General features: G+C 40.9%; 5 protein-coding genes, 1 long non-coding RNA gene and 1 pseudogene across 9 annotated transcripts; 3 read left to right on the top strand and 4 right to left on the bottom strand.

Moving 5' to 3' along the window:
- Positions 1–9607: 9607 nt before the first annotated feature.
- kcna3a (potassium voltage-gated channel, shaker-related subfamily, member 3a) lies at positions 9608–12373 on the bottom strand. Its single transcript, XM_033625914.2, has one exon. It carries the CDS (start codon positions 11907–11909, stop codon positions 10356–10358), a length of 1554 nt encoding a protein of 517 aa, XP_033481805.1. The 5' UTR covers positions 11910–12373; the 3' UTR covers positions 9608–10355.
- A 48751-nt stretch (positions 12374–61124) lies between these two features.
- Positions 61125–98549, top strand: ngfb (nerve growth factor b (beta polypeptide)). The gene is made up of 3 exons (XM_033626011.2): positions 61125–61290; positions 87520–87663; positions 94718–98549. The coding sequence occupies exon 3, from the start codon at positions 94729–94731 to the stop codon at positions 95314–95316; it is 588 nt and encodes a 195-aa protein (XP_033481902.1). The 5' UTR covers positions 61125–61290; positions 87520–87663; positions 94718–94728; the 3' UTR covers positions 95317–98549.
- Positions 80937–101224, bottom strand: LOC144464159 (uncharacterized). 2 transcript variants are annotated; one of them, XR_013491948.1, is made up of 2 exons: positions 101169–101224; positions 80937–90204 (listed from the first exon to the last, which is right to left on the bottom strand). It is a non-coding gene; the product is annotated as an uncharacterized LOC144464159 (long non-coding RNA). The 2 variants fall into 2 exon arrangements; XR_013491947.1 differs by lacking the exon at positions 101169–101224 and adding an exon at positions 91389–91636.
- LOC144464685 (5.8S ribosomal RNA) lies at positions 93690–93812 on the top strand (annotated as a pseudogene).
- Positions 101225–109789: 8565 nt separating the features above from the next.
- On the top strand, positions 109790–126432 carry tspan2a (tetraspanin 2a). Of its 2 annotated transcripts, XM_078170089.1 has the most exons (9): positions 109790–110002; positions 115571–115673; positions 122977–123074; positions 123620–123694; positions 124810–124902; positions 124996–125073; positions 125252–125335; positions 125428–125496; positions 125612–126432. In XM_078170089.1, exons 1-8 carry the CDS (start codon positions 109934–109936, stop codon positions 125491–125493), a joined length of 666 nt encoding a protein of 221 aa, XP_078026215.1. In that variant the 5' UTR covers positions 109790–109933; the 3' UTR covers positions 125494–125496; positions 125612–126432. The 2 variants fall into 2 exon arrangements, with proteins under 2 accessions (XP_078026215.1, XP_033481871.1); XM_033625980.2 differs by having other exon boundaries at positions 125428–126432.
- A 2931-nt stretch (positions 126433–129363) lies between these two features.
- slc25a55a (solute carrier family 25 member 55a) lies at positions 129364–135815 on the bottom strand. Of its 2 annotated transcripts, XM_033627100.2 has the most exons (10): positions 135673–135815; positions 134857–134953; positions 134180–134305; positions 133700–133755; positions 131733–131823; positions 131513–131631; positions 131216–131411; positions 130954–131108; positions 130781–130856; positions 129364–130688 (listed from the first exon to the last, which is right to left on the bottom strand). In XM_033627100.2, exons 2-10 carry the CDS (start codon positions 134874–134876, stop codon positions 130529–130531), a joined length of 999 nt encoding a protein of 332 aa, XP_033482991.1. In that variant the 5' UTR covers positions 134877–134953; positions 135673–135815; the 3' UTR covers positions 129364–130528. The 2 variants fall into 2 exon arrangements, with proteins under 2 accessions (XP_033482991.1, XP_078026206.1); XM_078170080.1 differs by lacking the exons at positions 133700–133755; positions 134180–134305; positions 134857–134953; positions 135673–135815 and adding an exon at positions 132583–133660.
- A 4539-nt stretch (positions 135816–140354) lies between these two features.
- On the bottom strand, positions 140355–142983 carry tshba (thyroid stimulating hormone subunit beta a). The gene is made up of 3 exons (XM_033626952.2): positions 142842–142983; positions 142535–142733; positions 140355–141007 (listed from the first exon to the last, which is right to left on the bottom strand). The coding sequence occupies exons 2-3, from the start codon at positions 142694–142696 to the stop codon at positions 140729–140731; spliced, it is 441 nt and encodes a 146-aa protein (XP_033482843.1). The 5' UTR covers positions 142697–142733; positions 142842–142983; the 3' UTR covers positions 140355–140728.
- Positions 142984–144179: the final 1196 nt, after the last annotated feature.

The following is a 144179-nucleotide window of genomic DNA, read 5'->3' as shown; positions in this document are numbered from 1 at the left end:
TGACGCCCTTTCATCAATCAGTTGCTCCATTGGCTGTTTGAGATCAACTGATGTAGCTGGGATGTGAGCTGAGCTTGACATTTTCCTGAACTAATGCTATGCTCCTTTGAGGGCATCCTCCTCGGCTGTAACATTAGCTAGCTCAGTGGTGCTAGGTGAGCTGGTAGTAGATGCACTCTTCCTTCTGCACAGTGATATGGTTGGCGGGTGTAGTTTGGTGGAAAGAAAATAGTTCCTATATGAAGCTGCTCACAACAAGGTCTGTGGATTATCTTGAGTAACCGGGTCATGACTTCTGGAGAGACACAATACTGCTGAGTTGTTGTTGTTTTTTTGTTTGTTTGTTTGTTTGTTTTTTTGCAATGTTGGCGCTTTTAGCACCACAAGCTGATTGCCATCTAGTTTCATCAACAACACACTCTGCAACTCACACCCAAACAATCTAGATTGATCAATAGCACTACAAGTAAAAGGAAAAATATTTAGTTTTGATTTTGGGGTGAACTGTACCTTAGGAAGTTTTAGAAAAAACAAAATGTTTTGGCCTAAAATACCTGGTTTGGGCGCCAGAGACACGTCTGGAAATGTGTCGTTAAAAAATACTGTTTTGTCGCAACAAACACGGCTGGAAATGTCCCAACATTTTGTTAAAAATAACCACTTTTGTTGTTTGTTGGTCTCAAACAGTGGTCTGCTGCTGTCTGCAGCTTGGCAGCAATCCCGCCTAGGTGTTACACCACCCCCCATCCCCTCCTCCTCCTAGTGAGAAACTCTACACAAATACATGTAATCTGAGCTACTGCACGTTTAAAAATGTTGATATAACACATATGAACTGCATTGGTGGTTTGCAGAAATGTATATTGCCCTCATTTTATTTTGGTGACTGTGCTGGAGGAACATAAATATATAGCAATGCAGCTCCCTGCGTCCTTCTCTGCTTCCCCTGGAGCTTAACGGTGCATCTGAGGTAGCGACAGAAAGAGATGGAGATAAAGAAGAGAAGGAAAGGGAGGAGAGAGCATTGTGTAAAGAGATGGTGGAGAAGAAAAAAGGGAGGGAAAGGAGGGAGTCGTGCTCATCAGATTGAGGCCCGGCAGGATGAGAACAGACACTGGAAAAGAGCCAGACACCAGGAGAGACACAAGGACACTGGTCCACTGCGGTATACTGCCAAGCTGCATCTCACTTACCCAGATAACCTCACAGAAATCTGCACCCACCCGCCGCACAAGCTCATTATCTAAACTCATATGTTTGCAGAATACCAGTCGCTACCTGTGGACGTTTATACATGATAACAGTGTCGGTGTGCTGCAGTAACACATGCTGCTGGTGTTTACAGCGTGCAGCATTCGGCTGTAACACACTCACTAAACAGCTTCTTCATTTGTACTGACAGCAGCAAAATGACAACAAAATACAATAAATCGTGGCTTCATTCAATTGGGCGAGTTATCCTGATGCTGGAGGGAAGAACTATGAGTCAGGGAGTGAGTCAGTGTCACTGTTGCAGGGATACCCTTATGCTGCGTTACACAATGTGTCTGTATGAGTGAGTGAAATTCAAGTCAAGGTAAGTGCCTGCTTCAGGAACACTTCAGGTTGTATTACACCAAGGTCACACTGGAAATAAGACACTTTTTATATGAGGGGGGAGAGGACCAAAATAAAACTGATTGTGTGTCTGTAACGGGAAGAGGTTGACTTTATACATTGCATGCAGCAGTGACTTATTGCAGCATACTGCTCCACCTCTGAATATTTTAGCAAAGCCTGGTTTTGCTCCCGTTTCATGTTTTCTGAAAGTGCACAAAATGATGTGGCATAAAAAGACGTGAGCATATTCAGGTCTGCTCTTTAAGAAAGAGGCTGCAGTGTGTGTTTTCTGCAGCACAGATGCACATTATGCGACTTGTGGGATTTACAGCGACAGCTACTGTGTCACTGTGATGATGCAATCCTCAGGTTTTTGTTTGCCGGTGACTCAAGGAACCAAAATATTTGCAGCAGTCTGGTCTGCAGTCAACACTAATGCTGCTGCTGGACCCGTCTGACGCTCTCCCTCACTCACTCACAGGGCACCTGAGGACTGCAGTTTCCAGGGTCGTAAAGCCTCACAACCAGAGCGTCATCATATCAATCGTGTCCATCGAGGTTAAGATAAACAGACTCTTGGAAAGCGCCTGAAAGCACCGCAAAAATTGTCCAAAGTCAGCATTGTCACTGTAGCTGGGTGAATCTTTTTGCTCAGCCTCATTTGGTTGCTACGGAGACCATCTCTAGGGGCAGCAGTGGGAGGAGGCTGGGCGGTGACATCACGCCTACAGCGTCTCTGGTGCCGCTGGTATATTTCAGGTGAAGTTACAGCACGATGACAAAGCACTTTTCAGTTTCCTGCAGTCAGCTGTGTTAGTGAAAGATGAATCAGTGGGAAGAAAAATGTGTAAAATATGTGATTTATTTTCCTCCACAGCTCCACACCTGAGACATGCTCACCAGCATATGTTGCCTGTACAGTATGACACTGGTTTCATTGTTGGGCTTTAGTACATCTTCCCTCTGGGGTGGGGGAGTATATGCTCTCTCTGACATGCTTTCTGGGCTCTCCTTTCTCCCGCTGAAAGCCCCGACCGCCGAGTCTTGATGCAGAAGAGTGAACTTTATGAATAGCCCCAAGAGTGCCATTACATGCTCTCCGCAGAGCAGATGGATGAATGGCACCCAGAGAAATAATGGCAATATGTCTCATGGTTTCTATTTTTGGCAGCAGTGAGTTACAGTTTTAGGGCAAATACTGTACCACATAAAAATATCATCAGAGCAGGAGGAGAAATGTGCAGAGCTGTGAATAATCGCACCGGGCTCAGCCACTGCCTTCCCCCCTCCTCACCTATGTCCTCACTGACATGCTTTGGTAAAAGTTCAAGTATGACAAGTGGCACCTCTGCTGGCAGACACTGGGTATCATTAGAGGTAGCACAGCCCTGCGAGGCATCGCTCCTCGCATGTGGTGAACGTTGGCATGATGAGGACAGAGAGGAGGACGAGAGGAGAGGGGAAGCCCGGGGTCCCCTCCGCCAGCCCCCACCTCCACTGAGCACAGTCCTGGACTCCTCATGTCCGCCTGCAGCTGCAGTATCATAGAGGACCAGCTGCAGAGCTGACTGCAGTTTCCTGCGTCTCTGTGTGTGTGTGTGTATTTGTGTATCATTCAAGCTCATGTATGTGACTGTGTTTGACTCTGTGCAGCGTGTGCGTGCTCTATCCGGTTTATTCTTCCTAATGACCAGGAACCCACAGCAGAGTGCATTCAGGCGCACCAGCTGTGACCGTCTTACAGCTGTGCAGCACTCAGGCATGCTCATTCATACACACGCACACACATATACATGCACACAGACAGCACAACAATTAGACATTTAGCTAGCACATATATATTTATGTGTACACCCTGCTTTAAATATTTTTTTTCATGCTACATCCTGCTTTTTTTTTTGTCATGTTATCATGTTATTACAGAACGAGGGCAACATTTTTAGATGTTCAGCACTTGTGTGACTTCAACACAGATATGAAACCAATGCTCTTTCATACTTTATTTTGGGTTATAGTCTGATCAGATCCCTCAGATCATCAAGCTTGTGTGTCCTGAATGTACCTGGAATTAAAATTAAATCAGGCGAAGGTGCATTTCATCACTCAGGTGCTGTTTTCTGGAACAAACTGCACGATGACCTGAGATCTGCTGCAACTGTGTGTGTGTGTGTGTGTGTGTGTGTGAGTGAGTGTGTGTGTGTGTGTGTGTGACTGCTGTAGTAAGAATGACTGGGTGTATTAAAACTATATTTTATGTACATGTGTGTTTTGTATGGTTGGCTGAAAGGTTATTTTGTGGAGTATTTCATATTATATTATATCATAATATTTATATTATACTACATGATACAAGATTACAAATATGATCAGACATTTAAAGCTGCATTCTTTTTTTGTCCACTTGGCAGCACTGTAGCAAATTAAAAACACAACACTGACATATTATCACCTCCTAAGTGTTACACAAACGTGTTAGCCAACAGTGGCCTATTCCAGCATGGATGTATGAAGAGAACTGGATATAGTGTTGGAGGTGGGTCCCTGTTCATCCCTATGACAGCTGCTCAGTGGTGCATGGAGCCAAAAAAAAAAAAAAAAAGAGCTTGATTTCCGCAGTATGACAATTACCCGGATCTTCCGCATCATGGAGCTCATAAAGCAAGTGCAGTAGAAGCTTCCACCAGCTGAGCGGCTAACTTCCGGTTTAGCACTTCACTAACTTGAATGATGATGATGAAAATGATTCAATCCTGCAGCTCGAAATGTTACCAGACTGAATGGGTCAAATCTTGAGAGGGTGAAAGCAGCCATTTTACGTAGGTTGTGATGCTGAAAAAAAAAAAAGCATCCACTGATTTACAGGCGTCTCTTTCACAATGTAAGTCTGGGAAAAAGTCTTTTTGGGCCCCATGGCATCACATGACAGACCTGGAGGTTGTAATTCCACTGTTTTAAAGATATTTTTTGGGGGCATTTTTTTGCCTTTAATGAAAAGGACAGTTAAGTGTGAAAGGGGGAGAGAGAGAGAGAGAGGGAGTGACATGCAGCAAAGGGCCACAGGCTGGACTCGAACCCGGGCCGCTGCGGCAACAGCCTTATACATTGGGCGCCTGCTCTACCACTAAGCCACCGACACCCCTGTAATTCCACTGTTTGACCACTTTGCAAAACTGGCTTCGAAGCCCAGCGCTGTTTCTAGGGGCCTGGTTCAGACACCCAGTAGACGCAGAGCAACATTAGCATTCATTTGGAGTCGTGTCTCTGGTGTCGTGATAAATGGGAGTCCAATATTTACTCTCCTTTAACTTGTTTTTGTCTGTGCCAACTTCTGAGGGAAATATCTGGCTCATTTGACACGAGCCAGAAACCCAAAACAATAAACTGAAACATGGAAAATCAGTCATAAGAACAGGGAGCAATTGTTAAGACTCATGTCAGCGTTTGGTACTTTGGTACTATAGTTTGATGCTCAGCTCTATACACAACAAAGGGACAATTCAAGGCAAAATGGTGTAAGAGTGTCCTGAATTTGAATAAATATGGCTTCATGTCTCGGTAATTAAGGTTGTGTAATAAGCTTGCTGCGGTCCTGATGAGATGACTGAACAGAAATTACTGATATGTTCTTCTATTAATTTAAACACAGTGAGAGAAACACTAATTTCCTCACGAGGCCGCAGTATCTCAGCTCATTAAGTCTTACCTCTCCACAAGCCAGAGCGAGACAGGCTGAGCTGCAGGTGCTCTGCAGGAGATGATTAATGGCGCTGTGTAACCTGCAGACACGTTTTCATTTCCCCCGGTTAAAAATACACTGAAGGAGGACTTAAATTCCAGCAGGGGACACAGAGGGAACAAAGCCACTCAGCACTTCTGAGGACGAGCACCTGGAGGTGGAGGTGCAGGACTGAGACTCACTGACGCTCTGCACGTAAACCTGAGCTGACCAAGGGTTAAATCTGAGATACTCACTTATGGACGGCCATATTATATGTTCCAGCCTCTATTCTCCAACTTCAAATGTTGTGTTTACCCTCAGTAGGTGTTTTTGTTTGTGCGTGTGGAGCCTCTGTAAACACTCATCAGACGTGAATCACATGTTACTAAAACGGGTCGTTTCTGTCAAGTGTGACATTTAAATCATTGTCATCAAGTTACCATGAGAAAATAAACTTAACCAAACAAATGCTGAGCTAAACTCAAGCTAATTATTTTCATAGCAAATTAGCAGGTACCCTTAACAGTGTATTATGAATATGAGTGCCAGAGCGGTCACAGGAAGTCCGTTCCACTCCATAGGAACCATTCTGCAAGTATTCTAATTTTGACTGGTAACCACCGAGCATGCTGCAAAGTGGATTTTGACTAACCTTCACGTCTACTTCAGTGCTCCTTCAAAGTCATGTTAAGTGTGAGTAAGGAGAGGTTGTTTTTTTTTTTGTTTTTTTTTAGCACTCAGGCTCACAAACTGTTTTTCTGCTCGTCTCCTGGGAGAGAATTATGGGTCAGACTAAAAGCCTCCAGGCAGAATTTTAAGGTAGTTTCCTGACCTGCAGGACAAACCCAGACAGACAGTCACATGGCCGAGTCGAAGACAAAACATACATTTGCTCTTTTCTCTGACCTGATTAAAACCCCGTGCACAGATAGGCTGAGTGAAGAGGTAACCCGGGGCCTGCGCATGATGAAGACGAATATGACCAGATTGTTATCAAGAGCATCGCTTTCGTTTCAACAATGGGGGATGCACGTATGAAAACAGGGGGTTAGGGGACCTTAAACACTTAGTTATTTGCATCCTGGTGCAATTTGTATGCCTCGGTTTATGGTGTTTATGCCTCTAGTAACACATTTTGTCACAATAAAAGCCCTCTGCTACTTTCACCACGTTTTTATTTTATTATTTGAAAATCTATCACCTGTGATTGCTATTACTTCAAAGGAGGGAACATCAAAGTGTTTATGTTAAATGGCCTGTGCGTGAACAGATCAGTTTGCCATTAAATGATTCACATTTTAAGACATGTACAGTATGTTACCACACATAGAAATGTGTGAGATCAACTGAAGCTTTTCAGTGCTTCCTTAAAACTCACTTCGACAAGACGGTCTATTCTTAATATTATCCCATGGTGGTGTTATATTGTCACTTCAATGTCTTTACTTTTTATAGCTGCTTGTTTAAGTGTCACCATGTCACCATTTTTATATGCAGTTCCATATATTTTGTGCTTTTATCTGCTTTAGAGTCAAGAGTTTGTTCTTTTATTGCCAATCTACCTGATTTATATGAGATCATATAATTTATTTCATGCTTCTTTTACTCAAATTTTACCTGCTAAAATGAGCTTATTTCTCTCACCCACATTTTCCTTTATATATGAAATTGCATCTTTGCACTCACACCTCCATCTGTTCATGTATGGTTGCAGTGCTGTTTGATATTTGTGCTCTTGTGTTCTTAATACTGGTTTGTTATGGACAGAGCTACATGGGATTCTGATATCTTATTTTTTTATTCTGTAAATCTTTTAATTTGGAAAGCCCTCTGTGCCTTAGCTTGAAAAGTGCTATATAAATAAAATTTGGGGTCAGTTATTCCCCAGACAGGTCTCACTACCTGTTCATTCATTAACAAACTGTTCCAATAAGAGAAATCCAATTACACTAAGCAGTACTAACCCTCTTAAATCCCAAATCAAACAGCACCGTCAACACTTGTCACTGATGTATACGACTATATTTTAATGTTGGAGTCTCTGAGATGTCAAACAGAAGTAATGCATCATTTTCTATGGAGGACTTCTTGAGGTCAAAATCGTGTTTAGAATTAAATCTTATAAAATCAATGGAAGTAAAGAAGCATCAATAAAACAACGAACAATGTTGGTATGTTTTTAAGTTGTAAAAGAGGTCTCAGGGAGTCTGAGGCAGTCTGAATAAAATGTGGACTACATTATAAATTGTATGCACAGTAATGAGTACACGAGGCACAATAATACACTCAGGCCTCACCACTTCTTGTCTAATAAGAGTGGGTTAGATATTATCAGTAGAAGCTGAATAATAAACCCCCTCCCAACAGTAATAACTGAGAGGATCCACTAGAGAGCAGCGCTGAGCTGTGTTCAGACCGATGAAGCCTCTGTTCAGAAGCAGTGAACATGACTGAACCTGCAGTCCAGCAGCAGCAATACAACATCATATAAAAACTATTTAATGACACACAAAGTAGTTTATAAAAACCACTGCTTTACCTTTGAACATTCAACAAATTTCTCTTACATAAGATAAAATATTAGAACTGAAAATATTATGATTTATGGGTTAATCAACTTAAACGTTCTGTCCAAATGTGAGCTTAATGACTTGCAGAGAAAGGTATTTGCCAAAGTATATTCAAACTGTCCATTTATGTTTATGTCTTATTACAATCAGATAAGCCAAAAGTAATTTGTAAACTAGGTGCTTTTTTTGAAGAATGTCCCTCCTCCGTTTGAGTAGCATTGGTTGTACTTTAGCCACTCCTGTGCTGTTGTTTTGATACTGTATGTAATATTTGTACTCCATACCACATGATACAGTTGTGAGTAATATAAATGAAATGAAAAATAATTCGACTGGCATTTTTGGTTAAAGAAAGACTCAAGATATGCAGCGACATGGGTTAGGTTTTTTCCATTTCATTTTCACCGGAAAAAATATAAAAATGATGATGATGTGATTTTTGCTGGAGTCTGTACCAAACAAGCATGTTCTTTCATATCTGGAAAATGATTTACAAGCCTCTCTGTAGCACTAAAATGCCTCATTTATAATCACATGTTGTGACACATTTCACCTTTATCACAAAACTGCAGCTCCTGTAATTTGGATGTTGCACTTGGCCATATTATGACTTCATTTATATTTCAATTAATTGTGCAGCCCGACTCAAAATGGTTAATTAATGCTCAAAATAGTTGCCAAACTCTGTCTCCTGCCAGATTCTCCAGACTGAGGGTTTGCTGCTCTTCTCTCTATCATTATATACTAGTATTTTTGGATTTCGGATTGCTTGGTGAACAAAACAATTCAAGAAGTCATTTTGGACTCTGGAACATTATAACAGACATTATTTCATGACATCTATAGATTAAATGATTAACTGATCCAGAGAATAATCAACAAGTTAATTAAAAGTGAAAATAATTATAGGTTGCAGCGCTGAGAAGAACAAAAGCAAAGTTAGAGATGTAATTTAAAAAAACTCTCACACACATTTCAAGCTGACTTGATACACAAAGCTGAAACACATCCCTGTCATTAATGTGAACACAGTTAGTGTCACTTCAGCTCTCAGCCACTTTGTACCAAAGGCACACGTGCAAACGTCTGCTGGAGGGGATGAAAGGTAGCTGACGTCAGACCTAGTTGGCATGCCAACTCAGAGAATGAAGCTCACATCTGAAGAACAGAGCAGCTGAGGCTGTTTAAGTGACGGCAAATAAAAGAGCCGCTGCATGACTTCCATTAGGTTTCCACACGTGTGCCAGCTCGCTGCAGCCTGAAGCTACAGGCTGCTAACTACACCTAAAGCACTGATGCTGCTGACTGATATTGATTTAACCACCTTTAAGGAAACAGATAAATAATTAAGCTCCACATGTTGGTTGAACTTCATATCAAAGAACATCTGCAGCAGTTTCCCCCCTCCAAGGACACAGAGGTGATAATGAACCCCAGTTGGAAATACTTTGTGAGAAACGCAACACAGTGCCATGGTAACATCAGAGGGGGTTACCCGGGAAACCACCGTCGTCATGGAGACTGCATCACAAAGCGGGCTTAGGAAGCAGGAGGCGGGACGCTCTGCACGCGCTCCCCTCCTTTCATCCACGCTGTTTTCGTCCTGTCGTCACTGCGCACATGACCTCACACACCACACTTTATATGCTTCATATTCTGCTCGCTTTGTTATTATAATGGATATATATCAAAACCTCATAATGACATTTTAGAGTCGGGATCAGTTAATTTCCGTTTTATTTAGTATAGGCTGTTATATAGGCAGATCTGAATAAAAATACAATTTGACGAAAAAGCTCCACTTATATCTGACGATAAGCGTTTCCACCGACACCACTCTGTGTGTTATTACCTGAATAATCATGTGAACAAGACTCAGTCCAACATCTCAGCAGCTTATGATATTAAATATAACCTAGACAGGCATTTGGCTATATAAATTACCATAGTCTATTCATTACATTACTGGACAATGAAACTTTCTTTCCACGAAGCACAAGACGTTTTTTTTCTTGTTGACTGGTGGGTAAATGCAATATAGTCGACTATATGCTACACGTGTATCCCAATCATGAACACCAACAACTTTCGCATGAACACCAAGATATGTAGGCATCGTGTGGCACTATACACTGCAAGAAATGTCTGTTTTAACAAGCCTCTTACACGTCTATTCATTTTACACGACATAAATACTTTCCAGTGCAAATTTTTGGGACATATTAATACTATATAATCTGAGAAATACTCAAAACATGTGAATCTACACTGGAAACAAGTAGAATCAGAGTTTCTCCTTTGCTTATATGTTTAAAAAGTATATAAATGACTTGTTAAAAAGGACATTTACGCACGTTCATCCACGGATATGGACTGACACATTACGACCGGCTATATATATATATATAAAAAATAATATTATAGCTACTATGTCTTCATGCTCCATAAATGATCCATTCTGGGTTCATTTACACGTCTGTGAAGATCTTTTTGATGTTCACGCAGTTCTGGTTGTTCTCGGTGGTGAAGTTGGGCTGTTTGAAGGCGCTGTTGATGCCCTCCTCTATCACCATGTACTCGGACTTGCTGAGGGACGAGGAGCTGCACGACCTCCTCAGCTCCTCCGTGGGGAGGTGCTCACAGCTGCTGGTGTGCACGTACTGTGGGTGCTCCTCTCCGTCAGTCTCCCTGTGGTAAAAGTAGTTGAAATTGGACACAATCACCGGCACGGGTAAGGCAATGGTCAACACGCCTGCTATTGCGCACAGAGACCCCACTATTTTCCCACCAATGGTCACCGGATGCATGTCCCCGTATCCCACTGTGGTCATGGTGACCACTGCCCACCAAAACGCATCTGGGATGCTGGTGAAGCTGGACGAGGGGTCGTCTGCTTCTGCGAAGTAAACCGCGCTGGAGAAGAGGATAACTCCGATGAAAAGGAAGAATATGAGCAAGCCCAGCTCCCTCATGCTGGCCTTAAGGGTCTGCCCCAAAATCTGAAGTCCCTTTGAGTGACGCGACAGCTTAAAGATGCGAAAGACCCTCACCAGTCTGATCACCCTCAGGATGGCGAGGGACATCGCCTGCTGGCCGCCGTTGGTTTCCCTCTCGGCCAGCTCGGTCCCCAAAGTGATAAAGTAGGGGATTATGGCGACGATGTCAATGATATTCATGATGTTTTTGGAGAAGGAAGTTTTACTGGGGCAGGCGAAGAACCTGACCAGCAGCTCGAAAGAGAACCATATGATGCAGAGGGTCTCTATGACAAAGAAAGGGTCTGTGAACGGGCTGGGCACGGAGGGAGCAGTGCCGTTGACCGTGGGTGCCACTGTGGCTTGATCCCTCTCATCCCGAAATTCCGGCAGAGTCTCCATGCAGAATATAACAATTGAAATCAAAATAACCAGCACTGAGACGATAGCTATGGCCCTGGCCGGTCCAGAGCTTTCAGGATACTCAAACAAAAGCCAAACCTGCTTTTGGAAATCTTTTTTGGGCAGTACGCGCTCCTCTTCTTTTATAAACCCCTCATCATCCCGGAATTTCTCCATGGCCTCCTCTCCGAGTTGATAAAACCTGATCTCCTCGGAGAAGATATCAATGGGGACGTTAACAGGTCTCCGGATGCGCCCCCCTGACTGGTAGTAGTACAGGATGGCATCAAAGCTCGGTCTGTTCCTGTCGAAGAAGTACTCGTTCCTCAGTGGGTCAAAGTAGCGCATCCTTTTCCTGGGGTCCCCCAGGAGCGTGTCTGGGAACTGGTTGAAAGTTTTGAGTTGCGTCTCGAAGCGTAAACCCGAAATGTTGATCACCACCCTCTCGCAGCATCCCTGCCGGCCGCGCTCGTATCGATCCACCGACAGGTGAGGCGCCGAGAGCACGGCGGACTCCTCCAGTATGTTTTCCACCGTCATGACGCCGTGCTCCACCTCGGCATAACCCCGGCTCTCTGTGGCGTCGCTGCCTGTGTGCCTGCCGGACGATGGGGGCTGGATCACGCTGGAGGTCTGGTCATCCATACAGGTGGTTCTCGGTCTGGAGGGGCAGAGTGCGCCACGCCTCTCCCAGCCAGCTTTGGAGAGCTGAGGCCGACGCCGCTCACATCTCCCCTAACCATCACATATCTCCGCGTATCAACACACTGAAGCGCTGCGCTCTCCTCTGCCTTTTTTTCCCTTTTCCCCCCTCTCTCTTTACAAACACGTCGACACCCGCCCACGGCGCGCATATGTCTGACATACGTCCACCACCCGCCCAATCGGAAATTAACTTGGCACTTAATGTGGCGCACACACCTTCATTCAAGTGTGGTGGAAGGAAAACACTTGATGATATCCACACCTGTTTGATCCAAGTCAGATTATGTCTGTGTGAGGTCTCAGGCGAATTTGACATCAGCACTGCTGCCTTCAAACGCTCACAATTTCATATTTGTGCCATTTAGCGCAGCTGGAATCCACATTTTATCCTGTTTACTGCAAATAAAAAGGACAAACCCCAGCAGGAGAGACATGCAGGAGCGATGCCCTCTGTTGCACTGTGTCTGCAACAAAGTCTGGCAATGACTGTGTCTACCACTTTTGACACAGACCAAATCATGTTGTCATCAGTCATTGCTTCACTTTTCCCAGAAACCGCGCTGATGTAATCCGGTGTTTTGGTGGAGACTGACAGCAGAGGGCTGAGCTGTGGCTGTGCACACACTCACAGTCTGAATATGAGGAATTAAAAACATTTATTTGCCTTTTCTTTGGGTCTTATGTTGTTGAGGGGGTGTTGCTCTCCGTGGTGCTGAAAACAAGCGCGCGCGCGCACGAGCTTGCAAATCAATGCGCGCGCTCTCGCCACAGCACACGAGTTGAGTTTTGTGTGTGTGCGCCGTCCACGTGTGTGTTCGTGCAAAGATGCTCTTTTTATTTCACAGAGCACAGAAGCTTCAGTCGCCTCATTTCCACTCGAATAAAGACAAACATTTCCGCCATGTGGTGACAGAAAGGAGCGTCTCAAGTGCGCGCCTTTGTTACAGCTGTGATTCATGACGAACATGCAAAGACCACTGTTGTTTGTAATTCATACTGACAAGCTTCATCAAAGGCGTCTGTCGCTGTCTGTGGTTTCGGGGAGCACGTGCGCGGGGTTAATGAGGTCAAATGGGATCCGAGGCTAATGCACAATCTGCTGCTTTATTTTAATTCATTATTTTCATTGTGTAACTGGTTTTAATTTCAACATAACATGACCCAAAGGAAGAGCTGGGCCTCTGCTTCTACCCAAATATGGCAACATCTAGTACTCCACTATGAACATACTCAGAAAATCCTCTTAAAGCGGATGACACTGATCTAAAAAAACCTATTGACCTCTTTTGCACTGCCTGAAAAAATTAGTTCTAGGGCATGGGAAACATCTCACTGTTAGGAAAGCACTGTGCACAAGAAGAGAAAGCAGACTATAATAAAACTGGGATAATAAATCAGAGTTTATTAGCTGTTCTTAAAAATATGAAGGCTTAATAAAAAGCTTATCCTACTATTTTATTTCATTTAACTGCCTCATTACTAGTTGAAGAACCACTTTATTTAAACTCCTCTTTCATTAAACCAATGACCTGAAAGTACCGCAGAGACTTCCTGAGCAGGGCCTGAGACAGGGTTTTAGAATAAGTGAAGAATGAAGTCTAAATTTCCCACATTAAACTCACCCTCCTGTAAGAAAAACATGCCACCATTACAGCTTAAGAGTATTAATTCAACAGGCCAGTTACATATTCTGCACATCTCACTATGATCTAAATGCCATTTAAAAGACTGTTCTGTACTGCCACTAGGCCTATGTACGAAATGTGATGCACCAGAATTCAGAATCCAAATAATCATGAAGTACAGAAGGAAGTAGTATAAAGAGCTAAAGTCCGAGTAATGAGGCAGGTTGGGTTGGTGGATGGCTCAAACAAACACTGGACTTTCCCCCAGGACACCAGTGTTCATGTCCCGTGTGGATCAAAAAATCAAACCAAAGGCACACACATCTCACCGTGGGAGGGCAGGTGCTGAGTCGATAGTCTTAGATGAAAAAAGGGTGAATGACTCGCAACACTGCAGGACTCTTTGCAGAAAAAAATATAATTTATTGCACCGTGACGTACGTTTTCAAGCTGTGTGCTCTTCGTCAGGTGTACGTCACGGTGCAATAAATTATATTTTTTCTGCAAAGAGTCCTGCAGTGTTGCGAGTCATTCACCCTTTTTTCATGTCCCGTGTGGAACCAAGGGAACCTTGAGTTATTTTAATCATCATATCATCACATTACAATAGTAACAACTCAGTCTTACTCCAAAGTTGTCCAAACCCGGCACTTGAACAGAGACTTCTGGTATCAGACACAAACCTACACTAACCTTACTTTCCTAAACCTAACCACGCAACTTTACTTTCTGAAACCTAACCTGGGTAACTTTACTTTCCGAAACCTGACCTACAGAACTTTACTTTCCTAAGCCTAACCTACGCAACTTTATTTTACAAACCTAACCTACGCCATGTTACTTTCGAAACCTAACCTACGTAACTTTACTGTCCAAATCTAACCTATGTAACTGTGCTTTTGAAACCTAACCTACGCAATTTTACTTTCCGAAACCTAACCCACGCAACATTACTTTCCTAACCTAATGTTACTTTCCTAAACCTAACCTACACAACTTTACTTTTCTAACCCTAACCTAGGTAACTTAACTCTCGCAACCTAACCTATGTAACTTTACTTTCAGAAACCTAACCTACGTAACTTTACTTTCCGAAACCTAACCTGGGTAACTTTACTTTCCGAAACCTAACCTATGCAACTTTACTTTCCGAAACCTAACCTAGGTAATTTAACTTTCCGAAACCTGACCTACAGAACTTAACTTTCCTAAGCCTAAACTACGCAACTTTATTTTACAAACCTAACCTACGCAATGTTACTTTCAAAACCTAACCTACGTAACTTTACTTTCCAAACCTAACCTGCGCAATTTAACTTTCAAAACCTAACCTACGTAACTTTACTTTCCAAACCTAACCTGCGCAATTTAACTTTCCTCAACCTAACCTACAAAAATTTACACTTAGTAAGTAACTTTAAATTAATTACGTTACATGATAACACTAAACCATGATTCTTTTCCTAAAGCTAATCTAACCAGCAGGGGCGCTAATTCACTAGATGCTACTTTGTTAGATAACATACGAACTGTAGTATGAGGATGGTTTGCTGTCACAGAGCAAAAAAAAATCAAACACAATCAGAATAAGACTTAAAAAAACACCACCAACGATGCTGTGCTTTAGCCAATCACAATGGAGGGTGCATGGCCAAGACATGCAGGTGTCCCCAGGAAATGTGTACCTACAGAAACAGCGAAGGGCGTGAAGGGCGTGAGGCCCCTGCACTTCCGTTAGTCGAAAAACTCCGGGCTGTGCCTCCAGAGGTAAAGGAAGAATTTTTTTTTTTTTTAACCGATGGATTTCCAGATTGAATATACCCTAAATAACCAGATCAGGAAATTATGAAGTGACTACACACAAGCTAAATGTGCTGAAACAAAATGTGTTGAGTGTCCTTATAATTACAGTGTTGACAGCAGTTTATTTTACTATCTCACACTTTGTTGTCATTATTTAAATCACTTCACATGACACAAAAAAAGTCTACTTTTATTAAAATTCAGTGCAACATTGTTGCATTTATTATCACTGGGTTAAAATACTGGTGTGTGAGAGTCTGAGGATGACAAACAGTATCACCATTACTTCAAACTTATTCTGTCCTTTGTCTCCTCTCTGCAGCCCTGCAGAGGTGGAGACTTTTTCCTCAGTCAGAACTAAGTCTCGCTCACAAACTAAAACTCTACCTCTTGTCCATCTCAGATAAATATATGTAATAGGATGTAAATAAGAGACTGCAAACACACAGCCCTGATGTTTAATCAAAATAGTTGAAGATGATTAAACATGATAAGCTAAAAGTTTATTTCCCTTATGGTTCTTATGAGATAGGAGTAGGGGTGTTGCAGTATACCAGTACTGATGATAACCATGATATTTAAAAATGAAACATTTATGTCACGTTTTCACGTTGTCACTTTGTCTCCCTTCCCAACGCCATCTGGTTGCCTTTTCACCATCCATTCAGTGTGGTTGCTCTTTTTGTGCGATTTTGTACAGTTCTGGTTACAGACTCTCTCTTCATGTCCCTAAACTCATATTTTGAGTGTAATTCATTTGCCAAAAAAGATTAAAAAACACATACACACAATAAACAAAGATGAGATTTACTGATTTACTGCATTATCTAATTTTACATTTTCTAAAGAGATTGTCATAATATTGTTTTCATGAACTCTTTTGGCTATGATAATGGTGAAGTGAAAATCTGATCTTGTGCCAGGCCTAGATCAGAGTTAGACAAGATGAAAAAAAAGATGTCACCTTGAACTCTAGGAAACTGTTATATGTATTCTTGGCTATTTTTCAAATGATGAATTAAGAAAGAAAAAAAAAACAATGTGCAGATTAATCGATAAATGCCAGCTGCAAAAGTTTGTATTTCACATACTGTGCGTCACCTACACACAGAAACAAATTAGACACTTGTTGTTAGTGTGTTATTAAAACACTAATAGGAGGAAGAACAGTCTGTCTTGATTCACTGTGTAGCTACTTATGATGAAAAATACATTTTGTAATCTTACTTTTCATTGGGTTTCTTTCACATTTAAAATCGCTTTAGTTAGAGCATACTGAGCTGCTTCAAAGTGTTGCAGTACTGAGATGAAATTAAGGCGTTCTGTTGAATGTTGATCTTGGGGGTCAAAGACAGACTTATCAATACAGGCATTGATTGTCACTGATAGCAGAGCACTGTGTGGTAAAATGGATCTATGTTGCTCAACTAATTTAGTTGTCTGGCAATTTGTAGGCGTTTCTTTCTAATCAGCACAGTCCAGTCACTGTAAATCTGATGAAACATTAAAAATTAGTCCTCTGAAAAAAAAAAATCATGCTTCTATTAACAACCTCCCAGTAGTTGCATCTCAGTAAAGTACGGCAACTTTTTTTGTCTGGATTTTCCGTCTCCATGGCAACAAAACATCAAGTGTTTTGTAAAAGAGAAAAGGAGTTAAGTTGAAGAAGTTACATAATTTCCGGTCCAACTTGTGCAGAAGCGAGCAGACCAGAGACTATTTTTCACTTTCCCGCTGAGGAATGAACACGTTACATATCAGGATTAAAAACAATCAGGCTGGGCTTTTTTTTCTCTTTTTTTTTTAAATGTGTCAACTGCAAGGCTACTTATCAAACACAGAAGAATCAGCTCGATAAAAAGGGGACAGACATAAAGCTCTGACCCTGGGCAGGAGAGACACTTTCATTTTGTAACAGCACTCATTATCAGACAACCTTTGGCTATAAAACCTCCGTTCTCTCTTTGTTTCTTTCATCTAATTCACTCTCAGTTTAATATTATGGCTGAAAATAAATTAGATTTAAATTCCTCAGGGCCATGTAAGCAGTATTTATGCTTGTAAACACAGATTGACTGAGAAAATACTAGTTTGATTTAGATGAACCTTTGTATGATATTAGGTGGGGTTGGACCGGTCTGAAAATTTTCAGACTGGTTTGGTATTGAGCCAAACACCAGACCGGACAGGTATATTTAATTTTACCATTTGTCCCACTTGACTCTGCAGCTGCTCCTGGGTGGGACATAATGACATTGTGTCCCAACAGCAAACAAGCATCTCACTATAGCATTGCATTGCCACACTGAATCCATTAAATATGCATTTCTGTTAAATAATGTGCAATAACCAGGTACCAATCAGCTGTTTGCTCGAGATCAGACTTGAGACGTAACCACCAAAGATGAGTGAGTAGCCTACCAGCTATCCAATGTTTGTAATGTTACTTCAGTCAGGAACACTTGTCATAGATGGAAATACAGTTGGTGCTGATGGCTCCACTCTTAGTACAGTACAGGGAGCGCAATGCAAAAACCCCCCTGGGTGTACAAGAGTGGGCCCAAAGCAAGAGATTAAATACCGTTTTAACCATGTAAGGACGATAATTAGGAAGGTGGTGGCTGGAGTGGAGGAGGCAAAGCTTTGCCAGCAGCAGCAGCAGCGGTGTATGGCAGCAGTGGTGTGGCAGGGATCAGTGAGTAGGAGGCCATATTTAAATGGACGGCCTTGTTGTGAGAACGGGTTCTGATTGGTGTGTGACTGATTAGAGGCAATGATCCAGTTAGCTGGCTGTCAGCTGGTTACAGCTGGGGCGTATGACTTCCATGTCCTGCAGGAACTAACGCAAAGCTTCATTTTTCAAAACAGAAAACACAGCATTTTGTTTAAATTTGGCATTTTTGCCATTAACAGATAGGAGTGTTTTAACAGGAAGGGGTTAGAGAAAGAGGGGATGAAATGCAGCAAAGGGCCGGGGTTGGAATCAAACCCACAGTTGCTATAGAAAGGACATGGCCTTTGTACATGGGGCGCCTGCTCTACCAGGTGAGCTAGTGGGCACCCCAAATACACATTTTATATTGTGATATTTCCTGAAATGAGAAAAAAAGTAACTTCTGCACACTTACAGATGTGCGGACGTTACTTTTTTCCTCATGTATGCTGTTTTTTGACAGCCCTGTACCTATGTGATGTGCGTAGAATTATTCCCTCTCAACATATTTTCTGGAAATTACATCCTACACAGCCAACAGCAAGCACCCTAGCTTGTTATTAGTGATGGTCATTTACGGTACCATAAACTGTCAGCCCCTGGCAATCTCTGTCCATTCAGCTGCCACCTTGATTTGGTTTCAGTAGTGAAATAAGGAGGTTTTGACAATTCCTTATTTCAACTTCATAAATCGACTGTGAAGTTGAAATGAGGAATTGTCGAAACCTCCTTATTTCACTACTGAAACCAAATCCATTGTAAGGGCCTCCCTAGTGTAGTGGTTAGAGCACTGGTCTTCCATGCAGAAGGTCCAGGATTCAAATCCTGCTGGGTTCAACGTCAGCAAAGGCATGCAGTTGCAAGATTCCACCGCCAAATCCTGAAGGAGTCTTCAGGATAAGAGAGTAGCTCCAGAATCTAAGCCAAGTCCCCAACGAGGGCGCGCCTCAAGCCCGTTGTAGACAGGAGGTTTCCCACACGTAAAAGCAAATTCAACTTCATAATCCATTGTTCCAAATCCACTTTTAAAAAATAAATTGTAAACAGGGTGTCCGACAAAAGTTCAACTCAAAACTAGGGATGCACAATAGTATTGGCACATCATCGGTGTCAGACGATACTGGCTTTAAATTGAACTATCAGAATCAGCCAACATGCTTTTTCTTAATTTGCACAGTGAATAAATATCACATACATTTAAAAGTATTGTATTTAATGTCTTCATCAGCTGGTGGGCCATCATGATAAGAGTATGCATGCATAACATGATGTAATTCCAATACAGAAGAGACCTGATGATCATTAAAATCCGGCAAGGAAAAAGGTGGATATATCAATATCATGCATCCCTACTCAAAATGGCGCACCGTCGTGTGTCATTGGCAGCCAGTTCAGACACCCCTTTCATCGGCTTCTACTCTAAAATGTTGCCATAATGGTGCAGCTTTTACTTTCTTGAGTGACTAATTCTTCCATGACTCTTCTCGTCACCCCCCTAGAACGTAACATAGTGATAAATATCAGTTCAGCCAAACTGGTTTAAGCTTGTACACCGGACCGGCAAAAGCGGAGAGCAACCCAATTTCAATGGCAACAGCAGCACACAGTCATCTACATGCAGTTAAAGAGCTTTCTGCGATCACATTGTTATGGTACTGAATCCATGTGCCCCTCTGTGGGTTTAACAACGCTGCCGTTATTCCCATGCAGATACCATCAGGGTGAGAGCCGAGGTGTCAGACTTGATATCACATCTCTTTTCTGAACAGTCACAAACACGACAGGTGATTTACAGGCTTTGTAAACACAGCAAGATTTTCCCCCTTGATACTGACCTTGTTGTACACCTGCCCATGTCCAATCTCACATGCATTCATAAATGCGTAATAGAGTTTTTACTCCACAAGGTCAGTCAGTCCATTTTCTCCACCATTTTCTAGCCCATTCTGCCATGGCTGCCTGCTGATGATAAAATATGCCTATTATGTATCCAAACCTCTGGAGCTGAAGGCCGCTAAAGATAGACTTTTTATCAGTCTGGGAAGTTAAAAAATGACTTATTAACTCTGGCAGAAGCTGCAATTTTAAGTGACGTTACAAATGGCATTGTGCTTCTGGTCTGGAGGGAGACGAGGGCATTTGATATAATAATCCCTTCCAAAAGATCTTAACCGCATTTCTCATTCTTCAACATTGTAGACGGTGTCAGGGAGGAGAAGGCTGGTTTCCATCAAAGGTGACAATGCTTGGACTGCTCTCTGAGTAATGAGGAGTGGAGGTTTTTTTCCCCGCTGTCTGTTCAGTCTGGCTCTCAGGCACACATACACGCTGACTGATCAATACAGGCAGAGAGAGAGAGAGACCAGCGTGTATCGATCAGTGCATCCATTGGCTGTGATCCCTGCCAGTGCAGAATCATTACGCATTCACATTGTCCGCTGACCACAGCTATGATGAGTCAAGGTGAAGGCCAAGGTCATAAATAATGCAACAACACTTTTTCTTGCCACACTGTGAAGCTGCCAGACGAGGGGTTAAAAGATGAGCACTGTAACTGTAATTTCTCCTTCAGTCGATGTTCTGTAAAATACTGAAGCCTAGTTGATAAATGCAATCCAATCAGCTCAAAGCAATTAATAAATGATCTAATCAATCTATTGGATAGTAAGAAAGCAACCCTGTCTCTGAGACATTTATGTGACGTGTGTAATTAGTTTTTGCCAAATTACACACGTTCTCTTTGCACTGATTGTGTTTCTGTTTTTTCTTTGTAAGTGCTACCTTTTACCCTGGAAATCCAGAGTTCTCGCGAGAGCACAATTTCAATTTGCTCAGCGGGTCACTCTGGCAATCAGTAATGATGCTCATTACCCATGTCCTTGGAGCCGAGCTGCACCAATCACATCTGTGTATCTGATATAGGCGGGCCAGAGGCGAGCTAAACAGATGACAACAGCGCTGCGACGACCAAGTCCGGAATCAGTCAGTAAACATTGCAAGATGGCTACGGATGAACACCAGTTGTTTGAAACGGCTTTGGCTGCTACAATGAATGAGTTAGACTTGGCTTTTTCTCTAAAAGAGAAACAGAAGACGGCGCTTGAGTCTTTCCTTTGCAAGAAGGACGTTTTTGCTGTTTTGCCAACCGGATACGGCAAGAGTCTAATCTACCATTTAGCTCCGCTGGTAGCACTCTGGATACGTCACCTCGTGTATTGTTCTGATTGGTCGTAGTGTTATCCATTTGCGTGCAGTGATATTTTCAAATGCATGCTTGGTGCCGCCCCTCGAGTTGGGCCATATTCATTACTCATAGCCAGACCCTTAATCTTTCTAGATTTGGGTTTTTGGGGGGGAATGCAGAAAATCTAACCGGTTGCAAAAACTTAAATGATGGACAAAAGTTACACACTTGTCACAGATGTAAAACACGTACACGGTCAGTCATTCATATTTTCTGGCAATGCAGAAAACTAAAACATTTTTAGAAGAAGGTGCATGATCTGACTGTTAAGGTCTTGACGATTCCATCTGACAGTTCGCCAGTATGGTACCTCTTTGGTACGGATCTGGGCAGGACGCTAGACCCCATGTCTGTAAAGAGGATCGGCATAATATCCCATACAGCAAAGAAGTGTATTTTGCGCAACTGGAGAAAAAGTTTCAGATTTGGTGTGTAAGCATGACTGTCACAACATGAGGTCTTGTGACAATTGTGGAATAAAAATAAGGACTTGGTGTGAAAAGGCCTGAGGAGCACTTTCATACCTATAGGTCAGTAGACTCAGTGAGATCCAGGATAAAGCTGCACAGTTCAGGTTCATTTGGTTCAGTTAGCATTCACACTGCGTCAAGTGCGCCAAACTCTGTAAAAAAAAATGAAATGTGGTCAACAAAGGTCACTCATCTATTGGACAGAATATCCGAGTGAATTTTCTGGTATCGGAAATAATGAAGCAATACCAAATTATTCTTGGGTTTTCTGGTTTTGCTTTGGTGTTTCCATCCATCAAATATTTGTGAGTTGTTGAGCATTTTATTCTTCTAATAAGATGAGTGAGATAGTACTGAAGATGAAGGTGTGCCCTGATGACAAAGAGAGATTATGATTTTTTTGTCCATGTTACACAGATGACGACTAAGATAAGGTAATAATAAGTTACTGATTAGCCCTGTTATTTGGTTCTCTTCCTGTATTTGGGTCAGATCGTATTCTCACCTAAAGTGAACCGAACTCTAGTGCATTTGAAAGCAAACCAAAACCCATGTTTTCAGATAGACCAGATTCTGGTTGTTTGGTCCAGAGCTTGAATGAGCTTCACACCAACCCAAATCAATTGAACAATCCAACCAAACACTCCACGATTTGGGTAAAACAGACCAAACAGCTCAGGTGTGAAAGCACCCTTGGAGATTAAAGCCATGTTGGCAGCTGAGCATAGCGATGCTGCGTGCTAGAGGCTAACATCAGCATTAGCGCATGCTCACAGTAACAGTAACATTACTAACATGCAGATCTTAAGCTTTGATTATTTGCCAGGTTCAACATTTTCATTTAGCCTGTTAGCATGCTAACCATTTCCATATTGTGGTATGCAGTTGAGGGGAATGCCATTACTTTTGCAGATATTTGGTCATTACCAAAATATTTAAGTTTGACTTGGTGATGGCAGTAAATTAAAAGTTAACAGATTACCTGTCATTTACATTTATCCTCAAGGGAATTGGAATATCTGCATCATTTTTTACAGCAATCCATCCAATAGTTGTTAAGATATTTTGCTCAAAACCAAAAATGCCAACCTAATAATGGTGGCACTGAAATAACAGAAGTCATTGGGATTCACTGTCTGGGAACTACGACCGTTTCAAAATTTCTGTCATTCTATCTGGTAGATATCAAGCTATCTCACTAAAGAAGTGAGAACTTTCTGTCACTTAGCCAAGTAAATTAATTATGAACAAACACTAGAGTAAAAAATGTAGTTCAGGTGGAATCATGTTTCTGTCAGATTGTATTTGTTGTTTAAATACAATCTCAAACATAATCTCTTGGAGACAGGGATATAAAAGAAGATACAATAGTGTTTTATGTGTATGGGTCACAATATTTGTTTATGCTAAGATTTTGCATTTGAAATGCTGCATGCTTCACTAAGTCTCTCTCACCACCAAGGAAATGTGAGCAGCTGCTGCCACAGCGATGCATAAAACTAGCGTGACACACATGGAAGACAACAAGGGAATTAAACTCAGCATCTCATCAACTTCTGTGCCTTAATATTACGGTTGCACTTCAAAAAAACAAACACACAGAACAGAACAGAGAGCACAGACATGCCACTTACCAGTGCACACTTATATATAGTGCATAATTATGTTTACACGTAGCACACAAACGCACACACTCACACACACACACACACACACACACACACACAGGCTGAAACCAGACAACACAAACTCTCCAGGACAAACAGTTTCTTGCAAATGTGGACAGAGAGCAAAAAATGAAATGTTTGTACTGAAACACGAGTCCCATAACTGAATGATAAATACTTCTGATTAGCATCATCTGACCTTTAACAACACAGAAGCATCAAATATGAATTTTTATCAGGGTCCTCTCAATTCAAGGTGGGTTCAAATTGGCATTTGAGGTACAGCCGTGAGCGGGAGCCACACGCTCCTCGGGGACGTGACGCAAGTATCAAGAATTACAGCGCCAGATATGGAATGTGATGCGGTACATGTGTCATTGGTATTCCAAACGGCAACCCTGCAGTGAAATGTGAAGGTCACTGGTAAGGAGGAGGGTGCATGTTGGGGATAAGATCCAGCCTCCTGGATTAGAGATCCCTGGGGAGAACGACCTCCCTGGCCTCTGAATGACATGCTGCCACAGTAATAGATTGGTGGGGCTACACAGAAAGACCCCCCTGAGCATTGGACCACAGCTTTATGTCTGACCTGAGAGTTAGTTTTCAGTGGCAAAGGGACCACAGACATGGGCCTGGGTGCTAATAAAGTCTCTATAATTGATTGTGAATTGAGTTTAGACGTATATTTTGTCAAGTGTTTGACAGGAAGGTTGAGATAGGGCTGGAAAAAAATCACTAGAGGATTGTGGGCCATCTGGGATTTACTTCCATAACAGAACTGAAATGAGAGGCAAACCTGAATAACAATGAGTTTTAATCACCACGTCCATACAAACATATTCAGGAATTAAAGCTGAATCTTGTACTTGGTGCAAACTGATTGAAGCTTCAAGTTAAAATTATTTTCATAATGGATTAATATGCAGTTTTCTTATTTGGCAGATAAATCGTCGGAAAACATTGAAAAACACCCATCACAATGACAGTAATTATATAGACTTATATTTTTATATATGTAAATTATATATGTAATTTTTTTAATGAATGCGTTAATCTAGAAGACAGATTGTTTGAAAGAAGCGTGGAAGAAGCCATCTATGTCAAATTAGAACAACCATCGTTAAACAGAGGAAGTAGCCTACGACACCACTTATCACCCACCTACAGTGCATTCTTGAGATCCCTCCCCAGGCGACTTAACAACCATTCACACCTGGACCCATCTAACCCTTGCGACCCACATGATGACCGGGTAGGTCATCAACTCATATGTGACCTTAATGACTCTGAAACTCAGACCTCACGTGGCCTCAGCGACTCTGTAAAGGTTCACACCTACACAGAGTTTAAAGCATGCGACTCCGCACCACAACTGAAGAAGCCTCTTGGATGAGAGGTGACACGTCCTCAAAAAACTCAAGCAAGTCCAGTTGCCTACGATATAGCACTTACAGTTAATCGAGATGTGATTTTTTTTTGCTGCTATTTTTGTCCCTTTGACACACCCTAGTCAAGTCACTGCAGCGGCTCTCTGCTTTCTGCTGATGCAGTGATGGAAAACAAGACACCAATGTGCTTTTTTAATGTCTCATTTCACTTTAAAAAACTCCCAGAAGAGTACGCCAGCTTTACCCTCGGCATCAAAGCGAGCTAAAAGTCTGTGTTGTTTAGTCCACCCATGGAAAGCAAGCCTTCCGTCAGTAGAAGGATCATTGTTGTCTGAGTTTCTCGCTCTGTATCAAAACAATGTGGGTAGTATGTATAAATGAACTGTGGTAAACTTTTCTTCATCTCACCAGTGCCTAGATATCACTTCTCGCCGATATGCATCTTTCTAGAGTAGACATTATAGTTCACTTACAAGGCCATCTATTCAGCAGTGAAATACGCCAATGGTGCAACAAAGACTGAATAACTGACTGACTGGCCTCACAGCGGTACAGTGAGTACCAGGTTAATAATTTCCTGTAATTGAACTGGGAATATAGACTCTATTTTGTATTTTGATTTCCTGATTTATTCTGTGGGGATCCATGGTGAAACCCAGACACACACACACCAAGATTGCTTTGTTTGTGTGCTTATTGAACGCAGCTTTTGAACTGAACTGAGCTGTGGTCTGGTTGTTCTTGCAGTGCTGTTTGTTGTGATATATTTCATCATTTGCTGTGTGCTTTATTGTTTTGCTATTTTCTTTCTATTTTATAATTATTTCTCAGACGTGACTCTGACTGACAACCCATTCTATTTAAAAAGCACCAAACCTTGCATTAATTTGATTTCCTATCAACACACTCCGGTAGGAAATGCTTTACACAACACACTATCACTCTGATCAGGTCACATATTGAAGTTTTGGTCATGGACTTTTCATGTACACATATGACATGCAAGGTACCCTGGGTGCATTGGTTGTTGACGTTCTGGGATGCCGTGTCAAGTTCTCTTGACTGGTCTCTTTCAAAACCAATGCACTACGTCAGTACAACACCGAAATTGAAGTTTTTTTTTTCTTCAGCAGCAAAAAGACAGGGTTAGGTTTTGGCAACAAAAACACATGGTTGGGTTTAGAAACTTACAGGAAGCAAACACCGCTCTCTTGGGTGAAAGTCATGGTTTGTTGGACCCATACACCACACATCTTGCCCACCCCACTCAGACTTTTGCCGCCTTAACTTTTGTCCTTGTTCGGTCTCATTCACCCCTGATGCTGCCAGGCGCCATTAAACCAAAACGGCAACCTGCTGTGTATCATGCTGACATTAAAGGACACCTTTTTTCCTACAAATTCAACTGGTAATATTTATTAGCTGTCAGCATTTGATCAACAGAATAAACAGTCTGAATGTAGCTGGGGAGGAAAAAGAAAAGTGAAAGAAAATGTTATTCCCTCAACTTTTTTCTCAAGTACGTCTTAGAAACAGCACCCCGCTGTATTTTTTTTTGCAAATTATCAGGCTCTCACCTTCCTGCAGTACCCGTCGCGAGAGACATGTTTGAAGTGCGAACCACAGTTTGTAAGGAGCAGATGGGCTGACTAATGTAACTCCTGACTGGAGCTGTGACCGCCTCGCTGCCAAATCACAGTGAGAGATGGCAGAATGGCTCTTTTGGGAATGTAGCAGGCTGCAGCAGGAATCTCCAGTTTGGAGAGGAGCAAGAACTCAATTAAAATGGTTATCACAATAAACAACACCAGACATATGCTTATTTAATTTCAGCATTCTCGGTTGCTGATTCACTTGTTTATCTGACAATTTGTTGATGTTACTGATTCACTGACAGCCTGAGAATGTAGGAGTGTCCGAGTATCTCAGCACACCAACACTGATGCTAAATATGATCCAGTCATTTAGAGGATGATATTTATTAGGAGTGTGGGACGAGTTAATGCACTTATTGTGCTGGCAAACAGCTGCCAAACTGCCATTTAGTGAGATATTATGTATTCCAGTGTAAAGTAGCCCAGAGGCATACTGACCTTTTCCAGGAAAATCACGAGACGAATACACAATGTGTGTCTATGTCCATCTATGTGTCTAATATCTGTCCACTATGAGAGACGTGCAAACAGGTCCATATATTTAATGCATTAAAGTCAGACTTTCAAGATCCGTCTTTAAACATGAGCGAGTTATTTATTTTGCAGTGACATTATGGTGTCTTCAAATGTTGAGAGATTTATCCACTTAACTCCTAAGTGGTACTGCTATTGCAACTATGAATACAAAGCAGAAGGGCGACTAGCATTCATTCTTTGCCTCACAGAGGAAAGACTTGACACTGTTTACCAAAATATACCTTTAATACTACAGATAAAAACAGAAACATTTTAATAAAATATTATCGCGTGATACATACAGGCACACACTTTAATATATTTCAAACATTTCAAAAATTAGGGCTCCTATTTACAATGTTTGTTTTTGTTTTGTTTTTTTAAACTAACATCTAAATGCAAGATTTGTACTCTTCCATTTATCTTTGTGTATATACAGTGTAGTAAATTTTCTGGAAAATCAAGTAAGAAATAGTTAATGAAAAAATAACTAGATGGAAATGTATGTTTTGAACTAATCCAGTGTCTACAATAAATCTTGAGCTAAATGTTATTACACACTTGCTAACATGCTCATAGCAACCTATCTGATGTTACAGCTAAACTGTTTATATCACAATATATTGTATATATCAGCCCATATATCAGACCAGACCGCTGTTCAATATTTCGTATAGGAATGTCAACAAATGTTAACCGTAGAGAATTTTTTGACTAGTTACGTATGTCAGGTCCAGGTTAATTTAGCTACTCTTCAATTGACGGCACTGTGCACCATTGGGGTCTGGTGCATCTTTTTGTAGTCACTGGTCTAGTGGGAATTAGTCTCGCCACCAGACAATCAGAGATCTCCGCCTTCTGATAGTCTGGGGACACTCCTTTCTAAAGTGTGTTTAACACACCAGCAAAAACGGCTGGCAACAAAGCAACGCCTCTTGCATTTTTGAAAAGGACACGCCTACTCGGAATCGTGCACTCCCCCTTTTCTCGTCCGCAAGGAAACAAACACACAGAGAGTTTGAAAAAGGATGCTGAGAGATTAAACTCCGTTTTATCAAACGTGTGCTCATCCGTGAAGAAAATATTTTTTTCCAGCAGATGTCTTAGTTACAACATGATTGAGCTAACTGGAGTAGTTTCATGTTGTATCCGACAACGGGAGGCTTTTAACAGATGACGTCCTGATGTTAGCTTTGCTGCTGCTGTTAGCTGTCCCTGTCAGCTGCAGCCACTGATGCGTTCCAGACATCGTGATTTCCTAAAACTGAATAAGTACCACACATAGCAACACAAAACTGCTTTGCTAGCTTAATCATGTTGTAACTAAGATATCCACTGGAAAAGATATTTTTTTCACGGACCGTTTAATGAGTTATTACCTATTACAGACACTGCTAACGGCTAACAGGGCTAACAGCTAACGGTTAGCCCAGCTAAACGTGCACACAGCAATAGTAATGTTTGTTCAATCATTGTGTTTATAGACTTTACAAACATCGGATTAGTCTAAACGGTGATACAGTGATGTGAAAAATGTGATTATATATATAGCTAAAAGCCGGTTTTCTACCGGGACTATAGAGTCCGGCAGGGCGGATGAGTCATGGCCTTGTAAAAGATTATGTTTGTTTCTTTTAGTTGGCGAGAATGTGTCGCTGCAAACGCAACAAACATCCACTAACTTTGACGGCGTTTTCTGCGAACACGACTGAGCCATTTTGTACCGCTACACGTGTTTCTAGTGGGACTATGTTTACAAGCACAAGAGTTCAGTGAGCCATCGAAGGACCGCCCTGCAGATTTACTATTGGTTCTGCAACGTAGGGAGTTTTTTTAAACTCTGAAATTGTATCCGCCCATCTAAACACAAAATCAGGGAGAAAGTCATCAGTCTTTAGTTAAGCAAAGCGTGTAAAGACTGACTTGTGAGTCTAAGTGGGAATTAACTAGCGGGACCGGTCATTCAGCAATTACTGTTAGTAATGCCGTTTGTCCCGACCCAATAGTATTCGCTGTCGAAACTGTTAGCTCTGTTAGTACAGTTAGCAGTGCCAGCACAGCTAGTGGTGCAAACATAGTTCACAATGCTAAAGGGGTTTTGCAGCCCAAAACAACTATCCTGAGGGTGGCCACTATGTAGCTATGTCTGTTACCAGCACTCATCGCCAAATGAGTGTCACCACAAACTAGCTGTTATCTGACCAAGCTGGATGGTGCACAGTGCAGAGCGGCCAAGGCTAATGTTAGCTTACCCGTGGATAGCAGATGGTGGGCAGTGGGCACTATGTTTCCACATGTTAATGCGTCTAGCCTGCATCAGCCCATTTGCACAGAGCTCACGCTGTAGGGACACTACAAAGCCCCTTCTTTATGCCTCCTTTGCATTTTTACACAGAGCCAAGCAACAGTAGCATCATGCTGCTCCAGTGTTTGATTTTAGACCGCATGCCAGCATTGCAATAGCAAAAGAGGTGTGACGCGTAATAGTGTCAGCCTCTTGTGCAACATATAACATACATGTCTGCACAGCTTAATGAAAAATAACAATGGCATTAACATAAAAACAATCATTTACTGTCCCTTTCATATGGCCGCTGATCTGAGCTTGTGGACCTCATTGTCTCCCCAGATTGCAGACATTTTCAACCACTGCTCTTCATCTTTGAGTTGGCTGCTAACTGCTACCAGCTACTTTTTAAATCTCCTAGCAATGGGTCACACACATATCATGTCATCAAAACTTCACACCCATGCCACCCATGATTCTCTCATGTCGGCTGTCCTGTTTAGACAGACATCATTTAGGCACTGTTATTACCTCCAGTGTTGGCTTAAAGGTGAAACAACTCTGTCTCCTTCATTCCACGACTGTATGTTTTACACAGGACAGTGAGGTGCAATAACAGTGTGAAATTCATGCCTTGAAGAGGCAGTGTAAAAGGGGATATTAAAATTTCACCACCTCTCACTGAGTCAATGGCGCATGCTGCAAAAAAAGGCCTCGTTGTTTTTTTTTGTGTTTTTTAAATCAGTTGGTTAGTTACTAGTTAATGGGCGTCGAGCTATCAAAAGTGAAATTAACTGAAACTGACATCCCTAATTATGTCTGTTTTTGTCCACATTGAAGGATAGTCGGGGGGAGGAGGAAGAGGAGGATGAGGAGAGTATGGAAAAAAAGAGGATGAAAGAGGAAAGGAGAAAAAGAAAAAGAAAAAGAATGAAAGAAATAGGTTACAAATGATGTAGGTCTGGTTGCCCAACAATATTGTGTACTGTATGTCAAACTAATATCCGTGTGCAAGCATGGTGGCACCGCTTTGATGGTATTTTGGCATGCTAACAGTAACCATAGTAACCATGGTGAAAGGGGGGATCCCAGTGCCTCAATGATGCAGCGGGAATTTTCCTGCTCAGTATTCCAGGCTGTGAAATTACAACTTCCAGATTAAATTTCACAGCCTGCTGCCCACTAAACGCTGCTCTCCCAGCAGCTGGACCCCCGCATGCATTCATACACACAAACACACACACTGACATGCTTTTATACACACACGCGGGTGGGAAGATATGCAAAGCAGGATTAGAGATATCCCACTTATTGGGCTTTCATTTCCTGCCATGGGAGGGAAAATCTAAACACAGCGTGCATTTACAGTGAGCAAATATCGCCACACGTGTGTTCACGTGCATCAATGCAAATCCAGTTCCCCCTCATACTTTCATGCATGGACAGTCACACACATGCAGAACGGACAAGTTCCACACACATGACAGCAGCACAACTGTAGATAACAACATGTCTGTCTGTAAGAGGTGTTGCCTTCCAATCAAATGTTCGTCTGCAGCCCCAGGTAGATTCTTATTATGTTCCTGCCACTTGTGATTCACAGTCCCAGCATCAGCACGATGACAGGAACATCATTAATACTCCAATTATTTCACCCTGACACCTGCTGTAGACTGAAGGAAGGTTGTATAGATTTGAGCCCTCTGAGGCAAAAATCTCTCATAGGATTGATCATTAATCCAGTGTAATTGCTGGGATTGAGGAAAACGACAGTATCGCTAAAGGGAGGTCTGAAAGGGAAGAAACATGTAGTCAGACAATCACACAGATTTTAGACACATGTCAGATCAGCCAGATTTATTTGGAGGAGAAAAACATCTTTCACAGTATACATACAAACTTCCTGGTTCAGCTCCGGTGTACTCCACTGCTCCTGCTGTTGTTGTGTGTGCACAGTTTTCCCGTGCAATTAACACATTATTATTGACATCTCAAGTGTGTTTACTTTCAGTTTTACATCCAAATAAAGCTGCCGTCGGCTTCTTTACAACCTGTGTCATCATCTGACTGAGCATCTGCCCTGTCAGACTTGATTGTTGAAATGTCTTTGTGTTTCCGAATCTCAGTCTACAATGTTATAATAGCTGAAACAAATGACGACCAATGCAACAATATAAAGGATCTAAGTCGTGACAGACCAGAAATAGAGCTGAGGCCTTTCTCCAAAATGATGGACCCAAGCCTGAATAAACCCTCAGTCATTCCAAGCTCTCAATGGACGCAATAATGAAAAAAAATAGAGGCTATAACCTGGTGAGAAAGACCCGATGGATGGGTGCTAAACAGTTGTAAACAATGGTAACAGAATGGGACCCGTCGCAGACCTGGCTGAGCATCATAAAACGTGGACCCAAACCCATACAGGTCCCAGGTCGGGTAGACCAGTGAATACCTGTCCTCACAGGTCTCATATCAGAGTAGGAGTCTGGTGACAATAAATACAGAGTAGCATGAGGCAGACGTTGCTGTACCATTTATACTGAGGTAGATTTCCTTAAAAAGAATATTCCAGTTATTTTACCCCACCAGATAGTTCAGGGACTTACAGTGCAAAAGACAGACTAAAACAAATTGGCAAACATATGCAGACATAAGAGAAAAGCTCTAAAAAAACAGATCCTACATTTCCTATAATGCAGCTGCCAATATATTTTGTATATACTGTAGACCAAGGTCTGTAACTCAGGGTGCTTTCAGACCTAGAGTTGTCTTGCTTTGGTCCGAATTAGGGACTAATTTTGTTACAAAGCTGCATAATAGCCTAGAGTTGGTTCGTGTTCTCACGGCAGCATTTACAAGCGGACCAGATCAAATGCCTTGTGCGAGAAAGCTGCTCTTGATTGATCAGAATTTCCATGTGGGAAAAATCCAGGAAGTAAACAAAACGTTGAAGAAGAGTACACTTGCGAGATAAATGTGACACTTTCTAATGTCACAATGGAGGGACAACTACGCAGGTTGATTTTAGCGCTGCTCATCGTGGACTATATTGCTGTCATTGTTCATTTTAGTCAAACCGTACAGTTTGAAAACGAGGCGCGGCTCCAACTAGAAAACAATGTTTTGATGCATTGGATGTGCTGAATGTGCATATTAAGGCAGTACAGGAGGAGGTGCACATTAATAATCCTCCAGGACTGTAACATGCTCATGTTTAACCCAAACAATGTGTCATGTGACTGCAGTTTGTTCAGATCGAGGTCGGAACACGCTTCACCACAAACGAACCGCACCAGAGTTCATTTGTAACCAGACTGAGACCACCTCTTCAAGAAGGTCTTGGTCCGGTTGTTTTTGTGACCACCCGAGTGTGATTGCTGTGTTCACACCTGCCCAAACGAACCGCACATAGGGGGCAAACGAACTTGAGTTTGATTGAACCCAACCAAACAGGGCAGACCGTGAAAGCACCCTAAGCTTTCCTCCAAAGCCATAGATGACTTGTTGACGACTACTCTGTATGATGCCCAGACTAACTTGCATGTGAAAAAAAATTGTGAAATGCCCCTTTAATATTTCGAGATGCTTTAGGCCATTGTAATACATATCCCACATCAATAAGGGGGATTGGCAATTTATGGAAATGCTGCATTTACTGGATTACAGGATTTTTTGCATTAATCTGATGAAGTACTTTGCTGTGTCGTTTCCATCAGGCCATTTTATCAATGGATGATTTTCAGTTTAGCGTGATTTAGATCCCTGTCATACATTAAAGATAAAAGATATAATCCATATCGCCCACCTCTACATCAAATCACACTAATACCCTGTCAGAAAACATAAATCAGTGCTGTGGATTGATCAAAGACTCCTGTTGCTAGGCTGGGTTTATTTTCCCGTCTGAACTGATGCAACAGAAACAATGTGATGTTAATTATGAATAGAAACTCAGCTTTCCTGGGAATATATTCTATGACGATATCAATTTACACACTGTATGTGACATTGAACTGTACAGGTGGATGTTACTACCTGCTGGACATTTCTGCCTGTCGCACATCCAATGTTTATCTCCACTGAGTATTTCCAAAGGGCCATACCTGCTGCCTATTTCCAGCAGCCCCACAAGGATCAACAGACATGAAACTACAACCACATATCAGCAGCGATAGCGACCGCAGCCTGACATGACTCTGTGTTACAGGACCATTTACCCTGCCCGGCATCAGTTTGCATTGAAATATTTAACCGATAGCGCTGAGAGGGCCTGACTGAGGTAATGATCCAGGTCAGTGGAGATGATGAGAGCGCCTGGGCACAGCTGTGGGAAAAGACCCAGTGAAAAAACGCATCCTGTGTTAGCTCACAGCCGCAATGTATAATAGAGGAGAGAGTGTTGTGGTGCACATTTAATTTAGAATAATAATGAGTATTCAGTGCTGCTTAATAAGAGCGATACAATGGTGCAATATTAAAAAGGTTTTTCTCTGGCATTTCCCAGAAGAAGCACAAAACAGAGGACACGTCATGTATCTGCTTTTCAAGGTGCTTCATCTTATTGTGTTGCATAACAAGTACACTGGGCAGGCGGTGTGTGTGTAGGGGGGCTGCCATCCTCCATTAACCACACTGGGTTATTTTAAGGGGTTATTTCAATTACCAAACCATAATAATCAAATCCAATCATCGAACAATGATGTAAGGTTCCCCTTCATTTCTTTTTAATGTAAATGGCTGAGCAATTCATCTTTCCTAAAAAAAAAAAAAAAATCCAAACAAAAGCAAACAAAGCCGAAAGCTTTATGAGGACAGACTTCAAAGCGCGAGTCCTCATTAGACATACTACGCCTTTGAAGAGACAGCGGCAATCCTCAGTGCTAAATCACAGATGGATCTCTCTAAAAGCTGTGTTTTTCTCCCACTGGGGTTCCTATAATTATGAACACATTAGCTGAATGTATTGTTTTTGGCCTTAAATGAGTAGTATATCTGGAGTCTGTGACAAGCAAAGTGGGGTTGTGCGTGTATATGCTATCACTGACCGGTGTGATCAATTCCACCGCTGGCACTGTGCTGCTGACAGGCGGTGCAGTGCCAAAGTGTAGCCATAAATCCTGTGGAAGTATTTGTTTATTGGCTCTATTAAGAGGTCTGGTGCGTGTACTGATTCTGGCTGTGGTGATCAAATGTGATAGAAATACAGCCAATAACTGTATGAAGCAGAAAGACAAACGGCTTGTAATTGGCCTGTTTGTGGGTTGTAGGATATATTGGGTTCAGAGTTCACAGAAAACATATTAGATCATAATTTAGTATCAAGTTTAACCCCTTAATGTCCAGTATGCCCCTTTTCTTTCACCTTCTTTGGAAAAATTACACTGACAGATGAAATCAAATGTAGCATGTGTCTGTTTTTTATTTATTTGATTCATCAGTCGATAATTTTGTTTATAAAATTACAGAAAATAGTGAGTAATGGCCATCAGCCTACCTCAGCAATCTCAAGTTGCTCGTTTTGTCTGACCAACGGTCCAAAAACCAAAGATATTTCCAGTTTATAATAAAATAAATGCGACAATAGCAGCATATTTGAGGAGCTGAAACCACAGAAGGGTTTGGCAAATTTGCTTGATAAATGACTTGATTCATAAAACTACTGTCAGAATTATTGCCATTTAATTTCCTGTTGATCAACAAGTGGGGCCGTAAATCACAAGTTTCATCATGATACAATATTTTATCCAGTCTTTGGACAATGACAGAATATTTGCTGAAATTGCAAAGTCTGCATTGATATGATTTCGATTCAGTTCAGGGGACTGCGTTTGATATAAGACGATATCGATATCAGTAAATGTCCTCATTGTCTTTTTCTTGGCCACTCGCCATGGTCTGTCTGGCACTAGGCTGCTAGCACTGTTTGAATGTTGAGGAATCAGGTGTGCTTGGATGGAAATGGTGACACAGAGGTGCCATGGGAATTCAAAAGTAAAGGTGTATCTTAAAGATACTTTGCATCTATGATATTAGAACACTGATTACTGAGCTGATATATCGCTCCAGACAGATGTATCGTTGCACTGCATCGACCAATTGATTCATTGCTTAATTATTTTAGCTTTAGCTTATTGTGCCATTCATGTTGTTGCAGTGGTGCACCAGCATTTGTCAGCAAAGAACATAACTTCTCATGTACGATGTTCCTGTTCATCTCAAACGAGAGCTTCGCCTCCTGTCATGAGCTCTATGAATACAATCTGCCACAAAATAGGAAGTGACACATCAGTCTGAATGGTTCTCTCTTGATACCAGTTCCAGTACCTTTATGCTTATATCAATACTGATCTTATAGCAGTTCTCTTTTTGTCCCAAAATTTAGAATCTCTATACCTCACTACATTGGAACTCATTATGTTCAGGGTGACATGAGACCAGAGGATTGCTGTGAAACTAAAGACGGAGGGTGCGCTCCGAATCGCATACTTTTTTTTTGTTTTTACTTTTAGTAGGTACTGCAGCTGCCCTTAAAAAGTACATACTGTTGCATGTAGTATGCACACAATCGGGAAATACTACTTTATCATAAAATCACACACTGAACTTTGACCTTCTTGCTTTTTTCCCCTCTGTTACCGTGGAGTTAAAACAAACGCTGCTTACCGCGACGGAGATCAATGCAGACAGTTCTTGATACATGCATGCTGGCTTGCATACTGCAAAATTGGACCGGATGTAGTAGAACATCCTGGTGTTTTTGGCATGCTGTGTTTGACATACTGTGTATTGGGAAACACTAAATCTTTTTCTTGCGTACTATATAGTATGGTAGTATGTGTATTGGAATGCACAGTGAGTTGGCGGCCCGCTTTGACTGAACAGATGTAACTTTGAGCTGTAACAATGAATTTCATACTGACACTGAACATGAAGTTGTATTTAATCAGGTGTTGGTCACGCTATGTCCAATATCTGATCCACTTAATGAGCTCAGTATGGACTGTAATACTGATGCAGCATATTGGATCAGTGCCATCCTAAGACAGGGGTCTTCTCCGTTAAGTTAAGTCAGTGTTTTTTAATTGTCCAGCCAAAAAAAGACAGTACAGTGGAGGGACAAAAGGATTTAACAATCATTTTTAAATAAGAAATAAAACATAAAAGGGACTTCAGTCTCATGTGATTATAAATGCCAACCCTCAAGACAGACAATCAAACCTACATTTCCAATGCAAATAGTAATGTACCTGTAAGTAACTGTGCACCCGAAGATGGAAATATTCTAGATGTCTTGTGCATGTCATTTCTCCAAACATTGGCCTGACATATTTGGTATATTAAGAAACTTTGTGAGCTCTATTGGAATTTAAAATGAAGGTCTGTGTGTCTGATTAATGTTTGGCTGCACGATGTGAGTTTGAAATGGCTGACACCCTGTAGTGCTGAATATTTTACTTTCAATAGTCAATTTTTTGAGTATCAATACACCGATACCAGCTGTGCTTCCTCGCTGTCTTTTATTTCTTATATTTACCACAGTCATTCTGTTGTCTGTGACTAAATAAGCAAAGAAGAGTCGCTGCTGCCATGTTATAGCCTTGCTATATTTATCTTTTTTATAATCATTTTAAACTGTATGCCTGATATGTCAATTTTCCCCGTGGTATCAAAAATCAATATTTTTCAAGGTATCATGACAACACTAACACAGCGGCAGGTCGTTGGGGCCTAACAGGTTAACCCAATACAGAAAGCCAACTAAAATACTGAAATATAAAACTTGTTTTCAGGGGAGAAAAGCAATCAGTCGTAATAATCAAATTCAACACGATGACAAAATAATGTTCTCAGGCCAATGCTGATGAGTCCAAGATCCTGTTGCAGTAAACAAACATTACAGAAATTAATTTCTGATCACGACATCTCTAATCAAAACACGAAAATATTTAGAGCTGAGTTATAAGACTTCTCCAGGACTGCAGCGAAACAAACAACCAGACGCGCACACACACACACACACACACACACGCAGACAATTTCCCAAAGCCTTCAACACTGTTTGTTATCTTGAGCAAACATATTTGTGCAAATGTGATAAAATATGAGGCGTGCTGGGCTCATTTACTGGAGCGAGCAGTGCTTGCAAAGCACTCACACAGATACAGTAATTCATGCACACAATGTAGATGGCAGAAAGTGACACATTTATTCAGAAAACATCCGCTCAGACTTTAAATATGTCACGTTTGATACCGCTCACATTTGTTCTCTCAGCACATCTCACTAAACAAACAAGTAAGAGATATCGGACACAGTGGTTGCTCCTGCCACACCAAGGGGGGCTCTCACTCCTTCCTGCCTGTGCAATTGCCTTAGCTCAATGATTTATGAAAAGGAGAACAATCTGTGCACAGATGGGACAGAGATATAAATATTCTGACCTGTCACAAGGAGGCCAGACCACTCTGCTCCCAGCTTCAGGTGATCTATAACACGACGCACGCAAAAGGATTAGAGCTGCGCTGGAATGAGGCTCCAAAATGCCTCCGATAAAAAAATCAACTCACAAAACAAAAGTGGAGTGTGTTCATCAGTCTTGATTGTTTCTGTTCGGATCTTAAACACAACAAACAACTTCAGAGTTCTTTCATAATGATGGATAAATATTCCAACCATGTGTCGTCTTGATAAAGTCGTGTGATTTTATCATATTCATGGTAACTCAGCTACAGCTGTTTACTTGTACACCTGATCCAGCCGGCAGATTGCCAAACCAACACATCAGTACGTGCTGTGTTTCTTTTTTCTCCTTCATCTTTTGAAGGTTCCCCTGGAGAACAGAAAGCAATTTTCTGTGATGAAAAACCCTCCTAAAGCAAAATGCTAATTTCACTATTCCATTGATTTTGGACAGTTAATACTGTGTGGATTGTAAATCAGAGCATCAGGATTTAATTGGGTGCTGCTCTGAGAGCCGACGGATATATTGGATAGCCGATATAACTGGTTTATATTAGTGCACGCTGTCTCCTGTAGAGCAACAAGAAACTACGACTGAAAAGTGACACCCTGATGAAAAGAAGAATTCAAGAATTCATCACTTTCACAAATTCAGTATCAGCCAGGCTCTAATTATCATGTGTCAGTTCCTAGAATTAATCCACAAAGTGCCACAAGGACTTTCTAGAAGCTGACAGCTGGCTGGTCATTAATTTCTGAATTAATGAATCTGTGTTTGTAGAAATGTGCCAATTCCCTGTAAAGCTGTGCAGGTTACAAGTGGTGCTGCTTCAATATTCATCATTCAAGAAAATAGCTTGGTCTGAGTGAGTCAGTTTTTCTCTCAACTAGAGGAGGACAACACGTGGTCCAAAGTAAACAACAAACTCAGCAGTCATTTGTCACTGCATTCTGTTTTGTCAGTATTTTCTGATCTGCCGCCAATCAGCAGGATGAGTTGTCTGCCAGTGCCTTTGGTCATGGTCATATGATTGTCATTGTCCTGATTGGCAGGTCTTGGTGAACTGCACAAGAGCATGTAACGGTTTAGTGTCTCCCCTCATTTCTTTGTCAGTAATGGTGGGTGGGAGTCCTTTCAACTTTGGTCCATGTCTCTGTCCCAGGTTTTTTTTCTATGGCCAACTGCAGAGCAAAAACTTAACACTTATTTAAAGGAGCTCTACATGATATTGAGAGCAAATCTGATTCAGAGGTTGTCTGCACACGGCTCTCAACAGTGGGTGAGCTGTCGACAGCAGCTCACGATGCTAAAAGCGCAAATGGGAACTGCCCATTGGTTCGACATCCCATTGGTTCGACATCCCATTGTTCCGACCATATTAAACTCATTGTTCCTAAGTCCGTTCCGAAATCATCATGATGCCCTGTGGTTAAGGTCTGGTTAGGTTTAGGCACAAAAACCACTTGGTTAGGGTCAGGAAAAGATCATGGTGTGGGTTAAAATGAAAAAGAAAGTGACAAACACATAAGCCGTGAGCCTGCTCCGCCTCAAGCCGGTCGCGGCGCACCATACGCCCGCCGCGAGCCGTTCAGCACCGCGGACAGTCAGACTAATGGGATGTTGAACCAATGGGCTGTTGAACCAATGGGCTGTTGAACCAATGACATGGACCCAGCGCAAATAGTGCCAACAATGCTAACAGAGCTGGAGGTGTTGCAGGTGCTCGAACACTGTTACAGTTTTGCACAGCAAATAGTTGTTTGTTGCTACATCAATGCTCTGAATGTCACATAGAGCTCATTTAACAAGTCTCACATTAATCCTTTAGCATTTTGTCTCTGTGTTTTTGAGAGTGAAACCAAGGCTAATTATGTCTTTCATTTATGCATTCTATTTTAAGCAGGGGTGAATTTCTTGCTGAGTGGCACACTGCTTTTAAACTACAGAGAAAGCACTGGCTTCTATCTCAAATTATATGTTAACCTAAATAACTCAAAGCTAACACTGAGCTGTGACCCTAAGCCACTGGTTCTGAAATGGTGTGCTGTGATGCCAATCTAGGTGTGCCATGGGATTTTGTGATAACCACACATTATTATTGCAATATTCATTTGGGCCTATACAAAAAGTTATGAATTAATTTTAAATTGACTGTATAAGTATGTTTTGCAAACATATTTCCTAATAAAGAGGCAAACTCTAGCTTAAAAATGTAACGTAATTTAATTTGATTAAAAAAACCTTTACGGGGAACTTATCAATCACCATTCACGCATTGAAATTATTAGCGTGACACATCAAAAGCCCTGATTGGCAGCCAGTGTGAGGGATGATAACATTTAAAAGGAGAGAGCCATGAGCGGGACAATGGATCGCTTTATTCTACAGAGAAAATTACAACAAAGCACCAGCGAAGACGACCTACCACCGCAAGAAAGGAGTATAAAAACATTTGTCAGAAGACAGTATCACCAAAGCTACCCGTCTTATTTTCTCTTATTCTTATTGTCTTATGATAAGAGTGATAACACACGTTATAGAAGCTATTGTGCACAAATTAGGGATGGGGCCGATCCGATGCAGTATCGATATCGGGTTCCGATACCAACGTAATTCACAGATCGGAAATTTCCGATCCACCTGCGGAAATTTCCGATCCACAAGCCGCGTCTGTGCTTTCACGTTGTCTGCTGGAATGATATGATGATTGCTACATAGTAGTGTTGCACTGACCGCGGTACTAAAACACGACAGTACATATGATACCATAATGTTGGAGTACTGTAGTACTATGGTACCTCACGTACCACTACTGTGGGATAAGATCAAAGTCCAATTGCAAGAGCGTGAGTATCCATGCGGCGTCCAATAACGGCGCACGCTGTCCACCTGGCACTCAATATGCTGCTGCAGTGGTTTGTATCCAGTGACATGTCAGGTATTAGCTGAGCTATTGAGTATCTTTAAGCAGTGAAAGTTATTATTAATTTATTTTTACTTGTAGGTTCGATTTGTTTGTGCTACAGTGATTTGTTTTCCACAGAGCTCGCATTTGCGACTAAAAATAGTTTTGTGCACGCAAAAGAAGTCATTCAGCACGCTGTGCAAGTACAGATTTCAACCAGCAGCAGAAACTAAAGGCAAATCCTGCCGGTTGTGGGTTGAACGGGGGTCACAGACACAGATGGGAATGTATTCCTGTCAAATACGGCGGAGGCTCATAGTGCTGCGCGGTGCAAGAACGGCTTACCGGCGACAGAAGTCCGACTCCAGGTCCAATAATGTCCTCTTGTTGGCGTCATGACTGCCCAAAAGTACCTGGACAGCAGAGCCATGGAGGCACACAGGTATGTGACGTGTCAGAGGAGAAACAAGCCGTTCACATTTCTCTCTTTGTGGCAGGTAACGGCCCACAAACCTCACCGCACTTTAGGGACTGTTCTTTACTTATGAAGGGACTTGTCAGGGGAGGAGGGTGGCCCCCCCTATGTTCATCACTTATTGATGCTGTTTTTGAAGTATGAATAAGTCAATAAGTAATTTATTCCATTGAAATATCATTGATGTATTATAGAAAAGTGATTTATCTTTTTATAAATGACAAAAGGCACATCTGCCTCATTTTCGCTGTGGTATCGTGATACTACTCAGAACCGTGATACTTTAACTAGTATCATACCGTGGGTCCCAATTTTGGTACCGTGACAACACTACTACATAGTAGTGTCTACTTGATTTGTATCTGTGCTGTTCAGATTAATATGACAGGTACTTTTTGTTTTCTGATAGTGTATATTGTACTAGTAGTTTAACACTGTCTTATTTAATAAATATTGACAATCAATTTGAAACCCTTACAGTTGCATATTTGTTTTCAGGATGGGATTTTTCCTGTGAACAGGATTTCCTGCTTTTCTGACCTCATACTTACCTCAAATTGCCTTTTGGGACATACATGCATACATACGTACATATCACACTTGCCTGTAGAGAGGAGTTTATTACAGCCTCATATAAAATCAACAATAATGATAATAATAATATTAAAGCAAACAGAGCTCTGGTATCGGAATAGTATCGGTATCGGCAGATATCCAAATTCAGGTATCAGGATCAGATCGGAAGTGAAAACATGTGGATTGGTGTATCCCTAGCACAAATAGGTGTGCCTTGAGACTTTGGCTTGCCCATTGGTGTGCACTGGGCACAAAACGTTTGAGAACCACTGCCCTAAGCTTTGGTTTGGTGACAGACCACAGGATGTCGGGCACAGCCCACCATCCAGCTTGAGGACAGCGACACTGTGGGGAATGGTAGCCAGGGTAAGTCAGACTGACTGGGGTGCTCCATCCATTTTTCAGCCTCTGCAACCACTGGTACTCAGTAGATGTTGCAGCCTCTAAGTGGCAGGTTTAGTGTTTATTACCTCCCCTAAATGCAACAACAAAGTAATCATTTCTCCAGTGCCTAATAAAGTTCAGTTAAGTTGACTGATTTGGAGACAGAACAATTATGGTCATTCTTAAAAGACAACAGCGCTGACTAATAGGATGCAAATAGAGATGTTGATCCATCCATCTGCCTGAAGCTGATCCATAAGTGGTTTTGCAAAGCTACTAACAACATCATGCTCCTGCCAGCTCTGCTCCTCACAAACAAGAATCAACAGAGGTTTGACAAATTCACCCAATGACTGTTTTTGTCATGAGGACAGCCTCAAAGAGTTTTTGTCACAATAAGATAAAGAAGTCGACTGACAGTAACAGTTAAAGTGTCTGAAAATAATTATCCCGACGCCACTAAAGCTGAATTCTAAGCATCTTTTTATGAAGCCTTCCTGTCTTGTTCCTCATTGTTGTGATATTATGATTCATTTTTAAAAGATGCTCAAACAGCTGACACAAAAACATAGCAAACTGACAGAGTAGTGTGTGATCCATCAGTGTTTACGTTCACAACACTGCATCCTACAACCTACACCGCATTACATTCCTCTGAGGCCCCACGCTGCGTGAGATGTATGTTGCCGTTCTATATATAGGCCTCATTATTATGCAGGAATTCTTTTATGGATGAGCATGCATAAAGCATTCCCTCTAAAGTAGTTTTCTGCAAAGCTTTTGTGTCCTCCTGAACAATCAGTCACTGTGCATCATCAGACACAATCCTATACCACCATGTGTGCATCCAGTCAGACCATAATGCACTCCAGTCTTGGACCATCACAGAGATGAAGTCACTCATGCCTTGGGGGCTTTATTCTGTATGCCATGCTGATGCTGCTGCTGCTGCTGCTGCTGCTGCTGACATTTAGTCTACTTCCTCGCCATGTGATCTGGGCAAACCTTCCTCCACAAAGAAAGCTTAATTAACCAATAATTTAGAGTTTTTCCAGCAGCCGGTCTTTGCATCTGTTGTTGTTGGCCTCGCGTAGTGAAATGATCCCCGGGAGGATTAATTTGCACTTTCTTTTAATGAGCAGTTGGACGGGCATACCTGCCCTGTCGCCGCTCCTCTGAGGATATAAGCATCAAAACAGGATGTGTTATGCTATATGTCGACTGGCACGGTACAGAGCAGAGGATGAAAGACAAATGAGAACATGAAGAAAAGTAATAGAATTTTTTTGGAGCATCTAAATTACTGAATGATTTATTAGCATTTTATATCAGTTTATACTTTAAAAGGACAGCTGTTTTTAATTACCCCTGGCATATAAACATTTAAAAAGGCTCTGTAAATACACCACTGATGTATGAAGATGTTGGGTCAGTCATAGAGCTGCAACAATTAATCGATTGTCAGCTACAAAATTAACTCCAGACTAATTTAATAACCGATTAAGCTGCTGAAATAATGTTTTAAGGGAAGAAATGTGAATATATCCTGGTTTATTAACTCCTTTATGACAGTAAACTGAATATATTTAAGTTGTGGACAAAACATATTATTATTAAGACATTTGAGGACGTCATTGTGGGCTTTGGGAAACACCTTTTCACCCTTTCTGGCATTTTATAGACGAAATAACTAAGAAAATAATCTACAGATTAATTGACCATGAAAATAATAGTTAGTTGCAGCCCCGGTCATTAATACAAAATCAAAAGACTGATGGATACATGAATCAGCTATGTCAGAGTAGGACAAATCAATCAAGCAGTCTTTCCAGTAATCAACCTGTAATTATGGCAGCTTATTTGGTTGTTATATTTTTAATGATATTCTGACATGAACAGTGTCAGCGTGACTCCACAGGAGGGCAGCAGATTGTTAATCCACCACTGCTCCCACTGCTGTGAGGTGTTTCTATCCATCTTGTTTCAATTCTGTGGACATTCAGCAGCAGCACTGTTGGACTGAGACTGACACCGCACAGATTAATTGAAAATGACAGCAGAAGCTTAGTAATGCTTTTGTTCTTAACCTCCTCATGTGGCGGACTGACCCACCCACCTGAGTGTGGATTAAAGATGTTTAAAGTGAAAATCACATGCTCGCTGCACCCTCAGAGGCCAAGGACACAAATGTTAGGTTAAGCGCGCTGCAGAGAGGGTCTGTGTTTAGTCTTTAAATTAAATCATCCCTTAAGGTCACAAGCTGGATAGTGAGCGTATTGTCATGTAATATATGTAATCAATATTCAGTGAGTGGTAGCACCTGTTTAAACCTTATTTATGTTCCAGCAGATTATACTGTAGGAAAACATGCATACATTTATGACCACTGGGACGCTATAAATTCCTTACCAGGTGCCCAAGTAAATGATTACACATAAATCATCTACAGTACATCGACTTTAGGGGTGCATATAATAATTCAGACTTCGAGTGCAGCCGCATTGGGAATTATGTTGATATAGATTGGACACATCTGGCCTCCAGATTGCCAAATATTTGGGAGCCATCTTGTGTGTTAGTTTTCTTGTTACATGTGGGCCTGATTAAGTTTAGGCTCGTCATGTGAGATCAGGTCAGGTGACTGTGTAAGAACTGTTCTGATTCAGTGCCGCAGATTTAAACAAGAAAGTCCATGGGATTAAGTCATTAAAGTAGCAGAAACAAACATTTAAAAAGCGATCCTCGGTTTCATTTTCACACTGCATAAATATAAATATTCAGAAGTGCTTCATGTCTTCAGATTCTAGATACTACCTCTAATTTTTAAATGACGTATCAGTGGTGGTGAAATTTCCTGCTTATAAATATTCATTAAGTATCATAGCAATTAAATATAATGTCATGCAACGGTGTTATTCATTTTAGTGCTGGTTCAAAACACTGTAATGAGGTTTTACATCACAGAAAGTGCTACAGCGTGACTAAAGACTTTTTTTGGACCTAGCTGTATTAGTTGAACGAGAGTTTTCTATGGATTAACACACACCCACACCCACACACACACACACACACACACACACACACACACATCAGTAAACTGTGATTAAAGGGGCGTACCCAGTATCAAGCATGACCTAAAATAAACTGCCAGTTATCACTTTAGAGTCACTGTCTTGACACTTCTGGCATAACAGATTTGTGACTGCCTCATGATGCACATAAATAACCCTATCGTAGGGCAAGAACTTTGATATCAGGGATGCACCAAACCAGTATGCTGGATTGATATCAGTGCCAATACCGACCTTATGGCAGATCAGATAACCAACCATGACATGACCGATCCACATTACTTTTGTGCCATAATAAATAAAAGTATTTCCACTATCAAGAACAGTCATGATGGGCCACCAGCTATTTTTTTCAGTATCCAGACAGAAGACACTGTGTTGATGAATCCCTGGTCGATACTGTAAGATTCTACAGGACTCCAGATTGCGTTCGATGCCAATGCTTTTTTGTGGGTTTGTTTTTACATCCAATGCCAACTTTTCTCACAATTCACATCTTTGCTTCCTATACGTTATTTGCACATGGCAGCTCAGTTTGGTTGAGGTCAAGGAAAGATTGTGTAATGGCAATATATGCAATGGCTGAGGTACAAAAGGTAATTAAAACACTTGGTTTAGATTAAGGAAAGATCTCCTAATAAGGTTGATTGATTAGACAAAAAAAAAATAGCTATCAGCAGCTGGCTGTAGTACACTGCCAGTTGTTTTACGGGGCAATTTTTTGGGCAATTTTGTCATTTTATTGTGATAATTTAATGGTCTGTCTTTGAAATTAAGAGTTTATTTTTGACCCAACCACAGCTGGTAATTGTCGGTTTAGTGGAAAGACTAACCAAGATGGTTTTGATGAGTTTTATTTTAATTCTTTTGAGTTTGAATGAACAGATTTTTTGATGAGTGAACAAAACAATTAAGCAAGTCTTAGTTCAGCGAAAGACAAGACTTGAATTTAGAGGGTGTACGGTTGTATATATCTCTTAAAAAAGGAATATAGGTGTAAAATCCAAGAGTATTTCCTTTCTTAAAATCTAGTGAGTTTACTTGACTCGTACGATTGAAAAAAGCTAAAAGAGCCCGTGGAACGTAGCAATTTTGTAGCTCAAAGGCCAAGAGTTGACTTTTTGTTTTTAATGAGAATGAGCGTTGCTATGCGCCTCATGTTTCTGTGCTCTAGGCGAAAAAACTCAGGGTGGAAAAGTCCCCCAAATCATCTCTGCTTTTTTCCCCATTGTCCAATCAGATGATTTGAGAAGCAGGCCTTCTGTGGTGGTCATGACAGCAAGTTTACAGTTGTTGAACATTTTTGTTATGCTAGGCGCGACGACAGACGGTAGGTTGTCAAACTGCCCCGAGTCATCCTAAAATATGCCTGGAAATTATCTCTTTGCTAAAACAATGGCTGTATCAAAGTGTTGGGCTGATGGTGGCTGGTTGGAAAATTTTAACATATTATCTAACCCCATCTCACAGCTTCACAACCGCCTCGCTACATATAGCGCACACTGGTTCTTGCGATGCAACTGTATGTTGGCGGTGGACTTAAGTCACGACACCAGGCTGCCTGAAAGAGGGAAGTGATGAAATAGAAAGTGCTGAAACAAACAAGGATGCTTTATAAAATCTTTCACAAACAGACAAGATGAACCCTTCAACTAGTCCAAGGCGTGTCCTTATAACTGAGGGAGTAAGATAATTATAGTGAATCAATCAAAAGCCGAGACAGAACAATGAACACACATGAGAAAGGTAGTCGAGCAGGGACAGAAAAAGACGGACAGGAAAAGTATATCAGTTCCAAGTTGGCTTCATTTTTGTACCGCTGACACAGTACTCTTTTTTCCTCTGTGTCAGGGGGTCTTTAAGCAACGAGAGAAAAAAAAACACAAGGACACTTTGTTGGCTGTAAATTTACAGCATTTACTGTATTCATCTCATCCAAGTATCTGTAACCACAACACGACTGGAGAGAAAAATTCTCTGTAAAGAGACACAGGCCTGTGTTTCACTCAATGTGTCCTTAGCACAGGCGGAAGGTTTGATCACATACACGGTTTCAAAGGTTGGAGGGTCACCTGATCCTCTGGGTGTGTGCGTGTGTGTGCTGTGTTTTGTGTGTGTGGTAGTGGGGGTCCTCAATGCCTTGGGGCAATGGTATAATAGGCATCGACCCACCCCCGAGGCCAAACCTCTCCAGCTCTTGGACAAAGTGTCCCGCCTCAGCCATATTTGATTTCAGGGGCCAATCTTTGAATTGACGGGTTCTGGACAAGTAACGAAAGGGACCGAGGGAAACGATTGTGCTCCTTTGATTTGCTTTTCCACTCATTTTACTGTAATGTAGTGTTTCCACCAGTCAATGTGATGGGCTCTGCTCTCAGATCCATTCATGTCAAGAAAAGTCAAAGGAGGAAATGAGAGTTTGGAAAAGATCAAAAACTCACATTGACGTTTTTCTGGTGTTTTATATGAGGTTTATAATCAGTGTTACAGGCTTGTAAGCCACATGAGACGTCCATGCAGAGGTCCTCTCTGGCTCATGCATTTGTCCACCACTTGAAAGGATTTGTCAGTGCTTATAGGGCAGTGTGTAGTTTATTAAAAAGAAAAGAAATGTGTTTCTAATCTGGGTAAGTCAGTGATTGAAAAAGGAGTGGATGTCAATCTAAATGCTTGGTCGAAGCTGTATCAAAAACACAAGCTGACAAATAATAGATGCATTGCTGTGCCAGGTATCATGACATCGAGACATTTCAGAGCTCAGCTGAAATGGAAAACCAGGAGTTGCTCTGGGTGCTTGAGATTTTATTAAAAAAAGATGTTTACACCGATAAGAGGAAATGGAACTGAATAATACAGGCAGTTTACAACAAGTACATTTGATATAGGGACGCATGCCAACTGGATGACGGTTAAACATTCATGGATGTGACAGCAGAGGCCTCTGTCAAACTGTGTTTTCCAATAATTCAGTCATACCCTGCGGCGCAAAATTGCTGGGCAGTGGCAGTGAACCAATGCCTCGGGGCGTCAGCGGTGGGCAGTGAGCCAACCCGGAGATATAGTGCCCTGTAGGGAATAATGGCAGACTATATCACAAACCCTTATTGTGGCAGAATGCCACTTTGACTGACGTACATCCTCCGGCACTGAGATCACAATCATCATTTATGACTATCTTGAAATGATCATGGGCGACACATGCACACACTGACAGTATGTACAGTATGTTCAGTAAAATGCAGTTGGCACAAGTTTAAAAGGACCCTGATTGTGTTTTTTTTTGTTTTAGCCAATTAGCTACAATTTGCTTGATACTTTACATTCTTGAGGCCAGCCATTTGTTGTGTGAACTTGCTTGAGAAAGGTAATTCATCACGATGATGTCACTTTTTGGCAATTGTTCGGTACAATAAAGCGATCCATTGTCCCATTCACGACTTTCTCCTTTTAAATGATATCATCCCTCACACTGGCTGCCAATCAGGGCTTTTGATGTGTCATACACTGATAATTCCACTGCGCTAACAGTGACGAATAGGTTCCCTGTGAAGTTTTTTTAAATTAGATTAAATTAAATTACATTTTTTAGCTAGAGTTTGCCTCTTTATTAGGAAAAGGGTGCACAACACATACTGATACACTCAATTAAACATTCATTCATAACGTTTTGTACAGGCCCAGATGAATATTGCAATAATAATGTATGGTTATCACAAAATCTCATGGCACACCTGCATTGGTACCACAGCACACCATTTGAGAACCACTGGTTGCCTGGTAACATTAGCTGATAAAGTAATTCATAAGGAGTAAGCCAGCTAATTTACCAGCCAGATCAGCCCTGGAGTCTGGATTAATTAATTTACATTAACCCAGCCGTGCAGGAAGAAAGCCATAAGGATTATCAAAGAAACCATGTCACCCAGCCACAAACTGTTCTGCCTGCTGCCATTAGGCTGACAGTACCACAGCATCCGGTACCACACCACCGGGACGGCTTCATCCTTCGGGCCACAAGACTGTGTGTTACATGTCACTTACCTTTCTTTAAACTAAACTGTTTGCACCTCTGTATATACTGTTTTTCTGAGCATATATATTTTACCACAGCATGTCCCTGCAACATTCTGTGTTAATTCATGCAGCTACTGAATTATAGGCCCTATCACTTACTTCATAAGCTACACACTTTATCCTTTATTATCACTTGCACTACTTTATATCATTATATTCAGTTTATATTGTATACTCTGTTTCTACTTGTGTGATTTTATTCTTCTTCTTCTTTTTTTTTTTTAACTTAAATTGCATTGCTGGAGGGAGCCTGTGGTCCAGATGTTTCAATGGCACCAACTGCTCTTGTAATTGTTGTTCATTTGACAATAAATAACCTTGAGCCTTGACACTGTTAGTGCTGTAGTGGAGCTAAACAGAGGCAAAGCAGGGGAACGCACATAATGTCACACACCCTTTGGATTTCCAGGAAAAAAGTCAGCCCGAGTCCTTTACATAGAAGTCAGCCCACAGGCTCTTATAGGCAACTGAGAGAGGCGGGGAAGGTGTCAGTTTTTGAGTCACATTACAACTTGTTCACCCATTAGCAGTAAAAAAAGTTTAATAAATGTATAAACAGACACGCAGTACCTTTAAACAAAGAAATTACGAGTGACAGCTTTTAATTAGTGGGGGCTTTAGTATCTCAAATAAATTGTAAGGCTCTGCAAGTAGGTTTTCACATGATGGCAAAATGTCGTTAAACCAGTGCCTGTAGGGTAAGATATCAATTTAATAATACATGGTATGTTTTAGGAAATATTCACTGGAATTAGGCTATAAAGTATTTGTAATTGCAGTTAATGGGCAGGAACCAAAGGCTCATACAGACAAAACTGTATGCAGTGCACGGAAAAAGTAAATCAGAGTTGACACAAATCCTTCACGAATCTGTCCATGATTTAATGAAGTTACTACCAGGTCATTCATTCCACCTTTAGTGAAGGAACCAAAGAAAAGGAAGTGAAATCCAGCCCCAGTTTGATCTTCATCTGAACCACCAGCATATCAGTCCTCACAGAGCGACACAACCTCCCACCAACCCCACACACACTGAGGCCTTTGTAAACAAACACTAACTGGAGAGAATAGATCCCTCGATCATCATCAGACAGCTGTAAACACAGATGTGCCGAGAGTCCTGTCATGTCACAGACACAGACGAGACTGAACAGGAAGTACAGTAGGTTCTGAACATAATCAAGAGCTGCTGTGGCCTCTGAAGAGATATTAAGCCAAATATTTTCTATATAAGAGAGAAGAGTGGACGGACCATCAGGTGCAGATATGGATTCAGATGAACACTGTATGTTGAGAGCAGTACGTATGTGACATATGAAATCACAGCATGGTGGTGAAATTGTTTGAATTCTTCTTTTCTATAAGAAACTGAATCCAATGCAGAAGTGGTCCTTTCTGTCAAACACAACACAGCCATTGTCCTCCAGACTTGGGGAGCCTTTTCCTGAAAGGCTATCTGCCTGGTGGCCCCGGGCTAATCTGGGCTGTGTGGAGTCGAGGTCACAGGGCACATGCTTAGCCTGGTTTTGGGCTGGTGGGCTGAGCTCAGATCCCTCAGATCACTACTAGGGTCAGGTGCTCAATTTGCTGAAGATAAGCTGACAAAAGAGCTTACATACCTTTCATAGGTTTCCTTTTTTCAGTGCTTTGGATTCTGAAGCAGGCGGCCACCACTGAGTGTGAGACCAGATTAAACAACCCGAGGTCAAGAGTCAAAGTCTCATAGTTTGTTCAAATTCATTTGAATGCAACGAATTTTCTTCCCATTTATTTCAATGAGGAACATGGTGAAACATATTCACTCAGTTTTTTCAAACAGAGATCAAGACTGGTTGCAGTAAGAACATTAAAAGAGGGTTATGACAAGTATTTTCACCAGCTGAAGTTCAGTCTGACGGTCTTCTCTAGGTGTGCCATGTCATATTAATCATTATAATATCGGTCTATTCTTTATCAATCATTTATTTGTCACATGATGTAATACAAGGTAAAACTCTGCCCTTCCAACTTGTGCTTTAGTCCTTTTTTTGCCTCTTCTTGGAGGCTGCAGCTTAATAATCATCTACTTTTCCAAACAGACTGCAGTGCGTCTGTTTGTGGCATACCGGATGGTTGTGGTAATCCATGGTTTCTGGTTTTGGAATGATTTATCCGCAGTTTTGGGTACAGTTGCATCTGTTGTTTTACAAATTAAATCCACCACAGACTCAGTGAATTAGTTAATGTTGTCTGTGACGTTAACGGTGGTGTCCTGGAACGTGCTCCAGACTCTGACTGGCTCGCAGCACTTGGGGGATGTGTCATAGTTTGTTCACATATCTCAGCCTCCACAAGACGGCCAAGCTGTTGCCCCTCCAGGACAATGTTGTGATATGTGTTTAGTTCATGACTGCACACAACAGCAACAAGCACAAAGTAACATTGTTACCTGGCTCAGAGACAAGGTATTGACCTAGAAGTGTGAAAGGAGTTAAAAGGTTTTCTCAAACAAACCAAGGTGACATGTAAGCATTGTAAGAAGATGATAATGGTAATAAGGTGCAACTAGGGCTGCACAATGTAATGTTTATCATTATCATAATGTCAACTTGCACAATAAGCACATTACGAAACATTGTGATATAGCAATAAGGGATTTTTTGAGTTGGTAGAGAGTATCAGTGAGGATGTGAACTTGAAAATGTAACTACCATTATATATCTATTGCTGTCTGTTGTGTTCAGTTCGATATTCAATTTGTTCAATCAAAGACTGCTGGAAATAACTGCCTCTTTTTGTATTCGACAAACAATTTGTTGCATTTTAGCAGTTAACTGAAAACAGGACAAAGGCAGAACTGAGTACACTTAAATATCTATTTATTTTTTTGCAAAGTTATGTTAGTATTGTTATATTCAACATTACTGTATATTTTCCTCATGTCTTCCAGCCATAGATGCAAAACAACCTATATCACCATATTTCACAAAGCTGAGTACAAAGAGAGCCAGAAATCACTTGAGGAGAGTAAAGCTACAATGATTAATTGACTGATTGTCAAGTATTAAATTAATCAGCAACTAATCTAATGATAAATTAATTGGTTTGAATTTTTTTATTGTTATTAGTTATCTTTGCTCCTCTATGACAGTAAACTGAATATATTTGGGTTTAGGGTTGCTGTATCATAGAATTTATATTATCATCAGTCAGAATGACCCTTAAAAGAATGAAAACGAAAGGATTATTGTTGTTTGAACAAACATTTTATTGCTATAACTGAAACTTAAAACAATTTTGTTAATGGAAGCTCGTGTGAAATGTCTCCAGTTAGAAAATAAATAAAGGGGAGATTAAATGTCCAGTTGCTTTTTTTTATTTTCAATATCGTAGCTAAGCAAATGAACATGGTATAATAATGGTCGACTCTTATATCATGGTATACCTTGAAACCGGTATATTGCTGCAACCCTATATGGGTTGTGAAAAAACAAGACATTCAAAGATGTCATCTTGGGCTTTTGGAAACACCGATTTTTCATGATTTTCATACATTTTATAAACCAAGCAGCTAATGGATTAATCAAGAAAATAACTGACAATGAAAATAATTGTAGGTCACAGCCCTAGAGGACAGCACAAAAGCTAATTTCAGGTCCAAACAGCCAAACTTTGTCTCAGGCTGCAATTAAAAAGAAGCATTTTTCAGGATCTTACCATTTTGCCACAGATATCATTATCCCAAAACTAGCCTACAATATCATATTATCTTAAGGCATAATGCCCACCCCTACTATGTTCTGTTCATTCATAGGGCATCCACTAAATGCTAAAGGCATATGTGTTTTACAAAGTGAGCAAACACAGTGCATTTTAATAACATCCACACTGGACTATAAAGCACAACCTGTTGCACTTATACACCAGGAAGGTTTAAATCCAGATTAAGGAGATGACAACAGATCATTTATTTCAACCTCTGTTTGAACTGAAGTTGGAATTTTGAATAAAATACTACCAGCCCTACATTGTAATATTATTAAGGGCGTCACTGATGAGTTCACACTCAGGACACTGAGCAAGTTAAAAAGGATAAGGCCTAAATAATGAGGCACTGGCAACTTTGGTGTTTTATGTTCAACACAGTGCTTATAATTTATAAGCAAGTGAATAAAGTTCTGTATAATCTGTTTATGTGCGTATGACCTCATTCCGGGTGTTTGCAACTGAGCATCCTAAACAATGTGTAACACAACTGTTGTTGATATTGAAAGCTCAAAGCTGGCTTTGTCAGACGACCTGCGCTACATGTTGCTCTGCTGTGTCTTTGTAGTAATCAAATCTGAATGTTTCACAGAATAAAGATTAAGCCGCTTACTTCCTGCTCAGTTCCACAAAGTCGCTGTCTTTTCAAACGCTGGGTCTGAGTTGATGTGGATGATGAAGGCCAGATGTGGATCGCCACAGCGCACACATTTTCTTTCTTCAGAGTAATTGAGAGTTACAGTGTTGCTTTACAAACAGACGAGCAGATCTGTGGTCCTCAGTGAAATACCATTCATGTCACTGGTAGTTCACACTGTATTAAGCAACACCTTGGTCGAGTTTCTGACGGGAAGTGTTAGTTTAATACCACTTGCATTTTTTTGCGCCAATTCTGGTTTTTATTTCATTCCCCTGTCACACAGGGTCATTTCAGAGGCATGAATATTTTTGTTGCATCCATGTTTAGAGCCGTTTAAACTGTTGCCAAAAAGGGAGCCAGATTTAAACTTTTTCAAGCTGTTGCATCCAAATGTCACTACAAAACAAATTTTTGAACCAGAAAAATTAATTCAAGACATGTGCATGTTATATTCACCTCTAATTCAGTCTTACCATAAGGGCAGAGGTTTCAATAAGAGAGAGATCACTTCCTTTTCGCCAGACATCCCCCATCATCTCCCCTCTGGAGCTACCGTAAACATGAGCCATAACAGTCTTCCTGTCATCTACTGTTCACACACTGAATAGCTTATCCCCCACAATAACACGGCATTTCAGGCCTGCATCCCATTATAAGAACAGATCTGGATGCTCAAATTACATTGATTATAAGATAAAGTAATAATGTACAGTATATCCCCTGCTGACCTTCAGCCAACAGCACAATTAGTAGAATAAGAAAGGCTCATAAAACCCAATAAAATGCGAGCACATACTTTCCCATGGTCAAGGACCGTCTATGTGCTGCTGCCAATTTAAAATTTCAAAATCATTTTGTGCTTACATAAATTGCTACGACACCAAAAACTAATAATAAAATGTCCTTCCTTTTATTTGCATTCCCTCAAGCAACCTGTGTGGTTAAACACAGCATTTGAAAATTGTCTGTAAGTTCAAGGGACGTCAACGGTATATTGTTAACTGGTTAACCAAGGCAATGTATTTGACTGTTTGCGGATGTTGGTCTGTAAGTTAATTTAGCTGTCCTTTCATTTACTACAACCAGGTCGCATGGGAGCTAGCTAGTGGTACTGCTCATTTGGCGGTTACCATCAGTATGCCGTCCCGAGCCAGCGAAACTGCTGTGGAAATGTGCCCACCCTCTAGTCTCCCCCCAGGTAGCCATGGTGAATAGGTAGCTCAATTTTGAGCCGTACCGCCCTTTAGCATTGTTAGCATCTTAGCTCTTTTAGCGAAGTTACCTGCTAAGTGTTAGCGGTGTCAGCACAGCTAGTGGTGCTAACATAGTTAACAATGCTAAGGGGTTTTGGGCTCAAAATGGAGCCGCTTACTCACTGGGGTTGACGTGGAGGAGACCAGAGGGTGGCTAAGACGTTTACCAGCAGTAATTGCTGAATGAGTGGTGCCGCTAGCTAGCTCCCAGCCAACCTGGCCAGGCAGTGTGCAGTGCAGAGTGGCCAAGGCTAATGTTAGCACTACATTAGTGCCCATTGCTTTTCTTTTTCTTTTTTTCCTTGTTTTTCCCCTGAAAAAATTGTTAGTTGGTAGAGTGGGCATATTGAATTTCCCCTTGGGATGAATAAAGTTATTATTATTCTTATCTGCAAAGGCTATGTCCTTGCCACAGTGGTTGCAGATTCGATTCAAACTCTGGCCCTTTGCTACATGTCATCATCCCTCTTCCACTCCATTTCACACTAGACTTTCCTATCTAATTAAGGCAAAAATGCCCAAAAAATAATCTTTAAAAATATATCGCTTCGTTACTGCTTAATGGTAAAGCTGATATGCCTTGTAAGTTCATATCTGAACTCTGGAAAGATTGATCAAATGCTATCTGTCCTCCCAAACAACCTCTTGTAACATATGTTTCCTCCTCTGTTATGTTAATTCCCGGCCATGCCTAAAGATGTCCAAAATCCGTGATGAACAGCAGAAGACGTCTGGTCTGGCCTGAGTGACTAAATGGGCTCCTGCAAATGAGTTTTACAGGAGATCAGTGGGAGAGCCAGGTTTCAAATCCCCAAAGCAATGAAGTGCCAAAGCAGGAAGAAGCCACTGATGTAACTCGTCTCTCATGGATGTCTGGTCATCCAGATTCCCCACAGACTACTAACTGTAACTGTTCATAGATGACCAATCGAGTCTAAAGCATTACGTAGCATTGGACTGCTCCCACTCGCTGAAAAAAATGATCACAGAACCAGAGGGCAGCTTTTCAAAACATGGCCATGACATCTCTTAAAAATACTAGCCATGCCATGAAGAGTTCAGAGCAATAATCAAAGCCAGAGTCTAATCCTCGTGTAATATGGTAAGCAGATTTTGCCTCCATATGTTTTTATTAGGATCCAGATGTGCGAGACTGGTTGTGACACACTGAAGCCTTTATTTTGATTTTTTAAAAAACTCAACTATTATCTAATTTATGAGGAAAGGGTGGAAGAAAAACTTGTTGTGTGGGTGAGATGAGAGAGAAAGGACACACTGATTCATAAAAACACTCCCACAGCCACATATGTACTTTTTCCACACCTGGATTAGTTTATGCCGTCTCACATCTCAGCTCAAATCTCCTCTTGAAACATTAGCACCATTCACTCACACACATTCTCAGCGCTCAAACACCAATACTCTGTGTAACTCTATCCTGTGTAAGAGCTGGTGACGACAATTTCGTCAGTTAAAAAAAAAAAAAAAAAGCTGAACAATTTCACCAATCTAACATCTGGGGGAATACAAACACCTGCAAGGAGAAACGTGAATGAATGAATTCTCAGTTTTGCATCTCTGCTTAGGACGACAGAAGAAACACACACATTCTCTACTCCAGCATCAAAGTTCATTAGTTCACCCGTACTGACAACATGAGCCAAATGAGTACATTTGTAATGAAAACCCTTGGAAAGGTTCTGATCTGTGTAATTAATTGCTCAAAGAAAGTGATCTCATAAACATCTGTCTCTGTTAAACATCTGCTGTTACTTTTGACAAGATGAAACCCAAATCAAAATCAGCTAAACACTTGAGATAACAATACTTTTGGGAAACCATAAGGACACAGAACAGATTCTGCTTTGGGGGCATTTTTTAATGTGTTATATAATCAGAATATGGCTCCTCTGAAAGTAAATAACCCGATAACAGCCACTTGTGGAGCTTTCAGAGCTGGATATTAAAGTAAACACTAGAAATGTTTAATTCTGTTTAGAGCAGTTTTAAGTGTGTTAGAATCTGACAAAAACAGAAAGCATTTAGTTGCATAAACTCTAAAAATATGATTGATTGGGACGGGACAATATTTTAGATCAGGATAAAATACAATAAGTTGATTGCAGTAAATTTCCATTATCTGGATAATCATGAATATTTCCATTCCATATTTCCAGCAGTGTCCCAGGAGACTGCTGGGCAACCAACAATAAGAGACTCTGCAAAAACAGGCTGCACAGGCACCAACCTCAAAAAACCCAATTCTTAATCATGCACTGGCATATTTTATTTTGAAAGATATGATGCCATGTCAAACAGTTGAAAAGCCTGGCTTTTTAAGATTGTTTTTCACTACGTGTGATGCAATAAAAATATTTGTTTCTTAAAACAAAATGCAATGTAAAGCGATTCCAGTATGCTTTAGTGCCATTTTAAGAGATTTAAGCATTGTTAAATAAATTATTTTGGCCAGGATTATTGTGACCTGAAATTTTCACATCACCCCATACCTCATATTTAGGGATGTTTATGGTTAACCATTAAACGATTAATCAATCAATCAATCAATCAATTTTATTTATAAAGCCCAATATCACAAATCACAATTTGCCTCACAGGGCTTTACAAAATACGACATCCCTCTGTCCTAATGACTCTCACAGCGGATAAGGAAAAACTCCCCCAAAAAACCCCTTTAACGGGGAAAAAAAATGGTAGAAACCTCAGGAAGAGCAACTGAGGAGGGATCCCTCTTCCAGGATGGACAGACGTGCAACAGATGTCGTACAGAACAGATCAACATGATAAATTAACAGTAATCCGTATGACACAATGAGAGAGAGAGAGACACAGAGAGAGAGAGAGAGAGAGAGAGAGAGAGAGAGAGAGAGAGAGAGAGAGAGAGAGAGATGCAGGTAATGACAGTAGCTTACAACAACATTATTGAAAGTAATAATATTATAGTTATAGTTCTGGCTACTGTGGTACAATATGTTGAAAGTATATATTAATATCTGGCAGTATACATGTGTGACAATAGTCATATGTGTATAATAACAGTAGAAGTATGACTAATGACTAATGATGACAGCAGCAGCAGGAGGCATCTGGCAGGACCACGGCAGCAGCACAACCACACACGTCACGCTGTCCAGGCACCGCTGCGATATGAGTTAATCTGAGAGACAGTGGAGCACAAAGGCTCCGGAGAAGAAGCCGAGTTAGTGACATCCAGAATGGCCGAGTTAGCAAGATGCAGTAATAGAATACGAGAGAGAGAGAGAGAGGAGAGAGAGAGAGAGAGAGAGAGAGAGAGAGAGAGAGAGAGAGAGAGAGAGAGAGAGAGAGAGAAGGAGAGAAGGTGCCCGGTGTATTATAGGGGGGTCCTCCGGCAGACTAGGCCTAAGTCAGCCTAACTAGGGGCTGGTACAGGGCAAGCCTGAGCCAGCCCTAACTATAAGCTTTATCAAAGAGGAAAGTCTTAAGTCTAGTCTTAAATGTGGAGACGGTGTCTGCCTCCCAGACCGTGACAGGAAGATGATTCCACAGGAGAGGAGCCTGATAGCTGAAGGCTCTGGCTCCTGATCTACTTTTGGAGACTTTAGGGACCACGAGTAACCCTGCGTTCTCAGAGCGCAGTGTTCTGGTGGGATAATATGGCACTATGAGCTCTCTAAGATATGACAGAGCTTGACCATTTAGAGCTTTATAAGTTAACAGTAGGATTTTAAATTCAATTCTGGATTTTACAGGGAGCCAGTGCAGAGAAGCTAAAACAGGAGAAATATGATCTCGTTTCTTAGTTCCTGTTAGTACACGTGCTGCTGCATTCTGAATTAGCTGGAGAGTTTTTAAGGACTTACTAGAGCTACCTGATAATAGAGAGTTACAGTAATCCAGCCTAGAGGTAACAAAAGCGTGGACCAATTTTTCTGCATCTTTTCGGGTCAGGATAGGCCTAATTTTCGCAATATTACGCAGATGAAAAAATGCAGTCCGTGAGGTTTGTTTTAAATGAGAATTAAAAGACAAATCTTGATCAAATATTACTCCGAGGTTTCTTACAGTAGTGGTAGAGGCCAGAGCAATGCCATCTAGAGAAACTATGTCATCAGATAAAGAGTCTCTGAGTTGTTTGGGGCCAAGAACAATAACTTCAGTTTTGTCTGAATTTAACATCAGGAAATTGGTGCTCATCCAAGTTTTTATGTCTTTAAGGCAGTTATGGAGTTTAGTTAATTGATTACTTTCTTGTGGCTTCATAGATAAATACAACTGTGTATCATCCGCATAACAATGGAAATTTATAGAGTGATTTCTAATGATGTTACCTAAAGGAAGCATATATAGAGTAAATAGGATTGGTCCGAGCACAGAACCTTGCGGAACTCCAAAACAAACTTTAGTACGTAAGGATGATTCATTATGAACGTCAACAAACTGAAAACGATCAGATAAATAAGATTTAAACCAGCTTAGTGCAGAACCTTTTAGGCCAATTAAGTGATCCAGTCTCTGCAGTAGAATTTGATGGTCAATTGTGTCAAACGCCGCACTAAGATCTAATAAAACAAGTACAGAGACAAGTCCTTTGTCTGAAGCAATCAGAAGGTCATTTGTAATTTTAACTAGTGCTGTCTCAGTGCTATGATGCACTCTAAATCCTGACTGAAATTCCTCAAATAAATTATTATCATGGAGAAAATCACACAGCTGGTCTGCGACTACTTTCTCAAGGATCTTTGACATAAAGGGAAGATTAGATATTGGTCTATAGTTGGCTAACACCTGTGGATCCAGGGTGGGCTTTTTTAGTAGAGGTTTAATTACAGCTACCTTAAAAGACTGTGGTACATAGCCTGTTAATAAGGATAGATTGATCATATCTAATATATGAGTGTTAACTAAAGGAAAGATCGGCAAGAATATTTTCGACCGGTTATGCATCTTGGTCTATTGATTGATCTTGCTTTTCTTCAGTTTACTAGTCTATGCACCAACCAGGCCTAGTGGGAGCTAATGCTAAGATAGTGCTGCTGCTCATTCATCGATGACTGCTTGTAACGCTGTCCCAACCCAACAGGCCACCCTCAGGTCTCCCTAGAGGTCACCCCGACAAATAAGCGGCTCAGTTTTAAGCTGCAAACCACTTTTAGTATTGTTAACTATGGTAACACTGTTCGCACCATTAGTAGTGTCAGCAAGACTAGTTGTGCTAACATAGTTAACTATGCTAAAGGGGGTTTTAGCTAAAAAATGAAGCTGCTTGCTGGCTCATCAGAGCCACCATGTTTCTACAGCAACATCCTGTCACTGAGGCGGCATTACTAGCGGTAATCGCTGAATTAGCGGCACTGCTAGCTAACTCCCACCTGACCCAGGTGAGAATTTGCAAATATTAAGATAGTGAAGGAATGGCCCTCCTTAATCTGCCTCGATTGACTTACCCTGACATTCTTACCCTAACCTAACCCCCTCCTCTTGCCTAAACCTAACTGATCCAACCAGTGAAGGCAACTAGTAGTAGCCAATCATAGGGCGCATAAATAAGGGGTGGGGGGTGGGGGGTCATTCCTTTGCTATTCTAGGATTTGCATTGCAGTGTCCGGGTGGTTCGCAGTGCAGAGCAGCCAAGATTAAAGTTAGCTTTATCAGTGGGGAACGAGGGTGGGTAGTGGGCACCATGTTTCTGCATGTTTACGCGGCTGGTCGGCTGTCTTTCAGCAAAGCCAACATTAAATAAAAGGCAACACATTTATATCACAAAATATGATGTCACCACCTCGAATTGCACTTTAGCACTTTGAAATGTGGTGCTAAAGCTCACTGAGTCAATGAATCCCCAGACTAATGGCTTCTTGTATTTCACATTATTATTTTTTTTCTTTTGGGTGTGCGGTTATCAAAAGCAAAATGTACCAAAACAGACACCCCTATCAGGACTGATACTGTAAATAATTTCACAAAGAATACATAGAATTTATCCATTGTGTCAAAGTCTTGTGTTTCAAGCAATGTAAAAGAATTGTGGAGAAAGATGTATCTGTTGATAATATCCCTATAACCAAATGGTTGACATATGACAGAGTGATTTATCAGCCCTTGCTGGTGTCTCACAGACAGGCAGGCACTAGGACCTGCAGTGCTCTGCAGGCAGACAGAGCCTGCAGCCTCTGGGACACTTCTCACTTACTTTCAGAACAATTTTCAAACAAGTGCAAGACTCAGAAAGGACTGTTTGGGATAATTGACAAAGAATTTGTTCTTCCCCTCCCTGGCATCTCGTGGAATTGGACACAAAGTGGAATATATTTCAGCGATCCTCGGGAGTCTTACGTCAGTGGAGAGAAGAGAGAGAGCTGTTGCAGAGGTAGAGGACTGTTTAACCTTCACCTACACTGCATGAATCCACAGTAACTTACGACTCTGTAAAATGAAAAGCAGTTCAACATGTATTGCATCACATTAAACTAGTTTGCAGACAATGTAAAGGATTATTTTGTTGTAATATTGAACAGTTTTAAATGAGCAGCCTTTAAACTTAATGTAAAACCTCTGTTAAAAGAGAAGGAAAGTGCTGAACAAGGTAAACTTTCACATGCAGCACTTAGATATTTTCTAACTTTCAGTTTCTATATTTTATTGTAGTTACCTGCTGAGGCTTTTATTGAAATTGCTATGCTTTAGACAGCTAATAGGGGGGTTAGGGTTGAAGATCAGACCCAACAGTGAGCTGATCATCTCCTCCATCCCCTCAGAAACTGTTGAAGCTTAGCCTCAGGGCTCATCAGGTTACAATAGCACCGATCAGACCTGCACTCGTCTCCTTAGGCTAGGTGATATTCTCAAAGCATTCCTGCACAGTTTTTGTATTTGTATGGTATGTTGGGTTGGAAACAAGGAACTAGCTGCAGGGTAGTTTTACTCAAATTATGTGTGCCACAGAGTTAAAACAAATTATTGCATTCTTGACATAATAGCAGGTGATTATACTCGAGAGGACTTGCAATGCTGTTTTGTACTTTTTCCATATTGTGTATTTATTGTTATGGAGTGGGAACTCAGACAGACCTTTAAATATATGTATTTTGGACACATTTCATTATATTTTCATGAACTCATTTGCACTCTACTGCATTGAGAGAAATCACTTCTTTTAGACGTTTGCTGAGTTTTCAGCAGTTCCCCAGACAGTCTGCATTGAGCTACATAAAGTAAATATGTAACAGAGCAACTCAGTTATAAACTGAAACATATGGCTGTTATCAACTGGCAGGAAAAACAAACTGCACGATCAATGGGGAGGCTTCTCTGCACTCAGACAAAAGAGGCAGTAGTCAGTTTACAGCGACAAAGAGAGTGATGAAGTTAGAGTGATGAAATCAGAGGGGGGTGAGCTCACGGTAGGATGGTGGTCTCAGTGGTTGATTAAGGAAAGGAAATACTGAAAGCAGATTTCATTTTTCCCTTAGTATAACTCTGATAGTCACTGTTATACTGGCAAAAAAGATGCATATGGGACTTTAGGAAGTTAATTACCATGTGACCCTTTAAGCCAAGTTTTGTTTGACAAAGCCAGAATAAATTGATGCCTTTGATATTAGTCAGCTTTGTCCTAAAGAGCTATGTGTGTGCGACCTTTTAACCTTTGGGTTTTCACATTGGAAATATCTGTCATCATACCTGTAGTTGGTCAAAAGGACTTTTTTGTTTTTTACATTGTTCAAATGTTCATTTTTATCAATGACAGCTTCATTTCAAGGCCGGTTTTACTCCCTGCGATGAGGGGCGGAGTTTATCATCTAGTATTTTGAGGCCACTTTGAACCAGCGGTCACTTGCTCTGTGCGGTTGATGCTCAGCGCTGCCTTCAAAGGGAACTTGCGGTCGTGTTTTTTAGACTGGGAAGCTGAGCGCACAGCATGTGTGCCAGTTGTGGTTAAACTTTCAACGAAAGAAAGTGGAAGCTACATGCCTCCTTGTTTTAATTCTTTTATAATGGTAAATGTTTTTGCGTTTTCCACATTTAAACAAAGAAGAAGGAAAAATACGTCAAAGCTGATTACCTTCCAGTGGCTGCTTTGTGAAACCTTCTGCCTTTGAATTGCACAATAGTGGCTCATTCCTATGGAATGTACTTCTGAACACAACAGCCACATTTGATTAAATTAAGGGAAATTTTTAGGAAGCCAAGCTTTGTGAGGTGGAAAACATGATATCCACGACACTATGTTGAGCACACAAAATTTGGAAATTAGATTTTCATCAAAAATATACTACACATTTCACTACGTGTTTGATTTATGCATCACTCCCAAAGCCACATGCGTCAACACGCATGCTGTTGTGTGTCCTGACTTACGATATGTGTTGCTGATAACTTGAACATACAGTAATGAAATATGTCTGAACCTCCCAAACTAAGGTGCTTATTAAGGTGGCGGGAGTTTGAAAGTTGGTTTCCCATGGCTTATCCTCAGCTGACATGTCCTCCTGAAACTGCAACTGAGAACACACTGAGGCGTAAACTCCGTCCAGTATTGAGTCTCCAAATTTGGCCGGCATGATAATTTTCATTTTAGGTGAATCGATTTGTTTATAAAGTGTCAAAACATGTCCATCACATGTTCCCAGAGCTGAAGGTGAGGTAGATTGTTTGTCCAACTAACAGTTCAAAACCAAATTATATTTTATTTACAATGATATACAACAGAAAAGTCGCACGTCATCACAAGCTGAAACCAGGTGATTATCTGAAAAAAAAAAAAGAATGAATATAAAGAAATGTAAAGCTACTTAAATCCTTTCACAAGTAAATGTCAATCATATTATTGATTTATCAATTTAATCTTTCAGATCTTCTTCCTAATGCAGTAATAACAGAAACCCTCAACTTTACGTGACTAAACTAAAAATATCAGCTTGTCCAAATACTGCAGCCTTATTATCATTAAAAAAAAAAATGTCCACTATATATTAACTTCTTAGTGTAGTTTGCCAAAATTCTTAATTTCTGGATGTGAGTGTGTCCAGTGGAAATAGTTTTGGGTTGGACCAGTACTGGCAGTCACACACTGACTTTTCTATTTGGCTGCAGTCTAACTGAATGTAAGACCACACACTGGAACTCCTTCACTATTTTCAGATCTGTTCACTTTTTAACATTTTCCTTATTTTTTTATGAACAAAGTATGATTATTTTAATGTCAGACCTAATCTAAAGAGTGTTGTGTTGGAAGCAAAAGAAAAAAATGTGGGGTTCAGTTTTCCTTTATTCCACTATCTGTCTTTTTTCCATCTCTTCTGGTATGCAGAGCAATGATGTACATCAGCACAGCAGCATTCCTCACTGCTGAACAATGTGTTCCACAGGTGGATGAACAGGGTCTGGCACACTCTTAAAGACAGGTTACAGGTGCTGTATGGTCCATCTGAGTAGAACCAGAGTGTAAAGGCCTCTGCGTGCCTGAAAACAAACCTGTGCATGCAGAGAAACATCCGTCTGCACTGGACAAACACGACACCTTTTTCTTTTATCTTATACTCCTGATTCTTTCCATTCACCCGACAGACAAACATCTGACTGATTGTTTTAAGTTCTGTTTTCTTGTGCTATGTTGAAGATGTACTGAGGTCCAGTCCTCATTTGAACTGAAAGACTAAGCAGTGGAAAATTGACAAAGAAATATCGATCTTGTTCTTGCATTAGAACCACTTTCATCTTCATATTATGCCTGTTATATGCAGTTTTTACCAGCTGCTGCAACGTCACAACAGCTGATATTGTTTTCACCTCGTGAGACTGTGTGTGTATGTGTCATGACGAAATGAGGTCCATGTGACTTTAATTGTAGCGGGAACTACCACAGAAGCGGTTTGGAGTGTTTCGCCAGGTGTTTATTTCTGTCTGTGGACACATTTTTTCAAACCAACAGCATCACAACTTTGCAAGATGCAGTCGTGTAACTCTATAGGTGCGTAGGTGAGCTCAAAATGAAGGTTGAGTTTGAAAATGGGCGTGGGCCAAGCAAGGGGACAGGAATTAGGGGGACATGAAGTGGTAAAGGAGCAACTGGACCCAACACTTTATGCACCTGTCCCACATTAGTTTTTAGTCCCATCGCAACATGGGCTCTAATTAATTCTATTTTCACATTCCTAACGTGGTGGCCATACTCAACAGTGCCACAATAAAAGCTTGAAAACACAGATCTGTGCAAATTAGTGTGTTGAGAGCAGCAAACGATCCTAAAGTAGCAAGCTAAGATGCTGCAGACTACATCGGCATGTAAACAATCACGGTCCTAATTTCCCTGTCATTTTCGGCTGTGTAGTGACTGACTACTGGAATTCAGATTTGCACAAAATGAACTTTTCCTCCTCTTGTTGATGCCAGGATTCAATTGCACACATGTTGCGGAGGACAGCACATTTAGGGTAAAAGTTTAAATATTCATTTAGTTGAACTTTGGCAGCAAAACCTGGTGGAAATTTAAGTTAGCTCTGGCCATGATGGCCCTCTACAATGGAAAGCATGGCCTGGCTCCGCGCATTGTCAGACTTGAGCCCTGCGACGGTTCCTTCATGTCTCATGTCTCGTTAGAAAACCCCTGTTTACTGGAGTGTGTAGCAGAGAATATGCGCATCTAACCATGCGCTTGATTTATGAAGCAACTGAGAGTTGATATGAAAGCATGGAAAAGGGAGCAAATCAGAAAACAGTAAGGCTCCTCCCATCTCATATGTGAAGAATGATTGACAGAATTTTATGTTCTGCCTATTTTCACACAGAAGAATCACTTGGCCAATCACTGAGTGGAAACACTGCTGGTTAAAGTCTAAACTCTATTGAAAAACTACTGTATCCTACCATGTTTAGGTGTTTCAATACACAAGATCTATCTTTTGATCGTTTTCCTCCTCTTCTGTCCCCCAAAAGAGCAGCACTATAATTGCCTACAATTACAGAAGCTTGTGTTATTCCTCCCTTCACTGGTATCAAACCCGATTAGCCACCCTTCATATATAATTGCATCACCATCTAACCCTCCATACAGACATGTCCCATCATCTCTTGCAGCCTGAGGCACAGTTCAAGGAACATGGTACCCACTTACGAAACATGGAGACAAAACAAGCTACTGTAAAACACTCAATGACAGTTATCCGTCTCAATAACTCAGGACGAGCTCCTCTCTCTGATATCACAGCTGACATTACTATACAGTCCATGATTATAATGGCATATAGAAACAGTGTAAAAGTGAATATCTGCGGGGATAAGCGGCAGCGATACAACAAGCCTGTGCCTGTGATCGAGCTGTATTGCCTCTCTCCACTGAAGTGCCCCTGCAAGCAGGAGTACCTCATCATCTGAGAGTGCGAGTTACAATGAGGCCACACACACAGTGTGAACTGTGAATCACTCTCCTCATCCAGCACGCCAACTACAACTCAACCCCGTAACCCAACAATCCATCTGTAACTCTTTCAGACACAGCCGACTCCACGTTATCATGAGAGGAGAGACTTGCTTTCAGAACATGAATGACTGATGTTTATTCTTCAACATTTACAATCACGTTTGCATTTAAATGTGTTTCAACCCAAAACTGAAACTGAAGAAGTCTGTTCTCCACTGACTATACACAGTTATATGCTGCTGAATGCAAACTGCTAACACAGATCAATAGGCTTGTCCAATATCCAAATTTGTACTCTGACGCCACTTTTTCAAGCTTGTAATTTCATCATAGGGATAGACTATATACTAATTGTGTGAAGGAATCTCCTTTTTGATTTGAGCCACTGAAAACAAATAAGGCAGAAGCCCAGACGACCACTAACAGTGACAGGATACAAACAGTCAAATTAGCTTGAAGCAGTAAACGTCAAACACAGCGCCACATATGCATTTCGACATACACACCGCCGCTCCTGTGGCGTGGCTTTATTTACCTTCCATAACAGCAGGGGTGAATTTATTTGGAGAAGGCGTAACCATAATATAGGGATATGGAAAATTGCAGTGAGGAAAACAAAGGCTGCAGAGGTGTCGGAGGGTATGTGAGAAGCTGTTTAATTGGTCATAAAAGGTGCAGATGTAGCGCACGCTCGCTGAACCGAGACTTTAAACAATCAGTTTGGAAAGAGTTTGCCACAAAATGTCAAAGCAAAGATGGAAACAAAAGCCAGAGGAGGAAATGGAGTCCTTTTTTCCAGAAGGTGATAGTTGAGGTCAATTTCACATTGTCTCGTACTCGGATTGACTGCACAAAGAATTACAATTGCAAACGTGCACTGTCTGGAGGTGAAGGCAGTATCGACACACTTGAATTTAATGATTTGTTTTGTGATGGTGTATAGATTCTCAAAAATGTTAAATCTGTTTTAATTGTTTACAACTTTTTATCTTCTTAATTTCTTTGCCCTAAAGAATCCTGCGATCATATTCAGTTTTATTTTTTAGGCAAATGTTGATTCATTTGCTCAGACTACAGTACAAGTAGTGCTATGATGTTGGATGTTTCAGGGACTGTGATTGACACAAATACGTTTTTATGCATGCATGGTGTGTTTATATTCTTAAAGTTTTCCGAAAATTAAATATAAAAAAATAAATAAAAAAATCACAATAAATCACCATACTAAATTATCATCCAAAACAAAGCTGAAGAGAGCTGCACATTGACATTCTTAGCGATGGACTGGAGATGCACATCTTGCGATACCCAAAAGTGGCACAAAGTGGCCCCAGTGTATAGGCAGTAAGCGCCATTTTGAAAAAGGACATGCTGAGCTCAATAAAACAGATCAATCAACTGGTGAGGTTATTTTTATTCAATAACGTGTTTAAGTGCCCTGCACAGTGTCACGTTTATATTTTGTTGCCTCTGCCAAAACCCCGAGGACTGAGGGTTGATTGCTCATCATGGTCGGAGTGTTGGTCTGGTAGCTCTTTGAAAATACACTCGCTGGCAGATCTGCATGTTCTGTTGGATGGTGAGTTTTAAGATGGGAGCGGAGATTTGTGGAGCTTCCATATTAAGTCCCAACTTGTTTATGGCACAGCTTACAAATCACTTTGTTCACGTTCTGACTCTCTTTTGTTTGGTTTAAAGGCAAAGAATCGGCTAATAGACTCTTTCCTGCTGGAGCTGGGCTACATGGGTAATTACGTACAACTACAGATGTATGTTAGCATGTTGTTAGTTTTTTTGGTGATGTTTTTCATAGACTACAACAATGCAGTGAAGTATGGAGAAAGCAAAGGAAAAACGAAAGAGATTAACTATAGAATTGTACAGAATTTATAAAACGTCAAATTCAAACCAGGCATTGCAACTAATATTGTTATCATGGACACCAGAGCTGGGTAGCATTTAAAAAATGATGACACTAGTACCATAGCAGTACCCTCAAAGTGATACTGATACTGAGTACTTCATTCGATACCCAATATGTGAATGGAGTGGAGTTTACTAGACACACTTGTGAATGTTTCGGTAGCATCTCGGCACGCTGAACTTACAACTCAATCAAATACACAGCACTCTATGTCACCTCACCACAGACTGTATGGGTTGTTGCTGCTGCTGCAGGAGCGTGAGCGCCGTGCTGGGGACAGTTGAGTCCACCCGCGTACACACAGTGACAGCGCTAACTATTTGCACCACACAGCTACTTAAACCTGTTGATAAAAGTTGTGAGTTAAGCCCTTTAGGTGATGGTGAGAGTTTGCTGCTCAAGAGAAGGCACCAACAGAAAATCTGTTCCAGTGGGGAGTCTGAACGGTCTGGGATCAGACCCGGCACAAAATGGAGCGAATGCAGGTACTCAGTACATTTACATGGACAGTTTAATTCCACTTTTAATCGGAATGAAAGGCCATTCCGATTAAAAGTGGTCATGTAAACGGTCATTCCGATTGAAAAATGGTCATTCTGATTGAAAATTAAATCCGATTAAAGGGGGTGGTTTATTCCGTTTGTCATTCCGAATGAAAGAATTTTGTGTGCATGTATACACTCATTTCTCTTTAAGTACATTCCGGTCCTTCTGCGCATGCTCGTTTCCTTGCCCTTCTGGCGCGATGGCGTATATAGCGCGCATAGCAACGGGCTGCATAGCAACGGGCTGAGATAGAGCAGTCAGACTGGTTGCACTCACCGGTTTCCATTCGCCACAGCACGGTCTTCTACCTCCCTTCTCCTCCTCAACAGATGAAGCATTAGTATAACAAGGTTGTTGTCATACTGCTGCTTCAAGAATATAAGCAAAACACGCCTGAAAAAGGCACCAAGAATGGTGTTGTCAAGCATCTTGTTATCCGGAGCGAGGACTACAGTGTTTTCTTCCGGTAAACGTAAACACGTAACATCCGCCCCGCCCCCTATCCAATCAGAAACCTTCCCTGCCCCAAACCTTGTGCAGACCTGAATAAAGGCAATTAAACTGATCTCCCGTGTAAACCCTCATTCGGAATGAATATTTCCCATGTAAACTACCTGGAAAAACTTTAATTCCGAATGATTTCATTCAGATTTATTGCATTCCGAATGAGAAGCCATCATGTAACCGTAGCCACTGTTTGACTGGAGACATTTAAATACTACTTAGTACTTGGTTATTTCGATGGATGCCTTGAAAGGTATTGAGTACCGATATCCAGCCCTAGTAGACATATGAGGAAAATTATGGCCAACCCTAATATCGCCCAAGACTAATGACGCAATTGAATCATGGCCCCTGTATCGTTATGCATATCAGATCTCCAGACTCTAGCCAATACACACAGCCCTACTACTTCCCTCTACAAAAACATAATATGAGCCTCTTTGGCCCTTCTGAATCTTTGTTTCCATTTGAAGAAAATGAAAACAACATTTTTAGGGACATCTGGATGATGCACAAAGTCACAGTGACCACGAACAAACAGACCACAACAACTCAATATCTTACAGAACAACACATGGAGTGCTGGATTGTTCTAATACCAAGAGTATACTGCGGATAATGTTTTCAGACTAACAGAGCAGCCAAAAGCCAACATGCTGCTGCTGCTGCTGACAGACACAAACAGCAATAAACAGAGGTGTGAACAGATGAGTCCTCTTATGTCTACAGCAAAATACTTGAACTGTGAGTAATAAAATGTCTTGAATGTTTTTCAGCAGAATTTCTCAAATGTAAAAGAAGGATCTGCATGATTTTTAATATGACAGTAATAGACTCAAAGCCATCCAAGTGCAGATACGGGAGGATGTAAAAGTCTGGCCAAATAATTTCTGAGTGAAGGGAGAAATCAAAGCAACAAGTCTGTCCAAGCGTTGACAGCCATATCTGATATGGTATGTGTCATTGTAATGTCCTCCGATAATCGAATTGGCCGTAATCTGCAAAAAAAAACAAAAAACTCAGTAGGGATGCGCTCATTATAAGCTGGAGAATTTGAGACAGCCCCAGGTCATCGAGGCTGTTCAGCTCTTAACTGTGCCAAAGTTAATTCACAAGAAGATGATAATATGAAGCTCATCTCAGGAGACCCGAGGTCTGCCAAGGTTTGATCACAAACTAAACTTCCACCATTTTGCTGATCAACACACACACTGACTCTCTTAAGTCACTGTTGTAAGAGTTTATTTAACTAATTTGCAGCACTTGAGCGGAGCCCATTTCTCCGCTGAGCCTGTTGTGTTTACTGACATTGTATATGGAGACTGGGGTCAGCTGCGTTTCCTCAGCGCAGTGAGACCAAACACAGCCATCAGTGAGTAATGAAACTGTCCTTGTTATATCTGCCATTAACCATTCTCATGTGGTTGTTTCTGTCATAGCCAGTGATTGTATTTCGCCTTGTTGGGTTTGGGCAATATAAAGAAAGACGCTGTTCACTTTATGACACATTCTTTCTCGTGCTGTTTTCACTTATCTTTGACGCATTAAGTCCAACAGATTTTGTTGTGTGTGATCGGGCTGTATAATCCGAATGGTCAACGGGAAGGAGGTCCCATCTTATGGGAACAGCTCAACGCATAAATACTAAATCGCAAAGCTACATAGTAATTTCTGCAGACTGTGTATCCTATCACAGGAAACATAAACAGTAGGTTGCTATTGTCACACAGATGTTGCAATCAAAGTACCTACTTGGTGATAACTGAAGTATCTGTTGCATCACTAAAAGCTTTAGACTCCAGTCTCTGAGCATGTGCTGACTGACTGGCCCTCCCTGCTCTGGCTCTTTGGCTTCACTCAGGCCAGTCTCAGTTTGGACCCGACATGGTCTTCAGGTCTCAGCGCCAGGCAGACTTTCACACATCTGCCTTAAATCACAGCCGACTGCCAGCAGAGGCCACATTTCTCAACCAAAGGTCATATTTTGTTGGAGAAAGTTTCCCACATAGTTGTCTGATAACAGTAAAACAGAAAATTGCCTCAACTAGATGTAACAGGACAGCAGGCAGGGGGAAAAATGGAAAATTATGTGCTCCAATTGCATACTATTATCCCTCTTAACATGTTTCCTTTGAATAGGTGCCAAAAGACAAAATAAGAGATTTCACTTCCCTACAACCTTAGGACAAGCTGAGGCAGGTATGCAAAGGCTCAAACCCTTAAATGTAACCCTAAATGTGTTGCAATGTTGTGTTGAAGCACCACGTGCAAGCATGTCTACTAGCATGAGTGAGGTAACTGCTGTGAGAAAATTGTTCAGTGATACAATAAACGTGCTGGAATATGTTATGGTGGGTTTGGCTGTATCCATAGCAACCTCAAAAGGTGCAATGTGTAAGATATGGACAGAAATTTAGTTTAACATATTCAAAAATTATCAAACATTCAACAGAATGTGGAGAAGTATCAGTTTTGATGTTATATCAAAGACGTCTATGTATTGTGTTGCAGCAATATCTACTGAGATGAGCATGCTAAACAGCTAGCCTGGGCCTGTACTGTCTTCTGTAATACCACTTGTACCTCGAGGCAACAGTGAGTCACTGTAGCGTCCACTCTGTCCTCAGTCAAACATCAGAGGACAAAGAAGTCAAGTCCAGAACTAGTTTCCAGCCATCTCTCCTGACATAAAGTTCAGCAGTCTTTTAATGTCCATAACTCCCCCTTCTGTCATTGGAAAAGCCTTCTTCCCATCTTGCTTGATGTCTATATACAGATATCTTCATATGTATGCAGAATTGTTAGGCAATGGGACAAGACTGATTTCCATTTGTAGTTTGATTGGTATTGACCGACCAATTTAGAGCAGCCGGTTAAAAGGTCATGTGGAGAGGTGGAACGCCTTTGCCGATCAGAACCCGTTGGCTATCATCTGACGACTTAGTTTTATATTAGCCTTTTTCTTAATCATCTGCATTCATATACAGATATCTGTTTATAGAAATTAACCGAAATGACCATCACACAGAAGAGGAGGGCTCGGATATCTGCTAGAAATGCTAGATCTCCCGAAATATTTACCGTTGCCCCAAAAGGCTTGTTGTCATCCGGCGAAAATCGATGGGTTATGAGACTGCCTCCTTGGGATCGCCATGTCATCTGTGTCGGCCGATAACGGCTTTAAAATGAACTACCAGATTCGGCCAACATGCTTTTTCTTATTTTGCACAATGAATGAATATCACATGCATTAAAAAGTATTGTATTTAATGTCTCCATCTGCTGATGGGCCGTCACGATAAGAGTATGTATGCATAATATGATGCTAATTCCACTGCAGAAGGGATCTGATGATCACTAAAATTAGGTAGGCGAAAATGTGGATATATCGTTATCGGTATCAGTTATCAGTCAAATGAGTTGTTACATATTAGTATCTGATATCAGCAAAAAATCCAATTGTATCCCTCGTGCAATGTGTACATGGACAACCAAATAGTGTCTTCAGAAAGTACAAACAAGGTCCACAGTTGTTACCTGCACCAACACAGCCAGAGTGCCATCGGACTCACAGCCTTACTGGTTCAAGGTCTGTGCTCACAATCAAGGCCAGACAGAGAATATGTTCCAATTCACTCAATCCAAGGTCTGATGTCCGAAATCCACGATACTGGTGTTGTTAGGTCGGCCACTGCAGGCCTGTATATAGCCAAGCTCAGCTGGCTCAGCTAAGATATCTTGAGGGCTTATTGACTGTCGGTCGTTCATGTTCATGGTCTTGCATCATTGTCTGAATCCAGGCGTTGCCAAAGCCAAAATATGTTCAGCGCCAAATAACCAAGGGTCGGAAACCCAGGCAAAGACTGTCAAACAGCCAAGAGACATAAAGCACAGACAGTGCATCTAACAACAACACAAACTGTACCGGAAAACCCACGAACAGAGGGCCGAGGCCACATGTGAAGATTATAGGACAGCAGTGGTATTTTGACCGGCTCTCAGACTTTCTCAGTTTGGTTGAATTTGGTGTATTCTTTCCCTGCTGTTACTAAGATGTTGGCTTGGAGGTGAAATGCTGCCCACTATTAGTTTGGAGCACCGGTTCAAGTATTACAGATTTCACCTTTAAAACCTGTGTTTTTAAAATGTGCCTGTTTCCCTCCTACAGTCAGCTCTTTGATCAGTTTGACAAAAGAAAATAAACACTGGGCAGAAACTCACATAAAGATAAATCAGTCGGGTGATATTTCCTAAAATTCCTCAAAACAGTTTAGAAAAACCCTGAATACTAATAATAGTCTTAATGTGAAGGAGCACATATTTTTTGCTGGAAATTTTAACTGACATTTATTGACCTCATCTTGAACCAAACCGCAGTCTGCTTTTTATCAGTTCCCACAGCGATGCGGTTGTCTTCACGTTTCCCTGTATTTCCTGAATGAAACCATATTTTTGCAGATTAACTTTACACAAACAGCCATGTTTCAGTAACGGACAGACCCCGCCACAGTTTATCTTCCACAGAAATTCCTTGTCTTACTGTCTTTAGTCCACTGCCAGATATCACCTGCTGCTGCTGCGCTGTGTGCTGATGTGTGGGTGTGCTCGGGTCTTTGTGAAACAGACTCCAATTTGAATACACCGAGGGCTGCCTGATGCAAGATCTGTATTCTGAGTGAACACCATTTCTCCGAGGGGAGTATCAGTGAGAGAATAAGAACTGAACTATCATTCACCTTTCGGTGCTGGACCTCAATCAAGAAATATCTCAGTTATCGGGAGCAGCTCTCACTGCCTGAATTAAACCCTTCCTCTGTTTAAAGCTGCACATAAGCTATGTTTAACTTCTGATTGCTGCTGTCCATTTCCTTTTCCATGCCTCCTAATATTTATTTCTTCATTTTCTTTCTACGTACCTGCTTCTGTGACTCGTAAAAAAACAAACTCAGGAAGGAATACACTGAACAGTTGCCAAGCAACAAAACTATGCCCTATTTACCTTTGACTGAAAACACTCCTCAAGTTAAGAGATGTTTATACACCATCGTTTCTGTGTCTTCCTGCCTGTCATCCTGTCCCTATGAAATAGGGACGGGCAAACGATCAAAATTCATTATTCGATCATCAAAAAAATTAACGATCAATTATCGATTAATTGATAAGTGAGTATTTCAAAAGAGAGAAAACGAAAGAGTGCAGTGCAGACTGTCGCCGCGAGAGAGCGCAGCTGCCCCAGTTTTGAGCTTCAACCCCCCAGGCCAAAGAGGAAGAATGGCGCGCATGTGCAGTTCACCCCTGGGTGTTTACAACCGTTGCCAGCAAGAGTTACAGGCTTCAGTTTTCAGCAAAACCTCCGTCTTTCAATGGTGTAGTGTTTTCAGAGGCCTCAAGGGAAGCCGCCGAGGCTTTGGAGAGCAATGAGAGCCTCCGTTTGTTAATGATTTTTTGCCTGGCATAGGTCCGGCGGGGGTCTCGTAGGCCTGTCGAGCCGCCATGCTCGCCGGGCGGGGGGTCTCGTTGGCACGGCGGCTCGCCGGACCTATGCCAGGCATTGTAGGGGAAACCCTGCAACTATCGATCAAAATTATTTGTGATCGATCAAAAGCCTTAACAATCAATCATCGATAATCGAAAATTGATGCCCATCCCTACTATGAAACCAACACAACAGAGCTGCGTGCTTGGTTAATTGATGGATTCTCATCCGTTAATTAAGAAGTGAGTGGTTCAAGAAAAGTGGCATGATGTAACAACAGCAAACACTGATGCGTAATGTCTCATTATATAAACATGCAGCAACATGGGGACAGTCAGCTATTTAGTTACAAAGGAGAAAAAGTTAATTGAAAGGTGGCTTCTCTTACATATTTTTCCTCTTACCTGTAGTGCTGTTTATCAGTCTAGATTGTTTTGGTGTGAGTTGCAGAGTGTTGGAGATATCAGCCGTAGAGATGTTTACCTTTTCTCAAGTATAATAGAACTAGATGGCACTGGACTTGTGGTGCTCAAAGTGCCGACAAATACATTTGAAAAACTCAACAGCATTGTCTCTTTCCAGAAATCTTGACCCAGTTACTCAAGATAATCCACAGACCTTGTTGTGAGCAGTTTCATGTCAGAAATATCTTTCTACTCAACTACACCCCAACAACAGTATCACCGTGCAGAAGGAAGAGGGCATGTACTGCAAGCTCACACTGTCACAAGCATGAGCCTCTTGTCCATGAGTAGATGCACACTTCCTTCTGCACATTGATACAGTTAGCAGGTGTAGTTTAGTAGAAGGAAAACAGTTCCTACATGAAACTGCTCACAAGGTCTGTGGATTATCTTGAGTGACCAGGTCATGATTTCTGGAAAGAGACAATGCTATTGAGTTTTTCAAGGCTGATATCGCCAACACTCGACAACTCCACAACAATCTAGACTGATAGATAGCACTACAGGTAAGAGGAAAAATATATTTGCTTTGGTTTTGGGGTGAACTGTCCCTTTTAAAGACTTTTTTTAAATTCAGACGTTTACTATAAAGCTAACACCAGTCTGCATCACTGCAGATAACAGTTGACCATTCTGTGAGTTTAATTCAGAACTGTGGAAAATAAATACAAAATATTAACATTGTTGACCATCTTGAAAATAAAACTTTGCTGTGTAAAAAAACATTTGGGGCAATTTTATAAATACTGGCACAAAATGTTAAGATAAACAAGCCAGGTCATCCGTCTGTCAAATCGATCACACAGCCTAAGTTAGATAAATACAGCCTTAGATATGAAGGAAAATGTTTACAGTAGCATTTGTAGTCAGACATTTGTGTGTTAATAATTTCCACCCCATAAAGAATAAATTAATTATCAAATTATGCACAGTTTGGGTTAAATTCAAACAATATAGTTACAAGTTTCATTTTCATTTATAGAATTAAAGTCATGAACAACTTATGTTTGGTTGCAGCTTTAGAAATATCCCCCTTTTGACCTACATTATGGTAAAACCAACAAAGACATATCGCAGAAATTGTTAATTGTTTATGATTTTTTTAATTAGATTGAATGAATGCTCTAGCACCACCATCAGGAGAACAGTCCCATTATTTAAGCATATGTTATTGAGAACCAGACTTCATGACAAAGTAGTTTTGAAGGTCCAAATATAAAGTTTAAAAGACAAACTAGTTTCTATCATCATTAGTGTAAAGACAACAGTATTCAATTGTATTTCATCCCCACATTCTACTGTGGCTGATGTTTCCTGAACCTCTGAGTTTGCGGTCTTGAATCCAGCACAAAGCTATGCAGTTTTGCATGAATGACCCCGGCAACATAATGAGCAGCATGTCATTCAAAGCCCATTGGTGGCTTTCAGATAAAGTCACCTGCACCTCCCTTCCTCTTTGAATGAGAGCCAGCCCTGGTGGATCAGGTTACTGGAAGGGCTGTGTGACTTTTACCATATGAATAAAGCCACTGCCATTTTTTTTTTTTTTCAGAGGGAGGTAGATTGTTCCTGGTCTGCAGACTGAATTGTGTGCCACCCCAGGCTGCATGTCAGTCATCCCAGACAGGGCTCATTAAACTGACTCCATTAGAGCTAATGAGTTGTAGGTCAGCGGTGGTGGGTGGCCTCTCCATTCGGGGCTAACGGACCACAAAACTGATTCAGTTAATTTACACCGACAAGGGCAGAACTGTTTAGTCTGCCTTCATTGCCTAGCTGCATCTAGGGGAGCTGAAAACTATACTGCAACAAGGAATTAATTACTCTCCACGAGCAAACACCAGAACACCACAACAACAGGCTCAACACGACAGATCAGGAGGTGACAATAACAAACTCCCCCACCCACAGGAGAAGTTCAGCACTACAGGTGGATGCTGGGGTGAAACTGAAATGCTACAGTATTAGGGGAGTGCCATATCATCTCGTTCACAATACCAGTCTAATTTTTGATATAATATAAAAAATTTATATAGTGATAGTGACTTGTCATATTGTCAAGAATATCATTATAGCAAAATATCCTGAAATATCGTAATATGTTACAGCACAGTTTGCACATGAGCAGTGCTGCAACAGTAACAGAGTGAAAGAGAGGGCAGAGCAGACTGGATAATTTAAGTGAAGACAGAGTAAAGGTGGATATTTGGGGCCATTTGCACGAAGCACCTTAAACTACACAGGTGGAACTGCAGCCGACATAGCCACAACAAAGAAGTGTAAAGTTGACAGCAAGGATTGCCACGTTGGAAAGATGAATACTTTTTCACTGAAAGATTAAACAGTTGCATTTGTCTCATTGTATGTAGCTTCTTCTACATAACCCACATGATGTGAGAAGCAGCTGCCCCCTGGTGTTTTCACATCATCTGATCTGACCCCCATTCAAAATCGATTACCCCTGTTGTAAGTGTTGTCTTTTCCTGGTGTTAAAGGCTGCATCACAGTAAAGTGATGTCATTTGCCTTTATCCACTTAGCCATTATATCCACATTACTGCTGATTATTTATCAAAAATATCATTGTGTAAATATTGTGAAAGCACCAACAGTCAACCCTACAATATCGTCACAATGTCGATATCAAGGTATTTGGTCAAAAATACTGTGACATTTGACTTTCCCCATATTGTCCTATATGCAACTAAAACTGTCCACCCAAACTAGCACACAGGTTTTGCCCCATACCAGTCAGCTACCTTTCTCACATAAACTGGGTTTAATATGTGAAGACAGAGGAAAGACTAGATATTTGAGGCCAGTTGCACAAAGCACCTTGAGATTGCTCCTTAACTGACACTTAAGGCTTCCATGAAATACCTCGCTAATAACTGACTGGAAAGATCCCGCTGCATAAAACAACATAGCAATCATAAATTGTAAAGGAGCTGGAAGAGCTTTAGAAAGTTGACTGATCCAACCCCAGATGTTCACAATCATAAACTGACTTCTGGTAAAAAATTTGAAGCACAAAATCAGTGGCTCATCATTAAGCATGTCCATCAGGTTCTCCTGGTCACAGAACACTCTTCTCAGGATGCCTTCATTTTTCTCATTTATCTCCAAGAACTCAATCATGTTGCAGTTAAGATGCAGTCAGAGGTACTTCATGTTTTTGTGCAACAGTTTAACCAACTTTAAGCATTCCCTTAAGTATAAGACCACGATAAGGAGAAAAACTTAAATCCTTGAGTAAAGATTTTAAGGAAACCTTAAGGAAAAGACTTGAGGATGTTTTGTGCAACTAATTTTTTCAAGGCAACCTTAACTCTGACTCTAAGGAAAATCTTAAATTAAGGTGATTTGTGCAACAGGCCTTTGGTGTCTAAATTTGTGCCAGCACACACAAACCTCAGTACAGCAACACTTCAGCTGCACCAATGCTAAATGTCATCACCAAAACCTTAGTGTATCCAGAAGCAGCAGCTATTATGTGGAAGCTCTTAGGTAGACTCAATAGAAGACTTTGAGGGGATTAACCTCTTAGTGAGCACCTTCTACATGTGAGTGAGGCAGCGGCCATTATGTGAACAATCCCCATCAAAACATCTTCAACTAGACCAGAAATATACCATCCACATCCGCAGACAGTTTGATCATAGATCATAGCAAGAAAAGCAGGTGATTTAAAAAATCTGTCATGACTGTTTACAATTAAGGTTTCCCATTTGCAGGACTCTGATATTGTACATGTTTGCTGAGTGGTTGCTGGGGCACTTAAATGCAACACAGCATCATCACATTAATTATTTGCACCTGTGTTTTTCTGCTAATGGTTAAGGTACTGATATATAGCAGCAGAGCTACAACACACAAGCTATGTAGCAAACAATAAAAATGATATGATAGTAATACCCAAACATGGATATTCTTATCTCTCAACAACATCAAAATACTCCTATTTGAACAACAACCAAAGGAAAGCTCACAGACAGCAAGAAATTAATTCACAATTAAAAACATAAGCCAATAGTGCACACAAGTACATGACACAGTAGATATTAGCAGCCAGCAAACGCCAAACACAAACACAAAGCAGTAGCATTTTCATTTCACATAAACACCAACAGAACACAGCCAAACATCAAGCTAACATTAGCATGTTAGCATCAGCAGCAATATGTTACTTAGCTTGATGAAATGAAGCGGTGGTCCTCATCATCTCTGGTTAATTAAAGTTTGGTGAACTCCTCCAAAAAGTTTGTTTCCCCAAACTGAACAGGCCTGAAGTGACGTTTAAGAACCGCAGTTGATGTGACCAACGGCTGAGAATGGAGTCCCTGAATGCAGCACAAACACGAATATAACTTGATAAAACGACATGATGGATGTCAGCAGGTGGATTAGTTCATGGTATAAAACGTTACCTTAGTCACTGCAGCAGTTTGTAACTGAGTAAAACAGTGAGCAGGGCACAGACGGTTTAAATAACCCGCCTAAGCGGAAACGGTGCGTTCAAAGTCAAGTTGGGAAGTGTGAAGCTGCTTAGATTAATTCATCGTTTTCTTTTCTAATAACCAGACATTTAAAACGGGACTCTCCTGAATAAGTTCACAATACCTTCTAAACGTGTATATGGTCACTAGTTGTATGTGTTTCTTCTGTCGTCTCTGAGGAATCCTGATTTGCATCTGACAGTTCGATTCCACTAATCGTTCGAAATACTACCATACCCATGATCCTCAGCTGCCGTTGCTATGGAGATGGCAACGGCGACACAGAGGCAAATATCGTACTTCTTAACTCCGCTACAGTTGTCTGACAGCCATCGTCACTAGTAGGCTACTTTTATTTTTTAATTAATTAGTCTATTTATTTATCTATTTATTTTTATTTATTTATTTTCATATTCGCCCTGTCCAGTGAAAACCATGCAATTTAACTTTATTTTATTTGATGTTGTTTTGTTTTATTTGTTCATTTATTTTTTTATTTAGATAAACTAAAGGATGAAGTGTTACCTCATGGGCTCAGAAAATTCTCCGACTTCCTTAAATAAATATTTTTTTTCCTTTAAAATCGTGAATAAGAAAGTACAGTTGACTTTTTAGAGATTTGTGGTTCTCAAAAGAAAGCAATAATAAAAATATTGTGATTATATTATGGAATATGATGCATTACTGTAGATTACACTACCCAACAAGGAGTTAAAATTAGCATAACCTTAACATCTACAGCAGTACAATGCAACATACACATTAATGCAGCAGTAATATTAATCCAAAAACCATCATATATTGTATAATAGTACAAAACTGACAAGAAAATTCTGCTTATATTTACAAACTTTTACATAAAGGTTCAGTACGCAGGGCTTTTGCTTGTCCAGCAGTATTTTCACAGTGTATTAGTACTTTTGCGTGAGTAAAGGATCTGAGTACTTCTTCCACTATTGATCCAATATTAATTTATAATTGTCTGTAGCTTTGTGTTTGATCTTGGAAACAGCAGTTTACAAAACAATCTCACCTCAAGATCCACTTTGCAACTGTTCTGTAGTTTTAAACCATATCACAACCTTCATCAGCAGATGTAGTTTTCTCAGTTGTCAGGGAATTGTAGATGGTTTTGTTTTCTTTACAGAGCACACATCCATTCCAGCAAAGAAAAAGTCAGTTGAGTAGATAAATAGATTCTTTATTGTTCTTTTCCAAGAAAATCTGTCACAGTTTGTACAGAGCCTCACATACATTTACAGGTACATGAAGATGAACAGATGCACAGTATAAATAATTAACTGTAAAAAAAACTAGAATACAATTTACATTATGTGCATACTACATGAAGCTAGGAAATATTAAATGATTAATAGGTTTATTATAGCCCACACCATGTATAAATATTAACTTCACAAAGTGATGATATAGGTTCAGGAAGTTGCTTTTTAAATAGAAAAATAACCTTGGAGGAAAGGAATTAGGCAGCAGCATTAAATATAGTTATCAAAATTCGAAGCAGTGAATATGAAACAATGCTGTTTTCTGTACTTCTCAACTTTTGTCCCAATAAAGGAGGAGATCACGACCCCAGAACAGCCTGCAGGGTTTTAACAATGTTTTGGAAGTGTTTCGCAAGGATCCTTTTCATTCTGATTCAAGAGCATTTCCTTCAGTGTTATCATTGGCACAGTGTGCTGCAAACATCCTGTTCAACATCATCCCAAAGTGTTTTATTGGGTTAGGCCTGGGAAGTGACGGGCGTTTTTACGAAGCTTAAGTCAAAGCAAAACTACTACTGTTGCTACTATACACAGAGGGGCCTGAGGTGTGCCATCACACACGTCCGCCTCCTCCTCCGCTGTTACAGCATCACCGTTATCTGACCGACATTTTTCCACTCTCCTGTCATCATGTGGTCGTGTGCTACTGCTGCAGCCCATCTGCTTCAAGGCTGAATGAGTAGTGCGATGTGAGATGCCCCAGTGCACACTAATGTTGTACAGCGGCGTTATGTGCATATTTGTAGCCCACCTAGTAGCTTGAATGAATGTTGCCATTCTCCTCTCACCACAGGACGAGACTGCTGACTGCATGTTTCTCAACCACTGAGTAGCTGTTACAGCTGTGCGTCGAGGGCCAAAGTCTGATCCTCAGAATGACCAAGACATTTGTTTTCTATTAGCGTGATTGCTCTTTTGCATGATATATCAAGTATTAATGTTGCAGATTTTAAATAATAACATGAGGAACAAATATCCACATCTTGTTCTTTTTTACAAAACTTCCACTGTGCCACGTTATACACATTGTACATGACATAAGTCTGTGCCTCTGTGTTTCTCTGCTGCTGTCATGTAGTTGATCAATTCTCTGGTATCTGGTAAGCATTAAACTGGTATATTTAAGTCTCTGTATGATATTGCCAATATTCACTGAATTCCTTTCATGAATATTTAACATCACGCTTCTTGTCCGTTCCTGTCCACTTTTACATTTACAAAACTCTAATTGAACCTCTCAACCTTATAAGTTGGACAACATTTCATTCTTTCATGGACATACAGCACTTTGACAAAACAATCCCAACTCAAGGCTGCCTTCAGAGAGGATTCAGTGTTTCCAGTCCAGTGCACTTTTTGTCAAATTCAGCAAATATCTCCTTACGGTCCGTTTGTTGTTGGTTCTCTATGTGCCCTGAAAAAAAGCCTGTGTTCATACACAGCCCTGGCTCTGTAGATGGAAAAACAAAGAGAAACAAAGTGGCTCAGACCGAGCCTCTAAACACTATCATGCTGTGCTGGTGCAGAGGACAGGGGAAAGGCCACGGATGTTTAGAGAGAAAGGCAGTGGGAGTGAGAGGGACGGTAAAACGAAGCTTCTGAAGGAGCACTGATGAGACCAGTGTATTTTTTATATCAAATATCAACAAAGTTTCCCCAGAATCGCAGTCTCCACCTTTCATTCACATATATATAATGAATCCCAATTTTTGTGTACAATAACTTCCAGGTGGAAAACCTCCATGTCATGTGCATTAAATGAAACAGCACTGAGCAAACGGTGCATCGATTGGTGTGATTTACGCCACCAGACAGCCCTTTCCGACGGGGAACTGAAGCCGTAACTCTCATTTTACTTCACAAAACACGGGGGTTGCTGATCCACCGTTGCTTCAGTCAGTTAGTGTGTGAGGTAAAGTGGTGAAAATATTCCAAATATAGTGTACACTTAAACTGACATTGATTTTTTGGTGGCTAAAATACAGTTTGCTGTGCCCCGCCCACAGTGGCACATTGCCTAGCATTCATGCTGGTTGAGTTGGGCTATCAAAGACACTAGAAAGGCAACAGTACATAAAATTATCACAGCAGAAATGTCAGATAGGTCGGACCAACGTGTTTAACTGTATATCTTTAAATGTTACAGTTAAAGCTGAAAATAACAACGGAAATAAACAAGTGTGGAGATTTCACATATCCTTGCAATTCAAAATAAGTGCCAGCTGTCTCCCCGAAAGTGTGAAGTCACAGTGATTCAGTCTATTCACATATAGGGTGAGCATTCACAAATTTTCTTCTCTATATTACATTTTCAGCAGCACCCACACACAGATGCAAACCTCCATGACTGTTGCTCAGAATTCAATAAAAAGAAAACGTTACAGGAAAATTTCTCAATGGATTTTTGCTCCTGCATGGTGAGACCTATTATAGAAGGCACTGAGTGCACAGTGTTTCCTCTTTGTTTTCCTCAAAGGTGCACTCACTTTATCCAGCTCTCAGTCACATCACATGACATAGAGTTTGCCAAGTTGTCATGAAGATGGATTTGTTCACATGCAAGCACAACTGACTGTTAGGACTTCTCCTCCAGGGGCTGTATTCACAAAGCTTCCTGGTAGAGCTGCTCCTCCTTCTCAGAAAATTCTTGGAATTGTAATGTTTTCTAAGAATTTCCCCTTAAAGTTAAGGCTACGTCCTTGTAAAGATAAAAGTTATTCACAGAGCATCTTATACCTGAAAGAGCTCCGAAGGTGAAAAAATGTTAGGAGCAGGGAGGAGGACTTTTAAGAGACTGAAGAGTTTCTTAAGCAGAGGAGAAAATGGTGGAAACACAAGGAGATCGGAGAGATATTCTCCACACGCTGGATGACAGAGAGTAAATAAAATGCTACAGGGATAATATGTGTGGTTGATCTCATTAGGGACTCACACACATTTCCCACCAAATGCTTTACCACCAGAAATAAAATGATCACAACACTCAGATATTTAGAAAACTGGAAAAATGCAGCAGTGGTGACTTGAGTCTGTCTCAACCTTTCATCAGCAGAGTGGTCACACTAACACTTTCACAGTCAGCAGTTCATTTCATTTCCACTGGGTGTCCACACCTTGCAGCCTCACAAAAGGGCATGTCTGTGACAACCAATCACACCTGTTAAAAGAATGCGTCATACCTAGCAACAGGGTCAACCACACCCCCTCACTAAGGTAAAAGTTTCTGTCCTGTCCTTGCTCAGAGTTGCTCTGAGAACTTTTCTAAGCTAGGACTCCTACTAAAAGATTTTAGGCTCAGATAGGAGCTCTCAGAGAGTGTTCTCTTGTGAATATGGCCCCAGGAAGAGATAAAGTGTCACTGATCTCACTTGTCAACAAATCCATCTCCATGACTACTAAGAAACCTCCGTCCACTGATGAAGACTACAGATGAAAGCTCCATATAATTCAAGCCAGATTCGGTACTGTGTTGTCAAACTATTTCCAAGGCGAGAATGAACTTCAATGCTTTAAATAAATAGCATATATTGTGTGTATACTCAGTTAGCTGGAGTAGGTGTCTTGTTCATATCAGGTGTTAACACCAACAGCACTTTGATCAGTCTTCGGTCTTTGTGGCGCTCCAGCAGCTACTTGCTTTGCATTCTGCAGAGAAGATGAAAATGAGTTACAGTTAAGACTTCACGAATGGATTAGAGACGCAGCAGAAGTCACAAAAACAGGGTGTATCATTTAACAACAGCCCGCCGTGGAGCTGTAAGGTCACACAGGCTTAAATCCCATGACAGCCAGAGAGAGACCACCGCTGCTGAGGAGCTGTAAAGCGAGAACACCTCCTGTGCCTGTATAGATTCTTTACAGGAGTACACTTGTGTCATTTAGATTTACAGCCTATTTGCTTCTGTTTATGTCGAGCTCACATTCCTGTCATTTTGCGCGCCATGACCTACTCACTGTTTCTAACACCCTCAGTCACGCTTAAAAGTGGCTGCCTGTAAAGATACCCTGATTTTAAAGAATATATATGAGTCTGATTGAATTCCGTGAGGTGTAAGATGTTTTCAGGGGTTGTTTCTTGGTTTTTGTTTCTGCGGCTGCCGTGTGATTGACGCCAAGTAAGGTGTAACACAACACGTGTGGTTTCTGACACTTAATTCAAGCACACTTGAGCACGGTGACATAAAGATAAAACAAGATGACAAAACAGAGTTAAGGCTCCTGGTTTACTGTGATGGATCGTCTGACTCGGATGGTGGCTGTGTTTCATCAGTGCACGAAAATGAATCATGGCACTGTGGATGGAGGAAATCAGGCCTGATGGACTCATTTACCAGAGAGAGACAAAACAGACAGTGAACAGTGATATTAAGATTTATTGATAAATGAAACGTAGTGCTGACATTTCCTCGCGTGTGTGTGGCTTCATACATAAAATATATAAACTCCCTCAATAATCTTTAAAGGAGCTGTATGCAGCATTCAGAGCATATCTATAGCATCTTTACACTGCCTGTTCAAGGCGGGAATGTCATGCCTTTATTGCACCTTGCCTGTCTTTATAACCAGTACAGTCGTGGAATGGAAGGACAGAGTTGTCTCACCTTTCAGAGCCCATTCATGCTCAATGTTAGATACATATATGGACATGGACAGAGCCTTCTGTCCATACTCTGCATTAATTTTGTCTGTATTTGTGCATGTTTTCTGAATGCAGGTCAGTACCACAACAGATCATGGGGGCAGTGTAGTGTACTTCAAATGAGCCGTGACCGTAGAGAGACAACAAGTATGTTTTAAAAACGGCAGAACAGAACAAATCTATAACATAATAACAATTCTCCTGCCATGTGTCACAATGTATTATATGGCCTCCAAGACCACCCCCCATCTACAGGCTGTATCTATGCCATCATAAAGGACCCCTGGATGTATGAGGGCACTGACATTTACAACCTTTTAAAGGGATGTATTTATTTCCATACATAGTTAAGGACAAAATAAATGAGCCTTCAGCTGGCAGTGGAGGTAGTTTACAGCACTGAATCTATGTCTGTATAAAAGGGAATGCTGGCCAGACAGGACCATATCAAGACGGGTGTGACGGTTCTACAACATGTGTGCAGATTTGAAAGTAGGGATGCACGATTTTGGATTTTTTTTTACTGATATCCAATATGCTGATATGTAACAACTCATTTGACCGATAACCAATACCGATATTGACATATATCCACTTTCTTCCCTGCCTGATTTTAGTGATCATCAAGTCTCTTATGTAGTGGAATTAACATTATATTATATATGCATACACTTATTGTGACGGCCCACCAGCAGATGGAGACATGAAATACAATAAGCACGTTGGCCGATTCTGATATTACATTTTAAAGCCAATATTGGCTGGTACCAATTACATGCTGATATTATCGTGCATCCCTATTAAAAAGAGATTTAAAAAGCAGCTAGTAGCAGTTAGCAGCTAACAAAAGAAGAAAAACAGCAGCTGAAAATGTCCTCATATTGAAGAGAGATTAGGTATGGGATCTATTTACCCTCCACGTAGAGGATGAGATGAGCAAGAAAGCACTCAATAAGTGTATGTTTTATGTTACACTAGAGGTTAACATGGTTGTGTTAAACTTCACGCTTCTTTTGTTTCTGGGATGTCGGCATGCTATCTAAAATTACACACTGGGGCTGCACAAGGCCATTTCGTAACAGCCCTATCACGCGATCTTTGTGCAAAAAGGGCATACGAGCCTAAACAAGGATTGCCTGCACACGGCTCTCAACATGGGGGTGGCTGAGCTGGTGGCTTGCAGCTAGCAGTGCTAAAAATGTAAAGAACGGCAACATTGCAGGCAGAACTAATCCACCACTGTGGGTCAGGACAGTGTTTCTCGGTGGTAACCGCTGTATGAGCCCAGTGCAGAGCAGCGGTGATTAGTTAGCCAGTGGGGAACAAACACAGGGACTCACATTCAGAAACATGAATGCGCAGCAGGGCCGTCTACTAGCACAAAGAACAGAGAAGCTCTGATTAGAACACACACAGAGTAAGCGTGACTTCATTCTCTGCTCAGGATGCCATTACTCCACTTGTCTTTACGTAGCAATTAGTTGTTTACTGCTATATTAATGTTCTAAGTGTTGGATACAGCACCTTTAAACTTTAAATTCTATGTTATACATCTGTCTTTTATGTTACAGGAGTGTTTACGTCTCAACAAACCTGTCAAAACTGATATATTTAGTGTGCTGACAGAATTTACGGTGTTAACATTAAACTACGTTACATGTTTCCTCTCCAGATAATCTACATTATGCAGGTCTGCTTCTTTATTTCGGTATGTTCAGTATGTGCCGAGATGGTGAGCGGGAATAACATATTAACTTTCTCTTCCCAGTATCAGTCTGACAAAGAATGTGTTTACAGTGAGTTTATGAGCCGGGTGAGACGCTTTTCTCTGCTTGTCTCTCAACAGAGTGGAGGCAGAGGAGGGCAGAGGTCTGCGTGCTGGATGGGGGCCACAGCCAGGCCTGATGGCAGGAGCCCAGAACACAGTGAGCTCTAATCACATCCTCTAGAAGCCGCTGAGGTGTTACAGTTCACGTGGAGATACTGAAAGGTACAGATGGTAATGGATGGTGTTGTCTCTGTAAAAATAAGGTGCACAAAAGGTTAAAATTACATATCCTGTCGATCGATGCAGTGGCAAATAGAACAACTTCTATTGTTGATAGATGAGGTGCATCGGAGAAATCATATAAGGAGAATCAATACCATACTGACCATAAAGATGCATGGAAAGTGAGCTTTACTGTTACTGTTTGCTCCCCTAAGCAGTTAAAAAACAACAACAAGGGGAAAGGGGTCGAACTCTATCAAATGTTCAAATCAAAGGCAAATTTAATTCTGCATTGTATTTCTTGGCACAGCTGAATATTGTCTCAAGAAGTGTTTCTGTCCTTCAGTTATGTAATATCTCCTCTAAACCAACATCAGAGACCTCCGGAGCTCTCTCAAATTGAAAAGGACTTTTTGAAATTGAATGAAATTACAGCTTTTGAGTCAGTGTAAAAGTGAAGTTACTTTTATTTTCCACTCAAGTCAAAAAGTTTGATAAATACAGGCCTTGACCTACGGATCGTTACCAGGTATTCCTTTTCATCTACCTACTTGTCAACAGACCTTTTTCACGGCAGTCATAATGATTTAACACATATTAACTAAGGCTCTGTTCCATTTAGGCGTCCCAGCAAATCGTCAGTTCATATGATAATCTGACAAATTAGCGTCCCACAAATCACATAATTAACGTAACACAAAGTTATGTACTCAACGTATGAAATGACATGACATGGAATCATGGAAGAATAACAACGTACTTTAAAGTAACTCAAAGTTCAATTGGTTTCGTGCGGTTCCAAACTCTGATCTCCTGGGAGAAAGTCCTGTGTTGTTTGTTTGACCCATCCACCACCCCAACCTGCGTCCTTACCAAACCTTTCTCATTCCAAGGTCGTCAAAGACTGCTACTTGGTCATCGATTCCCATGTCAGACACAGATGAAAACAGGTCATCCCATTGCAGTGGTATGATACACTGCAGAATGGCGTCAGTTTATAAAGCTGCAGGATGGCATTAGTTTGAAATGCTGTCAGACAACGATGTAACTTATGTTGCTAGAAAGTCCCCATAGGGCAGGAAGGGCAGTGGATGGGTGCAACAAACACCGGACTTTCACCCAGGAGCCCGGTGTTTGCTTCTGGTATGAATGTAGAGCCAAACCATGTTTTTTCTGAACCTAACCACGTGCTTTTGTTGCACAAGGAAATAAACGTACCTACGAGGTCTTATACTGACAATGCAAGTAATTTTAAAAAAGACTCTTTGAATCTCACAAGCAGAAAATGTACATTTCCTGTGAAACTGGAAGTACTCGTACTTGTCATCCTCTGTTTATCCGGGTCTGGGTCGTGGGGGCAGCAGCCTCAGCAAAGAAGCCCAGACAGTCCTCTCCCCAGCCACTTCTGTCAGCTCTTCCGAGGGAACCCTGAGGTGTTCCCAGGCCAGCTGGGCGATGTAATCTCTCCAGCATGTCCAGGGGCGGCCCCGAGGTCTCCTCCTGGTTGGACATGCCCAAAACACCTCCCAAGGGAGGCGTCCAGAAGGCATCCTTACCAGATGCCTGAACCACCTCAACTGGCTCCTCTCGATGTGGAGGAGTAGAGCCTCCGAGAACCATCACCTTATCGTGGTGGAGGAGTTTGAGTGCCGTAATGACCCTAGGAGCTATGCTGTCGGGGGCATTTTGCCCCTGGTAGGGTTTCCCATGGCAGATTGGTTCTGGGCGAAGGGTTAGACGAAGAACGGTTCAAAAGACCCTTCATGATGGAAAACAACAGGAGATCGTGTACCCGGCCCGGAGGGTTACCGGGGCCCTGCCCTGGAGCCAGGCCTGGGGTTGGGGCCTGTGGGCGAGCGCCTGGTTGCCGGGCCTTTGCCCATGGGGTCCGGCTGGGCCCAGCCCGAACCGGCTACATGGGCTCGTCCCCCTGCAGGCATATCCATTGCAGTCTGTAGCACGAAACTCAGATCTTAAAGTTATTGCTTGATTGTACTTTGGAGATGAAACCGCCATTCCCTGAGCTCACCAGTGAAGGAGGTCTATCAGGAGAGTTCTGCTGTTGCTACAGTACTTTGCAACGTATGCTGTTTGCTGTTTGAAGTTATAAGTGCATACTTTGTAGATTGTTTGTGATGGAATGACTGATTATATTCATTGCAGCTCTCAATAAGCTGTCATCTGTCTGCGGCTCAGTCAATGTGATATATCTTCAGCTGTGCAGAGAATTCAGGGTCAGAGCAGCCAGAGAAGCTGGCTTGAACACTATTCTGCATGTAAAATACGACCGGATACAGCACAACATTCTGGGCTTTTTGGCATACTGCATTTAACATACTATGCTTTAGGACATACTAAATCTTTTTCTGGCCTACTGAACAGCTTGATAGTAAGGGTAATAGAATGCTCCGATGATACCAGAGTCCTGCATCTTACAGGCAGCAGCAAACACAGGGAGGCTTGAATCCAAAAGCACAATACAGGTGTGGAGATGGGCGGGGGAATCTCAGGTGATTGCAGGGCAGCTGGGAATGCCCGGATCTGAAATGGCATGAGAGTTAGCGCTATGGAAAGTAAACGCAGAGCAGAAACATGAACAATGATGATGACAGAATCCACCCATAGTTACTATTATTTACACCTGTGCTTTTCTGCTATGATGTATCCAAATGTCTGCTGTGCTTACTGAAATCACCAGCGGGCTATATTTGCTTTTCTTATGTAGCTGTATGATGCAGGTAGCAATTTAGGCATTAATTTGTCTTTAATTGTTAAATTGATTGCAGTAAATTGGTCTGATTACTCATAACAAACGAAACCATGGACTGGCAAGATTATTTGTTTCCTTTGTCATCAGTGATTTTGTCTCTATTTTGTTGTGTTTCTCCAAAATTAAAAGCCTTTCACTTCCTTTAGCAGCAGACATTTTGCCACCGGGGAGGTGCTGTGCTCATTAAAGTTTTTTCCCTTTTCATCAGTGTTGTGCTCGCTCCAAAACTTTAAGCATGAATGTTTCCTGCTTCCTGCTGTAAACAATCCAAATTGGCACATAACATAAAACAAAAAAGGAACAGAGACCCGTTTCCCCTGCGTTGGCCTCGTCTGTTTATATCAATTATACTAATCACCGTGACGCTGATGTAGTAATGATTTATTTCGTGTCCAGCTGTGCTGCGAGGGGAGACACTAACCTGAATTGGACAGACCTCACAGGCATTTATTGGTGTAATCATCACTCACATGATGTACTTTTGAACAGGCTATGATTTTTCTTTTGATTTGTTGTGCCAACAATTTTAATCCACGAGTACTCACCCCGCCACCCGAGGCGATCATAGCATATAATAAACCCTCCTGACGGAGCGTGCTAGCAGAGCCATCGCAGGTGTTAACACGTCTGTTGTACTGTGTTAAATGTAGTACACAGCCTGGTGGTTTACGCAGTGAGGACAGATGTTGTGGTGCGTGTTGTGTGGAGCCACAGTGTGATGGAAAGAGAAACTGATGGGATGTCACAACACTGTCTCTTAGATCCCTGCTGTGGGGAATGCCACACCTATTTACACAGATCACTTACACAGATTTAATCATGTATAGAATATTCTGCTCCACAAAGGGAATTCAGATCTGTCTATGGAGAATTTTACTATTTATTTTCCTGTTTACCCAAAGAAAAATCATTTAATTCCTTTATCATGTCTGTGAATACAGTTTGAGGATCATACCAAATTGTGAGCTTAGCTGAGCTTGGCACCGACTGTGGATATCTTCTCCAAAATATTCAGGCTGCAAGGTTCAATTAATTCATCCATAAAATCCTGGAAATGATGCTGAATACAAAACATAAGAAACAAATATCTGTAAAATAAAACCAGGTATTAAAAAAGTGTAAAAACTACAAACTAAATAGTTTCATGTTCCCTCTAAAATAATACAAAGGAGGGAATACCATTTAGTGCAGTGGTTCCCAAGTGGTACAGCAACAGGGTCCAGATTTCTCCTTAGGGTGCTTTCACACCTGCCCTGTTTGGTTGAGTTCAATCGAATTCGAGTTTGTTTGCCCTCTAAGTGCAATTCATTGGGGCAGGTGTGAACACAGCAATCACACTGTGATTGAACAAGAACCTTCTTTAAGAGGTGGTCTCGGTCTGGTTATAACTGAACTCTGGTGCGGTTCATTTGTGGTGAGAACATATTCCAACCTGGATCTGAACCAGCTGCAGTTACATGACACATTGTTTGGGTTAAACATGAGCATGTTACAGTCCTAGAGGATTATTAATGTGCACCTCCTCCTGTACTGCCTTAATATGCACATTCAGCACATCCAATGCATCAAAACATTGTTTTCTAGTTGGAGCCGCGCCTCGTTTTCAAACTGTATGGTTTGACTAAAATGAACAATGACAGCAATATAGTCCACGATGAGCAGCGCTAAAATCAACCTGCGTAGTTGTCCCTCCATTGTGACATTAGAAAGTGTCACATTTATCTTGCAAGTGTACTCTTCTTCAACGTATTGTTTACTTCCTGGATTTTTCCCACATGGAAATTCTGACCAATCAAGAGCAGCTTTCTCACACAAGGCATTTTATCTGGTCCGCTTGTAAATGCTGCCGTGAGAGCACAAACCAACTCTAGGCTATTATGCAACTTTATAACAAAATAAGTCCCTGATTTGGACCAAAGTAAGTTCAAGGTCGACACAGTTTAATACATTCAGCGTCATACTTGCATTTGGCCATGTCGTCGAGGTATTTTGCTTTTTCTGTCAAGTGGCTGTCACTCACTCTACAGCAGGATATCGCACTAGAAAATAAAAGCTCTGTGGTGGAAATTCACTGTGCTTAAAAATACTGTAAAGTGTGTTTCTTTACAAACTTGACACGTTTGCGAGTCACTTGTGGTCCCTTCAGAATGAACCCACGACCCACTTTTGGACCGCGACCCACCAGTTGGGAACCACTGATTCAGTGTGTGTGTGACACTGTTCAAATGCAGCAGATGTCTTTCATCCTCTATATTTCTACAGGACATCTTAGACAGCTGGACTGAACACATAGTCCACTGTCCTCTCTGTGGATGTTTACACAGTGATCATCTTACTATTAACCAATAAACTAGAAATCCAACACTCAACCACTTCCTGTTCATGTGGTTAAATATAAAATCAAGGACTCTTCTGTCCTCTGTTGAGCCTCTCAGGTTGTGCGTTTTCTTCCTGCCTCTTTCTTTAACATCTAGCTCTGTAAAATGATCTCTAACCTTAAAAGTAGAATACATGACCTGTGTAGTCAGGACACCGCCCTGAAGGAAGTGGAAGCTGACCAAGAAGTTCCTGGAAATCTCCTGTAAAACTCGAAGCATGTCAGACAGACTTGTGTATGAACTGTACTTGTAAAAACAGTTACCACTAAGCCAACGAGCATTAAGCATCAAACCCTGAGTATTAGGCAAGGTGTGTTTCCCACTTAAAAGAGGAGGTGCTCCTATTAGGTTAATCTCATGATTAAACATGTCTTGCCTTGAAAATGTGCAGGAAAAATGGGGAGTATCCACACACTGCATGAAAACAGTTTCTCACTGCCTCACAAATACTTAGAGCTTTAATCCAGTATTCAAATACTCTCCATTAAACCTTCAGTGACTTTGTTACTCTCTGCGCCTGATCAGAATGTACAACAAGATGTGTAGACTGGATATCCTTATTGCGACTTGCGCTTTTATTGCGAAGTTGACCCGTTCTCTGGTCTAATACATGTCATTGTACCACTGAGCGTGTGTTAATCTACATATGACCAATATTGTAAATCTGAAACTGAACTGGACTACCAGTAGGCCAGGAGATGCACATCGGACATTGTAAATCACACAGTTTCGTTAGGTTTCACTGTCACTTTTGTCAGGTTTAGGCGCCAAAAAAAAATCATGGTTTGTCGATCCCAGCACCAGATTGAAACAATGTCATGCTTAAAACCCTCTGGCTGTGAACCTTGGCCTCCAGACGCAAAAAAACAACCTGTGACAACTCTTAGTGGTGGATCACTCGGCTTGTGCATCAATGAAGAACGCAGTGATGTGAATTGCAGGACACACTGATCATCAACACTTCCAACGCAGCTTTATGCATCATATATGTTTTTATGTAACATGAGCTGATATAACTTAAATACTAAAATACGTCAGTGTTGACTTTTGGTTTTACACGGGACACTAACTTGAGTCTCCTCGGTCAAAATCCTGTGTTTGTTTGACCCATCCATCCACACGGACCTCCTCTATGTGTGGACTTAATTGCTCTTTATCATGGATGTATCAAGAGAACTGGATACAGTGTTGGAGGCGGGGCGCCATTGATTCTGATCAGAGCTGCTCAGTGGCGCTCCGTGGCACATGAAGCCAAAAAGCTTGATTTTCCACAATATGAAATAACCAGATCCTTTGTATCTGTGGGCCCATAGAACAAGCACACTAGAAACATCTGCTGGCTGAACCACTGACTTAGAGTTTCGTGGTCCACTGACATGAATGGAAGCAAAATGATTATATTATATGGCTCTTCAAAACTTTCTAAATGTTATCTGACCCAAATGGATCAAATTCTGAGAGTGAAAGGAAACATTTCATGGGGGATTACGACGCCTAAAAAAATGTATCCACTGATTTACAGACATCTCTGACAATGTAAGTCTATGGGGAAAAGTTTCTATGGGCCGCACGGCATCACGTGACCCGGAAGTTGTAATTCCATGTTTGGCCACTATGCAAACATGGCTTTAAAACATGGCTACTACATCAACTGATTCCCTCTTTTGCTCCGGTTATAATTACTTTGACCACTAGAGGTCGCTGCCTAACAATTAACATAAATGCAGGAGGTAGAAAAGGGAAATATTAACTGAAATCAATGCTCCAAATGTCAACTGATAACGCCCATTAAATGGGATGATAGAATTAGTGGCAGGTGGAGATGATCAGATACCAGTAAAATGTCTTCTCACTGTGCTCTGTACATCAACCGTAACAGGTTTTCTGTGCTGGTTGACCCCTTCAGGTTGTGTGCCCATGAGGTCGTCCATGCTGGTCCTGTTCCTCCTCTTCAGTGCCCAGGCTGTGGCCGCCATCGGAGGAGCAGCACAGCAGCAGGCTCCAGGCAACAACCCCAGCTCCATCCCCACAGTGGACCCCAAACTCTTCACCAAGCGCCGCTACCTCTCACCCCGGGTGCTCTTCAGTGCTCAGCCGCCTGATGCAGAGCCGGCGGAGTCACAGGGTGGCAGCAAAAGGACCCGCAGACGAGCGGGGCAGTCTCAGCACCGTGGAGTTTACTCAGTGTGTGAGAGCATCAGCGTCTGGGTGGGCAACAAGACCAAAGCCACGGACATCTCAGGCAACGAGGTGACAGTGCTGCCGGACGTTAATATCAACAATGTCAACAAGAAGCAGTACTTCTTTGAGACGACGTGTCACAGCGCCCGCTCGGGCAACTCTGGCTGTTTGGGGATCGATGCCAGACACTGGAACTCCTACTGCACCAACTCACACACTTTTGTACGAGCGCTGACTTCCTTTAAGAACCTGGTGGCGTGGAGGCTCATACGCATCAATGTGGCCTGTGTGTGTGTGCTGAGCCGCAAGTCATGGCGGCAGTGAAGACTTTCTACGCACATCACAGGATCACACACTCAAATAATACTGACATACTCATCACCAAAGACTTGTCACCCTCTGCACAAAGTAAATTATTGGTATATGTCAAAGTATCAGGACTGCATGTATAAACACCAGGCCTGGGTCAAACAGTATCCGTCTGTAGCTGTTGTTTGTACCTGTTCAGGTGTAACAGTCGTTAAAGGGGTTGTTGCTGTGTCACTTATCACCTGACTGTCTTAGCTGCGGTTTGTAACAGCTTGCAGAGGTTTAAAACTTAGCTATCAAACATCTAAGAATTAGTCTCAGAGGGAAACTCCACAGAGAGTCTGTTTTCAGCACGACTGCAAATGTGGAAAAAGCCTTTTGTGGCTCCAAAGGTAGCTGATAAATCGCCTCAAGTGATGTCACTTGAGTCAGAGCTGAAGTCGACAAGTTTGAAATGTAAAAAAATATGGATGTATGGAGAGAAATGTGACCTCTGCAGCCCGTTCCTTATCTCTAGTTGAGTTTAGCAGTTCAAGGCTGCATAAGTGTTGCATCGTAATGTAGGCAACAGATTTTGATAAGGAAGAAGAATATATGGCATAAAAAAGAAGATATCTCTTTCTGCTGCATCGACTTCAGTCCTTTTTTTTTGTAATGTTATTCTTTTAAGAAAGCCCTAAAAGCTAATCTAGGGGACTTGCAGTTGTTCGCTGAGTGTGAGGAGTAGGACACATTTACTAAGCTACCTACTCTAATTCACAGCGAAGTATAAGAGTAAACTTTAAGAGCAACTTTTAAGTGATTGTGCGAAATCCTTCATATCTGCAACAGCAATTTCCCTGTGAAGTAACAACAAACTAATAGGCATATTCCCCGATCAGCCACAATAATAAATCAGTGACAGGGGAAGTGAAAAACATTGATCTTTTCATTACAATGCAACAACCTGGCAGCCATGTGGATGCCACTTGACACGTCCAAACCACCAAAACCCTGTTGCAGACCAAGTTCAATCCGTCATGGCAACAGCATTACCAATAGCAGTGACCACCCCTGCAGGAAAATGCGCCACGCCACTTGGCAAGAACTGCTCAGGAGCAATGTGACAAGTAGCCTAAGACGTCACCCTGGCCTCCAATTCCCCAGATCCCAATTCAATTGAGGATCCACGAGATGTGCACATACCCCAAGGATCCTGTGTCAGAGCCACGTCCGATCCACAGAGGGGCCTCTGACCTGTCGCGGCATGGACACAGGATCTCTGAGGTTGTCCTGAGGTGTCTGGCACCAAGGCGTTGGTAGGGGATCCTTTCAGGCCTGTGGCCTACAACATGGGGTACCAGCATATCCCACGGACGCTTGATTGGATTAGGATCAGAGGAGCTGGAGGCCAGAATGACGCCTTACACTCTATTGCCCCTTTTACACTGCCAGATTTTCCGCGAATGTTGGGCCGTTTTGCCGGCAAGCCGCAAGTGTTTAGACACACAGAGCCGGATTGGCGAGTTGATCCGAGGTGCCCAATTTTCCGCCTCGTAGGGTAGACATATTGGTGGAACCCTTTTAGTTTAAACAGACCGAGGCAGCCTTCTGCAACGGGAGGGGCTGTTGAAGACTTGTGGGAGGAGCTGTTGATGACGCCGCACGTGCGACCCAATGGCGGTGGATAAACAGCAAACAGCTGATAGCAGGAATTAGCAAGCAGCTAGTAGCAAGAGGGAAACACAAACCTGACAGACACTGTAAAGATGAGCGACTGGGAAGACAAGGAATTGCGCGCCCTCCTTGTCCTCGCAAACGAAGAGGCCATTAACTGTCAGATGACGGGGACGTTGAAGAACGGGCCGACTTACGAGAGAATCGCTGAAGGACTGACCAGCTGCAGCTTCCCTCCCACGTCACTGGTTACGTCACACGCTGAGCTACACGTTTTGTTACTTGCTCACGCCCCCCATTGCCCCGAAAAAGGTGCATTCTGTAAAAACAAAATTAGGTAGGCGGCATTTTGCCGCACTCGCCGATTTTGTTTTTATACTGCCAATGTTGAAAGAAGACTGATTGGGCTTTCCTGCAAATTTGCACAATTCTTATCTAAAAAGGGCTTATGTCAATTTTCTCGGGCCATTCCTGAGAAGTGTTTTTGGTGTGGTGCATTGTCCTGCTGGGGGGGGCACTGCTATGGCTACAACCACAATAATAATATCACAGCACCTTTAAAAACAGAGTTCACAAATGGAACAGGATAGGGAAGCACCAACAGGATACTCAGAAGGCAATGTGACAACAGAAAGCCAAATAGTCCAACCAGACATAAACAAGACAAAATGAGGGAAGGGTTAAGTTAAAGTTAAAACAAGAAGACAAAAAAAATGCAAGATGCAGGGCACAAAATGTCAATATAAATAAATAAAAAAGATCAAAAACAACAAAAGCAAGTCTATTAAAAGGGGTTTTAAGAAGTGATTTCAAAGAGATCACTGATTCTATGAACCTTACATCCTCAGGCAGGTCAGTCCACAGCTAACGAGCCCTGTTGGCCATCGCAGCTCCATCATCCAGCTACAGTCTCTCTCACACTCTGTACATTTATACTTTAGTCTTTCACTTTCAGCAGTCTGATAAATACAGACTCAGGTTCAGTTAACCACTGCTAAACTACAGCTTAACCAAAAGTAGCCTACAATAAAGTTACATCATCAGATGCGCCCCCCACAGCCACAGGTGAGTCAGAGCTGGGGAAATGTAATCAAGAGGAAATTAGTTTCAGCTGTTTACATTAAGACTACCTGCTGTAGAAATAACTTTAAACACCAGTGAAACAATGTGTGTGTTTATCATGTACAGTCCAGCTCCATGTGACCTTTGGCCTCCTTTCAACCTCTGCAGCAGATTTAATCAAACCTCAGATATGATGACCTCTAGTGGCATTCAGGTGACCACTACAACACACAGGAAGTGACTGCAGCATGTGAGGTCACAGCAGTGGTGTTAGGGAACAACGTCATTTTGTGAAAGGCAGCTTGTCTGATACGTTAAACCGCAGCTGAGCTAGAGACGGAGTTTTCGCGCCACGACTCAGTCATGCTGACTACAAGCCGTGTTATTTTTCTGCCACCTGTTATATAACCCTATAGCACCTCCCGCTCACCACACATAGACTGACACAACCTACACGTGTTGGAAATACAGTTTGACCCAGGTCTGATATCAGCAAACCTTTTGTTAAAATGTTGTTGGTATTGTTATTTATTAAACACTTACATGAACTGTGTGTTTATGAGGTTTATTGTGTGGATGTGAGGCCTGTTGTTCCTCAGGGACCGACGAATGAGTGAGTAACCTCTTGACATAAAAAGGAAAATTGAGTTATTTGGCCTTGGTGGAAATATGCAGAGAAAACCCATATGGCCCCATTTTACTGCCAGTAATTTGGTGTTTTGGCTTTGCTTTGTGTTTTCCTCCTGCTCTTTATCCTACAGCAGATATGAAACAAAAAGGGAAAAAGACATAAACATAAATAAGCCTGTGATTCATCAGCCTAACTCCGGTTGATAATATCATGGCTCGCCATTTTCTTTGTTTTGGCAGTGACATTTCAGAGTTGTCAGCGCACAACAAATCATAGAGGAATACTGTCAATGTTCTCGTCAGGCTGGTGATTTTTTTTTTTAGGCTCAAAGCCCAATTTTTGTATCTCAGCTGACATTTAAGATGTCTGAGGTGAGCTCAGAGAGCTTGGAGGTAAAGTGGAAACAGAAACAAAGAGGCAGCTGAGGTTATGTTCCTGGAAAAATACACTTCTAGGAGAAGTACCATTTAAGCTGTCCACCTGCCAACAGTAAATACATTTTTTCAGAACCAACTTGTTTAGCTTACTGCTGACTTGTTTACCACAAATTAAAAAGCACTGCTCTAAATACAATACAACACTGCCCTCTAGAGGCCACAGTTAGGAATAAGTTTTTAAATAAAACAAATGGTGTTTCTCAGAGTCAAGGATCCTTCCTTGGTAGGATGAGTCCGTCCAAGGAAGGATCCTACAGAGCCAAGGCATGAGTCCTTCCAGCATTCAGTGAACACACATTGGAACAGGCAAACAAGTGTTCCCAGGTGTGCGTCATTAACCCTCAGCAGACTGAGGGGGGGATTCAGGGTACTGTGATCATTTCGGCACTCTCTAATGTTGTTGTACAGTTTTAAACAAATGTAACCAGCATTTTCAGAGTCGTGACTTTTAGGGAGATTATATTTCTGGATTATACTTAAAAGAAACAAACAGGTAGGCGAAATGAAACTTTTGTGGCACCCAGCACTCCATCTCTGCTGTAAACAATTATTCCAAAAACTTTTATGTTTTATTTAAATCACGGTATTTTAAATATCTCAGTATTTGGCAGTGGACACATTGGAAAGTGTAAATTATGAGGTTTCTGTCAGTATATTTTTATACTTGTATTATAAAAGCTCCTGGAGATATTAATACAAATAAATGACATATTAATCTAAATCTCTCCGAGCTCCACTGGCACAGGTTTCATTGAAGAGGCCCTGCCCTCACTTCCAGCAAATCTTGCTCAAAGAATTGTGGGTACTTTGTACCTGCTGAGGATACACACATACATCCTTTAAAATTCTCTGAATGAAGGACTCTGTCCTCGGGAGAATTTGACACTGGATTTAAGGATCCTACGCTGACTTTGAGAAACACCCACTGTTTTAACATTGGATCAGGTGTTAATATGTCATATTGAATACTTCCGGTCATGGATTTATGGGAGTTTAGAGAGTGTAAAGTGAGACATGCAAATGAAAACAACCAATTTTCAATTTTAAGATTCTTGTCTATTTTGCCTACATGTCCTCTTTCAGACTTATGGAAAGAAAACCCCCAAAAATACACATTTAGTGTTTATTGTAGTTCAGATGTCTGTTCTGGAAATGTATCCAAACAGCACAAATTTAATTAGATAATGTCTCATTTGCACATTTAAACATAAAATCTCAAAAAACTTGTAATACTAAAAATAAAGTCATCAACAGGAGGTGTTTCATGGTGATATTTATTAATTAGAAGTTTTTTATCCTAGTATACTTTTGTTTAAACATGTATGACATTTTACAAGACATATTTATAAAGGCTGTTTTCCCAAAATGAGTTTCTCATACTTAGAACCAAAAATCTCAACTTCAGTATCACTTACATACAACAAACTTTCCAGTATTATTCCTATTTATATTCTGAAGGTTTTCACAGAGAGTTTCATATATCATTCATAGTCTGATTTATCTCACATTTTGCTCCTAACAACATAGCGAAAATAGATTTTTTTATGGCTACAGGCAAGGTAACATTATTTGTATGACACATATACACCAGGGTAATTTAATGTGCTTTACAAAGCAATAAAGTGACAGTGTTTTCTGATTTATGGAGGGATAAAAAGACACATTCAAAATCCCTTTTTTCTAAAAACCTTTGACTCTGATGTGTCAACAAAGTGAAACAAGAATTTTGAACCAGGCTTCATCAAGTTTAGATTTTTGTTCTGGAAATGTCTGTAAATTAGTCCAGAATTAATGAGATACTGTTTCGTTTGCATACTTAAACAAACAATTTCAGAAAACTTCTAATTCTAAAAATAGCAGTCTCAATAATGTAGGTCATAAACTGAAGACATTTCATGGTGGTTTAAACTAGTTAAATATTTGACCCTGGGGTGTCTCCCCTTAAAATAAATAGTTCCCGGCGTTATTGAACACTCAGGTAAACTGAGATCTTAATAAAATATGCCACAAATCAGTATGTTGCTTTTACAACACTGGGTTTTCATCGTAAAACAGTGTTTTAAAAGAAAAATGTAACTTACCACAGCAGGGTGCTCCTTGTTTAAGCAAGCTAAAACTAGTTGGTGGCTATATCTATTGCGCATGCGTCCTGCTGAGTTCATGTATACGCGGCTATCCTCGGACAAAACAGCATTTTCGATCTTCTGTTTTTTTCAGAAGTGGAAGAAGTATTATTTAAGTAAAACAGATATACTACAGTGCAGAAAAAAACTTTCTAGTTTAAGTAAAAGCACAAAGTTTTTGCATTGAAATATACTAAACACATGTATAAAAAGTAAAAGTACTCATTATGCAGAATGGCTAATTTCAGCATCCTGTATATTAAATGACTGGGTATAGTTATTGATGCATTTATGTGTGCATGACTTTAATGTCGCAGCTGGCAAAGGTGAAGCCACATCTAACTACTTAATTCACTGCAGTGTAGATTAATCTATAATATTACATCATAATTCATTAGCTGATCATGTTTTTTATTAACAATCTTGATCTGCAGAGTGACACATTACCCTAATTAAAGACTTTACAATTAATGTAGTGGAGTAAAAAGTACAACAATTTTTTTTAGGGCAGATAATGGCATAAATGTAGAAAGTAATGATTATCATTTAAGCAGGATTCTTGACCTTGGATATAGTTTGACACAATAACCTGAAATCTTGAAAACAGGTGTGGCTGACATCTCCTGAAAAAGCTAGATTTGGGCCTTGAGCTCAGATTGGCAAAAATAATTAAACAACTGAATGATATGTAAGCTCAAACAACATCATTTTGATAATTATTACATATTATTCATAATAATTTCTATGTTTGCTTTTAATATAATTAAAATGTCATAATAAAATGTAAAAGCATACAAATGTAACTGGTCACATTTGGTAACAGGGCCAATGATACACAGAAATAAAGAAAGTCAACAACAAAGCAGCTTCCTTCATATAAAATAGTTTATTCAAAGTATGGCTAAAATTAAATTAAATTAAATTAAATCACATTAAATTACATTAGATTGAAATGAATTAAATTAAATTAAAATGAATTAAATGAAAGTAAAATATCAGCAATGTCAAAAAATACATTTTGAAAATTTTTTACTTTAGATTTTTAAATTTTCTTTAATTTGTTTTATTTAAATTTTTTGACAAATCTTACGATTACAATCTAAGTTGCAATTTTAGTGGGAATAATAAATTTTGCATTTCATTTTCATTGAAAAACATGTTGATGATGATGGGGTCTGTATCAAACAAGCATGCTCCCTCATGTCGGGGATATTATTTGTAGGCCGGGGCTTTTCTGTGGCATCATAATGCTTCATTTATAGTGGTATGTTAAGACACATTTAACCTTTAGCAATACAAAAAATTCAGTTCCTGTGATTCTCATGTTGCACTTAGCCATATTGCAATTTCAATAGTATTTGGATACAGACTGTATTTGCACTTCTCAGTTTGTCCACTAGATGGAGAAATTGTTGTAGCAAAATACTTTCTATAGTTCTATAATAATGTTTCTGTTTAATCTTGGTAAATTGAACAGTTTTCATTTTAGTGCCACATGAAAATATACATAATACGTTTTAAAATGTTGTTACACACTGTCAAGACTCTCAAGAGAATCTAAATTTATGAATTATTTCCAGGCCTTTATTTCATGATAGTCTACAACACTAATGTTAAACCTGTTTAAATATTTATAATAAACTAATCAGCATGACCTGTCCTCATAAAAGTCTACAACTCCATAATTACTTCTGTCTCATCACCTCTGACGTCTCATGGATTCATCAGGGTGACAGCTGCACCATATGGATATCGGGTTACATTACTGCACCAGATTTACATATCAAGCACAGTAGAGGAGGGTGAGGAGAGGGCGGCGGTGGAGAGATAATGGGATTTTGACTCCATTATTGCCCGAGGATATGGTTTCAGTTTGGGTGTACTTCCACTGTGATAATTACAGCTCTGAATTCATGTCAGGATTGGATGACCGAACTGATATCAGGTTAACATTGATGCTGCTCAGTGAGCCTGTTCAGGGCTACATGGAAACTATCAATCATCTGTATTTCAACAGGGTACAATAATCTATCTATCTATCTGTCTATCTATCTATCTATCTATCTATCTATAAATGAATCCTTTGATATATTTGCTGACTCTTGTTCAAGCTGTCATCTGATAACTGGAGAGGAGGAAGGCAGTGATGTGATGAGTCTCATGATCCACCCGGGCCGATCCTCACTGATACTCTGGCAGACGAACAGGGGGTCGCTGTTTCCCTCCCACATCAGTGCAGCAAACAAAGGAAGCACAAACATGAGAAGCTCGACTGTCAGAGTGCATGAACCCGAGCTGACCTCCGCCGGCCCGCAACAAAGTTGCAGAAGAGACTCATATGAGGCCTCCATTCACAGGAACTGGCTCACAACACTACAATACCATGTATGCATACTCATGCAAATTAACCAATAACTGTGTCTTTATATAGGATAACAAGTACAATGTGCATAATAACACATATGCAAAAGAACTTTCAAATACCCTACAAGAACATCAGCGGTTTGGCAAAGTGTCTGCAGTGATGCGGCTACTGTGCCAGACCGTAATGGTGAAGAGAAAGCTGAGCTGGACGGCAAAGCTTTCGATTTACTGGTCCATATACGTCTCAACCCTCACCTATGGTCATGAGCTCTGGGTAGTGACCGAAAGAATGAGATTGCAGATACAAGGGGCCAAAATGAGTTTCCTCTGAAGGGTGTCTGGGCTCAGCTGGGCTAGTGTAAGGAGCTCAGACATCCGGAGGGAGTTCTGAGTAGAGCCGTATAAGTATATTAAGTATATCACTGAGCAAGTGAGAGAATCAACAATGAGTAAATTACACCCCCTCTACCTATTTGTTAACAGAAACAATTGCAACATGAACAATGTCATAAAATATACTCTAAGATTTATCCCTGCACTGCAACGTGTGCATGTGCAGCCCGCTCTCATTCCAAAGTCGTCAAATACTGCTGCTTTAACAGTGATTTCAGCGCCAGACACCTGACACAAAAAGCCACCTTTCGTGGCGGTATAGTACGCCGTCAGGTGGTGTCAGTTAGTAACATGGCCAGACGGAACCTTTGTTTTGCTATGTCACCGGTCAGGTGTTCAGCACCTGTCACAGCGGTATGATATGCAGATGGGTGGCGTCAAGTTAGAACGCTGCAAGTAAAGACATAACATAAAGAGCAGGCAAGTCCGTATAGGTTGGACAGGAGGGGTGGTGGATGGATCCAACAGACCCCAGGCTTTAACCCGAGAGGCTGGTGTTCGCTTCCCTTAGAGCCAAACTATGATTTTTTTTTGCTAAACCCAACCATGTGCTTTTGTTGATGTCCCAGTGTTGGTAGCAGCATCCTGGAACGTGGACAGCAGATGCAGAAGGATACCTAACGCGTAACATGTAGACGTAAAAGGCCACTGACAAAGCCTCAGCAGGTGACGCCCTGGGATGAGAATGCGTTGACATGTGTCAGCACCGATGCAGCAAGGCCAAAGTCAGTTTCATCTGAAGAGTGTTTAGCTCAAACAATGCACACCTCTTTTGGGTCGCTGTTTGTCAGAAGACATGAACTAATAAGTTGAGCATGGCGAGGTCAACTGGTCAGTTAAAAAACTGACATGATCAGTGTGGTCTCTTGTTTCCACTGAAGTATGTGTGCAGGCAAGTCAAGTGGAAGTCCATTCATTCCTAGCTTAGCTAACAGGCTGCTAACTAGCTAGCAGACTATTTACTGCAGTTCAGTTGCATGTGTTTATCGTCAAGTGAGTTTGTTTGATTGACAAGAACTTGTTTATGTTGTTTAAACACAATGTTAATCTGAGTAATGCCATTCTGCTAAAACATGGTTATACATTACACACAGTCACATTGTCATTTTCAGTCTGATATGGAATACAGTCAGATTTATCTTTAGGGCCCAAGCACCACGTGGTGACGGACACTATTGAAATCTAAGGAATTTTTATTCCTTTTCCTCTAAGTGAATGGTATTTTTGAGGGGCTTAGCATGCTCGAAAACTCACGAAGCTTAACACACACACATCACATTTGGTGAAGGATTTGATATTTTAGGGGTCTGCTCTTAAGTTCCAAAAAATGGCTCAGCAGCGCCCCCTACAAAACTTGTACAAAGCAGCTCCCGACGCTGGTTTGACCTATATGTACCAAAATTGGTAGGCACATGTAGTCTTGCCACCAGACAATCAGAGATCTCCGCCTTCTGATAGTCTGGGGACACTCCTTTCTAAAGTGTGTTTAACACACCGGCGAAAACGGCCGGCAACAAAGCAACGCCTCTTGCATTTTTGAAAAGGACTCGGAAATGTGCGCTCCTCCTTTTCTCGTCTGCAAGGAAACAAACACACAGAGAGCTTGAAAATGGATGCCGAGAGATTTAACTCCGTTTTATCAAATGTGTGCTCATCCGTGAAGAAAATATTTTTTCCAGCGGATGTCTTAGTTACAACATGATTGAGCTAACTGGAGTAGTTTCATGTCGTATCCGACAACGGGAGGCTTTTAACAGATGACGTCCTGATGTTAGCTTTGCTGCTGCTGTTAGCTGTCCCTGTCAGCTGCAGCCACTGATGCTTTCTAGACATCGTGATTTCCTAAAACTGAATAAATACCACACATAGCAACACAAAACTGCTTTGCTAGCTCAATCATGTTGTAAGATAAGATAAGATAAGATATTTTTTTCACGGACCGTTTGAGTTATTACCTATTACAGACACCGCTAATGGCTAACAGGGCTAACAGCTAATGGTTAGCCCACCTAAACGTGCACACAGAAATAGTAATGTTTGTTCAGTCATTGTGTTTATAGACTTTACAAACATCGGATTAGTCCAAACGGTGATACAGTGATGTGAAAAATGTGATATATAGGCTATATATATATAGCAAAAAGCTCTGCTGGTTTTCTACCTGGAAGTATTTGTAAACAACAAGGCGATTCCCTCTAACGCTATAGTCCGGTCGGACGGATGAGTCATGGCCTTGTAAAAGATTATGTTTGTTTCTTTTAGTTGGCGAGAATGTGTCGCCGCAAATGCGACAAACATCCACTAACTTTGACGCCGTTTTCTGCGAGCACGGCTGAGCCATTTTGTATCACTACATGTGTTTCTAGTGGGACTATGTTTACGAGCACAAGAGTTCAGCGAGCCACCGAAGGACTGCCCTGCAGATTTACTATTGGTTCTGCAACGTAGGGAGTTTTTTTAAACTCTGAAATTGTATCCGCCCATCTAAACACAAAATCAGGGAGAAAGTCATCAGTCTTTAGTTAAGCAAAGCGTCTAAAGACTGACTTGTGAGTCTAAGGCACATGTAACGTTCCAAGATGTACAAAAACGTCTCTTGGAGCCATAACCTAAACCCAACAGGAAGTCAGCCATTTTGAATTTTATGTGGATTTTTTTTTTTGCATTTTTTGGTCATTTCCAGGGATCGTACTTTAACAAACTCCTCCTGCAGATTTGATCCGATTGACTTCAAATTTGGTGTGTACCATCTGAAGACACTGAACATCAAAGTTGAGTTTTAATTATCCATTTATTTGTTATTTATTCTCTATCTGTACAGTACCAGTCAAAAGTTTGGACACACTTTCCCATTAACTTGAATGAAAAAGTGTGTCCAAACTTTTTACTGGTACTGTATATTTATGGTATGATTTTTATTTATGTTATAAAATGTTTTATTGTAATTTTCATGTTCAACTGGCTGTGGATTTTGTCTACATATGTTTATATTGCTTATATGAACCAATAAAAAGAGAATTACAAGAAAAGGTTTAGTGTGTCATAGTTGTTAAATTTAAGTTCTCAAGATATGAAATCTACTCAAACAAGCTGAGCACAAATTGTTACCTGACATGTAGTGAGTAGATTCTCTAGGTTTGTTTTAACAGTGTTCAGTGTGAACCAAATGGGGGTAGACACTAAAATGACGTCTAAATTCCTGGTACAGCTTCTCTAACTGTGCCAGTCAGTGAGTTATCTCCAGTCACTGTGTTTCAGGTGCATACTTTACACAAGTTCCCATATTTCCATAATAAACACTGATATCTGTGGCACTGTGTAGGATGATATGCAGGTTTAAAAGTGACGATAAACTCTTGTCTAACTTTGAATGTAAAGGTCACGGAGGTATAAGAAGTAAAGGTGAAAATGTCACCTGAAGACTTATATTTATTTATAAATGTGTTGTTGTCAGGGGGGGCATTATAACAAGATTGAACTGTAGTTCTTTCTTGCTGCTGTCATGCGCGCCCTCCACCTCCCCATCACCACCCTGTCTTTACGGATTCATCAGCCTCAAATGCCTCATCAGCCTCAGCAGTCAGCATCCTTAGAGTCAAACAGGATTTACACTTGTGCAGCAGACCTTACGCACGTGGCCTATGTCGTTGTGAGAATTTATACTTGTGCCGTGGTGCGTCTGTGTCACTCTGCAGTTACACCTCCAAAACACTAGTCGGCAGTGGGGTTTCTCTTAAGTTCTGTAAAGTTTAGTTGATTCAAAACACACATCAAACATGACTTAATAACAACAAATTCAAACACAAGTACACAAATCGGCTTCACTATAACTCGCTGCATTCACAGTCAAACCCTTCTCTTTATCTGGACACATTTTCCCCACAAATACAACATGCTAATGTTTTTAGCACAAGCCTATGGCGTTTTACATTATATAAATTAGCCTAATGACTAGCGGAGATTTTCTCTTCTCATATGAAACCAGGGACAACAGCAACATTTAACAAAGGTAACGTCACAAAATTCGGCTCCATTACAACTCACACGGTTCACCGACAACACAACTGTCTTATACTAAACATGTTTTACAAACAAGTACAAAATGCTAACATTATGCAAGCCTATGGCATTTTACATTGTATAAATTAGCCTAGCGATGAGCAGAGATTTCCTCTGCTCATATGACGCCAGAATAAATCACACACAAGACTACGGTGTACACGTCAGCGGAGAGCCTACACCGTAGGTACGGCATCAATTCAGCACAGAAGTATAAATTCAGCATCAGCAGCCGCCACCAGTGTCTGGACTCCATGGGGGGATTTATCGTGCTGTTGCTCAGATGTCCCTCGATCACAAAATATGTCCTTCTGGTGTCCAAGCACCAAAGACTTCTGTTAAATCTTAATCAGTCTAAATCATCTGTTAATCTGTACACTCATATTCTGTATTGAATATTATCTTTACGCCATTCTTCCGTCTCTCCTGATTGAAATTCTGCTGAAGTGGAAGGACAGGGCTCCACCTTCACGTGCCTAAAGCGAGAAGAGCTGAGGTATCGCAGTCATGGCTCTATTAAAAAATACTGCAAGGCGTGGCAGCCCTTCCTGGACGACTTTAACAACCTTCCATGTGCCAGGTTGACTGAATAAGGCCTTCATCCCCACCCCTTTGATTTAGTTCAAGTTCAGTTATCTACTTATTTATTTAATTATCATTATTTTATAATTCAATTTTTTATTGATTTTGGTTGGGTTGGTACATGGCAGCTCTACACATCAAATGAGACGTTCAGTCTTGACAAACAAAAATAAAAATACAACACAAACAGGGTAATAGAGTTCCCTAAATTTGAATAAATACAAACATTAAAATTAATATTACTAATAATTAAAATATTTTATAATAATAATAACAACAATAATAATAATATAATATTAATAATAATAAGAATAATAATAAGAAGAATGATAATAATAAGAAAAAATACAAAAAATAGGCAGGGCAAGACAAAACAAAAATCACACTTCCAGGCCCCCATTATTTTATTTCTGGGGGTTTATTTAATCACTTTATTTCATTTTATTTTCTCTTATTTATCAATGTTACTGTTATTATTGATCTTACCATTGACCTTAGTTATTTATGTCTTACTTTACCTCACCTACTTGTTCTTTTTATTACTGTCTGCCCATGTGCTGTGTTCCTTTTGTACAGATTACCTGAAAAATGTAATAAAAACAGTTAAAATAAAAAATGTGTTGGGCTCCTAAAGACCCTCGGGGGTCCCTGTAGTGGCTCTGGGTGGTCTCAGCACACTGAGCAGTTTAAATTCATTACATTTACTCATGAAAAAAAATAGAGACTGCAAACAGATGGCAGATTTCTACACCAGTTTCACATCTCCCACCCACATGGATTGTTATATAAGTTGGTATTTTCTCATATCTACAAATATATTGCCTTTACAGATCAGGATTATTGGACTGAATCTGATTAAAGGGGGCTTCTTAGGTGATTTTTATCTTTGACATTACATTTAACACCTCATTAACACCCCTGGCAGTGATATTACATAGAGATCTGAACCTGCTCCTCATGTTGTTGGGGTGCCTCCTCCCCGGAGTCTCTCCCCGGGGAGATCCCAGATCCCTGAACCCCACCTCGGGTACCACACACACACACACACGCACACGCACGCACGCACACACACACACACACACACACACACACACACACACACACACACACACACATGCACACGCGCGGATGGGCGGTGCAAGTCGGCGTGCAAGGAGCAGCAGCGAGCCCGTGCAGCTTTGTGCGCATGTTCTCATGTTTGGATGGTGTGTGTATCTGTGCAGGTCATCATCATTGCATGGTTGATGTCCAACTGGAAGCCGCGAGGATTTGCAGAATAACCGCGTTCACAGATAAACGGAAATATCGACAAATCAGGTGACATCATGAGCAAAGTGCAGGGAGGGATGAAATGCGTGAAATATCTGCTTTTCGTTTTCAACTTCATCTTCTGGGTAAGTGTCCGCTTCTTTAACGGGCTCGTATGGAAACAACGTTATTGCTATTTTTAAAATAGCCCGACTGGTTTAAACAGCCTGATCATCTTTTATTATTATTTCTCCATCAATATATGTTTATTTATTTTAAATGATAATCAAGCTTTTGTTTGCATGTGAAAACCTGTCAGTGCTCCGCCTTGTTGTGCTGTTTACATGTTCAACACACTGCAGCCCAACAGTCTGACTACTGATATTATTAGATAAGGTTTTTAATTAACCTGGTTTCATTGCACACTGGAGATCGTGGGGGAGTGGATGGTGCAGATTGCTCCTCTCCACCTGCTCCATGCAAACTCCTCTGACTCTGACACTGTTTCCCCAAATCCTTCATCTTCTCATCAATCATCTTCTTTCCATTTAAATCCATTACAAAAACCTCACTACAGCTCATTAAGTCCCCTCTGTCTATGAAGTGTTTCATAATTAATGAGCGAATCAAACGGGAGCCACTAAGCCTCCTTCTCACACTGATATGATGTATGTAGTGTGTAATGTACTGTGGTTCATCCTGCAGCATCAGAGCTGCAGTGTGTCACCACTTTTCCAACACACCCACTGTTGTGTGTGTGTGTGTGTGTGTGTGTGTGTGTGTGTAACAGACAGGATTAATGTGTTTTGGGGACATCATGGAGGGTTTTGTTTTGGTCTTGTTATGCTACATTAGATCTTTCTCAGATAAGGTTACCTGTGGCTCCGGCTACTGTGGAGTCACTTTCGATTTTCTGTGCAGTGACTTGTCATCTGACATTATGTCAGGTCCCCACAGTAGCTGTGGAATACACATTTGGTGGCATGGCTTTGGCTTGTAGCCCCAAAAAACTAAGAAGGAAATGTTGGTATTGTAAGTCTCTGCAAACCACTAATATGTTACATTTGGAGGTTTCTTATATATCATATCAGCATTTCTTCAGTGACGTAGCACATGAGCTGAGTTTGTCATCAGGTGGGGAAAAAGGTGGATTGTGCACTGCCTAGGTGAGACACCTGCCAAGCTGCAGACTACTTATAGATGTCTACAGATACCCAGGATGTTTGACGTTGGGAACCGTGTCATGATGGAGAGATGCTGATCTTGTAATCCATCTTGCAGGGTCACTATGCACTTCACTCGCAACGTGGCAACCTGCCCCCAATTTCCCCGACTGTTATATATTTACGTTCTCATGTGTTCACTTGTTCCCTTTATGTGTTTTAAATTGCCGTATAATTTCTCTCCACATGCAACATTAAAGTTGAAGTTTAAGTTATCGAGACCAACAAAACCGGATGCATTTTAGCCACCCGTTGCTAAAATGCAACCACGGTGTAGTGACTAGCTTTATACTTTAGCTGCCACTGGTTGCTAATTAGCTGAATTGTTAAGATGTGTACTCAGAAAATTACTCATCATTGTTCGTTTATTTTCTCAACAGGGTCCATAATGTCCGTGTAACTGTCAGCACAAATTTACAATAAATACAGCCGTATAAATTTTAATCCAAACACAGTCGAAAACTGCTTGCTTCCCAGCATTAGCAACACCTGTGCTCACTGGGATGAATTTAAATACCATGGCCTGTCTCAGCCAGTGACATAAGCCACCTAGTGGCGTGGTGTGATATTACATTTCACACAAATCAAACATATGGTGCCAATATGGGGCTGGTGCCACGAAGAGTGGTTGTTTTTTACCGGGAAATCGCTGTTTCAGGCTAGGATTGTGCCCCCAAAACTGGGTATTTTGAGCTTTTTGAGTTTTTTTTGGACCAAAACATAATCACATGTTAACCATAGAGCTGTTAAAATGTAAAGTTTCAACGTATCCACGATATAATAATGTACAAATGTATCTGTGGTTTGCAGAAATATACAACGCCAACATTTTTTTCTGGCCGATAGGTTGCTGTGGGTTGTTGAAAAAATGCAACATGTTCCACTAAAGAGAGATCGTTCCTTTTTAGACTGTTTTATTTTAAATGATTGTAGAAGCAGGGCGAGGTTTTCTGGCACAGCTTCACCTACTTTCAAGCTCCATGGAGACGAGAAATAAGTCTAAAGAGGTCGAAACTCTAGCAACACCTGTAGTGTGCAGAATAAAAGTTGTTCTATATAGTACAAGTGTTGCTGGAGTTTTCATTTTATTACCTGCAATGGGTTGAAATAAATGCATTAAAGTAGATATAATCAATAAAACTATTGTTTCTATCATTGATTAATCTGCTAGTAATTCCCCAATATTTTTTTGGACAGTAAAATGTCTGAAAACAGTGACACAAGTCAAGTCTTTAAATTTCTAGTTTTGTCTGATAAGAGTTGAAACCCAAAGAGATCAAATCTATTATCACATAATGCATATATCGCATAATGTTTGGCATTATTTGCTTGAAGAATAACCTAAACAATTAATTGAATACCACCACAGTTGCATATTCAGACAGACTCTTGGAAGTGCCGAGGACGGATGCTGGTGTTTTACTGCTAAATGATACAGTATATATAGATCTGAACGGCTGCATTGACTCATCTGTGCTCTGTAAGACGATCACTTGTGTCACTCGGACAGACAGCGGCCTCTTTGTTTGGGAGTTTGGGGACTGAAAGCAGAGCTGTTGTGGTCGGAGCCAAAAGGGGCGTACAGTACGCTGTCATTTTGGGGTGCGGAGCCAAACGAGCAGCCAATGCCAGTGTGAGTTACATCACCCAGGCACTGTGAGGCTGGCACAGCCTGTGGCTGAAATGCACCATGGGAGATGGAGCGTTGATGCTGCTGATTAGAAGTGATATTTTGTGATGGTCCATATGGAAACATGAGCTGCTGCTTTCCTTTTCCAAATCATTTTTACTCTTTCATGAGTCTCTTTATTTTATATGTTTATCCTCTCAGATATTTTTTCATCAATTCACTGTCACAGATTCAAAGGTTGAGGTTTTTATTGTACCTTTAAATCTCTTATCCGATATCATATTAGACATAAAGATAAAGAAAGGTGGGTTGTGATTAATTTTTCAGCCTGTTAATTATTTGTCCTTGTTTGGATTTATACCGTAAAATGTTGTAAAACTTCTGTTTGTTGTAAATAAAACTTGTGATAGCATTAAACATCAATACACCCATACACATTTAGTATTAAAACCCTTCATCTGTCTTTTAATTGGATAGAAAATAGGCAGTTTAAAGGAACACCATTTCTATAGAAATATATTCACCCAGTGCTACCTTGAGTTTGTTAAGCAAACTGTTTACCTCTCATGTTTTCACGATGTAGGAAAAATCCAACAACACTGAACATTCTTGATGAATTAAAGTAAAGGGGGCTGCATCTATCAACAGCACAACCACATTAAACATTACACAACTCGTGCAGTATAATCCAAGTCTCACTTATCAAGTCGTATGTTCAGTACGTCCCAAACACATGAATTATCTCTATGAATGTTATATTTAAAACCCTGTATAAACAGTCTGAGGCATGGACGACGTGGGCATGAGCGTGCGTTTGAACACTGCTTAAGAGTTGCTCTGCACGAGCAGAGTTCAAACCATGGAAACAAAGAGCACTGGATACAGCGTTGGAGGCGGGGCTTCGTTCATTCATATGAAAGCTGCTCAGTGAGGCATGAAGCCAAAAGTTTGGCTTCCTGGGTATAAAATTAGCGAGATCTTCCCCCTTGTGCAGCCCATAGTGCAGGCGCACTGGAGACTTCTGCCAGCCGAGCACCTAACCTCGAGTTTATTCATTCATTTTCCGAAACTGCTTATCCTGTTGGGGGTCACGGGGGGGCTGGAGCCAATCCCAGCTGACACTGGGCGAGAGGCAGGATACATCCTGGACAGGTCACCAGACTATCACAGGGCTGACACATAGAGACAGACAACCATTCACACTCACATTCACACCTACGGACAATTTAATGTCCGGAGCCGGAGCACGTGGAGAAAACCTAGTTTAGCACTCCACTAATCTGAATGGGGATAAGGTGATTTAATCGTGCTGCTCTGTAAGACTTTCAAAATGTTATCGGACTAAATTGATCAAACCCTAATAGTGAAATGAGTCATGTCATGGGGGTTGTTACGCTTAATGAAATGCATCCACTGATTTACAGACATCTCTTTCCCAATGTAATTCAATGGGGAAAAGTCCTTTTGGGCCCACTGGCATCATGTGACAGATCCGGAAGTTGTAATTCCACAATTTGGCCATTATGTAAAATTGGCTTCAAAGCCCGGCCTTGTTCCTGGAGGCTTGGATCAAACCCATGTGACTGCCCATGCACGGTACTTGTAATGTTGTACAGGACATCACATTTTGGGTTTACTTGACCTTATACTTAATTCTACCTAACTCAGACCTGCTGTCCTTGTCCGTGGACACTTTTGTGCCATCTAGTGGTAGTAAGAGCACAACACACTAATCCATGTAAAAACAAGATGGCAGCCATCTCTGCCAAGTCGGTCTGCAGCCAATCCCCACACCTTTATGATTAATGTTTGCAGTTTGATGGCAACAAATTTGACCAGTTTTAGCAACAGTTACAAGACGCTGTTAATTAGGAAGTACTCATTTGAAGACGTTGGGACTTTACTATCGTCTCATTTGAGGGCATTGGGACTTAATTATCATTGACAATGTTTAGTTTTTTATATTTATCAAGTCCTACTGATTCCAAATAGCTAGGAGAAATTAAAAATGTAGACCAAACAAAAGGAGGTCATACTGCACAAGTTCCGTGAGAGTTTGTAGACAGATTTTTTTTATGAAGTTTTGTTGTTAAATACAGACCCTATGACTTCAAGTCATCAAAATTTTCCGGTTTTGGATTCTTAATTCGGCGTGAAGACAGTTTTTTTCATGAATTCAATGTAACACAGGGTGAGTAATGGATACACAGATGATCATTTTGTGGGTGAGGTATTCCTTAAAACAATGCCATTGACGTGTATGTTGAAGGTCGGAGGGATTAACTTTCTCAGGGTGACACCTGGTTTCAATCGATTGGTTTATTCCAGGTCAAACTCACCCAGGGAGCAATGACATCCTCTCAACATTGTGACAAACTCATCAGACACATCACCTGATACTCTGTCTTTAGGCTATACTTAAACACAACGACAAGTAACAACGAGATTATTGCAAAAATGTCAGAGAAACAAAATTATTTGGCTTCACATGCAGCTTCTGTGACCAGTTTGAGAGTCTAAACCTTTAGTTACTCAGGAGGCAAAGCATTAACATCTCTGTCAGCAGTTTGTTTGGAATAAATAGAAGAAAAGAAAACGGACAGTGAGCATCAATAGCCACTTTCCTGTGGAGACAGCCACCTGCAGAATATTAATCAAGTGCCAAAGGAAAAGAACATGATGGGCCTCAATGTTTAACTGTGAAGTGATTTCTGGGCAACAACACTGAGAGGTTTTCACCAAAGACAGCACTTGAGTCCTAAAAATAATTAGGGACCATACTTCTGGAAAGTTTAAACACTGAGCATTGATATTATGTGAAAGTGTGTATTTATGAAATGATCTCACTTCTCGCTCCTCAGCTGTCGGGCCTGTTGGTGCTGGCTGTGGGACTTTGGCTCAGGTTTGACCCAGACACAGTGGAGCTGCTGACGGGTGACAGCGCCCCTGACACCTTCTTCATAGGTACGTCACACCTTACCTCACCACCACAGATCCTAAAATGTGGTGCAAGATTCGTTTATTTTACTGTGAAAACTGCTGTATTGTCTTGATTCAGTGAAGTCATTTTAATGTCTCAGTGGTGCCAGTTGTGTGTATACCCACCTCTCAACTATGCAGCGATGCAGAAATGTGCTGCAGCTGTTTTTACAAGTAATAAAAGATGCTCAAAGACATGATGATCTCTCTGGAGACTAGGGGAAAAATTTGGTATATTTGAAGCTGGACCCTATTTTCTCATGTTTTTGTTACGAGATGACTAATGTAGGCAACAATTTTAGAAACTGGTCCAATCCTGAGGGAGACCACGTCATCCGGCATGGCGAAACAGGCTGCAATGTAATCCTCACGGGCACTTGTGCACCGTCAATTTACGTCCATTTAAAGTGTTTGTTTTTGCCACAGACAGGCTCTGGTTGTTTCAACAAGTGTCTGACTACATCAGGGAAAGAATCCCGACAGAGAAATGAAATGGTTTCTTTACATTTCGCGTGATCTTTTCTGTTTGTTATTGTGTGTGACTAGGTCTCGCTCAAGGAGAAGTATAAGTCTTTTCCACATTGTCGAAATCAGCCAAATAGTTCGCCATGACAATGAAAAACTTTTACATAGCACAAAGCTGCACCTTAATGTTCTTTTGTTCTTTCCCATGTGCTATTCTCTCTGTTTACCAATGAATGTATGGTCAATGACAAATGCCTACCTGGCTCACACTAAGACCCTTCAAACATGGTGTCATGTCAATCAGCAAGTTAGAAATGAATGTGGCCAAGACTGAAGCAGTGTTTATACACACGAAACAAGATCTGAAGACAGAGCCGGTTTCATGTTGAAACTGTGGAAATACTAAGGTACAGATCTGGACTCCACTGTGAGCTTCTCTGGAAGTACTGAGTGTTTTTCCAAGGAATGCTCCCAGCGACTTGATCTTCTTAGGAAACTCAGTGGCCTTGGCGTGAGTAAGCAGGTTTTAGAATTAGTGTGCCAAACTATGGTTGAGAGAGTTTTAACATTTCACCTTCCTGGTTCGGTCATGTTAACTGTACATTTAAGAATAAACTCTGTGGGATTGTGACAATGGCAAGTAAAATAGTTGGCAGGCCACAAAAGCCCTTGACCCAACTCTTTACAGAAAGGACAAGGAAGTTTCATAGACAAGTTTCTTAGCAGGTAGCTCCCATCTTCTTGTCAGCCACTACATGGTTCCTCTGGCGCCTAAAAACTGTATATAGGAAGTCCTTCATCCCGCGTGCCATCAGTATTCTTAACTCAATAACGTGACTGATGAGTTTCAAGTGTTTTGCAACGACTTTGTATGTTTGTTTTATTGACCATTTGTCTACTTTTACGATGTTTCATTTTGTGTTTGGTGAGCCGAAGACAAATCTCCACCCATAGTGGACAATAAAGATATATTCTATTCTATTCCCAGCACTCCTCTCTTCAACTCTCACTAACATTTCCACCGTTGACTTCCTGCAACAAGTCACTTTTCGCATGTTTTTAGAGTGAGACTTCTCCTTGAGCGAGACTTGGTTACACACAATAACAAACAGACTTTCCTTTCCATAATATTGTCAGACACTTCTAATAACAATCTGAGCCTGTCAGTGGCGAAAACAAACACTTTAAATGGACGTAAATTGACGTTGCACAATTGCCCCATGCGGTTACATTGCAGCCTGTTTGCTGCTTGGGGCTGCAGTGCTCTCTCTCAATACTGGACCAATTTTAAACTTAGTCGTCTCCATTAATCACATAGACAAAAAGACATGGAAAAATAGGGTCCAGGTTGAAAAATATCATTGGTTGCCTTTAAGACACATTTTCGACTACACGAAGGTGTAAAAACAAAACAAAATCTTAATGTCTTCTTTTCAGTGAACACAGTGCAGCACCAGCTTCACGCTTGATGACTTCAGCTTTTACAGTGTGCTTTGATAATCATTTAACAAACCCTTGTTAACTTCCCCGGGGGATTCCCCTACACCATTTTAACTGAAGGACCTTTCAGGGCCGCAGGTGTTACTGAGTGTTAAAGAGCGCTTAACAGGCACATTTACCCCGATGCATCGTGATGTTTCCTCACTTCCTCCACATGACGGAAACTCACTTTCTGAGTGGTTTTAACCCTCATTTATACCCTCACTTATCCGGTGGTTTTTTAAAGCCTCACATGACTTGCCACTGTGCTACGAGGGGAAGTGAAAGAGGACATGTCAAGCAACTATTGACATGCACCATTAGTGGTAGTGCTCTGGTTTATGGGTTATGGGTAGAATTGCTCATGTTTACAAATATGGATTAGATTTTCCTGTCACTGGAATAATAAAAACGGATCAATTGGAGACGCTCAGGCAGTGACAAATGGAGCTGAGCCTCAAACTGACTAATGAACAGCTCCGTCTCTTTGATGAAATATCTGACAGCACTTTGGACTCAGGTGACTTCTGATTGATATTGAATGCTCCTCTGCAGAGCTCTGAATAAAACAGCAGGTGATTAAAACATACAGTAGACAAGACAAACAGCCTTCAGTGTGTAGTAGTGCTGCAGAGCTCCATACAATAGGCCCTCTCTGTCTCGCTCTGCGTAGGAACGGATGATTAGAATGAAGCCTATTCTTGCTACTCCCGGTTAGACCATGACCTAAAATGGTGACTTCACTTCATCAGCTCTCTGCTGTGCTTTCATGGGACTGGCTGCCTCCCTCAGGACATGAGGAGCAGGTTGGGTGGGGCAGGTGACGGGAGTCTATCCTGAAGTTTATCCTTTAGTAGCAGTTATAATAATAATGTACCACGCAGCGCAGCTTTGCAAGAAAAAAAGGGAGTGTTTCCGACAGTAGCTTGTGGAAATGTGAGGGGGAAATGCACACAGGGATTAAAAGCAAAGCCTTTTTTAAAAACAAGAAAACAGCCTAAAAACATGACTGTAAATATAAATCACATAATAAAAAACTGACATTAATGCTGTAACACAACATTATTATTATTATTGAGCTGAAATATACAGATGTACTCACAGTGTTTCATTCCTTTATGCAAACTATTCGAGGTGAGATAAATTTTGTTCAGTTTGGTTTAATTTGACATGCAAATATCACAGAGCTCGAACAACTTGTCACACACATTTTACTGTGATTACACATCACAGATACAGTTACTTGGAAGATATGATCATCTTGTTACGTATGTACATATGCTATAACATAGCATCTCTGTATGGATCAAGCAGTCCATGAATCCTTTAGAATAATGTCCATGTTACCCAGCTACAACATTAAAGTGCTGCTCACTCAGTCGTGCATCAGTAGTAATAATATTCCCGTAGAGTATAATAAAAACACTGAAAGGAGTCGATCTGCAACATGTACATTTTGCTAACAATACTTCTGTGCTTGTACTTATCAGGACTCAACACTAACTTTTAAAGATGGTTGCCAGGTCGGCAAAGAGGCATCAGCTTTTTGTTGCCAAAACTGAAAATATGGTTGCCATTTTTTGTCACCTTTTGAGTAATTAAGATAATATACAGCTTAATAATGAAAATGTGACATCAGAGAGTTTCTAAAGGTAACTGAACTACCTTGTAACTTGTTACTGTAACTGAGCAGTGTAGTGCACTCTGTAGTCTGTGTTTTATCTGATACTTAACAGAATTTAAATCTTAAGTTTTAAGTGTGATTTATTCTTGTGCGTCAGCTCTATGCAGTGCTGCAGTTTCACCTCTAAAACACTAGTCGGCGACAGGGTTTCTGTGAAGTGCTTTAAAGTTCACTTGATTCAACACACACATTAAACATGGCTTAATAGCGACAATTTCAAACACAATCACACAAATCAGCTTCACTATAATTCGCAGCATTCGCAGACAAAGCACTTGTCTTTATCTGGACACATTTTCTCCACAAATACAACATGCTAATGTTTTTAGCACAAGTCTATGGCATTTTACATTGTATAAATTAGCCTAGCGTCTATGAAAACAGGAACAACAGCATCATTTAACAAAGGTAACATTACAAATTTTGTCTCCATTACTGCTCATAAGGTTCACTGACAAAACAACTGTCTCATATTAAACTTGTTTTCCAAACAAATGTAACATGCTAACGTTATTAGCACAAGCCTATGGCATTTTACATTGTCTAAATTAGTCTAGTAATGAGTGGAGATTTCCTCTGCTCATATGAAGCCAGGATAAATCACACACAAGACTTAAGAGGCTTAACTGTCTTCACAATTTATTGTTTCTTATCTGTGAAAGTAAAGTAAATAAAAGCTTCGTTTCCACTGAGGGAAATGGTTTCAGCTTCCAAAACTAGACTGCGTTGTTGGACGTGTAGTTACATTTCTAGGGAGGTGCAAGTCAGGCTATGGCGTAGGCTCTATGTCGATGCAGAGCCTTAACTGTAGGTACAGCGTCGATTCGACACAGAGGTATAGATCCTGTTTATCAGTTAACCTGTCCACCCTCAACTCTGGCTGTGCAAAATCTTATGATTGCCTGTGTTCAGTGCTCTTGTTGCTTTGAGCTGCAGTGCCTGTTCAGCCCGGAGTTTAGCCCCCGTTTAGCTGCTGGGATAGTTTCATCTCCCAAGACTTCACAAATTTACTTTGTGATGTTCACTTAGGTTCATCTGGTTCGTTGGTTGAATCATTTTGCACATAGGCTTGTCTCTAATATAGACGCCTGTGCTCACGCTAGTAAACGAATGCAGACCATGCAGCGTTGTCTGGTTTGGGCATTGAAGCTAATTTTACCTTGTGGCCAAAGGAGGAATTACAACTTCCAGGTCTGTCACGTGTTGCCATTGGGACCAAAAAGACTTTTTGGATACACGTGAAAGAGACATCTGTAAATTAGTAGATACATTTTTTTGATCGCCACAACACCCATGAAATGACTTGTTTTACTTTGGAGGTTTGATCTATTCAGTCAGATAACATTTCTAATGTCTAGTAAAGCCGCACAATTTAATTATTTTATCCACATTCAGGTCAGCAGAGGGTTAAACAGTTGAAGTTAACCACCTCACTGTCATAAGCCTGTAGTGCGCCTGCTCCTGCCCCGCGATGCAGAACATTCGCGTAATTTCATACTGCAGACATCAAGCTTTTTTGGATTCATACACCACTGAGCAACTTTTATAAGACTTACCAGGGCCCCGTCTCCAACATCGTATCCAGTTCTGTTCGTACATCCATGGTTCTGACTGTAACAGCCACATTTACATATTACTAATGCAACAAATATAAAAAATGTATGTATTTATGTGTTTCACATTTTACTGTATATGTTAAAACGTGGCTGCAAATGATGAAAACCAGAGGCCAAAAATTGGTTGCCAGTTTCTCAAAGTGGTTGCCATGGCAACCTGGCAACCGTAACTGTCGAGCCCCGCTCATGCAAAAGTCTGAATGCAGAACTTTGATCTGTAACCAGGTATTTTTACTTTGTTGTGTTGCCACAACAGACTGCAGCAGATTACTGAGTGCAACGTTATCGGTTTATCTGTAAATCTGAAAGATCCTGCAGAGGATCGATCGTCTGACAGAGGAGCCTTAGCAACAAAATAAATATCATCATCATGAGCGCCCTGAGCAGGACGCTGGAGCGTTTGCTGCTGCCTCAACATTCACCTTCAGCAAAGAGTCTGAACAGAGTGATACCATAACAAGTCAAAGTGGAGGCATTCCCTAAGGGTGAATCACTTTCCATTCTGTCACCTGTGTTGCTGTGTGCGCCTGCATGTAAACAGCCATTATGTGCATTTACAAGACGCAGACACTGAAGAGACAGCGAGATGTTTACACTAACATGTATCACTACCAGCTACCTGCTATCTGCATTAAAGAGAAGGAAGTGTAGGGTTCTGCTGGATATCACCGGTTTCACTAAGAGGAAGGACTGAAAACATCACCAGCCAAGATCAGCTCTGTGCAGACACTTTGTATACACAGTAGAAGCTGTCTTGGCCCATTATATTTTCCATTGCTAACCTCCTCCTTCGAAACAAGCGGATCCCTCGTTTCCAGCCCCCTTCAGCTATTCACCTCGTCTTCACCTCCCCTTTTGTTCAACAGCAAGAAAACAACAGCTTGCAGTCCCCCCATGTGGATTAATTAAGTTGCTGCAGTGGTTGCTGTCTATGTTACCGATTAGACCCTTAGCGTGGACCTCAGGGACAGGTCGGGTGTATGGTTACAGTGTGAAGGGCTCAGTAGTGAGTGCAGGGAGCAGGGGAGCAGACCTGACGACATCAAGGCTCGTGGGGGAGCTGGGATGGTTGGGGGATGTAGTCTAATTTTGTAGCAATCAGACACCCGAAAATTAGATTTTCCTTTTTACCAGACAGACGGCATCTGTTGTGCTACTTTACCCTGCAGGTCCATGAACGCACCGAGTCCGAGTAATTGGAAATAACACCAATACATCAAAAGAGTAAACCGGAAGCCTGGTTCCTCAGTAGACTCCATGGCTCCATTAGCTTTAATTCAAATTCAAATCGTGATACTGCACAGAGTGACTGCACCTCTGAGACGCAGACGGGTAGGATTTCCAGCTATTTGCAGCTCGCCTGCAGCAGAACACAGTCTAGTGTCTTGTTTTGTTCAACGCACTCAGAAGGATGGACAGATGGTATTTATTTTCAGAGGTTTCAGTTATTGGACTGTGAAGCACTGATACATCTTGAAAGCAGTATTTTCCTGGAGCTGTACAACATAAAACACAACGACCACGACACCAGGACACAGTTTAAACACCAACTCTCACCTGACACATTAAATATACTCATCTGTCACTTATGATATGTAAAGTGGAGGCAAAATGACACAAAAGAACTATTTTAAGCAGCGAGCCAAACAACAGTGTCAGAGATTCTTTTTTGGTTTGCAACTTCTTTTAATCTCGACTCAAAGCTTTAAAATTCTCATGTGACTGGACTTAAGGAGTGGGCTGATAATACTCAGACTGAATTGTGGGTGGAGATTCAGATCTTTTGCTGCTCAAAGAGTTTCCCCCCTACACTTTTCTGCTGGTGCTCAAACACAACAGCCTCTTCTTATAAACTCTGCTTAAACAGACACAACAGCAGCTGGGTCCTGCTGCCATCCTCAGCTGAAGCTGTGAACTGCAGTCATGTGACAGAGCACACTGTGATTCTAGTCCTCCAGTCTATTTAGGATATAAATTCCTCTTCTTGATTCATTTGTACAGATTAAAAAACAAGTGCTAATCTGTGTGCTCTGTCTCTCCTCAGCTGTGTACATCCTCCTCGGTGCAGGAGGGTTGATGATGATTGTTGGGTTCTTCGGTTGTTTTGGGGCTGTGCGTGAGTCTCAGTGTCTTCTTGCATCGGTGAGTTAAGGTGCTCACTTTATTTTCACAGGTCTCTCATTTCCTAGTAATTTCCATTAAGTTTTCTGAAAAGATCTATGTGCAATTTTTATTAATTACAGGTGAAATTGAGTTCTATTGATATACTTACTGGTATTAATTCATTCATTCCAATGAATGGTGAGAGTAACCAGGTCATTAGTCAGCGTACAGCTGGTGAAAACAATCTGCCATGTGTCTGCAGACAAGCTCACAATTAAAATTATGATGAATAAAAAGTCTATTGATAAAAGAGTAAAGGATGGATTTTTACTTTAGTTTAAACAGAGTGGTTTTCTTTTATTACATTCCTATTTTCCCTGTAAATAAAGTCGTACCTAATGAAATACGTCTCTCCAGTAAACTTCCGAGAAAATAGAAAAATAAGAAATTTACAAAAACAATCTCAGACTGTTTGCAGAGGTAAAAAAAATCAATATTAGGAAAATTCAGTGTTGCTTCCTGTTTTTGTTTGAATGATAGCCCTTGCCGTAAGGCAGTTAATAAGCCACTTTTCTGTTCTGCAGTTCTTTGCTTGCCTTCTGATAATCTTCGGAGCTGAGATCGCCGCTGGTGTGTTTGGATTCATAAACAAGGAACAGGTACAACACTTCAAGGTTCTGTTGGTAACATTTTTATGCAGACGAGAGAGCTTTTAGAAACGTGCGGAATAAAAATCGCTTTTATGACTGTGAATCAATAATTATAAAAGCTTTGACAGGTCCAAAATGAATGTTTTGTTTACCTCTTCGTAAGATGTCTGATGTTTGTTTACCACTTCTGACAAAGCTTGTGAGCCAACAGTGTAATGACGTTGGTATCATGTGGTATCTCAGTGTTCTCACCGATCAAGAGTCTAAGTAGTTAGCTAGTTGTGCCTTGTTAGTGTGAGCTAACACAGCAGCAGCAATTAACATCCAACACTGAGCTGTTAAACGGTCCCAAAAACTCACACCAACACTTAATATTCTTGCCTTTAAACCTGTTAATAACCATGAGGTAATATTGGCAGTGTAAAGCTAGCAGTTAGCTTTGTAACTGTGTGTGCTGGCGGATTTTGTCCCTAGTGCGGAGCTCATTTTCCCGCAGCGACGGTCTCCTAGCAGAGGTGGACAAGTACTATGGGATCTCATAATAAACAGAGAGCAGGTGCAGGGCAAGTCATGAGAAGAACGTACCAGTGCCAGAAATCAGGGGTGAAAAACAAAAATGATTGCAACATATTAAAATAATGCAGCATCTTCTTTCCTTGCCTGTAGTTGAAATCAGTGGCCTTTTCCTTTCCTTTTCCAAATATGATGAGACATAAAAGCAATAAGGGGTAACTTTTTTGTCACGGCAGGTGGCGAGCCATGTCCTAAAATTACCATAACATTACATTAATTAATCATGATTCTTGAAACAGCACCTCACAAAGTACCTAAATCTATAGTTTATGTAAGGCTACATGTTGCAGAATGAATTCACTTCTTCACATGACAAAGTCATCACTTGGCATGACTGAATCTGTCCGTCCACTCAGCCATAGATATGCAGGTTGTGCAATTGTCAACCACTTGTACTTTGAGTAACAGCAGTGTGATGACATTAATACAATGGAATTGGGGGAAGGCTGACATCTAGTGGCTAATCTTATCAATAGCATTTGATTGTAATCTGAATTCACCCCCAAAATCCCTTAAATAACAGATTGTTTGCCATCTTTTCTCAACAACAGATTGTCGAGGAAGTCCAAAAGTTTTACAGGAACTCTGTGGCTGACGTCACCAATCCGAACGGCACCGCAATCGCATTAATTTACCAAAAAACTGTGAGTAAAACTTCTCCTCCTTCATATGATCGTCACCCTTAACACCACCAGCATCACAATTTCAATCTTTTTTTTTACTTTTCACACTTACAGCTGAACTGCTGTGAGGGCTCCATATCAGACACCACTGTTGAACCTTGCAAAGATGCAGAGGATGGGGAGAAAACCAAGGTAAACCCTACTGCCTGCTGTAACACTTTATACCCACATGGTGGCAGTATAGCACTGATTTAAGATCAAACTATTTGCACATAACACTATCTGCTTAGTGTTATGTGTCAGGTATGTTAGATGATTCACAGCAGGATTGTGTGCAGCACCTGTTATTAACCATATGAATGACTTTTAGGACTGTCTTGCTGCAATAACAGAGTTCTTCAATGAAAAGCTGCATATTATTGGATACATAGGGATTGGGATCGCAGGAGTCATGGTGAGAATTACAAAACCTTGAATTTAAACTTCACAAACCTAAAATCATAATCCCAGTTGCTTTAACATGTCCCCAAAATGTGTCTGTTTCAGATCATAGGAATGATCTTCAGTATGGTTCTGTGTTGCGCCATCAGGAACAACAGGGAGGTTATATAGTCGGTGAGTTGACCCCCCCCACAACCCCCACCAGCCGGCCCACTGATCCCTTAGTAATCAACCTGTCTGCGTAAAGAAGGGAAACACCAAAGTTACATTTCAATGTCATTTCTCATAGTCCAGAGTGATCTGGTGGGGGAGTATCACAAAGAGAGAGTACGGTACATCCCAGGTGTCCATGGGCCAAATTCAACACGATACGCTGGATCGTTATCTTCACACCTTCTCCTCAACTCCACCAGCACTGAAAATTTATTTCTCCGTTCTTTTTCCCGTAACACATGCTCTGCTTTTGGCACAACTCTGTGACATTCCTCCGTCTTAACATCTGTTTGTTACATAGTGCTGCACTGTAGCTACAGCACAGTACACGAAGCCTTCTTTGACACAGGAATGTTGTGACTGCTGTAAATACGGACAGCTATTTTATGCACCTGCTGTTAACATTTATTGTGCCCTTTTTATGTAATCAATACTACTTTGTGTGCTTAAATGTTTTGAGGACTAGCCTACCTTTGCTGAGTAAATTTCCATGATGTGCCTATGTAGTCACACAGACGTCCAGCTACCACACTATTTACCTATCCCTTGTGATTTGAATATGATGTAAATAAGCTCCCTGTCACCACCCTCAAGTATTTCTACTCTAAAGCACAATGGTGGAAGTGTGGATATGATATCAACCCAAAGGGTTAGGGAAGGTCTGATGATAAACTGCCACTCTGTGAATCTCCAAATTCAACTAAAAGGTCATGAGTAACACTATTTTTTGAGCTCTTCTGGAGCACGTGTGAACTGTAACAGTGAGCTAGTTTGCATTTTGTGTGAGTTATTTTGGATGTAAATTTTGTTGGTGTGCCAATAAGATGTGAATTTTAGAATAATATAGTTTATGCCATACTGTTAACCGTAATAAAACAAAAATATTGGGTGCTTTTATTCGGTGTGTGTGGTATTTTCTGTCTTTGAAGTGTGTGAAACAGACATGTGCTTCCTGTGATGTGTCAGAGGTTAGAGACAGAGCAGTGGTATTGTGTAAATTTTGTGGTCAGTTGGTTTCCTGAAACTTGACAGAGCACTGTTACAAGAAATGGCAGCCATTCAGAATAGCAGCACAGCGCGAAACCAGAGATACACAGACTACACCGACAGAAAGAGCCCAGGACTGTAGAGGCATTACTACATCTTTGCTGAAGGCCTGCTGACTTACTTACATGCATTTGTAAAAATGTAATTTCTCTATACTTCTTCTAACATCTAAAAGACAATGTGACCCCTTTAATTCCCGCCCTTTTCTCTCTGTGCATCAATAACAGTTGAACAAGCTTGGTACCCGCGTGAACCTTGCTCAGCTTTCCCCTTTCCTGTTACACTTATGCTGTATGCTGTGTTTTCTCTATGCCAAGGGTCGGCAACCTTTACTATCAAAAGAGCCATTTTTGGCCATAAAAACTAAACAAAAAATCTGTCTGGAGCCACAAAACATATTTGAGCCACATAACAAATGTAACACAGCCTTTTAAGTCGAATTCTGCCTATCAACATTACTAACAGATCTAAGTGAGCATTCATTAATATGTTTTATCACAAGGTGGCTCATCTGCAGTGGGATATTTTTGATTATTTGGTACTAAAACTTGGCAGCAAATTTGTCCACACTATTAAAGTCTCTATTTTCCCCTGAGACTTTTCCCTTTTTGGATCTAGAATCCACAGCTAGCCCAGCTTGGTAGACTCAACACTACTGTAGCCATCGTTAGTGATGTCTTTAGAGGAAAAGGCGCCAGGCCACAGACGTATGACACACATTTTAGTTGATTAATGTTAAAACATTTCTTTAAATTGGTGTATAGGCTACACATTTTTACAGCTGAAGAATGTAAGAATTGCTTTAGGCCTGCAACAAAAATAAACAAAAAAAAAAAAGGTTGTTTACTTCCATACAATTTCTGTCAAAGCCACTGGGTGCCACTGGAGAGGGGCAAGAGCTGCAGGTTGCCTACCCCTGGTCTATGCTAATGAGGAAACCAAAGTTTGAAAATGGTAATAAGATGTGGCTGGAGGACTGTCACAATCCGCACGGACATATTACATGGTATATAATCATATTTTAAGTTAGTTAATGTCAGCAAACACTAGCTGACTATGTAGCTAACGTATAGCTACATTGGTAGCCTTCCCATTAACTTTACCCTAATATTAATCGCCTGTCCTTTAACGATAATAGTTTATAGCTAGCTAATTGCTAACTTAACCTTAACCTTAAAAGCCTTTTTCAATGATAATACTTCATAGTTAACTAATTGCTAATTCGTCATTAGCATAAGTAAAGATATGGGGCCCTACTGTTACCCTTACGCAGTGCTTAATTTGTAAAATTAGAAGTGGCGGAACACTTTTGGCCTCTGAGAGAGCAGTGTTCCCCGACTCCCAAAAGTGGGGGAACACAGCCACCCTCCTCCCCTGACAAGTAAAGAACAGTCCCTTCATAAGTAAAGAACAGTCCCTAAAGTGTGGTGAGGTTTGTGGACCGTTACCTGCCACTAAGAGAGAAATGTGAATGGCTCGTTTCTCCTCTGACACGTCACATACCTGTGTGCCGCCACGGCTCGGTTGTCCAGGTACTACTGGGCAGTCATGATGCCAACGAAAGAGGAAATTAGGCTACTGGACCTGAAGTCGGACTTCTCTGTCGCCGGTAAGCCGTTATCTTGCGCCGCGGAGCCGCCATAGGCTATTTTACCGCCGTATTCCTGTCTGTGACCCCCATTCAACCCACAACCGGCAGGATTCGCCTTTCGTTTCTGCTGCTGGTTGAAATCTGTACTAGCACAGCGTGCTGAATGATTTATTTTGCTGGCACAAAACTATTTTTAGTCGCAAATGCCAGTAAAATGCTCGCACATAGAGCTCTGTGGAAAACAAATCACTGCAGACAAGTAAAAATAAATAAATAACTTTCACTGCTCAAAGATACTCACGTCTGGTAAAAACAACTAAGTGACATCAGCCAATACTGTATGTAGTTTTTAGATGTGAAAAGTTTTAGACCCATGCAAATTAGTTCCGGCCTTTTCTGAAAAGATCTGGTATGCATTCCAGTACGTTCTGGCTCAAATTAAGCACTGCCCTTACGCTAACCTTAACCGCCTTTCTTAATGATATTATTTAAAAGCTACCTACCAACTAATTTAGCATTAGCATGAGTAAAAATATGTAGCCTTCCTATTACCTTTATCCTAACCGCCTCTTTTTTAGTGATACTTAATAGCTAATCGCTAGCATTAGTATAAGCAAAGAGATGTAGCCTTCCTTTGTGAAATTTTTTAAGACATATGATACTCTATGTATGCACGGTTTTACACAGCTAGCATGCTACCAATATTAGCTTGCTAAACATGTTGTCATACTTTTCACTTAATTTTATTTTTTTTTAAAGAGCTGTTTTACATTCATCAGTGTTGCTGTGGTCTGACCTAGCAACACTAAGAGGGGCACGACATAAAAAGTGAGGTCCTTTGTCATTTCTTTTCCCTCCATGGTAACAGCTTTTTTTCCTGCCTTTGTTGCAGGCGCTGCCATTAGCTTAGCACAAGTTAAGACACGTTTTCAACAGTGTCTGCAAAACAGCAGCTGTATTGTCATGTAGAAGTAGAAAAGGCCTACACTCTCAGGTGGTATGAAAAGGTGACAGTGTTGAGAAATGGCTGAACTTCCCTTTATGATGCACGTTATCTGTCACCACCAGGCCAAACTAAGTGTTAGTACTGGTTTTGCCTGTTCCCTTCCTAAGATCAGATAATATTAGTTTCCCTACATTTGCATGACCCTTGTTAACCCATTCAGTCAAATCAATCCACAAACACAGACTTAGTTCATTGCAAATTTTAATATGTATATATAAGGTATGTACAAAAAGCCATGACAAACACATAATATGGTAACAGTCATCTTTCAAATGCTCAGTCACAGTAATGCTTTTTTTTGGCTAAGTGTTTCCTCAGAGAGAAAAGTCAGTCTGCTCTGTTAAGGCATAAACCAAAAAAACTCTTTCAAGGTTCAGGTATGCATTTGTTAATGTCTAAACTGAGGTTAGGTGGACAAACATACACACACACACACACACTAATTATATATATATATATATATATATATATATATATATATATATATATATATATATATATATATATATATATATATATATATATATATATATATATACACACACACACACACACACATACATATATCATCTCATGCATCTCAAGTTTTTGCAGAAAAGATACAAACACTGCAGTTCAAAGACTAAGGAACAACTGTAGGGCTACTATCAAGTATGTGACAGGACAGAGTTTATGGTTTGGCAAACCATATGGTCCCATGTCAGTAGGAAGGTTCATGATTACTGAAATTTAACATGTATACTCACAGTACTTGATCAAAATGTATGTGAAAAAAAAATAAAAAAAATAAAAAATAAAATAGATCCCTTTAAAATGAATTGTCTTACTTGGGCTCCATGTGTCCAACATTTGGAATCTTGTTCTGATTTGAAGGCTTTGTAACATGAGACAATAATGGAAAAGGAAAAAATACAAAGTATTTAAAGCTGCTGCTTTTAAAATAAAACTAGCATACAAATACAGAATATAAAAAATGATAGCATGGAAGAAAACACGAAAAATAGGTCTGACTCTTTGATGGAGTGAGCTCCCCTCCCTCACAGAGGGAAACAGAACAGGGCTCAGGGACAAAGAAAGAATAACACTGCAACTCTGAGTCCCTCGGCCCAGTAAGGCTAACAGCTTCAAGTGCAAACGTAGGTTATCCACTACTGAATAAGTCACAAAGTGTTTTAGTGCAACACAGCTGTCAGACCTACAGAAGGTGAAATCAAAGGTCTTCGTAAGCCTTTCTGACTGTCAGACAAGACTTGTTTGATTTTTTTCTGTAAACTGATGTATGTAGCTGCCAGTTGTTCTACTATCTACGCTCAGAAGGTCCTATGCATAGCCAGCAAGTTGATGCGCTCTCACGCAGACAGGAAGTTCAGAGGTGAGTTGTCCAGGATGAATTCTCCAACACCAGCAAAGTACATAACCTGTGCGATGCCGAACAGGGGAGCGATGACAAGAGCTCGACAGCCAGCACCTTTCAGGAATGCAGAGGGCCCCTCCTTCCGCATTATTTTACTGTGGAGAACCAGAGACGAGGTCATGTACACACACGCATAAATAAAAAAAAAGAAATATAGTTATGCAACAATGAATGACAACTGTCTTACCTCACGCAATCCACAACTCCACTGTAAGTCTCCTCACTGGACCCTTTGTTCAGTGATTGCAGTCTGGTCTTCACCACTGTGGAAAAGATTTAAATAATAAATTAGATTACACTGCAGGAACATTACAAAGCTGCTACTAACAAACAGGGCACATCATGGCTGACAAAACTCACCATCACAGGGATTAACAGCCACAGCAGCAGTGGAACCTGCAGCGCAGCCTGAGAGGAAAGCCCAATAGAAGGGTGACGACTCCTCAGGACTGGGCTTGCCCAAGTTGTTCAGGTTGGCAAACAACGGGAAGTAGACAACAGAAAAGGGAACATCCCTGAAAGAAATAAAACAAAAGGTTGTTTTAGACCAAAAAATCTGATATACAGGAACTGGTCGAACAGGTTTACACGGTTTCTCTTCATTGGGGATTAAGAGTTTTACCTCATCAGTGTTGCCCCCAGCCCTTTGTAGAGCCCCTGGATGCCTTTTGTGTGGAGGAGCTCCTTTGCGATCTGTGTGGCGGATACAGCTCGTGGTGCTGACACCACTGTGCCTGAGTTGTAGGAACGACTGAGCACGGTGTTAGTGGCCACAAGCTTGGTGGGAGACATCATGATGGGTTTCTGATGCTGGGCCGCTTTGGACAAAAGACAAGACAAGTTAATATACACACAGAGGCAGTGATTTGATTTAAATAAATACACGTAATATTCAATGTCAACACTGTATTCGTCTCACCAAGTCTGCCGGCATCTTGCAGCTGTATCTTGAGCATTTCCATTGGGGTGGTGACAATGACCTGGCACATGCCTGCACCACAACCTGCCAGCATCTCTTTGAACACCGTCAGCCCCTTTCTGATAACAGATAGGAGAAATATTAAGCAACACAATCTATAAGATACTGTATTTTCCTAAGGTGAATTTTTGATGATTTCATGAGGTGAATTTTTGCTTACCCATCCTTGGAGAGGTGATGCCTGAAGAAGTCATTAGCTGCCAGCTTGATTGCCTTCTCAGGGGTGACCAGGGTCAAATTAACCGCAGCACCTGAGGACAAACAAACGCACAATTAGCACTGACGTCGCAATCGAGTTTTCATTCAGCACATTTACAGAAACAATCCCCACCTTTATCATTACAACATTAGAATGTAGAAAGTCCATTGTATAGCTAGTCTACACAGACAGGACAAATGTTCAATTTAAAGTAGCTTCAGTCATAATGATGGAAGGGGATTATGTCAACAGAAAATACATGAAAAAAACATGAGTTTCAAAAAGGAAAGTGAGAAACGAGCAGAATACAAGACAAGAAGAAATGAGGAGGGAAATGAATATCCGGAGGAAGATGCAAACATCAAGTCTATGAAGCACAGTGAGTCAGTTTATGATGAAAAGGGCCCACTTGGCATAGAGAAAACTTTAAGAAAGGAATTTTGTTTCTACTGAAAGGCTACAAGTCAGTAAGTAGGTTAATGACAACAATGGACCAGAGAAATGAAGAGATGTTAGTCAAAGGACAGACTGAATCCCTGACTATGTACCGTGCGTGCAGACTTTAGGCAAACTTAAAAATGATCTGTAAGACTGTTCTGAAATCAACTTGGGTCCACCACAGATTCATTTCCAAGATCACTCAAAGTCTGCGAGGACACACCTCCACAGTCAAGAAAATGATCTACAACAAGTCGACAGGACAGTGAAGAGACAACCAGGTAGTTATTGACAAGAAGTCAAGATACAGAACAAATAGATGGCAAAACAAAACATGTGCCTACAGTTTCAAATAGAGCAATATTGTAAGAACCATTATATGATTTGCCTCCAGCGTGGCTGCGCCTTATCGGCTAGCCTTCAATATCCCAGGGGGACCCAAGTCTGTAATATGAAAAACACAGATGCAAACAAACAGCATTCCTCACACAAGCAGAGACCCACACGAAAAGGTCTCCATTTTCCTCATATTTTACTTATCCACAAGATTTACTCATTCTTTTTGACATTAAATCAATAAACTGATAACTAAACAGTGTGTTTTCTTACTTTACTGCATGACTGCTACTAACAGAGCATCTTAAAGCTGCAAAACCACTTTACATGACAACAGCTTTGGCCACTTTACTTTTATGACTTATTCTACTATTCTTCGCCCCCCCAATGACCATTTGTATATCAATTACTTGCCCAACTTGCACTGACTTAATGAAGAAAACTTTTTTTGCACTTGCCTTCGCAGGGAATGAAGAATCCAGAAATGGAGAAAGTTCTTGATAAACGGAAGTGATAGGGGATTGCGTTTAACATCAGCAAAACATGTAAAAAAGCATTTGTTAACAGGCTCTCACACAAATGATGCAGTACATTCCAAGTCTCATCTATACAGTTTATGCTCAGTAACTCCAAAACACGTGCACTTTTGTTAAAACCTTACCATTTAGTTAAAACACTTACCCATTAACAGCACACGTGTGTTTTATATAGCAAGGTTTTTGCAAAAATGCATGTGTTTGGCAAGTAGTGAGCACATGACTGGATATATGACACTAATGTTATACTACACAAGATGCGTGACAGTTTATAAACATGTTTTAATACAGTCATGCCGTTGAACACAACCCCTTTTGACTTAAAATCATCAACAATTTTCTGTTTTTGGATACTTAGTTCACTGTGGAGACATGCATGGTTGAGTAAATGATATACAGATGGTCATCTGGGGGGATGAAGTCTTCCTTTATGTAAATCAAGCAACCCATGCACTCAAAAATACACTGTATCTGAGCCATCACCAGTTGTACCCAGTTGTAATCATATATTCAATGATCAATTTCACCATAGAAAGATCTTACTTTCTCCTACATTTAATCCTCTCCTGCATGTTTTAGCCTACTGGTTCTTAATGTTCAGATGTGCATATCTCTTACCTCTGTACATGCCAAAGTACCCCTCTGATCGAACTGTCTTGACAAGGCAGTCCATCCTAGAGAACAAAGAAACAAGGAAATTATTATTGGTATGAATAATTTAAATCACTCATTTAGAGAAGCTTAATTATTAAAAAACACATCAAGGACCGTCATGACAGCTTAACAAGAGTCAGGGAACTGTGACCGCTCTGGGCAAATATCGATGCTTGCTGAAAGGGTTTGGAGCAGTGCACCTCCACCCTTAAAAAGGCATCTGGACAACCTCATAGGAGAAGAATTACAAAGATGAAGAGCCGTCATGGTCCATCAAGTCAGGAATTTTGTTAAATCTATACATTCATCATGACGCCCTGCATGTGTCATTGTAGGATTAGCTGGGATAGCACTGGTTTACACATGTACACTGTGGGTATAATGCACAGAGATTTGGCAAACATAGCGTTGTCATGCAAGACAACAGTAACTAAATATACTTACATATTCTTGTACACCTGCTGACCTCGTCTCTGATTCTGCAACCTGGTCTTTGCCAAGTCAATGGGGAAGACACAAGTAACCCCAACAATTCCAGCAATTCCTCCATTAATGAGCTTAGCTGGGAGGCTGAAAGGGGAGCACAAAAAAGAATGAACACTTTAAAGTGGAAATTTATTGGTAGCTAATAAATAGTGAAAAATAAAATGTAGGTAGGTTTGTGATTAGGGCTGGAATTAACAAATGAAATTCTGAATTTTGAGGATTTGTTGCTTTTATCACTTTAATAGCTTTGTAAATTCAATATCCTTGGGTTATGACTGCAATTTTCTTGATCAATTGCTTAAATAGTGATGTCCATCACAACTTCCTAAGCTGGTATGTCTACTTTAGTCCAACCAACTGTCAAAAACCTGAAGATAATCAGTTTACAGTGACATAGGAACAGGAAAGTAGCAAATCCTGTTAAGTGACATGCTGAAACTAGGCAATGGTTTGCATTTTTGCTTTGAAAAAACTTGTAACAGGTAATTAATGACCAAAATAGCTACATAAATCTCTGTCAATGGACTTATCAGTACAGTTCTGGTACCAATAATGGGATCCAATTAATTAATCTAATCATACTACATGGAGAAGAATAATGAAAGGATGGAAAAAGACACATAAATGAGACTCACCTGACTTGCTGCTGAGACATGATGCTTGATTCAAGTAAGTGCAGATATAAGTGTAAAGATGTAGGTCCAAGTGTTCTTCAGTCAAATGAATAGAGACCTAGACAGAGAAAAACGGAAGGAGTTACTTAAGCTCTATGAGCAGCTTCCTGAGTTACTCACACACTCTTATGTTCACAGAGCTTATCCCGCCCACAGTAGGGGCTCAGCTTATCTCGGTACTTTCAGAGTCACGGGACGGTGATGCAGCGGCACCGTTACTTGCAATATGAGTAGTACAACCGGTGGGCGTGTCTTAGCTTACATACCGGAACACCATATATGGAAATAGCGGACTTCAATTCATTCTTGATAGGATCTAACATGCAGCTGACTTTCCAAAGAACATGCAGGCGGTGAAGGCGGTGCCGTGAAGTTATAAGATAGGGTGCAAAATGAGTTTAATGGAGGCACCATCAACAAAAATAAATGCTTAAAAGCCTCCATGACCTCTAATATCTGCAATATGACTCTCCCGCATGTTTCAGACAAAAGGTTTTGCATTACAAAAGACAAAAATGTCATGTTACAGAGAAGAGTTTGAGTTAAAAAGCTGGACATTAAGCGCAGAAACAAAATCTACACAGCGTTGACTCGTAGCGGTTAAAAACCGTTGCTTTCAGATTCCTTGACGTGACGCTTGGTTGACTAAGGTTAGCTAGGAAACCCATTCAAACAATACTGTCCGTTAAAGTGAACAAGCTAGCTATCACGAACAACACACTGACTTTAAAACGCACTCTTAAAACATTTAGACATAAATCGAAACCGTTTACTCACCAAAAGATTGTCTTTTCGTAGTTCTTGAAGATTGTTTCGGTCCGTTAACTTCTCTTCTGCTTCCGTGTGCTCCGGCGCCGGTCTGTTAATATAGCTCTGAGAGGACAGAGTGGAAATTTCCATTGAGCTTGAAGCGGGGGGCGGGTCATCCAGGTCTTGAATTACAAAGCGTAGACAATGAGCTCATTTGCATACCCGCTGCTGATTGGCTACCTTTGGCCTCCTCATGTTTCATTGGAGGAGCCAGCAATCAATCCGCCAATCCACCAATCATACAGCTACAAAGATATTGACGGGTAGTAGAGGAAAAAAAAGCCTTTGTTCATTTATGATTAAAATATAAAATGGATACTAATGTTTAAGGTTAGACATTTAAATACGTTCTCTAAAGGACTATCCCCGAAGCCAGTGAAGGGGCAATGGTACCAATCCCCTTAAGGATGTTAAAAGTAAAGATAATCCCAGTCTCATTGTAAATCCAGGAGTCAAGATCATGATGGCATTAGATCATTCTGGAAAGCCTGTCTGCTACAACAGTGAGATGACATCATCCTTATCTAGTAAAGGGTGGAAAGTTACTAAACACACTACTGTATTAAAGTACAGTTTTGAGGTGCTTGTACTTTATGTTGTACTTTTTACTCCACTACATTTATCTGATAGTTGCTAGTTACTTTGCAGAATAATAGTTGATATACAAAACCCATCTTTAGTTCATAAAATATAGTACATTGTAAGGATTGATTACACAACACAGTATGCCACATACACCCTTTTTACACTAACATTAATGTACATAGGTTTTTTAAACATGGGAAGACCTGCTAAAAATAGGTGATACACTCCTTTCCCATTGCCAGTAGACCCAAGCTGTGCACATGGCCCTGCAGGAGACAAGTTTGGCTTTCTGTTTGTGTGGGGGTGTATTTAGTGTGTCATGTTCGATGTCACAGACAAGCCAGAAAACAGGTCAGTAAACAGTGGAAAGCAGCATGGTGGCCTGTGAAAACCTTATGCTGGTTCTTTTTTTTAAATTTATCTCTAACTTATTTAGTCTCTGTGCAGACTATTTTGGATCGATGTTTCAGTACTGCTTGGGTGGAGATGGATGGTATTTTGTGATGGTGCAACATTGCATCTCGCCAGTTAAGGGGCTGAAATTAGCACATTCCCCGGGGCGTTGTGTCTCCATTAAAGCTGGAGCTGATAAATACCCGAGAGTACTGCAGAGTTATTTGACCCCGGTGTGAATGCTGATTGTAATTTTTCCCATTTCATTACAAAACCAGATGTTAACAAGTGTTTTTGTGCAGTGGGAAAGGGACTAGAGTTACAATTAGCTCTCTTGAGTGCTTAAATTGTAAAGCATAATGATAATAATAACTAACTGCTAATTTCACACAAGCAAAGTATCTGAATACTTCCTCCACCAACAGCTGGTCCTTGTACCTTCATGTCAACCTTCAGCAGAGTAAATGTGGTTGGGGTAACGGCCAAGTATGTGTACATATACAGAGAGTTGGACTTGGCTTTTTGCTGCTCTCAGTGTACATAAACAGAAGCGACAGCTACAGATAAAACAAAGACAACAAAGCACAAGTTTCACCCCTCTTCATGCCCGTCTTTGTTAAGGTGAACTCTCAGGTGTGTTTGTGTGCAGCTAAGCATCAAATGTAGGTTTTGCTGAAAAAGAGTTGTAGCCGGTAACTTCACCTTAGGTAAATAAAGATAATTTTTGAAAAAAGGTATCAATGTGGTAAGACAAACACAGTCTATCTCTCCTCAAGATTAAATCAGGAACAAAAGGCAGCCTATTGAATATCAAAAGGGGCTTTCCAGAATATTATCACACCATTTGGTAAGTACTACTGAATAGGTTTCAGTAGCACATGCTCACCATACCATGTCTTGGGTGCATACTACGGATAATTACAAGGTGGCTTCTAGAAGCCTCTTGCCTTTGTTGATCTTGTTAGGACTGAAACTGGTTTATCTAAGATTTTGGTTTTAAAAGGTATACACATTCCAAGCCACAGTGACTTGCAGGTTAGTAGCTGAAAAGTTGTGTAAAAGTGGGAGGTTCCCTGACAGGTAAAGAATGCAGTTTTTCCATCGGGAGCACTCTCACACCTACATCACTATTCTCATGCCTTGTGTTCTTATGTAATTCATTCTGTTCCATTCAATTCTATTAATTTAAACCTGGGTTACTTTGATCATTATATTTTGTATTTAAATATAACCTCATCAGTTCACTAAGAAAAACTTTTGAATGATACTTAAGAACATTTACCGTATGATATGCACTTGCACAGTTTGGTTAAGCTATCGTGTAATCTAGGAATTATAGCAATCAGACAAAATTATAAAAGGCATTGGCCGTCATAATGTAAATCTGTTGCAATGATATCAAGGTACAGTCACAAGGTCCCAGTAGCTATTAAGCTATGCTAGCAGCTCTGTTAGGCTGTATCATACACAGTATAATAAAGATGGATGACATGACAGCGCCCCAGAAGTGAGGCCATACATTGTACATCTTTATATACGGTAACTGGGTTGTACTTAAGCACCATGGCTCTGGGAGCTAAATGCTAACACATTTTAGTTCAGTGTGTTAGCATGCTATCATTAGCTAATTAGGGGTGAACATGAGTTAGTTTTGCAGGTTGCAAGTTAAAATGTTGACCTGATAGTGGAGCTAGAGGAGGTTAAGGGATCACTTAAGTTACTACAATTGATCCTGAGGAGAGACATGAATGTGTGTACTAAATTTCATGGCAATGTGTGAGATAAATTGTGGAGGAATTTCATTCAAAACCACTCATTTGACCCTCATGGTGGCGCTAGAGGAAAAGTCAGGGAATCATTATTAGGATCCATCATCTGGGAACCAAGAACATCTGCATAAAATTGTGCAAATCCATCAGGTAGATGCTGAGATATGAAGTAAAATTTTGACCAGATGAGGGCACAACAGGAAGTTAGGGGCACACCAGAGTTAATAGGACACATCACCAGGGCACTGTGAGTATCTGTACCAAAGTTCATGACAATCTCTCCATAGCTGACGAGACACGTCACTAAAAAACAAAAATGTCAACCTGTTTGTGGCACTAAACGTAAAGTTGGGGGATTGTGAATGGACCATGAACGTCTGTATAGTTGTTGAGATATTTCAGTCTAGACTGAAGTGGTGGACGGACCACCTGACACTGCCATCCCCGGAGCATGGCTTTAAAAGTTCTCACATTTTTTCTAGTTGAATAAACACAACACAAACAAAATGGTTTGAATGAAAGAGTGATCGGTATGTGTGCCACATAGCTGCTTCTGTTAGAGTGCTGATGGAAGCAAATTCCATTTCATCCACTGCTTTTTCCATAAGGGTATTAACGGTTTTCAAAACACCACTACACAGGGAATTTCAGCTGGGCAATTCAAACCATTGTCCCACACCAGTCTGACAATTTTAGAGTTATATCAGGTCAACTTGTTTGTATGAAGTATACATCATTATTAACTCTCCAGTTATGTAGGTTTATGAGTTTGTAGACTATATAAATCATTGTTTTCCCGGCATGTTTTATGGAGATTCGTAAGATAAAAATTGGCACTCCTTTGCAGAGTTAAACATACTCTCAAATTGGGATATGAACAAGCATTAAACATTTTAACAACAACAATCACATTTTAACAAGTGGGTCAAAGTTAAAGAAGCAGTTTTGACACTGATAGACAAAGAAATAAACACTGTCTACAGATCCCTGAATGGCCATTTTGTCAGCTGACTGCAAGGTTAAACAGAGTGCCGGCTTGTCAGAAGTTGCACAAGCTTCCTCAGCATTTTACAAACTGGCTTTACATCCATACTTTAACCCCAGACAGTCAGCCCGCCCTTATCTACTTTGTTCCATATCGGCCCCCAAAACACACCTCCCATTGAAGATTCTTTCAGGGTTTGTAATTTTATGAATCATGTCAGGCATCAGTGGCACAAAGTCATAACTTTATATGTGGAGGAATGCAGATGGTGATCACCCCTGTTGACTGATAAAGTGAGACAGAAAATGATCTTCGCCCTCTGTGCTATCCCCCCAAATCTGATGTTTTCAGGTCTTTAGTGAGGCCCAGTTATAGTAACAGTCTGAGCCTAACAAAATAGTTCAAACATCAGCAGATACACTTTAATATGGAAACTTACCAACAGAAGAATGCTTTCATAAAAAGGACATAATATAAAATACTGGGATGAGAGAGCAACGTCACAGAGATCCACATGATGGACTTATCATGCATTCTCCCACTCTGAGCTGCTGTGCTATTCATAGGCTCCAGCTGTCTTCCCAGATTCCCTTTGAGAATGGGAAACTACACACATAAGCTCTGCTGGAGATGAGACAATCTTACTCAACGGATAATGGAGTCACACTATAATTTTGGTGTTTGGTGACTCTTCTGTGCCCAAACTTTGAGGTTCGACATGCTCACTGATAATCTATTTACCCAGAGGTGGTGTGTCAACAGTCACATGCCTTCCGCAATGTCTGCTGAGGCAAATATAGGATCCTGAGGTGACATTGTAGAGTGTCTCGGCTTTGTGTGTTTATGTAGTCAACAGAAAGCTACAGTATGGTTTGGCGCAGGATGTGATTAAGTGAAGCACAGCTTAGTCAGAGAGCTATTTAAAGACTTTAGCTTTAATTGGGTTGAATTCAGAGTATCCCTTTAAACACAATAAGGCTGGGAGTCACACACACATGAGTGTACAGCACAGGAGGATAAATAATGACACAGGCAAAAATACGCTCCAGGATCAACCCCCCCACCCCACCCCCACCCCCCATTGTAAACTGAGAAGAGCGCAGACACGCTGGGCAACAAAGACACAGTAAATCATGCTGGAACAATAAGTACCAGAACAGACAGATATCACTATATTCATCACAAGCTAGAGGATGATGTTTGTCTCTTCTAAAAATATTCATGGGTTGTGCAGTATTAGTTTGGTAATTTCAACAAAGAATAAAGGGACAAGCTGGTAACAAGAGAAGAATCAGAAAGGGATCATGTAGTTGTTTTGGCCAGGATATGGGTAGATACGGCTTACTGGTTTGGTACACCTAGCTCCGTCCACACTGGCCCTGTGTGTGCACTCATTGCTGTCAGTCTTGCAGGCACTGCAGTGGCAGCTGAGAGCCACGGGGTAGGTGAAGATGGGATTGGCGTCGACCGGACAGCCGGGCAGTATGGCTGTGCGGTATTCCACCTTGTCATAGCTACAGCCTCTCTGGATAAGGAAGCGTGGGCCGAGTATATCCCTCATGTTGCTGTCCTGTTCACCACACACAGACACATGAATGAACTTGACAATGTAGAGTCTTTCAATAAAAAAACGTTACATTTAAGGCTCCAAAGGGGCGCACTTGGTTAGACGCTTCTGTGCAACAACTTTAAACCAATGTCCAATTCATCAGGTTTCTTTAAGTGCGGTAACCCATTTATTTTTCACATGTGCTCACCTTCACACAGGCAAAACATTGTCTGTCCATAATTCATCTCAGGTAGGTTTCCACTGAACCATTTCAGAGTCAATCACAGGTTAGTGTCCGTTCAATAGTTCAGGGTTCAAGTTTCCTCTCATCAATTCCAGTTTCAACATGCTACAAAGACAGTCAAAAACTGTTTGCTTCCCTCGTCACACACCTGATCCTCATTACCTGGAGAATGCTCGTGATTACTCAACCCTGTGTTCAGTTAACAAAGCATGTGTATATTTATATTTACCTTGTTTAGATAAGGATGGAATAGACAAATAATACTATATTATGGCTCAAACAGACAACACAGAACATTTTAGAGTTGGTTTTCAACTGAAATGAGAAAAAAAAATGGGTCCAAAAATAGTTTAATTTTTATTAATTCAAATGTACAGTATGAGCTTTATTGCGGTTTGCAGAGATCCACAGATTTTGAATGAGAGTGATACCACTATAAAAAATTAATTATCTGTTTCTGTTTTTGTAGTTAGAGGTAATTGTACTTTTAAGGGTCTTTGGTTAGTGTTTGTAGGCTGTAAATATTACTGTATAATACATGCACTCTTGCTCGCTCTTGTTTTTTTTAATCTAGACAACATTTTTGTGAATATATATTTTAAATATTATCTGCGTAGTGTCTGGGCCCCTACTCACAAGCTTCAGATACCTTATCAGTGAGACTTAACTGATGTCATAATATATTTTAAGTGTACAGACACATCATTGTTGTGGTAAATGTTATGATGATTTTAATGGAAAGATTTTTTAGTCATAAATAGTTTAAAAAAATATTATGATTCAGTCATGAATCAGTCATGATTTTGCATGTTAACTGTGCTTGTAATTGTAATACTAACAATATAATGTCTTTCTTCTATGTTACAATTTCTATTTGATTTTATTATGTTGCTTTCTTTTATTAATTTTTGTTTGTTCTATATTAACACTAACACTTTGGTTATGATAATTTTGCTTTTTAACTTTTTATTTAGTGTTCAATTTTTTCAGTTAACAGAACATTCTCTGACATAGGACCTCTTAAAAATTATGTTAAAAAAACAAAAAACAAAGCAAAACGATACAATAAGAGGCAAATAATATACTTAAGTATATAATAATGAGAATATATGTACAACATATATTATATAGCACTGAACTAAGTATTACAAAGAAGGGCTGCATCTACTCCAGAGCAGGTTCAGTTACAGAGGAAAAAGAATTTGTTTTTTAGAGAATTTGTATTGGCCACGGTAAAAACTTTTGCATCACTTCTTTTTCTGTGTTTTTCCACCTGAATGAATGACAACCTGGGACATACATACCCTTGAGTAGCAGAAGCCCATGCAGATGGTCGTGTTGATGGCCACACAGAAGTCGCACTCTGGCCTCTCCACATACAGGGTGAAGTCAGTGGGTAAACACATGGGAACAGCTGGGCTGAACATCAGGAAAAGGAGCCAGCAGGAGAACACTGCACTTTCCATGTTGAGCAATGGTATTTTTCCCCAGTCAATTTTGGACCTGCATGGGAGGGAAAGATAAAGACACAAACTGACAACCAGATAACAGAGAGGGTGAAAAGTTTAGTATCTTAAATATAATTTCTTCCCCTCTGCGTGTGTGAATCACCTGCTCTAGAGACCCTGAGGCACCTGCAGGCCTGCTGATGCTGTGAGTCTGAACATCCCCCTGAGCAGTATTTATACAAACATTATGTAATCCGGCTGTATCCAAAGTAGCAGCTATCTTCTATCTGTGACGACAAGACCTGAACTTTTAGTCCATTTAGTGGATGACATGAATTAATGATTTCCCTCATGAACAAAGTTAATACACTAACCAAGGAAATCTACACAATGGATTCTGCACCAGCAGACACCCCGTGTGCAACTCAGCATGTCATTCTTTCCAAAGTGGTCCAAAACTGTGTCCACTGTTCACAAAATGCCTAAAAGCTTCATTTCTGCTGGAAAGAATGCATAAAGAAGAAAGAAAAAAAAAGGAAAGAACGCATATTTTACAAAGAGCCACTTAATTTTGACCTGAGTTTAACTTATCTGTCTTCCATTTGGCTAAAAATTAACTGACGAAAACACACTTCTTCTTCTTCTCTGACTAACTTCAGAGCCCTTCATGTGTGTGTCAAAATGATGATTCGTGCATTGTTGGTGACAAAAATCTACACCAGTCGGCAATGTGAACATTAAATGTTTACAAGCTGTCACAGTCCAAACATGTCCTGAACAAGGGTGGAAAACATTCAGAGCAGGTTTATCTAATCAGCTCTCAAAGTGAGTAAATTAAAAACTGCTGTTGTGGACATTAGCATTCATTTCTAAACATCAAATTCTGAAGATAGAGACTTCAAACTTCTGACAAGGCAGTACTTTGACTTGAGGAGTGAGGAGTATCATTCCCTCTGCCAACCCTGCCAGACTGCAGCTATTTCCTTGTCTATAGTTATGTTTGATTGTCGAGGGGAGTCAAAGTCTCTGATAGATTTAGCCATGTGGCTGTTTTTCATAATATCTTCATTTATAGTTCAGTGGGTTTCTTGGCATTCCTCTTTGTGTCATGAATTGGATTATCTCACAAAAACATAAGGCAGATGGATTTTTTTTCCCATTTCAATCACTACTTCAGATTCAGATTACTTTATTAATCCCCGGGGGGAAATTGTTTTTGTTCCAATGCTCCGTGCAAAGTAGAAATATAAATACAGCATGAATGGAAACATTCATACATACATAAAACATTCTTACTGAATTTTACCCTTCATCTTGTAACAGTTACCTTTTTACAATAAACACTGTCAATCACTGGTGATGAGTTAATCTGTCAGTGAATAGGAATGATAACTGTCAGTTATTGTTCCTTTTAGCAGCTCATTCCTTCTCCGCAGCTCTCACTCACCTTTACAATAATTAACAGTATGAGCCATTTTACATTAACTTTCCAAGATTTGAC

The sequence above is a fragment of the Epinephelus lanceolatus genome, chromosome 1 (assembly GCF_041903045.1).
Source record: "Epinephelus lanceolatus isolate andai-2023 chromosome 1, ASM4190304v1, whole genome shotgun sequence".
Taxonomy (NCBI): Eukaryota; Metazoa; Chordata; class Actinopteri; order Perciformes; family Serranidae; genus Epinephelus; species Epinephelus lanceolatus.
This window is presented reverse-complemented; position numbering and strand designations above follow the sequence as displayed.

Bases quoted from the DNA above. Each gene is read 5' to 3' on its own strand.
- kcna3a (XM_033625914.2), bottom strand. From the start codon at position 11,909: ATGGATGACCAGACCTCCAGCGTGATCCAGCCCCCATCGTCCGGCAGG.
- ngfb (XM_033626011.2), top strand. From the start codon at position 94,729: ATGAGGTCGTCCATGCTGGTCCTGTTCCTCCTCTTCAGTGCCCAGGCT.
- tspan2a (XM_078170089.1), top strand. From the start codon at position 109,934: ATGAGCAAAGTGCAGGGAGGGATGAAATGCGTGAAATATCTGCTTTTC. The intron at 125,074-125,251 runs GTAAACCCTACT...AATGACTTTTAG, and splicing joins AGGATGGGGAGAAAACCAAG to GACTGTCTTGCTGCAATAAC. The intron at 125,336-125,427 runs GTGAGAATTACA...TGTCTGTTTCAG, and splicing joins TTGGGATCGCAGGAGTCATG to ATCATAGGAATGATCTTCAG.
- slc25a55a (XM_033627100.2), bottom strand. From the start codon at position 134,876: ATGTCTCAGCAGCAAGTCAG. The intron at 133,756-134,179 runs GTAAGTATATTT...TTTGTTCTCTAG, and splicing joins CAGCAGGTGTACAAGAATAT to GATGGACTGCCTTGTCAAGA. The intron at 131,109-131,215 runs GTAAAACTCTTA...TATTTCTTTCAG, and splicing joins CTGGGGGCAACACTGATGAG to GGATGTTCCCTTTTCTGTTG.
- tshba (XM_033626952.2), bottom strand. From the start codon at position 142,696: ATGGAAAGTGCAGTGTTCTCCTGCTGGCTCCTTTTCCTGATGTTCAGC. The intron at 141,008-142,534 runs GTATGTATGTCC...TGTGGTGAACAG, and splicing joins TGGGCTTCTGCTACTCAAGG to GACAGCAACATGAGGGATAT.